General features: G+C 42.8%; 3 protein-coding genes and 1 long non-coding RNA gene across 10 annotated transcripts; 3 read left to right on the top strand and 1 right to left on the bottom strand.

Annotated features, from left to right (window-relative positions):
• The first annotated feature begins 57,326 nt into the window (after window positions 1–57,326).
• AADAT (aminoadipate aminotransferase) lies at window positions 57,327–76,887 on the top strand. Its single transcript, XM_060278705.1, is given in 14 exon segments — window positions 57,327–57,485; window positions 57,826–57,931; window positions 58,599–58,767; window positions 59,238–59,370; window positions 59,838–59,916; window positions 66,587–66,822; window positions 70,137–70,202; window positions 71,082–71,164; window positions 71,500–71,596; window positions 72,665–72,726; window positions 73,846–73,910; window positions 74,848–74,954; window positions 75,089–75,190; window positions 75,794–76,887. Coding segments are annotated over 13 exon segments (1,308 nt in total). The 5' UTR covers window positions 57,327–57,485; window positions 57,826–57,864; the 3' UTR covers window positions 75,836–76,887.
• A 12,141-nt stretch (window positions 76,888–89,028) lies between these two features.
• On the top strand, window positions 89,029–111,987 carry LOC118084175 (kynurenine/alpha-aminoadipate aminotransferase, mitochondrial-like). Of its 3 annotated transcripts, none has more exons than XM_060278704.1 (14): window positions 89,029–89,279; window positions 90,323–90,396; window positions 94,656–94,827; window positions 95,418–95,550; window positions 98,155–98,229; window positions 99,858–100,067; window positions 100,776–100,841; window positions 102,358–102,440; window positions 102,747–102,843; window positions 103,098–103,159; window positions 104,594–104,658; window positions 106,347–106,453; window positions 108,143–108,244; window positions 110,107–111,987. In XM_060278704.1, exons 3-14 carry the CDS (start codon window positions 94,673–94,675, stop codon window positions 110,149–110,151), a joined length of 1,200 nt encoding a protein of 399 aa, XP_060134687.1. In that variant the 5' UTR covers window positions 89,029–89,279; window positions 90,323–90,396; window positions 94,656–94,672; the 3' UTR covers window positions 110,152–111,987. The 3 variants fall into 3 exon arrangements, with proteins under 3 accessions (XP_060134687.1, XP_060134686.1, XP_060134685.1); XM_060278703.1 differs by having other exon boundaries at window positions 90,323–90,436; window positions 108,186–108,244; XM_060278702.1 differs by having other exon boundaries at window positions 90,323–90,436.
• On the bottom strand, window positions 101,052–101,552 carry LOC132592640 (uncharacterized). Its single transcript, XR_009558144.1, has 2 exons — window positions 101,469–101,552; window positions 101,052–101,370 (listed from the first exon to the last, which is right to left on the bottom strand). It is a non-coding gene; the product is annotated as an uncharacterized LOC132592640 (long non-coding RNA).
• A 5,951-nt stretch (window positions 111,988–117,938) lies between the features above and the next one.
• MFAP3L (microfibril associated protein 3 like) lies at window positions 117,939–143,451 on the top strand. Of its 5 annotated transcripts, none has more exons than XM_035113231.2 (3): window positions 117,939–118,353; window positions 136,409–136,819; window positions 140,129–143,451. In XM_035113231.2, exons 2-3 carry the CDS (start codon window positions 136,537–136,539, stop codon window positions 140,998–141,000), a joined length of 1,155 nt encoding a protein of 384 aa, XP_034969122.1. In that variant the 5' UTR covers window positions 117,939–118,353; window positions 136,409–136,536; the 3' UTR covers window positions 141,001–143,451. The 5 variants fall into 5 exon arrangements, with proteins under 5 accessions (XP_034969122.1, XP_034969117.1, XP_060134682.1 ...); XM_035113226.2 differs by having other exon boundaries at window positions 140,126–143,451; XM_060278699.1 differs by having other exon boundaries at window positions 136,196–136,819; window positions 140,126–143,451.
• Window positions 143,452–144,179: the final 728 nt, after the last annotated feature.

Raw genomic sequence — 144,179 nt, 5'->3', positions numbered from 1 at the left:
CTCCGTGATGCCAGCCACCTTTCGTCCCCGTGATAGAATCGGCCGAATCTCATAGCCAGGCAGCATCACACGATCCTGTAAAAAGGATAAAAATAGAACACAGGGGAAACTGCCCCTGTTCAAGGCCATAAACAATCTATGAATGTAGGCCCATCTCCATTTCCAATAGTTCAAATAATAATCAATAGGCCAATGAATCTAACAGTCCCGGTACTTGGCCAAGAGAGATGAAATAAATCTTCACCCAGTTCAATAAAATCTCAATGAAAAAAAATTGCACAAAAGTTATGCATCGGCTATTTCAGCCTCTTATAACAGTCTGATGATATAAAATCAAGCTGCACTTTATACTGTAAGTCTTGCTGAGGCTTCTTGTACCAAAACGCTGGGCAGATAATAAGGTCAACCCCCTTTTTCACAGTCACTGATGTGCCAATCCTGCCAAGCCAATTCCTTTCATTAAATAGAGCTCATCTTATACTTTAAATTCAGTTGGTCAGTCTCATTAAATATAGTTGGTCCTGGTGTGGCTTTCAACTTGTGGGCATTTGCATATTGGTACAGGAATTGGTTGTTTGCAGAAATTAATTCCACAGGCTAATATCATTTGTCATACTAAAGAAAGTCACTTGTGCCTGTGCTGTAAACTTTTCTGATTAAAAGTCCCATTGATTAAATTCAGAAATTTAAATTCACTGGGATAAGCTTTTCCTTTTAAAATAAAACCTTTTTCCTGACAAAAGCAGCTGGAAAATATTCCACATCTGTATTAACAGGAATCAGTTCAGATTGAGAGTCAATTCTCCCTTTCCCAAACTTTCCATAGCTTCCTGACAGTGTCATTAAGGGATTATCATACACCACTTGCAATGGGAACCTGCCTGCAGGGCCCATTCCTCCCTTTCCCTCCTGCTCCTGCTTTCTTCTCCTCTCCTCTTCCTTCTGCTGCACTTCCTTTTCCTCTCTCTGTCCATAAATCTTCTGGGCTAAAGCTAGCATCCAATCCAGAGTTTCCCCCATGAAATTATCCTTCTTTTGAATCCCTCTCTCTGTGTCTCTCTCTGTCTCTCTGTCTCTGTCTCTCTCTCTCTGTCTCTCTCTGTCTCTCTCTCTCTATATATATATGGGGCAGATTGTCCCACGAAGGCTGCCTTTACTACTGCATGCTGGCCCACGGATTAATCGGGGTGTATCTTCTATGGGCATCTCATCTAACTACTATATGATTTCTGATACTTTGGACATATTAATTGGCCTGCATACCACCCTCCTCATTCCATGAAGGAGTGTCTCCCTATAAATTCCCAAGGAGGCAATCCCATATGGAGTGTTATAATCCCAATTGGAGTTGTGGCATGGGTACCTATCTTCCCACTAATCTTCTGGCACTTGGGTGTCATGCATGTGCTATCTTGCCCCTTCATATTCCTGATTTCTTCACTACTAAGCAAGGCATCCAATAAATAGATGCAATCATCATAAGTTGGGTCATATTTTGTTGTTGTTGTTGTTGGTTTGTTTTTTTTAATATTCCCAAACAATTTAATTGTCTTCTCTGGGTCCTGCTCAGAACTTCTGGTCTGATTCCTCCAATTATATACTAATTATGGGGAGGGGAAGTTGTCCTGCCACTGTCAGGACCCTTGGGGTGTCATACACACTCCACAAGGGGGTCGTCATGACTGCTGCTACCTCTTCCTTGCTTTCTTTGCTTTCTTCCAATTGTCTATAAAATACTGCAAGGGGTTGCAGCCTTGTTTGCTGACCCTACCTCCCATTGTTCCACCTCTTTACTCCTAAGAACAATAAATCATTCACTCACAGAACCACACATCGCTTCGTCAGTGGTCCTGGACCCCAACGCCTCATACACTTCAGTCACAGAGGTGGAACCACTCTTCACACACATATTCCCAATACCCCCTCCCAACCTAGCTATTTTCCTTCCCGGAGCTCTTCCAATGCCTTGCTCCATTTCCCTATGGGAGGATCGTTGACACGTCTTACATCCAGTGCGTGCTTACTAGACCACTCCCGGGAGACTGGCTAAGTCTCCCTGCCCTAATTCTGCTGTGGGCTTTTTCCTTCCCAAGCCTTTGGGCTTACCTTACCCCCAGGACGTCCGTTCCCCTGCGGCCGCGCCCGTTTCTCTCGCCACCACTCTGTCTCCACTCACTTAAGCGTGTCCTTTTCCCTCATGCCAAAAATTAGCATGTGCGCGCTGGGTTAGGCGATGCCCCAGAGCTGTTCACAGTGGTGACATCACCCTTTCCTTTCACTCCCCCATCGGGGGGCCATCCCGGACGAGCCCCCAGAAATGTAGGCTGCCAGCCAGAGCCTTTTTTTAAAAAAATACATTTTATTCCAATTTTCCAAATTCAACAAATTAACAAAACCAATCTTTTATACAAAATCTTATATTCACATCTTTTACCTTGCTCCGCCGAGGTATGACTTCCCCCCCCTCCCTTCATGCGGGTTTCTTGTTAATTCCCTTTTTTGCAGTTCCTTTTTTGACATATTGGTCAATTCGTAAGGTTTATTTTAATCCTGCGAGAGTTTTTAACGATCTACAGTTTTTCTCCATATAGTCCACATATTTACTCCAGTCTTTTTGAAACCTTGTCTCCCCCTGGTCACGAATCTTGCATGTCAATCTAGCAAGTTCAGCATAGTCCATCATTTTTGTCTGCCACTCCACAATTGTAGGTAGTTCCTGTAATTTCCATTTTTGGGCTAACAAAGTCCTAGCCGCGGTTGTTGCATACATAAACAGTGTTTGATCTTCTTTTCTAATCTCTCCTCCCATTATTCCTAACAAAAATGCTTCTGGTTTTTTTTGGAAAAGTATATCTAAACATCTTTTTCAATTCGTTATATAAACTTTCCCAAAATCTTTTAACTTTTTCGCATGTCCACCACATATGATAAAATTCACCATCTTTCTCTTTACATTTCCAGCAACTTTTGTCACTCATTCTATACATTTTAGCTAATTTAACTGGAGTTAAATACCATCTGTACATCATCTTATATACATTTTCTTTCAAGGCAGTACATGCTGTAAATCTTAAAGTTTGATTCCATAATTTCAACCACGCATCATATTCAATATTATGCCCCAAATCTTTTGCCCATTTAATCATCACTTCTTTTGTCAACTCATCTTTTCTATACCACTCCAACAACAAATCATACATCTTTGCCAAAAGCTTTGTTTTGCCTTCTAGCACTTCTATTTGAAATTTGGATCTTTTATCCTCAAAACCTATTTTTCTATCTTCTTTAAGCACATCATTTATTTGATGGTATTCTATCCATCCTGTTAACACTCCTTTAGTGTCCTCAAAAGGTTTTAAACTCCATCCTTTTTCAGTTTTCGTCAAGATTTCCTCATACGTGGCCCGCCTCTTCTCCATATTTACTTTCTTAACTGTTAATACCTCTGCTGGTGAGACCCACCAGGGTGTTTTAGTCTCTAACAGCCTTTTATTTCTTTCCCACACCTCGTATAGAGATCTTCTTATCACATGATTCGTAAACCCGGTATGTGATTTCTTTTTGTCATAACATAAATATGCATGCCATCCAAATCTATTGTTAAAACCTTCCAAATCTAACAAGTCCGTATTCTCTAGAGTTATCCATTCTTTTATCCAACAGATACAAGACGCTTCATAATAAAGTCTCAAGTCTGGCAGGGAGAATCCACCTCTTTCTTTCTTATCTACCAAAATTTTATGTTTTATTCTAGGTTTTTTCCCCTGCCAGACAAATCTTGATAAAATCTTTTGCCACTCTTGGAATTGCCTCGTACCTTTAACCACAGGTATAGTTTGAAATAGGAATAACATTATAGCTTGACAGGACAAAAGCCAGATGTATATGATTTACCCATATCAAAGAAATAACTAAGGCACTCCCTTCTCCTATTCCCGGATGCCTCCCCATGCAGCTGGCAAAGGTTAGACGCCCTTTCACAGTTAAGCCTTATCCTGCAACCAACCCATAATTGACAGTTACCCCCTCTTTCTTGTTATCTCACACAGAAGGCAATTACCACTTCACACAAGGCTCTTAAAGAAGACCAGAACACATTCCAGAAAAAGGTCGGCATAGCCCATTTCCCAAAATGCCGCGCTTTCTCAGTTCCAGAATGCATTCTACCATGAACCCCAGTTTTTGGTTATTCCCAGAGTCCTCTATTTCACTACACCAGAGAACTTATAAAAATGTTTTCTCAGTTGGTTAACTAAGGAGCATTTAGGCAGGAGAGCTGTATACTTTCACCATTTTTGCCTTCTGCTGTCTTCCTTTTAAAGCAATGTCTTGGTGTCAACTTCTTGGCCTAGCCCAGCATGAGTGATGGACATCGCCAGTGGTCAAAGATGGTGTTCCCTGTCTCTGTTTTAGAGCCATCTGCGTGGCCATTCTTAGAAACAAAATATTGAGCCAGATTAATCTTGATCTGATTGAACAGGCCCATTATATCCTTAATAGTTAGACAAATCAGTGCATCCTATTCTGTACTCTCTGCAGATCCACAAGAATGAAGGCAAATTGAAAGCTAAATATTATGTTATTTTCACTAATATATGCATTTTATCCATACTTTATCCTAAGATGACAACCACAATGCAGAATTTGGAGACTTACATATTTCAGAGTACGGTTCTATTTCTGCTCATGTATTGTTTCAGGAAGAGAAAATTAGGTACATGAATTCATCTTTAAATGCAAAATGTATCAGATTTCACACCTATCCCTTACTGACACATAGATCTTCTTCCATTTTGTGTAGAGTGGGCCAGAGTTTTCTCTTGCTGGATTATTTCTTGTGAAGGCAGGAGAAACAATTTAAATGAATTGTGTGATTGCTTATCCTTTCTGTTCAGGAATACCAAATTTAAATTATATGGGCCAGTAGAAACCAGTTACTTACAGAAGAGTCAAATAAACTGCAGGATCTTGCCAATACAAAACAAAACAAAACACTGAAAGAGAAATCAATGTGCAATCATGCGGAAATAAATTAGGATCAACTTGAATCTAGCTTTATAGTAAAGCCTGTGAAATTCTACTCCTGCCAACCAGACAGTTACATTTCATAGTAATTATATATATGCATGTATGTATTTCTATTTTCACATGGAATCAGCTTCAGAGTCAGTTCTTGACTCAATTCACATGCTAATTGTTTTGCCACTGGACACAGTGAGGGAGAGTGAAAAGATTGCATGTTGTTTCTAACAAGTCTTACCCACAAAGCACCAAAAATCAATTTTTAATTAGTGAAAGAACTTCAGAGGCCATGCTGAGTTCTGATCTCAATTCTGCTGGATCTAATTGCAATGGTATAGCTGGTATCTGTGGGAATACACTGAAGCTATGTGCCCCTGTTTCTAGCACAGAGCTGTAACGGTACATTTGCTTAAGTGTGAAACTTGTGCTCAATATCACATTCAGATTCCAGATTTCATTTAGATTTCAAAAGATATTTGGTGAAAGGAAGAAATAAAATTTCTAATAATAATAATAATAATAATAATAATAATTCCCATGAGCTTTTCATATGATTATGAAATTATTTGGGTAAAACCATTCTTTTAGATCATGGGTAGAAAAACTAAGGCCCGGGGGCCGGATCTGGCCCAATCGCCTTCTAAATCTGGCCCGCAAACGGTCCAGGAATCAGCGTGTTTTTACATGAGTAGAATGTGTCCTTTTATTTAAAATGCATCTCTGGGTTATTTGTGGGCCCTGCCTGGTGTTTTTACATGAGTAGAATGTGTGCTTTTATTTAAAATGTGGGGCATAGGAATTCGTTCATTTACCGGTACAGTATTTATTTTTTCAAAATATAGTCCGGCCCCCCACAAGGTCTGAGGGACAGTGGACCGGCCCCCTGCTGAAAAAGTTTGCTGACCCCTGTTTTAAATAATTGATCTTCATACTGGAAATGATAACATTTCCATAACCCTTCTGCAAAGGTTATGCATGGACCTATAGCACAAACCTCTTAGTTTAATAGGATCAGTCATGTTTATCTGCTGCTAGACCATTGTGTCTTATGTTCTCTTCTTGCTTATTCCCCTCCCCACTCTAAATTTCTTAGGAAGCTGCACTGGCTTTCCAAAGTCAAATGGCATCATTTGCTCAGGCACCACAACCAGCAGCTATAACTTGAAAGTCATTCTAGATATCTTTCCTCTTTTGTGTGTGCATGCCCACATAGAGATTTGCTACATTTAACAGCCTTTGGAATAAGAAGGGAGAGGACTGAGGTGATGAATGGAAGGATAAATTGATAGCTAGATGTTGTTGTTGTTGTTGTTGTTGTTGTTGTTGTTGTTGTTGTTGCTGCTGCTGCTGCTCTTTATTAAATTTATACAGTGATACCTAGGGTTACAAACACCTCGGGTTACAAACCCTTCGGGTTACAGACTTTGCTAACCCAGAAGTTTACCTTGGGTTAAGAACTTTACCTCTGGATGAGAACAGAAATCACGCACCAGCGGTGGAGAGGCAGCGGGAGGCCCCATTAGCTAAAGTGGTACATCAGTTTAAGAACGGTTTCAGGTTAAGAACAGACCTCTGGAACGAATTAAGTTCGTAACCCGAGGTACCACTGTATGCTGCCCTTCATCACAAGATCTCAGGGTGGTTCACAGAATAAAATACAAGATAAAAACACAAGTCAAAAATTAGAAAACGACAAAACAATAACATCCCTTCCCACAGAAACATTTAAAAAGCTGTAGAATATTAATCAGCCAAAGCCTGTGTATTATTCAAAACTGCATGCAAAAATGTATTTATTAGGAGAATTGTGCATAAAAATGCTGAAGAATTTTCATGCCTGTGGATTTTAAAGAAATGTGGAGAGCCGAATCTAAGTTTGGAAATATTAGAAATGGAAAGAACCCAAAATGACAATTCTTCCTCCCCTAACCACTGCTCATTTGATTAGAGAGGATAGTTAAAGAGGCAGTAACTGTAAGGAAGAGGAGCTGCGCATGAGGTTCCCAGGATTGGCCGTGGACCCCATGCCACGTATGGGCCTTGGCAGATGCCCATCAGTGCTGACTTCTGAGGCTGGTCTTGGTATTTACCCATTGCTTTTGCCCATAAATATTATTATCTAATTGCAATGCTATGCACACTTAACCTGGAAGTTAGCACGTTGCATTTACTCTGAGTGAACATGTATAGCATTGTGCTAGAAAGGATGTTGACTTAAGCAATTTTCAGAAAGTAACAAAAGATTTTTTTTAAAGAATTATTTCTCATGTGTGTGTTTTAAATGCATACTTTCATTACAGCCCATTGGCCTTGACTGATGTTTCTGTCAAAATAAAACAGTTTGAGCACGTTAACCTCACAAAACACCACATTTAGAAAAGTTACTTACTGGAGTGCTGCAAATAAAAAGCTTTGGAATTTCAGGCTATAAATAATCTGGGGGGAAAGGAAGATATGAACTAATGGTAAGGTCCAAGAACTGTTCCAGGAAGAAACAACATGCAGATATACCCAGTGGATCAGTTTCCTCAACACTGAGACCATTCTGAAGAAATTGATAGGTATAGTTGCCATTTACATCAATATTATGCATTATATACAGAGCACATTCCTGCTCTCATAATACAGGTTATGGTTGCAAAGTACAAGCAGTGTTATGAAAACATATGCCTTCAACAGGATAGCAAATATATTATCCTAGCTCTCTGTGTGATTTTGTTCGCCATAACAGTTTTTAAACAGCTACTAACAACATTTTATAGTTCAGCCTATCTTTCAATATATCTGTTTCACAAAAGCAGATTGCATTTTAAGGCAATAAACTACACTATGCTAGTTCATTAAATCTGCTTTTATTATCTCCGCATAAAGGTGTGTGTTTGATGGTAGAAATTCCCTCTTGGCAATACATTTGTGTTTTAAGGTAGTGAACATGCTTTCCGCCATAAATTGGTGAAGTTAAATATCCTTCAGCCCAGCTAGGAAGATTGTGCTTCTGCTCTGGAGTGCATACATTTTGCAGTTTGTCAGCATGAAACATCCACAACTTGCTCAGCCACTGATTTTGCTATTGCTGGTTATAAAAATTACAACTACAGGTTTGTGTAAATAGAGAGGTACCATACTACTCTGAGCAAAGAAAAACCTTAAGAGGTAATCACTACAAAATTAACTAAAGACACACGAAGTAAACAACAATTTTTTAAAAACTCTATAAATAGACAGCTGGCTAATAGTTATTACATTCAATAATTTAGCACGATATGCATGACGGCTTCGACCTCCAAAATAATTTAGCGCCTTGAGCCGAGATTAAATGCAGAACATTAATTTTTCCCTCTGGTTGTCAAGCCAACCAAGAGGCCCGTCAAATCCATTTAAATAAAGCCTGCATCATGTAATAATATTATAGGGGATAAAATATTAATATGGGCTTGGAATGGAACACTGGCCAAAAAAGCTGCAATAAGGCAACTTCAATTTATTAAACTGACAATCTGACTGTCTGCTGAAAATGGAATTTAAAGATCCATCTAAGACATCCATGTTTGAAAGCCATAGATAGGCCACATTAGTGACAACTTACAAGATTATTAACTGATATGCATCATTTGTATCACTATATACAGATACTACTTGTCTCAACTTTGGAACAAACAAACAAAAATTCCTTCCAGTAGCACCTTAGAGACCAACTAAGTTCGTCATTGGTATGAGCTTTCGTGTGCATGCACACTTCTTCAGATACACTGAAACAGAAGTCACCAGACACCCAAGCGATCCAGCGTATGCTGGGGAACCGCTGGGGGAGGCACTGAACGTAGTGACTGAGACGGGCCTCTAATCACCCTTTTGGAAGGGAGAGCAGGACTGGGATTCCACTTAATAGGCATCCCGTAACCTTCTTATTAAACAGGGGACATTACAGAAAATACAGATGGTATTAAAAAGGCACCCCGCAATCAACATGGCACTCCCACCAAAAGAAGATGGCGCTCCCCCCAAAACAAGATGGCGCTCCTGCGAAAATTCACTGGGCTAACACGTCCCCTACTCGAAAAGAAGGTACAAAGTGGCGATCACATTAAGACGGGGGGGGGGGAGTTCCCGGCCCTAGGAAATTCCCCACCAGCCGCGAAGCAGAACAGTGGCGAAACTCAGCAGTTCGCTCAGAGAGGGACTTTCCACGATGCCCAAAAGTGATCAACTAGACAGAATGCCAAATATCGCAACAGACAAAATACCAATAAAATTCCCAAGCCCCGAAGCTGCAGCAACAGCCAGAACCGAGAAGGAAAAGCCGCTGCGCAAAAGCCCACTGGCAAATTAAGCAGGCAGCGGCAAGCTCCGCAAAAGCCCCTCTGGGGGGAAGGGAAAAGTAAGGAAAGGAAGGGAATTAACCAAGGAGGGAAGAATAACTACTGGGAGAATCAAGGGGGAAAGGGGGAATAAAGGGAAAAGATCACCAGGATGATCCGTCAAAGGTAAATTGCTCTTTCTCTCGGCTGCACAGAGGACATGCTGTTCCGAATGCATGCACCGAAAGAGGAGGCTCTGGGTCACGGGCATGGGCATATATAGATCCCTCAATCCATTTGGACTCCGCCCCATTGGCCAGATTGAACCCAACATCAAGGGAACTACCAGTCGGGTGTTGTGGCTGACCAATCTTACCCACCCACAACACAGGGGGTCAGTCTCCAGGTCTCACTCTTTGAGGGAGGACCCCATTTTTCCTTTACAATTAAAGTCCCCACCAGAAATTTCCATAAGGGCATCAAGTGGTTTGAAACAACTGCTGTCTCTCTCATCAACAAAGCTTGGTATGCATGTTCTGCTGTTGCTTCAGCAGGCTAATTACTCTGCTATCAGAGAATTCTTGAGTTGCAGAAGACTGACGTGGTTTCATGTTAATTTATTCAAGGCTGAAAAGCTACATTGATCAGGCAGTTGTGAAACACGTTGACTTTTGATTTATCTTTTCCAGTTGCTGTGCTTTAATTTCCGTGTAAGGAAATGCGGGGAATAGTAGAATATGCTTTCACATTTCACTTCTCTTCAACACCTAATTACACCAATACTAACAATAATTCTTATTTCGAAGTAAACCCAAGGTTACTGAAAATATTATAAATTTTCTGTTCTTTTATGAATTTCACATTATATGAATGTAGTTACAATGCACACTTTGAAAAGTGTCTCTGAGCATTCATTCTGATCTCTTTGTAGGGAGGTTAGACAATGTTGTGTCAAGGAAGTGTTAATCCCACATTTTCCAGTGCATACTGTCATCCCTTTCCTTACCACAAAAAGGCCAGTTTTGTCACCTTTGTTGTGCAAGACCTACACATCAACTTAGTTTATTTTAGATCTGGTACTGAAAACAGATTTATCTGCTAGACTTCTGTCAGATATCTGGGAAGATTTGTCTTCCTGCTTTCTCTAGAGCAGGCTTCCTCAAACTCGGCCCTCCAGATGTTTTGAGACTACAATTCCCATCATCCTTGACCACTGGCCCTGCTAGCTAGGGATCATGGGAGTTGTAGGCCAAATCTGGAGGGTCGAGTTTCAGGAAGCCTGCTCTAGAGAGAGAGATAGGACTATGAGGAGGCTGTGATAAACAGCTAGGGAGTATGAAACAAGTTTGTGAATGGGATGCTTGGGATAATAACTCCTGTTTCATGTTATATTTTATTAGCTGTTGACGGGATTTTTTTGACATTTTGATGGGTTACTGGCTATTTGCTTTATTGTAATGTGTGCTACGTTGTTTCTTAGCCTATTGGAAGATGCTGAATTTCCTTTTTTTGTTTTAGGCTTCAGAGTTGTTTTGAAATGCTTGATCTAGTAGCTACGGTATAGCGTGTTTCATAATTGGCTTTATTGATTTTTTGCTTATTTTTTTAAGCATATTCCTTGTCTACCTTTCTTTAATCCATCATGGAACTCAATGAGGCACAAACGGGTTTGCCAAGTGCTTCCTTTCGCAACAGACCCAGGCCTACGTATGATGAAAGACCCTCAAAAAGATGGATTCATAAAGTGCCCTCAAACCATGCCCAGGGATGAGATTTCTGTTTTGATGCTTTTGGATTATTATAATCCACTATTTTATTTTTATGTCCCATGCATCTCTTTAAAAAACAAAACAAAACACCTTTTCTTAAACCCAGCCAAGCTGTCAAAAACATAGGTGTGTATGACTTCCCATCCATACCAAAATGATACTATACTGATGGTTTATTCACAAGCATCCACTGTCAAAAGCAACTAAGGTGTCATGTCAAAGCCTAGATGAGAGACTGGTTTCTCTACTGGACATAAGATGACAGCATGGTGATTGCCACATTTTCGCCTCTGTGCAAATAATATCCACCTCCTGGAATCGGTAGTGGATTGAGGACAGTCTGGCAACAAGATAATGAAGGATGTGTTACTCGAAAGAGTTATTACTGTATTCCAGTCTGCTGCCAGCTGGACCTGAATTCTTAGCACTATTCACAGCAACAGATATGCAGATTGTTCTGTAGAGTGTTTTACTGAAGGAAAAAAGCTGAAAGGAGATTTGCCTTCTACACTGTTTTCCCATGTGGCCAAAGCAGATGTTTCTGATGTGTAGATTCATTTATAGTGTTCTTTTCGTCAGGCTGGCTTAAAGCATCACAAGCAGAATTTTAAAAGAAAGAGGTAGGAAAGAGAAGGGTAGCACTTCATATTTCGTTGAAGCAGCTACCAAACAGAGATAGCTACGCTGAGATTTAGTCTACACTCTAGTTTGTTTTTCCAGAAGAAAAACGTGGTTGATCAAAAGTGCTTACAAGCTTAGAACTAGAAACAATCTATTGCTCCTTGGAATAGTTTTTATAGAATCTAGAGAACACTGCTTTTTTTGTCTAAGATAACCTATTATATTCCAGTTTGAGAAAGATGCTTAAGAATTCCTTTTGTCAGAGACCATGTTTACACATAAATTCCACAAGATTGATATAGGCTTTCCTTTTCAAAAATTAACAAAAAGAGAGAGAACTTAGTGGAAAGCTCAGTCTCCCCTCAGCCAGTTCCCACCTACTTACAACCAGTCCAGGTGGTGGCACAGCCTGTCAGCTTCCCCCACCTTCGTCACAGTGTTTTCTTTGCATAACTCAGTAGGGAAGAGGATAGGGAGAAAACTAGAATTAGATGGCTCTGCCTGTCATCAGCTCAGGTTCCATTTATTGTTTGGGCACCCTGCCGTCCTCCCTACCAGTTCCAATGGACACCATCCACCACTGGATCACAGCAGAATTTTTTAAGAGTTGAATCTTGGAAGTTACCTTGTCCAACTGGCTGAATTCAGGAACTACCAAGCAAGATGCATCCACAGCTTTCCTGTCACACGGTCATCTCAACTTCTCCTTTAATACCTCTAGCAAAGGAATCCAAGGCAGTCTGTTCCGCTGTCAAAGAGCTCCTACTGTTAGGAAGTTTCGTCTAATGTTTAGCTGAAATCTACTTCCTTGCAATTTGCACCCAACAGTTCTACTCATTTGTTGGGTACAATACAGAACAAGGATTCTCTGCTATCTGTGTGACAGTCCTTCAGAATTTTAAGAAAACTATCATGTGTCCTTTCCGCTTTCTCCACTCCACAGTAATCATATCTAGCTATTTCCTCATAGGACATGGCTTCTAGACCCCTCCCCACCCTGGTTACCTTCCTTTGGACATTGTCCAGTTTCTCAGTGCCCTTAACATGTGATGCCATAAACTACACACTACCCTAGATACTAGCTTAGTATGCTCATCATGACTGTTCAGCTATGTTAAGGCAGGCTCAGAGCACCATGTACATACCATGAATCCACCGTATACTGTTACACACCACTCCAGTCACCAAGCAGTGAGAAATCCCAGGGGTTCCAGGTGCTTACCCAGGGTTTGGGGTCCTTGGAAGGAGACACAGTGGAGACTGTGGTGTCTTTCAAATATATGGTTGATTTGCACATATATATGATTTGGGGGGGGGTGTTTCTCAGCATTAGCACCCCAAAAGGTATTGCTGCTCCCATAGTCATAGTCTATTAAGCAGCAATCAAACATAGCTCTGTCTCTCCTATTGCTGCCTGCCTTTAGCTCACCTCTCTCACACACTGCTTTTGTCTTCTAATTACCAGTCAGGTGAAGGAGGGAACCCACCCATTTGCCTTAATGGCACAGAGCAACTTCTTTTGTTATACAATGGTACCTCGGGTTACAGACGCTTCGGGTTACAGACTCCGCTAACCCAGAAATAGTACCTCGGGTTAAGAACTTTGCTTCAGGATGAGAACAGAAATCATGCGGCGGTGGGGCGGCGGCAGCAGGAGGCCCCATTAGCTAAAGTACTATCTCAGGTTAAGAACAGTTTCAGGTTAAGAATGGACCTCTGGAACGATTTAAGTTCTTAACCTGAGGTACCACTGGACGGTGGTACCTCGCAAGACAAAATTAATTCGTTCCGCGAGTCACTTTGTATAGCGAAAATTTCGTCTTGCGAAGCGCGGTTTACCATTTACGTGCTCTACCCATTTAATTAATGCGTTCCTATTCGTCTTGCGAGACGCCTCGCGCAATGCGAAACGCTTTTGTCTTGTGAGTTTTTCATTGCATGAGACATTCATCTTGCAGGGTACCACTGGTACCTCGACTTATGAACGACTCGACAACAGAATTTTTCGACTTATGAGTGGGGCAAATGGTCGCACGCTTCCGAATTTCTCGAAATCCGAATGGAAACAGCGGCGTTTTTAGATAGGGTTTTTTCGACTTACGAATTTTTAGATGGGGTTGCTTCGACTTACAATTTTTTCCGTTTCCAATGCATTCCTATGGGAAATCACGTTTCCAATGGTGCTTTTCAACTTACGGATTTTTTGACCTACGAAGATGCTTTCGGAACAGATTAAATTCATAAGTCGAGGCACCACTGTACTTAGATGGTAACTGCAGCCATCATCTCACAAAGAAACTAGCCTGACTAGTATAAGATTGTAGGCCTCCATTCGATTTTAACCCTTGCTAGACCTCAGATCCCAGGAATTAGAAGCAACACAGGCACCATTCAGACTGACCCCCTCAAACTCACAACAATGTTATCTTGGGCTTCCTTTTTAGATCATATGAATGTTCTGTCTGGCTTCTATCGAATCAGACCCAAGTATGTTATCATGATGCTGCAGTCATTGAGTGTTCAACATGCGGGTGTGAACCAGCCCCAACCATCAAACCATTGTAGCATGCCCTTAATAAGTAACACAATTGTGTTCAAGGTAGCTGACCATTTACCAGCATAATCTCCCCATCCCCTTTTCCATTTTTAATCATGGTCATACGAATTTGCCAGCAAATCAAGTTCTCTTCCGTTTCATCGAACCCAATCTCTTCCTTGCTTAGCAGGTAGCTGGATCCCTGGGCCCATAACCGTTGTTAGGATCGTCCTACTCTCGTGTAGGACCCTGGCAGAGACACATGCCCAACTGGCATGTTCTCTCCCTCCTGGCCGATCATTCGGGAGCTTCAAAAGCTTTCTTCTGTCCAAACATCACAGCGACTGATGGCAACAGACATCAGCACACTCAGGGATCCGCAGAGTGTTCACAGTTCCCGTAACAGACCTCAGCAACTCAGCATTTGGCTAATCTACTTTATTTACATATAAACCCACACGGAGCACTGCAACATGGCTCCCCCTCTCTCTAGCATCAGGCAGCAAAGAGAGAAAACAAAGGACAATAATCCCATTTCATGGAACACAGTAAGACAAACATCCTGTCTCCGTCACTTCCCACTCTGTGGAATGAAAACATACATACACCGTCATGTGATAGACAACAATCCCATGACTGCATACTAAGGTACTGTTGGAGCCTGTGTACTCCATCAAAAACTCAAGGAGTAACTGAAGGTGTGATCAAGATTTCTCTGCTATTTCATAATCCACAATAAAAGCAAAAGAAGGCAGGACACCTTCTTTTGCAGCATAGAGCTGAAGGATTGTGTGTCAGAGAAAATCTGATGTGAATAATGCCTTAACCAATCAACTTGATTTCCTTTCTCTCTACATTACCAGACTTGTATCAGAGTACCTTTTTCAATTATATAAGCTAAAACAGAACAGGCTACAATTTAATCATGACAAATACAGTCCAGCAATTGTCACAAATCACCAATTCCCTTTGCAATTAATAGACCCAGCTTGAATAAGTGCAAAGTGTTAAGGAGAAGAAAATGCTGTAAAGTCAAGATAAAATACCTATAAATCTGACATGGACTCTTCAGTCCAACAGAAAATCAAGGTTAAATACAAAAGTGATCAGCATCAAAACACAAGTCTGGCAAGCTGAGAATGCACTTTTAAAAATGAATCATTCTTTACTTTTTGCTAGAATGTTATTTAACCCAGAATTACCGTGCATGAGATTTATATCAGCCTCCAAGACATGATCGAGTTTCAGCAAGCAGCTTCACAAGGTCATGGGGAATAACTACAATCCTGCATTTAGTCTGAAAGAAAGGGAGAAACAAGTGGAATTTCAAATGTCTAAGACATGGTTATTTAAAATGACTTTGCAATTATCTAAGAGGCAAAACTACTCCAAATCACTTGGCCAAATCATTTATACATGTACACAAATATCTGGGGGGAAATTATAGCCTTGCAAATGGATACATTTTTCAGTCCCATCAGTGGGGGGAAACAATAAGGTATATTTTTCCTGCCAAAAAATGAGAGATGCAACATAAATTGTGTGCATGTGTGCCAGAGATAATAGGGAGCTCAAGAAAGTTTTGAATTGTCCTCGTCATATGATGAATAAACAATATCACAGAAGGCAAAGCTCTTGGCTACAGTCCAGCAGCAAATGCCAGCCCTTCCACAGGCACGGCCACCAGAGCAGGTGCTTCTCCAGCTTGGTGCAATCTGCTGCCAGGATTGTGCAGCCTGAAAACACGGATCCAGTGCAGCACAGATCACCATGTGGACTTCTTTCCCCACTCCTAAAAAAGAATGCTTCACAATGCACTGATCCAAATCAAAAGGGTAATCTCTTAACACAAGTCTGCTTCCATGTACAGATTGCTTTATTAACAGATGCATGAACTGCCAAGCATAAATGCCCCAAAGCAGGTGGGCAGGTGGCCATACCAACAGACATCTGGCAAAACACACTGAAAACCTAATGAACCCCCACAACAAGGTGCCAAGACCAAGAAAGTGCAAGAGACTTGGGAATTTTATAGCAGGCAGCGGTTCAAGTACAGGACATCTGGTATCAGCTGATTCCACAGGTGAGGAGAATTCTCCAAGTACCCCATCATCACCTGCCTACAGTTCCATCTTTTAACTGGTGGTACCGAGAGCAGGAAACCAGGGCTGGGTCCTGATCAAGATCAATACGTTCTCCAATTCCATATCTATATTTTGGGCATCATGAAGGTCTCATGGCTTCTTGGGATACCTTACTGAACACCCCGAGACAAAGTATTTGTGTTCTTAAGGAAGAAAGAGGCCGTCAATGGAAGTAAAGCAGGAAAGAATCCGTGAAAGCTGTGGCTGAGTTGCAACCCAACAGAAAGCAGCCTATACTATATGAAATATGTCTAAATATAAAAAATATTTTCCCCCTGTTTGGCTGACCTATGTGGCTTGCTACTGATGAGTTTAGTGGAGGTGTGTGTTTTTATCATTCTGTGTTTCTGAGTCTCTTCCCCCCCCCCCCCACCTCCAAGAACAATGTTATTGGGCATTCACATATAAATATGATTGGTAAACAAGTAAATAAAATGTGTGGGAATATCTGGCATTCTTGGTTTCCATCATCACTGTGCAATCAGGTGCCTGGGAATTACAGTTCTAGCGGAAAATTTGCTGCTTTTGCTTCTTCTTCTTCTTCTTGGTGTAAAAAGAGATTTATTTCTTTTCATCAAGGTCACCAATGCTCCTATTCAGTCTATAAGCAGTGATGCTCAATTTGCCTTCACAGATTGAATGTAAGAGGACATGGCGAGCAACGGCGCACTGTGACCTGAGAAGAGCCAGTGCTTATCTCAGACATAATATGATATTGAAAAACTTGAGTGATTTTCTTTCCCCTTAATCCTTCTCAGAAGGAGGTGAGTCTGGGCAGGGAGGACTGTAAACTGAACAGTGTGAAGTGTAATAAAGGAGAGGAAACTCTGGAGTCTTACACACACACACACACACACACACACACACACACACACACTGCCCTTGTCCCATTAACTGAGAAGAATAGATTTATTGTACCTTCTGATACTTATTTTAGTATCTCAGAGTTGCTTTGACTCCCATATATTCACTCTTGACCATCAGTAATGCATAGCTGCCAAGTTATCCCTTTTTAAAAGGGATTTTCCCTTATGCCGAATAGGCTTCCTCACGAGAAAAGGGAAAACTTGGCAGCTATGCAGTAATGTAAAGCACAACAAGCGTGACCATAAACATTGCATTGACCTATGCAAAACTCTTAAAAGAAAACCAGTGGAAGGGAGGATGAGATCAACTCTTCTGAACATTACAGACCTACATTATCTCAATCACTAGGACATGATAGCTACAGGTTTTCTGCCAGCTACACATACTCTGGTGGACACATACTAAGCATTGAGTTGGACCTGTGTATACTGTAACTCAGAACATTCCTTGTTGGATCACAAAGGGAAGCATCTAGGGCGGGAGGTTTGCATCCAATGGGCATAAAGAGAAAAACCTGACTGCATGTAAAAATTGCACAAGCTGCACTCCAAGCCTACACACGTCAACTTGACATGAGTGATGCAGCAGCTAAAAAAGCCAATGCAATTCTGGGCTGCATCAATAGGAGTATAGCATCTAGATCAGGCATCCCCAAACTTCGGCCCTCCAGATGTTTTGGACTACAATCCGCATCATCCCTGACCACTGGTCCTATAAGCTAGGGATCATGGGAGTTGTAGACCAAAACATCTGAAGGGCCACACTTTGGGGATGCCTGATCTAGATCAAGGGAAGTAATAGTACCACTGTATTCTGCTCTGGTGAGACCTCACCTGGAGTACTGTGTCCAGTTCTGGGCACCACAGTTCAAGAAGGATGCTGAAAAGCTGGAACGTGTCCAGAGGAGGGCAAGCAAAACAGTCAAAGGCCTGGAAACAATGCCTTATGAGGAACGGATTAGGGAGCTGGGTATGTTTAGCCTGGAGAAGAGAAGGTTAAGGGGTGATATGATAGCCATGTTCAAATATATAAAAGGATGTCATATAGAGGAGGGAGAAAGGTTGTTTTCTGCTGCTCCAGAGAAGCGGACATGGAGCAATGGTTTCAAACTACAAGAAAGAAGATTCCACCTAAACATTTTCCACCTAAACATTAGGAATAACTTCCTGACAGTAAGAGCTGTTTCCTGCTTGGCAGGGGGTTGGACTGGATGGCCTTTGTGGTCTCTTCCAACTCTATGATTCTATGATTCTATGATATTCCGTAGTAAACCCCACTGAGCCCAATGCTACTTCCTCCCAAGTAGGTAATTATAGGCTCACAGCCCTACTCTTGCACTCTCTCCAACTTATTTTTCCCATCAACTTAATTCTATGCGCTCTCTCGCTCTCTCTCGCTCTCTCTCTCCTTAATTGTCCCAAATCTGTTCCATTTTAATCATTTCACATTTTGTTCAGACTTCCTTATCCAAAGGCAGATGGAGAAAACACTTTGCCTCTCCTCCTCATGAAAATTCATTAATTGCAGACTTCTCCTAATATATATGTTCGTATGCAATTTTAACTAATATACTAATTTTTGCAAAGCATCACTTCCTTATAAAATGCATTTCTGTATGTTTTTTCCACTAGTATATGCATTTTATGCACATTTCCCCTCAGTATATGCAGTTTTGTACACACATTACCTGGATTGCATTGCAAAATTCAGATCAGTGCAAATTTCAAAGTGTTTTTTGGTTCATGTCTTGCTTTGAAAAGGGTGAATTGGGTTTATTTAATTGATATGTGAATTCAATTTAAATTCTCCCCCATCCCTTCTGAAGAGTACATGGTTTTAAATGGTCCAACTGCAGCTCCTGTGTGATGAGGTCTGTTTCCAGGTCTTGTTTAAGCAAATTTGATGCCAAGAAAGGCACCTTCTGTGTGTTTATATTCATATTCAAAATGAATATGAAGTTTTTCTCCCCAACCCCCATCCCTCAACACTTGCCTCTAGGGTGAAATCCAGACTTCATTGAAGTTGAAGGGAGCCATTGATTTCTGTGAAGTTAAGATTTTACCACCGGCATCTAAGACGATGTGAATAGAAAGTGAACAAATCAAAAGCTGCTCTTATTCTACATTTTCATTCCAACAGCATTCAGAGGCTTCAAGTCTGTTATTCCAACTTAAGCATTCTGAGGTAAAACTAAACACAGAGAGAGCATATTTGAGTGCCTACTGGAGAATTCAAAAAGATGTGAAAGGAATCCACCCAGTTTGTTTTGCATACGTTTAAGATTTAATTGATTTGACACAGTTTCTGTTTGCCTTACATTGTTATATGATCTTATTGCTTACAAGTGTTCACATATACACATACACAACTTATGACAACACTGCAAGCAACTAATAAACGTGACTCTAGTCCACGAAAGCTTATGCCAATGTAACGTGTTAGCTTTTAAGGTGCTACAAGACAGGACCCATTTTTCACTGCCAACAGGCTAAAGGGTTAATCTTCTAACTAGCTTGTTTTCAATTGGACAAGGCGGCAATTAGGACCTTCAGGGATGAAACTTTCATCGAGAGGTTCCAGCAAAACCCTATGAACATTTACCCTTTAGTTAGTGTGTTTAGGATTACAACCTAAGACTCCGATCCTATATCCACTTTCCTGGGAGTAAGTCCTGCTGAGTTCAGTGGGACTTGTTTCTGAATAAACATGTGGAGGATTGTACTGTATAGGCCATTTAATGAATTATTTCATGGAAAAATTCTGTAAGACACATACATTTTGTCGCATGATGGTCGCATATGCCTCTCCTTTCTTGCAAATGCATGCTGTGTACTTACAGTATGTTGGAAGCAACAGGGCAAACACAGCTGTCAACATCCTACCATGAAAAATAAGTATGTGATTATCACATATGCTTGTGTCCATCTAACTGGAATGGTCTACAAAGAAGAGTGAAGGAACAGCACTCCATTGTGCAGCTCCTGTATTGTAAATTTTACTATTATTTGTAAACAGCAGAGGCTGATACAATAGGGTAGGAGTGGGGAACCTCCAGTCCCTTGGGCCAAATTTTGGCCCATGAGGCTGTTTTGTGGGAGCCATGCCCACTTACCCTATAACTGTTGACAGGTGAGGGGTTGTTAAGGACAAGGCTTCAAATGGACAATTGGGAGCTTAAAACGGGATCCTGATTCTTCCTTTGGCAGTAATGTGCCTTGCTCGAGGAATGGGAAGTGGTTTCTATTCAATGGAAAACACCCCTGCTTCCTGGTGCTGCTTTTGGAAGCAGACCCACGCCACTCCTTTCAGTATCTGAACCTGGAAACTGGAAGGAACTGAGTGGGAAGGTTTGCAAAGCAAAAGACTGACAATGGCCTTTGCGCTTGGGAGCCCTGCGCAAGGGATTTTAACATGATGCCTGTCAATCATGTGGCATCATAATCAGTTGACTCATCTCCTTTTACCAGCAATAACTCACCCTCCAATTCCTGTCTCCCTACCATCAGATTTCATAGGGCAGGTCTCTAAATTTTATCACTGCAACAATCAGTAGCACACATGTCATTAGGGTAAAGTTATTGGTAAATTACGTGTGATCAATGTTTTATTGACTTGTCCCTGGCTTTACTTTACATTCATTATCCATGGAAGCTGTTTTCCTGATAGCTTATAAATTATTTTCCCCTATTTACTAATGAGGACCTGGGGATAGAGAAAAAACGTGCAAAGAAATCAGGGGGATAATGAACCCGTTCATAATGCATTCAATTTTTGCAAAAGTAGCACCTGCTGACTTTCCTGTCTAATGCTTGGTCTGGGGAATAGAAATAAACAAATTCCTTTGTGTAGTGTTAAGATATTATCACTTCTATAAGAAGTGGCACAGCAGCTGCTACCTTCATTAAAGACAGTAGCAAATTTTAATGGGTCCTAATTTGTTCAATGATGAGTTCTGAATAAATTGCTAATTGTCCCACTCCGCCTTGCTTGTCTATTTTTAGCAATATTCTTCATCCTCTCCTTAATCATTCAGCAGACATGCTACACCAAAGGGGTCCAGGTAATTGGTACCCAAGGAAATTGCCATACAGGAGTGACTAAATTCAGATGGTTTTATTTTTATCTTTTATGAAAAGCTCTTCTCCAAAAGGGGCAATTTTGTTCCCCAGTGCCTTGAATGTTTTCAAGTTTATATAGCATTTTCTGCTCATAAGATTATTATTTATCTCCAGATTATCTCCAGATTACAGGAGAGTGCTGTTTGAGTTCCTGGTGCCATTCTATGCATAAACATGCACTTCCACATCTAACAGATAAGGTAGAGATAACCAGTGTTGTGCCCTCCAGATATTGTTGGACTACAACTACCATCAGCCCCAGCAAGCATGGTCAATAGGGGTGATGATGGGAGTTGTAGTCCAAGTAACAATTGAAGAGCACCATATTGGCTATCCCTGAAATAAGGCATCTAAAGAACTACTGATTCTTTTTTAAATGGTTTAGTGGAAATCTTGAAAGATGAAATATGCAAAAAGGATTCGTAGCATCACCTGTCACTTTTAGGGACCAAATTTTCACTGCTGGAATTTTAATGTGCATCATATTATGATTTCAAATTATTGTATGACACCTGACTAGTGCATAGGCACTAGAAGGTGAGGATTAATAGAGGGAAAATTATACAGATAAATAAATGAATCTGACTTGCTGCACAAGTGCTATTGATTTGGTTCAATGTTGTTGGTTTCTTTCCCCCTTGGGTTAACTGTACTTCTTCTTCTTTTTTACATGTTTCTTTTAAAAAAAGAAAATCAATAAATATGTTTATTTGTTTTAAAAGAGGGGGGAATTTAAAAGAGAAATATTAAATGCCCAGGATGGAGGGTATTGGTGCCAAGTGCAAGTTTCGCAAGCCACAATGATGCTCTTCATTGATATGGCAGAGCTGTTACTTCAGTATCGCAGACAGGGCACAAATGTTTAGGATCAAGGCGCCAGCCGCAGGCAAAATACATTACAGTCCTCTTCTCATTCCTTGCCACAGCAGCCCTTTGAAGTTGGCCACCTGCCCCCCCCTGCCCCCCCCCCCGGCACATTAACAGATGGAAAACTAGAGGTAGTGACTTGCCAGAAACTATTGAGCTGAGCTGATTGGGATATGAGCCTAAACCTTTGAAATCCATCCCTCTTTCTGATGGATTGCCATTCCACTCCAGTTCTGGGCTCAGCATGAAGCAGACTGAGCCAGTGGGGAAAGGACCTAGAAAACCTTGACTTCTACACTAAAAGCTCACTGGCTGGCCTCTGGCTAGTCATTAGAGCTCTGATCCAGGGATCTGCATGGTGCTTGTGGAGATTCCACCAAATAGAAGGAAGGGGAATGGAAGGCGCCTCTTTTAAGCCATATCCACCCCCGTGTGAATAAGGGGCGGAATTTACTATATTAAGTTAAATTTCAAGGCCCCACTCATGAAGTTCATTGGAGGGACGTATCTCCTGGTCTAAGCACCCTCACAGGGTTACTGTGAGGATCAATGAGGGAGGGGAAAGGACCATGTATGTCACTTTGATCTCCTCGGAGGAAAGGTGGCATCTGATTTTAATAAAATTAAAGTATCACCAGGCTTTCGGATGGGACAAGACTTGTCCTCAATTCTGCAGTGACTTCTTGTGAATATTGGGGAATATGTTGCAACACCTGGGCCACTCATATGTGGACTGGTCCCACTGTCCCAGCCTCAATTTTCCATCCTTAATATAGGAATACTGATCGCATGATTACTCAGGAAGAAATAGGCATTTTACATGCCCGCACTGATGTTACTGCAGCATTGCCGTGCAGCAGTATGTTTGTCATGGATATTTACTGAGAAGTAAGCCTTGCTGTGCTTAATATCAGTTAGTCCCAGGAACAGCTCATGCAGGATTGCAGCTGAAATGAGCAGGCAACGAATGGAAGTGGGGGAGAAGAACTGGCCAGGAATGCAATGCAGCTTTCAGGACAATCTTCTCTTGGCCCAATAAAGCTAAGTTGGGTTGTGGGAGGCAGTGAGGCATTTATCTGTTGGCTGCACTCTCCTTTCTAGACTTGCGTAAATAGTGTAGCATACTGTTAGGATCCATAACAATAAATGACCCATAATATACTTCAGTAAATTATGTGGCACCTGCTAAGAACTTAGGATTTCACTGTTTGTGGCATTTGATGAATGAAGAACAAACCTGAAGGAGCGTCTCCACCCCCATCGTTCTGCCCGGACACTGAGGTCCAGTACTGAGGGCCTTCTGGCGGTTCCCTCATTGTGAGAAGCCAAGTAGCAGGGAACCAGGCAGAGGGCCTTCTTGGTGGTGGCACCCACCCTGTGGAACGCCCTCCCATCAGATGTCAAAGAGGAAAACAGCTACCAGATTTTTAGAAGACATCTGAAGGCAGCCCTGTTTAGCGAGGCTTTTAATGTTTAATAGAATATTTTATTTCATTTTTCTGTTGGAAGCCGCCCAGAGTGGCTGGGGAAACCCAGCCAGATGGGCGGGGTATAAATAATAAATTGTTGTTGTTGTTGTTGTTGTTACCTCACCCTTAGGAGAATGGGTTGAGTCTTCAGGGTGGAGGGGAGAGCAAATATGACCACCTGGATCAAAATGTGACATGTAAATAATTATTAAACCTGGTAAACTAAGCATCTGCTTGAAATGGAGGGAAATTTGGTGTGATGTTGCCAACAAGACATAAATGAAACAGTATCAGCAAAGTACTTTGCAAATCTATCAGGTGGGGATGTTAGGAGAGGAGGAGAATGTGAAGGTGGGGACACACACACACACAAAAAAAAAACCCTCCAAGAACAGATGTGGGGACATCACAGGGCTATGTGGGGTAGCCCCACCCCATTGTCAATGTATATAGCAGCCACGCCATGTCATCCAAGCCTTTGTCTGGAATGTGAAGGGACTCACAATGCATATCAGGAGTGCCAACTTGAATAAAATATTTGTGGGAAAAGAGGGCAAGCCCTGCTTTGCAACGTGCTTCAAACCGCACTATGGGATGAATAGAAAAATAACAATGAATTGGGGTATGAATGGTACAACAAAGTTTATTCTTAAAATAATAATAATAATGTTGAGCCTGCTTCGGGTGGTGGGGGAACCATCTGGGTACCAATTCAGGCTGCAGGATGCTTTGGGCTAGCAGTGGGTCTCTGATAAGTACACATTAAAGGGTGAAAGACAGGGCGTGGCAAGCTGTGGACTGCTTTAAAAGAAAGAAGACGGTGTTTTCCGCACTAGATATGGAGGCAGAAGAGAAGCTGGGGAAGGGATCTAAGGAAAGGGGGCTCTACCTCAAACAAGGGAAGATATTGACAAGACACTCAAAGGAGAAATTGGCAAGAATTCTTGCTTGGTCTACAAGGGAATTGCTTTGCATTTAGGAGCAGAGTGGTAAGCGAACAGGAAAGGCAGGGTTACGCATCATATTGTTATCAGTTTCCTATTTCTGAGAAGTGGGAAGTTCCAAGGACAGTGAGACTGAGATTGGTTTCCTTTGGATGACACACGCAGGAGACTTATGGTGTCTGTCAGAGCTCACTGGGAATAATCAGCTACTCCATCTGAGGGGGTCTCATCCCCTGAGAGCAATTTGTGCAACCCTTTCTTCAAGACTGCACTCCGCCTCCCCAGTTCCAGCTAAAAACTCTCCGCTTTCTCTCCCCCCTCTGCCTTACTACGCCGGTTCAAACTGCAAATAGCTTTTACGTTTTCTCTTCTCCCTGTTTTGTAGTCTGGAAGAGAATTTCTTTATCTAAGGTCTCTAATGGCCATCTTGTTCTAAACACCCGAAGGAGATTCCCAGCTATCAGGAGACTTTTCGCTGCCATTAGTTTCCCCTGAAGAAATATTGACGGATCGTCCTTGACTGCTAGACACCAGTCAGTCTAACGAAAGATTGGTGAACCAACAGACATTGTTTCACTAGTATGAGGCTGCATCCAAGGCAGAGTTTTTTGGGTGGTGAGAGGAATGGATTTAATTTTCATTCAAAGGTGACCCTACCTAATTTGCATTTTCCCAAAAAATACTTGAACCGAAACGCAACTATCCCTCAAATTGTGCTCCGAATTTTGTAATGCAGTTCTCCGGTCAAGTAATGTGTACAAAAATGCATGCATTGGGGTAAAATGTGTCCAAAATGCATATATTCATGAAAATAATAATGTACAAAGTTGCATTCTTTTAGGGGATTTTGCAAAATGTGTGTATTAGGCAACATGTATAATGGGAGGGGGGAATCCCACTTAAAATGCTGGTGAATTTTCATGAGGACTCTTCATTTTTTAAAAAAAACAGATGTGGAAATGTGGAGGGTTGGATTTAAGATTGGGAAAAATGATAAAATGGGAGAAACTGCAATGGTCAGATTCATCCATTCCTAGGTCAAAGTATCAGATCATAAATCTGATATACACACCTAGAAGTAAATACCACTCAACTCAATGGATTGTGCATTTAAGGGCTTTAAAATACATGTGTGATTGCTGCCTAAGACAGACTAGAACAGGGGTCAGCAAACTTTTTAAGCAGGGGGCTGGTCCACTGTCCCTCAGACCTTGTGGGAGGCCAGACTATATTTTGAAATATATATATATATATGCACGAATTCCTATGCCCCACAAATAACCCAGAGATGCATTTTAAATAAAAGGACACATTCTACTCGTGTAAAAACACCAGGCAGGCCCCACAAATAACCCAGAGATGCATTTTAAATAAAAGGACACATTCTACTCATGTAAAAACATGCTGATTCTCGGACTGTCCGTGGGCCGGATTTAGAAGGTGATTGGGCCATATCCGGCCCCCAGGCCTTAGTTTGGGGACCCTGGATTAGAACTATGTGTTCAGTTCTTTTAAAAATACTGTGTTATTTATCCCATGTTGCAAGTTCTAGCTATAATTAGACCTTAATGAGCTATTATTTCATATTCTGAGTACATGCCACAGTTTAAAATTATGAAATTACTCTACAAGATTTTTAATGGTAGATACCCACATATGCTGGATTTCCTTTCACTTGGTGAAAGTAAATAATTGTGAAATCTTCACAAACATTTGGAAAACAAAGGATATTTAAATTGTGCATGACATAAATGAACTATTTGAAACAGCTGTGTCTTGAGAGATGGATATAAGGCTTCTCCAAAAATGATGTTTTCATTTCCTTCGTCTCTAAATAATTTCCTCCACCAGGACGTTCTGTTGTTAAAAATCCATCTATGCACAGCTGGGGGAAATTGAGAGACAGAGTAGAAAGGCAGCTATTTGTGGCATGGATCCATGCCCCCTCCCCACCCTACAAATCACATCTTTTTAAGATAGAGACTAAGTTACTCACAGTTAGGCCACGTTCAACTCAATAGAAAGAGTTAATTTCTTTTCAATGAATGAATGAATCTATTTTGGTCAATGGTCAATGGAACCTAAACGCAACTGCCATGATCTGGATACAACTCAAAATGAATTAAGGTGTGACTATACAGTGGTACCTCTACTTACGAATAACTCTACTTACGAATGTTTCTACTTACGAACGGAGCTCCGTCCGCCATCTTGGATGCGGTTTAGATAGGGTTGCTTCGACTTACGAATTTTTTCTCCCAATGCATTTTTCCGTCTTAAGAATGTGCATTCGGAACGCATTAAATTCGTAAGTAGAGGTACCACTGTATTGGTCTTCTCTGCCAGAGTCAGAATGGTGGCTTGATGAGCATTTTGGTAATGCTGAAAGCTTGGGTTTTTTCATCATTTTAATGGTTAATTAGTCTACTGAAAATACAGCACTAAGAGGTCATTGCTGCTGCTGCTGCTTTCCATGGTGGATAAGAAATAACAAAGTTCTACCAGAGAGGAGTGGCTGATGAAGATGGTGGACTACGCCGAAATGGCAAAATTGGCTGGGAAAATCAGAGACCAGGAAGAGAAGGAATTTAAGAAGGAATGGGAAAAAATTATAATGTATTTAAGAGAACAGTGTAAACAACTAAAAACTTTGGCAGGATTAGAGCAGCATTTCTCAACCGCTGTTCCGCGGTACACTAGTGTGCCGCGAGAGGCTGGCTGGTGTGCCGCGACATGCCGCGGCGAGAAGGGCGACTTGCTGCCTTGTCACGTGCCGCCGGCCTTGGGCAGCCCCCCCCCAAAAAAGAGAGAGAAGAGGCCAGGCGCTGCAGGGCGCTCCGAGCGCTCGGCACTTCGGAGCGCTCCGCTCTGCAGCCGCCGGCCTTGGGCAGCAAAAAAGAAAAGAAAAGAGGCCAGGCGCTGCAGGGCGCTCCGAGCGCTCGCCGTTTCGGAGCGCTCCGCTCTGCAGCCGCCGGTTCCAGGCACCGAGGCGGCAGGCCTCGGGGAGCCCCCCCCCCCAAAAAAGAAGAGGCCAGGCGCTGCAGGGCGCTCCGCGCGCTCCCTGCTGCTACAGCAGCAGCAACAGCAGCCGGTTCCAGGCTCCTCTGGCTGGCTGGGGCGCTCGGTGGTCTCGCTCTACAGGGCATGGAGGTATGTCTTATGGAGGTGGTGTGCCTCGTGATTTTTTTCACGGAACAAGTGTGCCGTGGCCCAAAAAAGGTTGAGAAACACTGGATTAGAGTAATACTTGTAGCATACAAAATACAATGGAAAATGGTTAATAATATTTCAAACAAATTAGAGAAAAGAGGATAAACTGAAGGAAAAAAGGATTGACAATGGAAACCAGGGAAGGGAGGTGGAAAGTCAAGGGATTCTGAGAATCCTAAATGTGAAGGTTAATGATATGTTTAAATTGAAATTTGTTGTGTAAAATTTAATTAAAAATGAAAGAAAGAAAGAAAGAAAGAAAGAAAATAAGAAAGAAAGAAAGAATTGCCCCAAAGCTGCTGTATGAGAGTGCACAGGTGGCTGTGAAGTTAAGGATTCACATTTCATAATCTGAAGGTGAAGTAATGCCAGCTGCTCAAATCAAGACACAACGGAGCCTAAAGGGACATCAAATCACGTTGGAAAGTGTGTCCATCTTTAATTAGAACTTTTGCACATTGCTTCAGCTTTTTGTGCAAGAAGGTGTTTTAAGAAACACCTAACACACTGGGGCTAAAATATATTTAACTAATGCTAAACTGTGTTTAATTAGAACTAAGTCTCATTGATTTTAGTGGAATTTATTTCCAGTTAAATAGCAGGGAGACCACAGCCCTAAAGAAGAAAGAAGTGCAAGAACCTAACTAATTGGTCACGAATATACAAATTTGAGAGATGGTACAAAATCTAGCGAACAGTCATACAGATGTGTATTGTGAGATCCTCTCTCATGTAAGCTTTTTGCAGCATGCACACAACATCATTGGCATTAAAATACCAGCTTGTATCTTTTCACTATATAATTTGTCGGCCACAACAATTTTGCAATATCCCAATGAACTGTTTGAAGATTAAGGCTCTCCTGGCCAAATCTGGAAACGCCCATTGTAACTCAATAGTTCACCCATAGATGCATTAAGAAAACAGTATTTCCTCTGCTGTGCAAAAACCTATGTGGGACTTTGTAACACCATGATTTCAGCAACTTCTCGAGAATTTACCCCATCTGAGACCCATTCAAGGAGCCCAGTTGTATATGAATCCTACTGTGCAAAGGAACACAGAAAGTTGCCTATGACATTCCCAGTACTACCAGGAAATGTTGGGTATTGCAGCTGGACCTTTTACATGCTTCACCACTGATGGAAAAACCATATTGTGAAAAAGAAGGGACAAAATGTTGTCCTGTGTGTTATCCGAGAGAGGGACATCACTGTGATGGGTAACCAAGGACAATTCTTTCTTTATTGGAAGCTATGGAACAGGATGGCCCAACACTGTTCACAGCAGGCACAATGGCAGCACTTCATAATGATAGGTAAGAATTATGAAAAGAAATATACCAACACCTTGTTGCCTCTTTGGTATTCTTGTATAGCAGTACTTAAATGTTTGATTGCATTCCCTTAATGGTCCCTGGAGGACAAAAATCTGAAACATACAAGAACTGCACTTCAATGTGCACTTATGCCATGGAAATCAATGGAATTTTATTTTGAACAAACATAGCTAAATTCAGACTGCACATGTCCTTAGTTTTCATGACAGTCACATCCACCAAGACAACTTCCTGCTATCTCAGAGTCAAACTCCAGGCAGGTAGAGGCACAGACATTTGCTTCAAAACAAGAAGTTCACTCTTTTGGCCTGCCTACGTGTCAGAATCTCTCCAGACAGGCCCCTCTTGATCTTTTTCTTTTTGTGTGTTATAAGGAAAACTAATGAGGCCTTTTTGGTAGTGACTGCTGTCTTCTGATGCAGGGAGCTTCCTTGAGGGATTGGTTATTAGAATGCTAAAAGGAATGATTCTACCATGACAGTCTACTCAAATCCCCTGGAGGTGGGAGAGAAAATCCTATTAGCTCTTGGCTCATACCTTTGGAGACTTCAAAAAGCCATCCTTTGATGTTCAAGCAAGGTCTTTGAAGTGACCAAGTGCACAAAATGAAGATAAAAGACTAGGAAGCATAGGATGCTGAATCCCATTATGTATTCCCCAAGTTACAAAAACATTGTGGTGATTTAGTATCTCAAAATGGCATACTGTTTTGCAAATAACGGCTTCTCTCTTGTCACAGGGGCCACATAATTACTGCAGAGTGGTTCAGGGTGTACAAGGTTGGCGTGATAAACTGGGCTTTCTAGAAAGTAAAAGAAAACAAGTTGCAAAGTACTCCCACTAGTCTTTAAACAACACAATTGGAGCAAATCATACCCATACAACTGTACATTTACACATTCCAGTGTTTCAATCCTGTACGCACACTATCTGGAAGGAAATTCAACTGAACTTAATAGGACTTGCTCCCAAGTAGATATATGTACATAGCTTGGTTCTGATCATATAGAAGGCTGGTCTGGTTTGCACATCACATTAAACCATTGTTTAAAACAAACTATGCATAAGCAGCATGCTAATGCACGCTGCTTAAAAGTTCTCACACTGCTCCACTTCTGCAGACAGATACACCACAGAAAAAACAAACTGCTTGTTGTCTCATCCAAACCCAAACTTGTGGTTTGTTTTCTCCAAACAAAGTACAAACAGTAACAAAGGTTTGCATTTGGCTTACCACTCATGAATTGCTTGGGAGCAACAAATCATGGCCCACGTTTGGGCGACATGACAAGCCAGGCTTGCTTATTTTGCCTGCAGCACAACAGCAACAGGACTTTTGTGCAAGCAAACTGGGCCATTATGGCACAATTCATGCATTTTGAAACCAATGGAATAGCAATGGGTGAAATGCAATGGCTACAATTTGCATGAGTGCAAACACTTAAACCGTCGTTTTATCAGCAGTGTCCCAGAATGATGGTGTTTGTATTATACTACTTGGAAAACAACACATTACTGGCACTCAGATTTTGGATTGTGTTATGAGACTCTGTTAGATCACAGCAATCAGCATCCATATGTTTATTCCTGGTGCAACTTGCTCCATTTGAATCCCTTGCACATGTTGCTTTGTTTTTGTTTTCCCCATATGGCTCACTGTTAGCTTTACCACCCATTTCATACACAGAGTAGTCTTTGGCCATCACGAAACAAATGGCACTTGAAAACCACTCAGCGACCCTTTAATAGGTTCTGGCTAGTCCTACTAGGGAAAAGCTAACAGCTGATTAAATGTTTAACTCAACCATCTATTACTTACGTAATATGTGTCATCAAAAGCAATAACTGCATGGCAGGGAGTTGGACTAGATGGCCCTTATAGTCCCTTCCAACTCTACAATTCAATGATTTGATACAGAGCAAATATAAACAACCAGAATCTATAGGGGAATACACTCCAGGTTTCAAGCATGGGTGAGAAAACCAAGGGAAGAGGAAGATACATCAATCTTTCAAATAAAATACAAGGGAGAGATAGGGTAGGATGTGAAATGAGGTGGTACCATTCTTCATGTTTTTTGCCATCATAATTCATAAAAGAAGTCCTGGTTCTCCCGGTGACTCAAGACCCAGCAGCTGCTCCGTTCCGCGAATCCTCTGCTGCCCGAGAGCTCAGTAGAGCGATCGAGAGCCAGCGGAGTGGAGTCGCGGGAGCCATTTTGGGATCCATTTTACCTCCGAGAGGCGAAGCTCCGAGTCTTCACCCAGCAAGCGGCGGATTCTTCCAAAAACAAAATAAGAGACCTATACAAAGTAAGTGAATCTACATTTGGACTTTTTTTAAAAAAAATAATCTCGAAAATAGGAGAGATTTTTTTTTAAAAAAAAGGAAGTCGATCTCTTCCTATTGGCTAAATTGGGAGGCGTATTAAATATCCTCAAGCCGAAAAAGGAAAAAAGTTTTTGGATTGTGAACCCGAGAGAAAGAAAGACTTTTTCAACCCTTCTCAGCTCCCGAGTCCGGCACCCCTTGAGGTTTAGCATCAATAAGGGGAAAGTATTTTGACAGCTGTCAAAAGCTGTCAAAAGCTGCCAAGTTGCTAAAAGACTAAGGAATTTTATTGCGTTGCTGTGGAAGTAAAAATTTGGAATTGGGACTGGATTTTTGATGGAGTTAAAGACAAAAGAGAAGATCAGCCAAGATGGAGCCGACCGTGTAAAAGCAAGGAATTTTCCAGCACCCTTTGCCCTCTATCTTCTGCCTGTCTGCGGTTAGGAGAACTATGAAAACAAAGTATTCTCAAGCCTTCCAGGTGGCTGTGCTGAACTATCTACAAATATGGGAGGACATTTACAAGGAACGACAACATCCTAATGGATCACTATTAGAAAATGAGGTTCAAGATCAGGATTTGGACAATTTTGATTCTGATAATTTTGACTCTGAGACTGAGTATGAGGAGCAACAATTTGATGTTAAAGGAGAAGGTGATCTGGACCATAAAAAACATTTTGTGGATGAGGTAAAACAAGGATTCGAAAAAGAAGAACAGAGTGACAAGGAGAAGCAAATTGAAATGAAGATTAATGGAAAGAAGGAACCTGGAGGGACTGAAATGGGGAGTTATGTCATTGAGGGAGAGGAAAGGCAGGGGGAGGGGGGAATAGGGGTCTGGAGTTGCATGGGGGAAAGAACTGGGGTGGGGTGAGAATTTTAGTTTAAAGGCTTTTTGGTTTTTGAATGACGGTTTCTGACATCTTGGCGTGTTTAAGGAATGCTGATCCAATTGGGGGAAAAGATATTGGGAGGGGGGAAGGAGAGTGTTGTAAAAATTGACCTTTCTGGAGGGAGTTAGAAGAAGGGCCGAGGAAAGAATTTCTGGATTAATATGAATAAGTTTGTGTTTAGATAGGTGTTTGAGTAGAGAGCTGCCTGTCTCTCTCTCTTTACTTGGTGGCACCCTGTGGCAGGGGGTGCCCTGGGGGAGGGGAGGGGGTAGAGGGAAACCCAGACACAAAAAATGGAACCTTTGAAGTGCTGGGCCCCGCGAGCCCCTCTTGTGGCAGAAGAGGGCTCGTGGGAGGCCGGCACGAAGGAGGAGGAGGATTAAGTTAATAGTGTAAGAATAAGATTTTGAATTAGAGTAGAAAACCCGCCATAATTAATTAGAGAAGTTAGGAAAACCAGGAGGAAGAGATTTGAGGAAGTCACAATTACAATGTTAAGAAATTAAGATTTGGGAATTTATAATTCTTTTTTCTTTTTCTTTTTTCTTTTTTTCTTTTTCCTTTTTCTTTTTTATTGTCCTTTTGTTGTTGTTTTTTGTTAAATTGGATTGTTATGCTGAAGAATCAGCTGGGGGAAAACCAAGCCTCAGAGAACCTCCATCCCTGTCCTCTCAGTGGCAGGGAGGGGATGAGGGGGAGAAAGGAGGGGGGAGGTCAAACCCAGCCAAAAATGGACCCCTTTGGTTCCCAACGCTCACGGGTACTACTGGTGGCAGAAGTGGTCTTGTGGGTGGAGGGAAACTGAAGGGACAGAGTTTACATTGTATGTTAGGTTTGTCTTTTTTCGTATAAAAACCAATAAAATTATTATTTTTTAAAAAAAGAAGTCCTGGTTCTGTGATACTCAAAGTGATCCAATGTTAAAGAATTAATGAATACACAATATATGTAAAATCAGCAAGGCAGTGGTTTTCAACCAGTGTGCCGTGGCACCCTGGGGTGCCTTGAATGATGGTCAGGGGTGACGTGGGCAACACTGGCCTCAGTCCCTCTTTCCTTCCCTCCCTTCTCTGATGCCTTCTTACGTCTCTGCCTCCCAAAGACTTGTACAGCTGTTTGTTGCAGCAGTCCTGCCTACAAGCTCCCCAGGCGAATAGTGCCTCTGGGTCTGGCTAGGGGGTGCTGGTTGTCAGGAGCTGAGGCAGCCTCAGAGTAAGCAAGCAAGCGGGTGAGGTAGCCCAGACAGACAGCCTGCCAGACCTTGCTGTTGGGAACAGACAGACAAGTCCCAGGTCCCTGTGGGGCAGTGTGAGGAGGCACCTCTCTTTGGGGCAGCGGGGCAGCTCAGAGACCAGGGGTGACAGCAGAGGCTGCTCGGAGGACTCCCAAGGAGAACATATCTGCCAAGTCTCCCGTATTCCCCGGGAAACCCCCATTTTTCCAGCCGTTTCCCACTGGCAACCCGGATTTAAAAAAACCCGTAAATCCCCCGGATTCTTACCGGCCCGGGGAGGCTCCTTCTGCGCATGTCTGGAGTCTCTGGACATGCACAGAAGCGATTTCTGGCGCTGCAACCATTTTGGAAATGGGCAGAGCATGCGTAGAAGCGATTTCCGGTGCCGCACTGCCCAGTTCCAAAATGGCCGCAGCGCGACTTCCGGTGCCGCGCCGCTGCCGACCCCGGATTTTTCAATCTGGGAGTTGGCACCTATGAAGGAGAGGGGAAAAGGAGAGGAGGCTGAGGGAACACTCCACAAGGGAGGATGATCGAAAAAGGTTGAAAACCTCTGCAGCAAGATATTGATCCAAAGGCAACTCACATACTGAGAGGAAAACGACCTTCTTTCATAACAATCTTTCTTCCACTTCTGATTTTCAGCATCCATCCCTGGCAGTCGCCACTGCTGTTCTGATGACAGTTAGTTTACTTCTCCATGCATGCATGCACCGTAACATATGACTTTGATAGGAAACTCACCACAGCACAGTGTTAGAAACTGAGATATGAAAGCTAGGAGCTAAATGCCACCTTAATCCTAGGTTATGGGTGCAACAACAGAATGTCTAGGTGCGCTTTTTTATAACAAGAATACAAAGCTGAAAATGAATGAACTACAGCTAAAATATTACGTTCATTTTTCACATGGTGTAGTCCTTCCCCTGCCTGCCTCCCTAATATTCTTAAGAGGGTCTCTTTTTCAGTCTTCAGAGAGTAGCTGGAAGTGGGGAAGCAAAAGGTCCTTTTACAGTTTTAATCTGAAATCTTAGGTGCAGTACTGCACCCAGAGCTCAGAAACCGTTCACACTAATGAAATTCCCTGTCGCAAAATGTGCCTAGAACAATGGGAGTTTTGAATGCTGCCACAAAAATAATGGCCACTTCTGCTACTCCTTGGTTAAGAGCAGCTGGTGCAGCCATCATTGCAACAGCAGTAGCAGTAGATGGCAAACTGGGGGTCAATTCTCCCTCATCCACATTTTCAAATTTGGCATCCATGCAAAAGCAAATTCCTTAGCAACACACACAGAGCAGGTCAGGGTACTTGTTTATCTAGCTCATGATTGTTTTCTCTGACTGGCAGAGTCTCAGACAGAGGGCTTTCATAGTACCTGCTACCTGAACCTTTTCAACTGGAGCTGTCAGAAAGCATGCACACCATATATTTAAAGTATAATCCCCCTGCTCAAAAAAAGAATCCTGGGAATTGCCCTTTATCCCTCACACCCCTACAGTTCCCAGCACCCTTAAGCTACAGTTCCCTTTTAATATATGGTGTGTACACAGTCTCACCCTGTGACTTTTTCTATGCAAAGCATGTCTTCTATCTCTGAGCTATGGGCACTTTCCCTTCTTTGCCAATTTCTTAGTGGCACAGAAACTGGAACCCTGAACATCCTGTACACCTGGAAAGAGACAGGCTTGATTCTGTCTTCTTTTGACTAGCTCCTAAAAATGCCCAATTAGCTTCCAATTAGTAACAGCTCAGATTCTAAGGATCGTAGGTGCATTCTGCATGAGATTTTTTTGTAATTTTGCCAGCCTCCTAACCAGTACATGCATCACATAACTGAAACAGAATTAGCATTGAAAACAAAACCTGTAAGATCATCCAAATGCAAGATTGATATCACTGACAAGTTAAGCAGCCCTTGACGACAACTGTCAATTGTGTGTATAAACCACACAGCCTGCCCTTAATGATCATGGAAAGAGAAGCAGCCAATTTCTCTTTGAAGACCCAACACAACACAGAATGCCAAAATCACTTAACAAAAGAACGCCATTGTCCAAACAATCTGCAGAGTTGAGGGGAGGGAAATAAAAATGAGGAATTGTTCTAGGGTTTTGGCAGTATAGACCTTTTTAGACAAAGCATTCTGATATTTGTGATAATCTGCTCATAGCTGCCAAGTTATCCCTTTTTTTAAGGGATTTTCCCTTATGCTGAATAGGCTTCCTCGCGAGAAAAGGGAAAACTTGGCAGCTATGAATCTGCTAAAATGAAAATTCTCCGGGATCAAGTTGCTAGTTACATATTTGCCTGGCAAGCCAGCAGGTGGTATTATCTCCTTTATATGCCCTTCTGGGCTTGGGATGAGGGTAATAAGATGAAATCCCATCAATAACTCTCAGATTTAATGTTGGCAGCAGAAATAGTTATAGCAACAGAATGGCAACACACAGATTCACCGTTGCTGAACGGATTGATTACAAAAGGTTAGATGCTCTTGTGATGGAAAAAGCTAAAGAATTCTAGAAGCGTCTCATATGGCAACCATTTAATAATAATAATAATAAATTTTTATTTGTACCCCGCCATCCCCGGCTGGAGCCGTGCTCAGGGCAGCTAACATCATAAAACTAACACAGTATACAAAGAACATAAAAACAGGCAATCAATTAATTAAAATACACCTGGTTGCTTTTCATTGGTTTCTTAGACTAGCAACCCAAATCTCCTTAAAAGAAAAAGAAAGAAAGAATGGAATAACAGTGAACACTCTTCCCAAACTGTTGATCTTGCAGAACAAAGCTTTTTACAAAGATGTGATAATGGAGTTCCATCCCAAACGCAATACAATTTATATCCAAAGAAGTAATGAGTTTTTTCCCCTCCATCAAAGCATATTTCCTCATACCTGTTTGAAGGCCAAAATCTTGTCTCTGTTTGTAACATATCTTGTAGACATTTACTTTGGGAATTAAAAGCCTCTTTGTTCACCAGCCTCTGCATCAATTCACATTTTCTGTCAGTGTTTCCCCCCCAGATTTTTGACTTGCATGGAACATTTTCCAGACTGAATGACCGGACAAAGTACCCCTGAGTTCCTGCATATTACAGAAGATCCCAGAGCCTGATGGACCTCGCCGTCACCTGAAATTAATCAATTTCTATTTCTCAATTCTCCAATTTTAAGTTAAGTTCTCAATATTTCCATATTGCTTTATGGAGGGAAAGGCCTTGTGAAAATTCATAAGCATTTAAGTGTGACCATCTCTTAATATACATATTTGTGTTTGCAACTTTGCCTAATATACACATGGAAAATTCAAAGACGTGTGCATTTCAAAGGATGGCTGTGCTCCGGTTCATATATTGCTTTGGCAAGTGTGGAATCAGGCAGCTTTCACCTTTAAATGTGAATCAAATTTCGTCCCCATCCCTACCACCACCTTGCTGGAATGGATGGTGCATGCCAAAACACACCCTGAACTCTCATGCCTCTTTATGAAGGAAAGACTGTAGTTCAGGAGAATAACATATGTTCCACATGCAGGAGATGTCGGGTTCAGCTCCAGCATCTCCAGCTAAAATGCTCAGGAAGATGAGAGCCCTCTAGCTGCCCGTCAGACAGACAGAGTAGAAAACAGTGAGCTGGACAGTCAGACATGCTATGGGGCCATTTCTTATGTTCATGCTACATTGGGAGGAATAAACAGTGGGGGAAAAGCTGTGTTTCTGGGAAGGAGCATTCTGCTGCTCATTCCACCTCAGTATCAGCTGGGGGGGGGGGCGCAAATTTGCAGCCAGACAGCAGAGAGAGAGGGGAACTCACATGACACTCTAGAGCAGGCATCCCCAAACTCAGTCCTCCAGTTGTTTTGGAACTATAACTCCCATCATCCCTAGCTAACAGGACCAGTGGTCAGGGATGATGGGAATTGTAGTCCCAAAACATCTGGAGGGCTGGCCCAAGACATATTGGCACCTGAAGCAGCCCCCCAAATGGCACCCCCTCTCCCTGCCAGGGAAGAAGGGGTGAAGGAAGATCAACATCAGGAACATGGAACAAGGGAGAAAAATCAAGATCAGCAGGATCTGCTGCCCTGGTGCCTCACCTTGCCTCATGGGTAGGCCGGACCTGCTCTGGAGTCAGACACATGTTTGGTGCATAGTGTGGGGTGGGGTAGGGCAGGCTGCCCTACTGAAGGACTGAGCAGCCACCTTCCACCCTCTTCTTCTCCTTCCAGCAGCACCCACCTTTCCTTCACCTTTCCTCTCAGTCTGATTTGATGGATGTTTGGGGGCTAAGTAGGAATTGTTTGCTGATCCACCTTGTTTGTGGGTTGGCTTTTTTCACCTACTCCAGGTAGCTGGTTTACTGTGTTGTTAACTAGGTTGAGCGATCTTAACTTTCAGCGGCGAGGTGTGGGATGATGAACAGCTGTGTTTTCAGCCTGGTGACTCCCTTCAGGCTCCTCTCAAGGAGACAGGCTGCCATCTCTGGGCTCTGGGGTGCAATAAGGACCACCCTGGGGACCAAACTGCTTCATCAGCTCTGGGACCCCAGGGAGAGGGGTGTGGAGCGACATAGGCCTTCCTGCTTAACTTCATGGTATGGCCTGGGAAGAGGATGCGGGGGGGGGGGGGGGGGGACACAGTCATGCCTCAGGTTCCTGCAGGCAGGGGTTTTGGTTGCCCTAGTGGTTGCAGGTTGCATGGACAGGCAGAGACACCCCCCAACCCCAGGTGACTCCCTAGTGGAATAATGACTCATGGCATGCTATGGGATTAAAATTGGCCACAACTTTACAGTATTAAAGATTCAGATGTAGGGAGACCATGGCTTAGGCATTGGGCGTTTATCTCTCCCAGTCCCCAGCCGGGGATCTGGGGAACATCAGGGTTATCCAAAATGTGTGGGGATTGGGCTGACTCTGGAAAGCGTTTAAGCAGAGAGGGCCCCCCCCCATTTTGCCGCAATGCAGGGGAGACCACTGACAACCTATTGGTGTATGGCCAATGACTCCCCTCAAAACAACCCCTTTAACGGGGAACCCTGGGATTGCCGCCGCAGGGGTGGCATGGGTCACTGCTTCACGCACACACACACCCATTTAGGGAAGATAGACTAAAGGCTTCTGCCCAAGGCCTGAAAGTTGTGATGTTTTGCTACAGGGAAGGCAAAACCTGCCAATGCAGGGGAATTCCTTCCCGGTCCTTTAATAGCAACCAATGACGTAGCAGTGCACACATACCTGAGGAGAAGAGGTTAACCTGCAAAAGAAGGCATGACTGAGGGAGGGCAGGGTGAGAGAAGCTCACCCTGGAGCCGACTGAGGACTCCCAGGTAAGTTCCACCCTCTATTCTGTGGGCAGGGCGGTCCTACCCTACCTGGCCAACTCCCCTGGCAACACTCCCCGCCCCCCCTGCCGGGATTGGTTAACTGTCTGAGGTTAGATGGGAACCTCCAGGTATCCAGCGTGGGAGGGGGCAAAGCAGGTTGTATTTTAGGGAGCCGTGTAGGATCAGGGGGGCTGCGCACAACCGCGCAAAAAACACACATGCCCATTTGATGTAGGGAGTGGTCATTACTTGAGGTCAAGGTTCACTCCAATACCAGTGACATTGTTTTTTTCTTCTGTAGGGATTTTATGGGTTTTTAATCTTCATTAAGTGTCCCTAGTTCAACCCAACCTCTGTGTCTGTCTCTTTATTCGGCCATCAGGTCACAAACTCATCTGCCATTGCTGATTTTCTCATTGTACAACCTCTGGTAAGCTTCCAAGGATTCCTATGGTTCCCCAGACACAATTTGAAAACTATTGTTCTGCTGCTAAGTTGCCATGGAGAGGGCCAGTGAATGGGGCAGGCTTGCAGCAAGCTCATCTATTTTGTGTAATTATTGCTTTCTGGTGCATCTTTAAAGACACGTTTAGCATCTTTTCTCAGCTGGTGGCTTACTATTGGGCTTGTTATTTGCTGAATGGAGACTCTGTGTCTGCTTCAGAGTTTTGCTTAAAGTGGAGTTTTGTTGGCGGTGCATGTTTTATGATGCTTATGTGTTTTTTAAAAAATGTATGTGTGCTATTCTATGTTTTTGCTTTAACCGTAAGTTGCTCAGAGGCATTTTGCATTAAGTGATGCCTATATCTATCTGCCTATATCTATCTATCTATCTATCTATCTATCTATCTATCTATCTATACACACATACACACACACACACATATATATTGTTGTTATTATGATTAATCTTCAAGTCTGTATAATCTTCTATTCAAGTCTGTATAATCTTCTATTTCTTTCAGATGGAAATACCACTTTAAAAGGAGTCCACAAAGGTTTTCTGCTTCCTAATGCATCCTGAATATGTGGACCTTGAAAACATTAGTGCAGAGACTTTCCAGGTCTTCAATGTGATGCTATGGGGCCACTGGAAGCATCTGTGGATCACCACCATTCAACATCTACCATGTCATTATTGCCTGGTAATTATGTGCAGTAAAGGGTGTCATAAATATGAATTGCTGTAATTATGCTGTTAGCCCTCGAATCAATAGCATTCATTGGCCAGTCATAAAATCACAATTGTGGCTTTAATGTACAATGACCAGCAACTCAGCAATACCTGCGGATTCAACTTGCACCTCCCAGTCCTAATGATAGCCCCAGGTTTACTGTTCAACATATAAATGCACCTTTTCCATAGTTCTCCTTTTTCTCTCTCTTGAGCTGGAGAAATAAATGTGCTCTCTTTACAAGACGTACCCTCAAAACGGCCACTTGTGTTGACATCTACAGCTAGTACCTTCTTTATATGGCCAGCCCTTCCCCGACCCTTAAGATTGGATCCTGTTTTGAGTTTCTGAATCCTCTGAATCTCTGTTTTGGTCTCTTTTATGTGTTCCTATATTGCTGTTTTGTCAGTTTTAGGTGTGTTTTTTATTTTAATATTTTAATGGTATATTGTCTGTTTTTAGGCTGTACAAAGCTTAGAGGGTTTTTTTAATGCTGGGTGGTATTCAACTAAGATTAATGCTACCACATTATTACTGACCAGAGGGTCTAGATTGCAACAAAAGCAAGGAAAGGAAATGGAGGAGCCTCTGTAGGCAAAGAGCTCCATGTGCATTTTAAAGCCAATCTTCATGTACCAGAGACAAGTGAAAGGATGGCACTAGGTAGATAATAGCAGATGAAAGGCTCGACTTCCTAAAGCAGCTTCCTATGTTTCCTATTACAGTGGTGCCTCGCTAGACGAATGCCCTGCAAGATGAATTTTTTGTTTAACGAAGAGATTTTTCGAGCGGAGGTTGCCTCGCTAGACAAATTCGTTTTGTGAAAAATTCGTCTAGCAAATCGCGGTTTCCCATAGGAATGCATTGAAATTCAATTAATGTGTTCCTATGGGCAAAAAAAATATCAATGCATTCCTATAGGATTCGCTAGACGAATTGACCTGTGGAACGAATTAAATTCGTTTAGCGAGGCACCACTGTATTCCCTCTTGTCTTAAGTTGCTCTACATACATATGTCGGCACACATGTTGGGCCACTTCAGATGCTCATCAAATTTGCAGCCAGCATGACCAGTGAGCATAGTGGCAGCAGGGGTCAAGGCTGGCTTAACCCATGCAGCTCTGCAACCTCCACCTGTGCCTTTAGCACCCCTCAGGCTGCTCCTTTAACACTGTCTCCTCTGCTTCCTACCATGTGATAGGACAGCTTCAATCCCCTTTCAACCATAGCTGTCAAGTTTCCCCTTTTCTTAAGGGAAATTCCCTTATGCTGAATAGGCTTCCTCGTGAGAAAAGGGAAAACTTGACAGCTATACTTTCAACTGACTGTTTGGTTTTGCCCATCATTTTATATTTAGTATCTTACCCGTCAGGGTGCTCATCTGTTTCTACTGCTGCTTTGTCTGGATGCAGTTCAAAATCCTCAGTCAGGTTCCCAGCCTTGGCCATGTTCATCTATAGTGTGTTGTTTCGTGAAGTGTCCTGGCATTCTGGAATTCTAAATATGCATCACTAAATTTCAAACCTAATAAATAGTCTTCAGGCTGCAACAATCGATGGTCCTGCACCACTCTGTCGACATATTTGAAGAAAGCAATTGCTTCAGCCTTAAGAATGATGAAACTGACTGAGTCCCACAGGCCATGAGGCACATCCTAATGGAAGACTTAGCATACATCAAAACCTCTCCTTGCCACACTTGGTTTGTCCTTTGCTTGTTTGCTTGGAAGCTACATTGCAAAGCAAGAAATTTCAAATGAGAAGGAAAGAAGCAATTTCAAAAGTCAACGTGATTACCGGTAGTCTATAAGCCCACTGCACTCTTAATGCAGTCTGTAACTAAAGCTTGCACAAAACTGAGGTAGAAAGGGCAAAAGCTTCTGCAGATTGTTGATCATTTACTAGAAAAGTGCCCATTTGTATCACATGGTGTATGCATGTAAAGCTGGGGAGGGGCTTTCTGCTTTCTGTTTACAGTTTTGCAAGACAAAGGGAAAATAATTCAAAATACTTTTATGACAATCAGCTTGCTAAAGTGTCTTGTTTTCGTTCATTCACTCAGAGGGGTTTTTTCCAGCAGGAACGCACCAGAAGCGAGTTCCAGCACCTCTTTTTCTAGAAAAATAGCACTGCATTTGTACTCACTCACTCACTCATTCATTCAAGGGCACTGTCCTACAAGGCTGTATACACAATGATTGCACCAGAGACTTAACATGTAAAACCATCCATTTAAAATCCACATCACACCCACTTCAACATGAGCAGTGGTACTTCATCAAGACACAACAATTAATAAAATGCAGGTTGAAATGGAAATGTCAGCAGCCTTCGGACCCTTCGCCAATTGCAGGCACTAGTGAATGCCTCCCTTGAGTTCTGTAGTGCCGGAGCAAATGGCAAGGGAACCAAGTGTTCTTTTAGCCAAGGAGGGGGAAATCAAGCACCCTGCAAGCTGCCCCTTCTCTGGCTGGTGGATGGGACCCAGTGGGTCTTCCTGAGAGGTAGCAGGTGCAACCTCTTGGTGGTCCACTGGCCTGCTGCTGAGGCCAGAATGTGCTTCCCTTCAGCTTTGCAGACTCAGGGCAAGAGAGACTCAGAGAGAGAGAGAGAGAGAGAGAGAGAGAGAGAGAGAGAGAGAGAGTAAAAAGAAGATTGCCCCCAATTTAAACCCTGTGTCCTACATATCAAAAGTTTTGAGAAAGCACAGCTCTAAGTTCAGCTGTAGTAGAAACAACATTAACTTATTTAAAAACCTAAAGAAAGCGCTGATGATCAAGCTGCCTGCTTTTAATTTGTCATTGAAAACCACAGAGCATACAACGTTTTGTTCATTAAAGAACAAATTCAACCCAGAATGGGTTATTTGTTAGACAAATGAAGAGCATCTCTTCCACTGCAGACCACTGCAGACTGTCATTTTTCCAGGGTAACAGCAACACATAAGATCAAAATCACTTTGCAACGCATTTGCTATGCTACAGAGAATATAGTATTGCAAATCAGCTACCATAGCCAAAGTGATTAGTAATTCTAACTCCCTTGGGTTTATACACCTTCCCAGTTTTCATTTTCGCTCTTTTGGGCCTGGCCCATTTAAGTTAATGGAAATCATTAATGGGCTTTGTTTCTGGCTTGGTCAAGTTCACATGATGGTTCCAGAAGAAATTTATTTGGATTGTGGGACGATGTCTCCGCTTGCAGGCAACTTTTTGTTGCCTCTTAATAGCAACAGCTGTGTTGATGGTTTTGCTTTTTGCAATACCCCTTGGCTTTCAAAGCAGGTGCCTTAGCATTACTACAAGTGCTCATGCACCTTGTGCTATTCATTCCCTGAAATGTTTTGCACACAATAATTGTTGGATGCAAAGAACAGTTTCACACAGTTGTTGTTTTAATGTACACATTAATGATATGTCGAAACACTGAAAATGACAATGTCCAATGACTTCACATGTAAATGAAATATGCAAGGCTTGCTGCTGCTGCTGCTGCTTTTATGGCCAACCAAAGTCACTCAGAATAAAAATTCATCCAGACTTCCAGGTTACCGCAGAACGGCAGTAGACGGCAAGCTCTGTTCTCAGTGAACAGCTCGCTCGTCACAAGAGCTTTGGAGGAAGCATGAATCTTTGATTCTGAGGAGTCCAGCAATGCAAACAACTCTGACCAAGGAAGAGTGGCAGATAAAATTGATGAACTATGCCAAGATGGCAAAACTTACAGGAAGAATTAGAAACCAGGAAAGAGGAAGTCCTTAATAAAGAATGGGGGAAGTTTATAATCTATTTGAAAAACTATTGTAAACACACTGACAAAAAACTTGCAGCAAAATTTCGAACTATGGAATGATAAAGGATTTATAGGAATAGAGTTATGAAAGAGATGCGGAGGGGGAAATCCTTATATTACGATCCACAATGCGGGGGGGGGATTATATGTTTGTGTTTTTATTTCACTTGTATGTATAAAATAGAAAGTGGGGGGGGGGGGGTCAGACAACAGAATTTCCAAAACTGGTAAATAACCACCAAGAATCAGCAGCTAGGACTCCAGGGTACTGGAAGGGTTCAGTTCTGATGCGTGCCCTAGCCTAGCATTGCAGGCAGGGCCAGGTAGCTGGATCTAGCCCATCTTCTAATTTCCTACAATACTCCTGACATCACTGTAGGTCATTGTGGGACATTAAAAGGGTGGCTGGATCCAGTTGCCCAGTGCTGCTTAGAGGACTGCCTCTGCAGCCAGGCGAGGGCCCATTAGAAGGCACTTCACCTCTGCCCCTCTCACACCTGGAGCCAGCCTTGCCAACAGCGCCACATGTTCATAGCATTAGTACTGATGCATGAATGAGACAACACTATCAAAGGGATACTCTCAGCTACCCAGACAGGCTCCCGTAAAGCTCTCTGGGATTCTGTTCACTTGATATTTCAGCATTTCCATTTGTTGTCTTCACAAGCCATTTTTCTCTTTCTTACTTTATATGCATCTATCACCCAGTGAGACATTTCCCTTAAAACTGGGCCTTATCTAGCCATCTCCCTTCTCTTGCTTTCGGCTGACAGTTCGGACAAGTAAATCTAAAATGCAGAGTTACCAGTAACCTCAGGATTTGCCTTCTCATTTTTCAGACTAGCTGGATTCTTATTCTCATTTTAGCTTCACAGCATTTTAGATTTCTTTAAGTTACCATTGCCTTGACTTCAATGGTAATGATCTAGCCTCTCTAAAGTGTGATCTATTCTCTCTAAAGTCTGACACTTAGACGATTAAAAACCCACAAAGCTGGCATAGAAAATGCATCTCTTTATCCATAGTGAGCTGGCCCCAGAGCTCTGAAAATTTCTGAGGTGTTTGGCTTCCTGCAGATGTTTTAAGGTTCTACATATAACAGCTTCAGGTTCCCGAGGAGACAATGAATTCGTTACTAATTATCTGTATTAGAGCTCTGGTAGTATTCCTAAACAGAAAATAAAGACAAAAGGTTGGTTCTTGCCTAATGTTCTTCCTTCCTTTCTTTCACACTAGATTACAAATTTATTTGAATTTGCAGAAGTCATCTCCTAGTGCTTCTTTCTCTCCAGTAAGGACGGCCGGCATTGCAATGGAGCAATGTGAAGCATTCCCTCCAAGAAACAAAATTCCAGAGGAAATGCCATTTCCCCTGCTTCCAATCTCTATTTCCATTTATCATTATTTCAAAGTGAGCCAGGGCTCCATCACATGACCTATGTATTGAGCATTAATTCTGGTCTGCTTGCACAATGCTTAGGTGGAGCCTAGGCAATCTTGATCTACTTTCCAGGGTGTCACCCCATTAACTATTTGTTCATCTCGTACTTTGCTGTACCTTTGCCTGTTCACTTCCCTCGTGATAAAAAGTCAGTTGTTGTTATTTTTAAGTGGCTTTGTTGCACTGGGGCGACAGATGGCTTTAATCCGCTTTCATCGTGTAAGCTACATTTCTTGTATGTCTTTAAATCCCTCCCACAAACTAGTAGCAGTCTGGAGACACCCCCAGAGATTCGTGTGTGGAGGGGTTGTTGTTTTAACATAGGGTGGAGCTCCATCTGTTCTATGAAAGCCTCATATCAGAGAGAAGCAGGTTATTGGTACCAATTGTCTATCTCCCCTTCCCAGCTTGCTCATGCAGTCTCTGGAACTCCCTGTCTCTCTACAGCAGAGCTTTCCAAACTTTTCATGTTGGCGACACACTTTTTAGACAGGCATCATTTCGCAACACAGTAATTCAGGTTTCACTAGCAAACCGGAGGTTAAACTAACTCCTTTCCAGCGTTTGTGCGACACACCTACACACTGCAGCTGACACACTAACATGTCACGACACACGGTTTGGAAAGCTCTGCTCTACAGACTTCCTTCCTTTCAAATCCCTACTCCCATGGTGCCTGTTTCCACCCAACTTCTCAAATTCTCACAAAAGCCCCATGTGGCTTAGGGGGTTATCTTTTCTGGCGAAGTGGCAATGTATAGCTTTAAAGGGGGGGCACAGATCTACATAAAATTAACCTATGCTAATTTATCCATATACAGTGGTACCTCGGATTACAAACACTTCGGGTTACAGGCTCCGCTAACCCGGACATAGTACCCCAAGTTAAGAACTTTACCTCCGGATGAGAACAGAAATCATGTGCCAGCAGCACAGTGGCAGCGGGAGGCACCAATAGCTAAAGTGGTACCTCAGGTTAAGAACGGTTTCAGGTTAAGAACAGACCTCCAGAACGAATTAAGTTCGTAGCCAGAGGTACCACTGTAGATTAACATGTTAAAAGAATTTAAATACAGTGGTACCTTGGTTTACAAACACAATTGGTTCCGGAAGTCTGTACTTAACCTGAAGTGAACTTTCCCATTGAAAGTAATGGAAAGTGGGTTCCAGACGGTCCGTGGAGTACTTAAACTGAAGTGTACGTAACCTGAAGTGAACTTTCCTATTGAAAGCAATGGAAAGTGGATTAATCTGTTCCAGACGGGTCCGCGGAGTACTTAACCTGAAGCATACTTAACCCGAGGTATGAGTGTAATTGGTTCCGGAAGTCCGTACTTAACCTGAAACGAACTTTCCCATTGAAAGTAATGGAAAGTGGATTAATCCATTCCAGACGGGTCCGCGGAGTACTTAAACTGAAAATACTCAAACTGAGGCGTACTTAAACTGAGGTATGACTGTAGAAGTGCATCTCAACATAGTGCAGGTATTGGAATCTTTGACCCTCCAGATGTTACCCAACTACAACTCCCATCATCCTTGGCCGTTGGGTATGCTCCATTAGCCATGGGAGATGCAGTTTAGCAACATCTGGAGAGCCAAAGGTTTCTCACCCTTCCCATTGTGGCTGAAAAAAACTGTGACAGGTGACTTGGGCATCTGCTATCCAGGTGCTAAATGTGAACTGGGAACTGCAGGCATCTTCCTATGGTTTTTAGCCTTTAAAACTGATGTGGACTGGATAGTCCTTCAGATAGAAGACTCCCATAATACAAGTATTGAACACTGGGAGATTCAACACACACAAAAGGAAGCAATTCTTCACACAGTGCATAAACTATGGAATTTGCTACTGCAAGTTGTTGTGATGGCCACTAACTTGGACAACTTTAGGAAGATTATACAACCACACGGAGGATAAGTATATAATGGCTAGCGTTGTTAGAAAAATCTTTGTTGTTTTTAAAATATATGTTTCTGTTGTGAGACATGGGATCAGGCAGAGCCAATGGAAGAAATTTACCGAACTGTATTTCATTATGAAATTCTATTTATATTTACTTACTGATTATCAACAACCTAAGCCACAATCTGTTTTGCTTCAAACTATTCCAGTACTGAAAGATGATGGCTTCACATACTGTATTACAGTTTGCATAGTATTCCTGGATCGCTAATAAAATAAATCCAAATTGACAGGCCGGTAGGTTTGTAGGACAGTATTTATCTCTAGGTTGTCAGGAAAAGTAATTTCATTTCTTATTATTCATTTCATTTATATTTTAGTGTATTAGCTGGATACATTATTGATCTTTGCTCCATCCAATTTTGGCTTCACCATAAAGACAAAAATTTGATCTGGGGAGGGGAATGTCTTTTCTGGCTCATTGTCTAATAGAAATGCTGCTGATACCGTAACTAGAGTTTACAGAGCCTGGAGTAAAAGATAGCAATTATAGTGAACCTAAAATGGATCTCTCGAATAGGGGTTGGGGGAAGCAGTGCTTATATATTTGGTAGAAAATGGTGAAACTGAATATTATGACTTAAAGGTCCTGGCCCTTACATTCGGCACAAGGCTTTGCAACTGGATGTTTTCTTTTCCTGATACAGTCAAAGTTGCCTACATTTGATATAAAATGTCAAATATGACTGAATCAGTCACGCAAGGAAATGCTCATCACCTCTGTAGTAATGCTGTGAAGGTTTCAGCTGTACCACGGAGACTGGAGGTGAAATGAAGAGGACAAGCAGCAGCAATTCCATTTGCAATCTCAAAACTAAGAGAGACAATTGATTACCCTGGCATTTCCTGAAAGTCCGCAGCTCATGGCAATAATCCAAGGAAACGTGTCCTTCGCTTCTCTAAACAGAATCCCGCATGCAAAAACAAGGAGAATTTCAGAAACCAGTTTGTGGTATTTATTTTCTTTATAATAATAAAAAAATGTAATTTATGTTTATGTTTCTATTCCATCTTCCCCCCAGGGAGATCAAAGTGACATACATAGTTCTCTCTCCCCCCCCCCATTTGATCCTCACAACAATCCTGGGAGGTAGGTTAGGTTGCAAGATGATGGCACAAAGTCTCCAAGCCAGCTTCAGGACCAAATGGGGATTTGAATCCCAGGGACCAAAGTCCTAGTCCAGCACTATAACCACTATGCCACACTGCCTGTCACATTGCATAATGGGGGAAGTTAGAAGTCCCACTGGGTGCACAGAATCCCTTGAGCATGCCAAAAGTTGGTGTCCGGATTGTGACCCATGTGCTCTACAAGCTAGAACAGAGTTTTGCTTTTCACTCCAAAAAATATACAGTGGTACCTCGGTTTGCGACCGCAATCCGTTCCGCGGAGGCGGTCGCTCACCGAAGCGGTTGCTCCCCCCGAAGGCACGCTTCTGCACATGCACGAAGCACCGATAGAGCGCTTCTGCGCATGCGCGAGCTGCACATCCGACGCCGCGGAACCCGGATGTAAACACTTCCGGGTCCGCGGCGGTCGCTCGCCGAAGCGGTCGTTCGCCGAGGTAGGCGTAAACCGAGGTTTGACTGTAACTCTGTTCTATTCCCTAACCATTCTCTAGGAATCACTTCCCACAGCCTTTGTCATAACAAAATGATCAGTTAAAACACAAATTAGAGAGAAGCAAACTGAAGAATTGAGGGCAGGTAGACACAGTGCAATCATTAGCAAATGCTGCTGCCTTTTCAGCTTCCTGTAAGTTTTTGAGTGGTTTGTTATATTTATTATTATTTAATATATTTGTATACCACTTAAAACAAAACAACAAATGCAACGTATATATATAAAACAAACAACTGAGAAACTACAGTATGAGCAATGACAATGTTAAGTGCTCAAAGGAGACTATGAAAAAGGACATACTTTAGTGTAAATGCTCTCTAGACAAATAGCTCAATATGTGGTGAAATGTTCCTGACTGTAGATCTTTAGATTGCATATGAGGTATAGTACAATTGATGGCTCCTCCTGGGTAGGTGGAATCATTTATATAGAAAACTAGTGGTCACGTTACCCGAAAATTACTAAATTTATTTCTCTGACAAATTCAATGGGTGATAAGTTCAGTTGGCCTTCAAAAATCACTTGAAAACCCTTCCAATTTGTGCTAAATTTTAGTTACCATGGTTGCAAAAGTGATCCCATGCACATTTAATTGGAACTTAAGAACAACTCGCAGGATCAGGCCAACCAGATGCTCATTTGAAACTCACAAGCTGAACCTGAACGCAAGAGCACTCTGCCCACCTGGGATGCCCAGAAATTGGTATTTCAGGTGCCTATCACCTCTAATAGTGGTGGTAAAACATAGCCATCATGGCTAGTAGAATATAATATAATCATAGAGTTGAAAAGGACCACAAGGGTCATCTAGTCAAACCCCCTGCAATGCAGGAATCTTTTGCCCAATGTAGGACTCGAACCCATGACCCTTAAGTATCTCATGCTCAACCGACTAAGCAACTTTCCTAGTATGTTTAGGTAACAGTATCCAGTGGACTTAATCATCTATAAAGTTGATACAAAGTTATTTTAAGTGTTATACTTAACCATAGACCAAGTTGCATTTTAGCAGAGGCTTTTTCCAAGAGCGCAGAGTTGCAACCCCTGTTGAAATTAGGCTTGGAAGATGCCATCTTTAGTCAAGAGGCGGCTTGTTTTCAAGTCTAATCATAGGGTGGGACCGTCTCTCCTCATATGCATAGCTGCCAAGTTTTCCCTTTTCTCGCGAGGAAGCCTATTCAGCATAAGGGAAAATCCCTTTGAAAAAGGGATAACTTGGCAGCTATGCTCATATGAACCGACCCAGACCCCACAATAATCATCTGAGGCTCTGCTTCATATACCTCCTCCATGAGAGGTCCAGAGGATGGCAACACCCTCGGTCCAGTATATCTGGAGGAGCATCTCCACCCCCATCATTCTACCCGTCCAGCGCTGAGGGCCTTCTGGTGGTTCCCTCACTGCAAGAAGCCAAGTTACAGGGAACCAGGCAAAGGGCCTTCTTGGTGGTGGCGCCCGCCCTGTGGAACGCCCTCCCACCAGATGTCAAAAGAGAACAACTACTATTTTAGAAGACATCTGAAGGTAGCTCTGTTTAGGGAAGTTTTTAATGTTGGATGGATTACTGTATTTTAATATTTTGTTGGAAGCCCAGCCAGATGGGCGGGGTATAAATAATATAATAATAATAATAATAATAATAATAATAATAATAATAATAATACCATTATTATTACAGGCTTTTTCTACAGTGGCTCCCCATTTGTAGAATGGTCTCCCAGGGAGGTTCGTCTGGTGATTTCATTATACATCTTTAACTGCCAGGCAAAAACATTCCTCTCTAACCAGCCTTTGGCTGATTGATATTCTACTGCATTTTAAATTTGTGGGGGGTTTTTTTTGGGGGGGGGTTGTTTTGTAACTCTTTTTCTTCTTTTATCCTGTATTTTTATCATGTGAACTGCCCTGAGATCTTCAGATAAATTTAATGAATGAATGAATGAATTCATGATTTATTGCCGTTTCCTCCAAGGAACTCAGGGCAGTGCACATGGTTCTCCTTCTCACTGAAACTCCACTGCAACCACATGAGTTTAGGCTGAGAGGCAGTGATTGGCCCAAGGTCATCCAGTGAGTTTTGAACCCTGGTCTCCCAGGTCCTAGTCGTATTTCAGGGAGAGTGGAAATTTGCAGCCTCATGTGGTGCCCAGCAACAATTCTGCTGGTTTGCAAATGAGCCCATGGACCCCAAAAGAGTGGCAACCCTGCTTTATTTTGGTTTTGTATTGAGTGAGTGTTGGTCTGTACTTCCAAGTGAGCTGACTTAAACTTTTAAAATCGAGCACTTTATATGATAATACCCTGTTTCTCATGTTTTAAGGCATACCCATAAAATAAGCCATAGCAGGATTTTTAAGCATTCAAGGAATATAAGCCATACCCCGAAAATAAGACATAGTGATAGGCGCAGGAGGAGGAGGAGGAAAAAATAAGACACCCCCTGAAAATAAGCCATAGTGTGCGTTTTTTTGAGGAAAAATAAATATAAGACGGTGTCTTATTTTTGGAGAAACACTGTAATCACTCAGATGGTACCACAGTTCCTGGGATTTCTATTTTTATTTTTATTTAAAATCTAGCTCAGAAATTGAACAGGCAGTTCTATGAGGCATGTATGAAGGCTAAGCATTTATGCATTTTGAAAACAAGTAGCAGACATCTATCAAGAAAATAACTGGAGGTAGTTAATGGAAATGCCAGAGATATTTTTTTCTCTTCCTGGGAAGTATCAAGAAAATCATTGCTTTTTTAAAAAAAAAAGATTATAAATTAACATACTATCTTTCAGCGCTGCAAAAAATATTATGTGCCAGGTGTATGAAAATGTACTGGGATTATTTATTTAATTAACCCTCCTCGTCATGGATAAAATGGTTAAAGGAAGTTTAGTACGCACTCAGACCTGAGATAAAATAGCAGCCCTTTATTGTTTCCTTGAAGAAATAGGACACAGATTACTGAATTTCAGCATGGAAAAGTATTTTCATTATTACAAATGGGCCATGATGTACAAAATCTATGGAAATTTAACACAACGCATATAATTTTTTTTTTAAAAAATAGCCTCATTAGACCTTCAAGTCACAGGACCACTTGCTGTGCTCTCTTGCACAAACCTTGAAAGGCGAAAACAGCTTTTCGCAGGTGGCTCTCATATGCTGTGCTGCCCAGCAGAACCTCTAAAAGAGAGCCCAATGAACAGCTAAAGATGACCATACACATGTTTCTCCTATTAAAGAACACCAGCTGGGTGCTGAGCGTTGCCTAGCACGGCTCCGATACTGAATAAATGCTTAGTAGCACCCGCAGTCACATGACTCCAGGACTCTCTTGACTTTATAATGCTATAACGCTTGTTCTCTTACCTCCTTGCTGATGCCAAAGCAAGCCTTACATATGCACACATTTGTGAAGGCAATCTAACAATATCACATTCTATATACTCTGTATTTAGTTATTTCGCTAACTGCTAATGGCTCCTGAATGGAGTTAACCCTTCCAATGAAATTCAGCCTGGTAATAGCTCAGGCGGGACTCATTCCTTCCCATTTCACAAACTGCCTGCAGTGAAGCAATTACTATCAAATGGAATAAGCTGACACAATTCTGCTTGGAACTTGTCTTTTTACACACACACACACAAAAACCCCACAGAGTTCTGAACTAAGGTGCATAGGCGACATCTAGTGGTCAAAGGGAACAAATAATTAGACCACAAATGGACCATCAGACACGATGCAACATTGCATTACAGTACTTATATTAAGGTTAAGCAAGAGTGCAAAAACAGAACATAGGAAGACAACCTGAAATCTCCTGCAGAATTAGGTCACATACTATATGCCTTTTAAAAGTACAGAAATGAAAACTGTTTTCGTATCACAGGACTTGATTGAGAGCCTGCTGGCACAGCACTGAAATTAAATCCTAAAAACTGCCTTCGGTAAAATCTTGGCACATAATCTCTTTGAAAACTGGCAATTTTCTTTTCTCCCCCCACCCCACCCCCCATCACATTGGAACAAAAACTGAGGTGATGAAAATGTTTAATTCAAGTGAACACACATAAATACATATAGTAGGAACGTCCAGATTTTTAACCTTTCATGGTCCACTCATTCTAAAAGTTGAAACATTTAATAGCTTTCCCTTTAGGTTTTAGAGTGATCAACTAACTGGATATCTGTTTTAAAGAGTAAATGTATTTTTTAATGTATAAGGGAATTTAATTAAATAAAACACATTGCAAGCATCTTTTGAAGTGTATACTGTGAGAAAAAAATAACACCATCTGTTCCCATGTTCAACAGCATATGAATAGCATACACCTTTTATTTTGAGCCCTGGTCTGCTTCAGCAACAGTGAAAGGTAGCACTCTGCACATGTTCAACAGCATGCCAGCGCACAATGACTCTTGCTAGTGAGCTTTAAGCAGCCGAAAATAAAACTTTCTTTTTCCTGGTTCGCATCCAACTCAGCTGTTAATGTGCGGTGTGTTTAATAGCGTGGTGTTAAATTTTAATTGGAAAGTATACAGTGTGTGTGTGTTTTAATGAAGTCAAAGGGAGGAGCGGCTTCCTTCCCACCCACCCGCATTATTTGAGTTGGGCATGATATGTTGACGCTTCTTCGCGCCCGTATCAAGGTCGGCTCGTATCAAGGGCGTTGCAGGCCGCAGTTGGCGACGGAGAGGCGGGCCCCGGCGGCGGCGGCGGCGGCGGCGCGGCGGCTCCTTCGTCAGGCGCGCCAGGGGCCGGTTAGCAGCGGCGAGCATTGGCGGGGAGCAGCAGCTGCAGCAGCACATTGGAGAGCGAGGTTGGCGAGCGGACGCCCCTGCCGCGTCACGCAAATCCCAGACTTGCTGGATCCCCGGCCGTTTTGCAGCAGCGGCTGTTGGCGTTGTTGCTGCTGAACTAGCGCGGGGAAGCAAGCCAGTGCTAGCGTTTCAACCTCAAGCTTCTGTGTACCCCGTGTGGGAATGCGACAGCGTGTGCTCTGCGCATATTCAGAGACGCTCTTTTTAATCACGTGGACCATCCTTTCCGGGAGGGGACCCTGCCGCTGAGTCGGCACAGAGGAGGGGAAATGGTTAGAATGGGAAAGTGGGGCAAGTCAAGGGTCGTGGGGTGTCTGGAGAAGGTCCCTTCTTAAGAGCAGAGCATGCTTCTTCAGCTAAAAAGGATCAGATAGCAGCTAATACCAAAAGGCCCTCTTCGAGAGACTCTAGAACAGTGGTTTCCAACCTTTTTTTGGCCATGCCCCCCACCTAAGCATCTCTAAAATCCTGCTGCCCTGCCCCCGTGACATATAATGCTTATTTATTCAGAAAGCGAACTCCTGTTCACGTGGAGGAAGCCTAGAAGGCCATTAACTTGGTCAAAAAGTTCTCGAATTCCCCCCCTTAAAAATCAAATTCCCCCCCCCCCCCCGGGCAATCATGGCTCTAGAAAGTGCAAGGTGGAACAGAGTCCTGTTGGGATGTTTTCTGCCCTCAAAATCCAAACTTTTAGCCAAGCAGTCCTGTGTGCCCCACAATCCTATTTATAAATTCAGTAGCCTTCAGAGGCTTCCTGAAGTCTTTCTATCAGCTCTGCTTGCCCATCACAGGTGTGGATGCTGCAGCCAGTAACAAACATCAGTATGACGAACAGGTACCATTCTTCACACTGCCGGGCTACATAGGAATATTGGAGTCCCATACGCCTGGCAATAACCTGTATTTATCCTGCTCTAAGAGCCTTCCAGACAGGTGTTTATTGTGGGGTGGTGCCCCTCATTCTGGCGCATCTTTTTCAGACACCACATAATGTTGACACAAAAATGGCAGCCTGTATTTTTCCTTTACTTAATCCAGATTTACCTTTTCTGGAAAAGACTTTAAAAAAGAAGATGAAGCAGCTATTGCTAACACCCCATTTCCAATAGTAAGCCTCTGCCTAGAAGCATTCCTGGTCTCTCCACACATATCCACTACTACAGGGATCAAGGAATCGCAGTCTAAAACAGGGGTGTACCTAGGGGTTGGTTAGGTTGGCCCCCACCAAGGATGTTAAAATTGCGCCTCTCTACTCTGGCTCCGTCACAGAAGCCCTGTGGGACCCCCCCCCCTCCCCAGTCAGATGGCGCTGCTAGCTCCTTGCCAAGGTTGCAAAGGAGCTTAGGTACACCTCTGGTCTAAACTACCAAAGTTTCTGTTCCACAGCTGCACTGTAGGAATACTTTGGAGGGACTTCCTCACTATACATGCACCGAGTTTAAACCTCTAGATCAGGCATCCCCAAACTTTGGCCCTCCAGATGTTTTGGACTACAATTCCCATCTTCCCCGACCACTGGTCCTGTTAGCTAGGGATCATGGGAGTTGTAAGCCAAAACATCTGGAGGGCAGCAGTTTGGGAATGCCTGCTCTAGATGAAACAAGAAGCTCCATTCCTTCAAACTGATCAGTAGATTGTCAGTACTCAGCTACTTGGAACAGTGTTTTTGTCAAGTGTCAGTATCAGTCTTGTGAATACCGTACATTCCCTTTCTCTCTTGCTTGTTCTGTGTGAACACAGTTTTTTTTTTCATGCCAGCTTCCCACACAAACCTATTTGTCAACACTAAATAGAAAGTGTGCAAAAGTAGATACTGTAATACAGTCCTTCTGTATGGTAACAAATCTTGGATTATTGTGGGTGGAGGTGGGGATACTCTCTTTGCAGCAGAAAAATCGTTGCTATGTGGAAGATCATTTGCTGCTGCAGTGAATAATGAAATGAGGATTTTAATTCCCGCCTCCCCCCAACATAAATACGTAGAATAATTTTTATGTACAAAGGAAAAATGTTCAGCAAGGAGATGGAGCATAAAGAACTACTTCCATAAAATTGTTTGCAATTCGTAAAGCAGATAGTAGAACATAACTGTGTTTTCTCATACAGACGTATTTTCTATGAATTGAATAAAAGAGACTGCTCAGCATCCAAGCACTTTTGAATCTTTTGATTCTCTCGGCGCATGCAGACCGATTCATTGTTACATTTTAACTAACTGGATCCTGGTTTATTTTTACAATAGGGAAGCTTCAAACATTAGGTTAAGTATTTCTTTTGCTAGAATATGTGGTTGTGTTGAAGGTTGTGTTGAAGAGCCAGGAAATTGGGGGGTGGGGATCAGTTTGGCTGCAGTGCTGTGCACACCTGGGACTTCCTCCCATTGAACTTTGTAGGACAGACTTCTGAGTAGACAGGCATAACACTGTTTGAAAACATTTTGAAAGACTGTTTTCTGCTGTTCTTTCTCTAGACAGGATCTTTTCTTCCAGTCTGATGTGCTGTGGCATCCCATGACTGCTTGCAGTGTGGATATATACAGCTAAAGAAACAAAGGCGGGTTCTTGTAAAGATTGCACAGTTGTCATGCCTCTAAGTCTGTTTTATCTTTGTTTCTGCCTAGAAGTAACGGGGGAAATGAAGGTTACAGTTATTCCTCAACTGCTTTCAGATGGATAAAATAGAAAGAAGCAGAACATGCAGCTTCTATCACCTGTCCTCTACCTTCTCAATTCACTGATTATAATAAAACTCTGATTTACTTACTTTAAAGCAGGGCTGAATTGTGACTTAACTGAGATCTGGTTCATGTAAGAGATCTGAGCATGCAGCAAATTCAAAGCCAATTACATCTGACTTTGTGGGAAAGCTTCCATTTAATTACACCCGGATCAATTCTCAGTGTTTGATGAAGCGAGCAGACAAAAATATCAGTCGCGTGTTGAAAAAATGATCTAACCACAAGACAAAAGCAATTGGACAAAGACTCTGTTGCACAGCCAATTAAAGTGTAGTTTGACTTTTCTGTGTGCTGATAACCAATTTGGGGGTTGTGTGGCTCATCTTTAAGACACTGACCGAGAGGTGGTGTTTGTAGAACCGATTAGACTTTTGAGGAATTAACCATAGAAAGAGGAGAAAATATCATACTAATCAGTGCAATACTACCAAGTAATATGCCACCTTATTTATCCCTCGTGCGGGAGGAAACTTTGATATTGAAAACAGGCCCATCTGTTTACCAGCAATTCAGGGGATTTGAGAAGCCGTAGCTTCAGATGTTTGGGGGCAGGAAATGGGAGAGTCATAGATGCATCATGTAGGTTCAACTTTGGACATTGTAAACAAGCATGAGAAAGGAAAGCAAAACCCCTTGCTTTTTAAGAATGTACAAATTAGCCACTCTTAAACCATCCTTTCCCTTGTGTAGTATTGTTAACTGATTTTTGCTAATTTTATCTAACACTGCTTTACTCTTATGTGTTTCCAATGCAGCTGAGCACAAAGGGTTTGGTGAGAGTGTGCGGAGAGAGCATTGGGAGCGGACGTACGAGTGTTTTTCTTTCATTCAGAAGGACATCGTGATCTGGAAGAACTTAAGTGGGAAGAACTTAAGATCCAGCTCACGTCAAGCACCTTTAAGACACATCTACTTCAGTTGGAGTGTTTTGGTATGTTTATGCTATGACAGCTACCCTTTCTCTTATCAGTATGAGCCACATAGTGGCATGAGAATATTTAGGAATTCTGAATAAACAGAACTAAGCTAAAGATCTATTACTTGTATGGCTTCCCCCTTTTTCTTTCGTTATCAGCCAAACCTCAATAAGCAAAGCTAATCAGATCATCTTATACAGGAAATAATGCATTACTTATCAATGTCCCGCTGGCAAAACTAGTGCCATAGATTTTGTGAGTGCTCTTTTAGAGTGTTTATAGCGATGTTTTTAAATAGCATAATTTTAAAAAAACTCTTTCTTTTTACTGCTTTTTATTTTAACCATTGTCCAGTTTATCTGGAGGCCAAGTCCGGTGCTTGACGATTTAGGCATGAATTACTCACGATTCATTACTGCAGTCAGTGCTGCAAGAACACCATCTCCGATAAGGCTTCTCAGTAAGTACATACTTTGTCACTTGAACCAGAACCTCTGATCTTCCTCAGGTTGTTAGTATGCTTTTGTAGTAGGTAGCCCTATAGGTGTAGAAAGCAAGAGCCCAGCCCAGCTGAGTTGGAGGACCTCCTTGCCACTTTATGTGGACAGCATATAAATGAGCTCACTAAACTATCAGCCTATGTCAGGCATCCCCAAACTTCGGCCCTCCAGATGTTTTGGACTACAATTCCCATCTTCCCTGACCACTGGTCCTGTTAGCTAGGGATCATGGGAGTTGTAGGCCAAAACATCTGGAGGGCCGCAGTTTGGGGATGCCTGGCCTATGTGGTTTGACACCACAGGTATGCAGAGCAATAACAGAAGGGCCAACACAGGCACCCATATGCCTAAACAATGCTCTAAGCCAGCTTTTCCCAGCCTGGGGGCCCTGCAGCTGTTTGTAGAGGTTTCTTTTAGATTTTAATGAGCTTCTTGGTTATACAGTTTTTCCATTTTTTCTGCACTTTATTTTTGTTACCTGCCCAGACAGCTTGGGATGGAGTATGTAGGAAATCTAAATAAATAAAATGAGAAGGGGGTTAAATGGAGGAGTGGGTTAAAAGGAAGTATCTGCTGGAATGGGATCTTAAGTTTCATTCTTCTCTTTTTGCTTTCCTTTTACTTTAGCTGAATTGATGCAGAGGTCTCCTCCGTCGCTGATTTCTCTGGCTGGAGGGGCACCAAACCCCAATACTTTCCCCTTCAAAACTGCTAGCATTACCATTGGAGATGGAACAACGGTTGAAATTGGGGGAGACTTGATGAAGAGAGCTCTCCAGTATTCAGCCTCTGCGGGGTATTTTACAGATTTCGTGGACCCAAGTAGCGTTTTTGAAATAGCAAGAGGAGGGTTGCAAATAAATGCTGGCCAGAGAAGCACAGCGCCCCATGCTCCTTTGTGCAAGTGCACAGATTACCACCACAGGAACCCCCTTCCCTTTTGCTGGTGGAAATTTATACTAGTAGCAGGGGAACAGGGAAGCTTTTATGAAAGTGGCAACTCTATGGGTAGGCCTCGGATAGGGTGCCCCTTGCATCTGAAGGAGCACCATAAGATCAGGCTGTAAGACGGTGGTGGCTAACATTTCTGGCCAGGCACCTGCATCCATTCATGTTCTCCCTCTCCCAATTGCTCAAGGCAAAAATATTTTCAACCAAGATCTAAACTTAGATCAATAAAGGATGAGAATCTTGAAAGGGGACACGTAATACATTATTATGAGGAGCTTATTGATGCAACGATTTGAAAGAGAAATGTTTGCTTAGCATTCCAGAGCTATTGTCCTGGCTGAAGGATTTGCAGAAGAGTCTTCACAACCCTCCAACTGTTGAGTATCAGCCTGAAAAGGGGCAAATGGAGTTGTGTGTCACCACCGGCAGTCAAGAAGGGTTGAGTAAAGTAAGACAAAAGCAATATATGTTGAAGGTTATGATAATTATTCCCTGTTTTCCTCAATGCAGTGCATTGTTATCTTGCATTGGAAAGATTCATCTACTGGCTGGTAGATAAAACACACTATAATTGACATAATATCTTAGGATCCATACATTTGTAATGTGTTACGCAAGGTGGTTGTTTTTTTCCTGCTCTTTTCTCTCTACTACTCTCTACTTTTTTTCTCTACTACAGGACATTATTGAAAGGGTGAATGTATATTTTGAGGGGGGGCACAAGTTTAGCCATAATTCACCCAATTAGCAGTTCTCTACTTCACATAATTTTTTTTTCAATCTTAGAATCAACTTTGGTCTACAAAATAGCTAACTCTTTACTACCATAAGGCACTTTCTGTAGAAGTAGAGAGAAGTATTAATGGTACACAGAAAGTCTTGCAATAATATATGTTATATATTTTAAACATGTAGATATTTGAAATGCTGATTAATCCTGGAGACACGGTTCTTTTAGATGCGCCCACCTATCCCGGGACCCTGGCAGCTGTGAGTATTCCATCATTCTGGAAACCTATGACAGTGGCAAGTGCTGGTATAGTTCAGATCTTCACTTAAAAACAAGTGGGGTGGAATCTACACATATATTTTAAAAAACACTGTGAAAATGCTTTTTGAAAAAACGTTTTTAAAAATATATTGAATTTGGCATTAACTCACTAGCACCATGTAGTGTCACATTTGCATAATGCACTTAAAACACACTAAGACATTATATTGTTGTTGTTGTTGTTTAGTCGTTTAGTCGTGTCCGACTCTTCGTGACCCCATGGACCATAGCACGCCAGGCACTCCTGTCTTGCACTGCCTCCCGCAGTTTGGTCAAACTCATGTTGGTAGCTTCAAGAACACTGTCCAACCATCTCATCCTCTGTCATCCCCTTCTCCTCAGGGTCTTTTCCAGGGAATCTTCTCTTCTCATGAGGTGGCCCAAAGTGTTGGAGCCTCAGCTTCATGATCTGTCCTTCCAGTGAGCACTCACTGAAAGAACACATGATCTGTCCTTCCAGTGAGCACTCAGGGCTCCATTAGGATTCCATTAGGACTGCAGTGTGTGGCAAGGGGAGGTTTAACCCACCGAGAAGGTACGAAATTCTGCCACCGCCACCCCGTGGCCGCAATTATGCCTGAAAGAAAATCTCCCATTGGCATGAATGGGTGACTCCCTCCAAAGGCCAATAACAGCTGCTGGAAGGATTTTCAAAAGAAGTGCAGCAGCAACTCTTTGGCTGCTATTACTATTTTTAAAAACCCTGGCATGGTTACTGGAGACACATTTGGTCTGGAATCCTGTATACACTTGTCTATAGGAATATAAGAAGCTGTGTTATGCTGAATCATGCCATTGGTCCATCCAGTCTACACTGACTGTCAGCAGTTTTCTGGGAATTCAGGCAGAGCACATTCCCAGCCCTAGCCATAGATGCTAGGGGTTTCACCACAGACCTCCTGCTTGTGTCCACTGGGACACAGACCTTTCCCATTGAACTCACTGGGACTTATTTCTGAGTAGATGTGCACAGGCCTGTGCTGTTAGCATCACATCTGGTTCCTCCACACATTCCTGTTCATGGGAGGGACTGTGTGGCGATAACTAGACAGCGAGCTTGCACGTGCAAAACCTGGCTTTGCGGCTCTGTAGTTTTAAGTACGTGCCTCGTGCATTTAGATGAAATACAGTAATGTGTAATAGCCATAGATGCAGAGAAACGCTGGGATAAATCTTGTTCCTGTCAATATTACATATAACAGTTCAGCCTTCCCAGATTCTGCAAATCATTGTGGTGTCTGGATGATTTATGGTTTGACTTAGTGTGTTGTTGGCAATATTTTTTCATTATCCATTCCGGGGGGCCCCAGTATAAAACTTAAATGCAGCTGCATTTCATTTATGGCCTAATAAATGAAGGGCTAGTTAGTGCAGAAAGAGAAATTGCAGGCTCTTTATTTTAAACCTCAGCTATAACTGCCCACACCTTTGTATTTTCCTCTCGTTGCTCCATTACCATTATGGAAATTTCAGGTCTGTTTCTGAATACCTTGCATTTTGGAGCAATTATTCTTTCTTTCTCTCGTTGAGGCAAGTTATTTATGGTTCCAGCAGTTTCACCCAATCGGGAATGAGAGATAAGACTATGAGCTGCTCCTCACATTATGTGAGAGAAAACCCGGCTTTGCTCCCAAACGTACACTTAAGAGGAAACTGCCTCCAGCTCTGCGTCTCAGCTGCCTCTTACGTTTGTGTATCGCATTCTTAAGTTGTACATTTACAAAGTGTTAAGTATACATCTATAATGGGTGCCAGAGGTGAGCAGGGCCAGAGGCAAAAGTGAATGAAGTAACGTGCAAATTTCACCTTTGTAATGTGGACACAGGTTTGTACACAAGCAAGAAGCATTAAAATTCAAGGTCATGTTCCAGACAGGCCCGAACTGTGGCCTAGGGAATGTTCTGAAGGCCAGATAGAGATGCCTAGAGGTCCTGAGGTTCCCTGGGCCAATCTATAACATTTAATGTGTGGCGCAGCCATGCAAGCCAGGTTACATGTGACAGTTGCCTCTCCTCTCCATGTCATTGCCATTGTTAGAAGGGATGTGATAAAACTCACAAACCCTGAAAGGTGAACCTCTCCACATGGACAGCTCGGTGTGCTTTGTTTGTTTATATAGAGATTTTTATATGGTTGCTCTGGCATGTAAATCAACCCCTATGTTGTTTCCATGTCTCACCCCTGTCTCATTTGTTTCATGATGTTGTTATTTTTAGTTATAAAAGCTTGCATTCTTGGGCATAGAAAAAAATCGGTGGTACAAGGCTCATTCCAAAATCGAGTACGACCAGACCACAACTCAGTTGTATAGCGGGATATGATAAACTGCTCGGAAAGGCCAGTAAGCTTGCAGATTAGCTTTCCCGTGATACATGAACACATTTGGCTGCGGTTCTGTGCACATCTATTAGGAGTAACTGTAAGCCTCACTGAACAGTGAGACATGCTTTTCACCACTGCATAGCACTCTCAACTGTTCTGAGCAGATCTCCTGTTTCTTGGTGATCTCTGTCTATTCTCGCTCACAACACCTTATTCCTGGGATGCCCTCTTAGAATACACTATGTCTCTCCAATTGCTTCCTCAAAACACAATTTCTGTGATTCCCTTACTTCATCGTTTACACCCCGTATGCAACAAAATCTCAGCAAGCTACATTTGCTCACATTGGTCTCTTGTTGCCCCTGCATTTTCTGTTCCCACCATTCCACAGTAATATTTTAGACGGGAAGCAGATGTGGGGGGTGCAAAATGCTCTGTGTCTTTTTTGCTTAAGAAGTTGTTTGTTGTTTGTTGTTTAGTCGTTTAGTCGTGTCCGACTCTTCGTGACCCCATGGACCATAGCACGCCAGGCACTCCTGTCTTGCACTGCCTCCCGCAGTTTGGTCAAACTCATGTTCGTAGCTTCGAGAACACTGTCCAACCATCTTGTCCTCTGTCGTCCCCTTCTCCTAGTGCCCTCACTCTTTCCCAACATCAGGGTCTTTTCCAAGGATTCTTCTCTTCTCATGAGGTGGCCAAAGTATTGGAGCCTCAGCTTCACGATCTGTCCTTCCAGGGAGCACTCAGGGCTGATTTCCTTAAGAATGGATAGGTTTGATCTTCTAGCAGTCCATGGGACTCTCAAGAGTCTCCTCCAGCACCATAATTCAAAAGCATCAATTCTTCGGCGATCAGCCTTCTTCATGGTCCAGCTCTCACTTCCATACATCACTACTGGGAAAACCATAGCTTTAACTATACGGACCTTTGTTGGCAAGGTGATGTCTCTGCTTTTTAAGATGCTGTCTAGGTTTGTCATTGCTTTTCTCCCAAGAAGCAGGCGTCTTTTAATTTCGTGACTGCTGTCACCATCTGCAGTGATCAAGGAGCCCAAGAAAGTAAAATCTCTCACTGCCTCCATTTCTTCCCCTTCTATTTGCCAGGAGGTGATGGGACCAGTGGCCATGATCTTGGTTTTTTTGATGTTGAGCTTCAGACCATATTTTGTGCTCTCCTCTTTCACCCTCATTAAAAGGTTCTTTAATTCCTCCTCGCTTTCTGCCATCAAGGTTGTGTCATCTGCATATCTGAGGTTGTTGATATTTCTTCCGGCAATCTTAATTCCGGTTTGGGATTCATCTAGTCCAGCCTTTCGCATGATGAATTCTGCATATAAGTTAAATAAGCAGGGAGACAATATACAACCTTGTCGTACTCCTTTCCCAATTTTGAACCAATCAGTTGTTCCATATCCAGTTCTAACTGTAGCTTCTTGTCCCACGTAGAGATTTCTCAGGAGACAGATGAGGTGATCAGGCACTCCCATTTCTTTAAGAACTTGCCATAGTTTGCTGTGGTCGACACAGTCAAAGGCTTTTGCATAGTCAATGAAGCAGAAGTAGACGTTTTTCTGGAACTCTCTAGCTTTCTCCATAATCCAGCGCATGTTTGCTATTTGGTCTCTGGTTCCTCTGCCCCTTCGAAATCCAGCTTGCACTTCTGGGAGTTCTCGGTCCACATACTGCCTAAGCCTGCCTTGTAGAATTTTAAGCATAACCTTGCTAGCGTGTGAAATGAGTGCAATTGTGCGGTAGTTGGAGCATTCTTTGGCACTGCCCTTCTTTGGAATTGGGATGTAGACTGATCTTCTCCAATCCTCTGGCCATTGCTGAGTTTTCCAAACTTGCTGGCATATTGGGTGTAGCACCTTAACAGCATCATCTTTTAAAATTTTAAATAGTTCAGCTGGAATACCATCACTTCCACTGGCCTTGTTATTAGCAGTGCTTTCTAAGGCCCATTTGACTTCACTCTCCAAGATGTCTGGCTCAAGGTCAGCAACCACACTACCTGGGGTGTACGAGACCTCCATATCTTTCTGGTATAATTCCTCTGTGTATTCTTGCCACCTCTTCTTGATGTCTTCTGCTTCTGTTAGGTCCTTACCACTTTTGTCCTTGATTATGGTAATCTTTGTACGAAATGTTCCTTTCATATCTCCAATTTTCTTGAACAAATCTCTGGTTTTCCCCATTCTATTGTTTTCCTCTATTTCTTTGCATTGCTCATTTAAGAAGACCCTCTTGTCTCTCCTTGCTGTTTTTTGGAACTCTGCATTCAGTTTCCTGTATCTTTCCCTATCTCCCTTGCATTTTGCTTGCCTCCTCTCCTCCGCTATTTGTAAGGCCTCGTTGGACAGCCATTTTGCTTTCTTGCATTTCCTTTTTCTTGGGATGGTTTTCGTTGCTGCCTCCTGTATAATGTTACGAGCCTCCATCCATAGTTCTTCAGGCACTCTGTCCACCAAATCTAAATCCTTAAACCTGTTCCTCACTTCCACTGTGTATTCATAAGGGATTTGATTTAGATTGTATCTTACTGGCCCAGTGGTTTTTCCCACTTTCTTCAGTTTAAGCTGGAATTTTGCTATAAGAAGCTGATGATCTGAGTTACAGTCAGCTCCAGGTCTTGTTTTTGCTGACTGTATAGAGCTTCTCCATCTTTGGCTGCAGAGAATATAATCAATCTGATTTCGATGCTGCCCATTTGGTGATATCCATGTGTAGAGTCGTCTCTTGTGTTGTTGGAAGAGAGTGTTTGTGATGACCAGCTTGTTCTCTTGACAGAACTCTATTAGCCTTTGCCCTGCTTCATTTTGAACTCCAAGGCCAAACTTGCCAGTTGTTCCTTTTATCTCTTGATTCCCTACTTTAGCATTCCAATCCCCTGTAATGAGAAGAACATCCTTCTTTGGTGTCATTTCTAGAAGGTGTTGTAGGTCTTCATAGAATTGGTCAATTTCACTTTCTTCAGCACCGGTAGTTGGTGCATAAACTTGGATTACTGTGATGTTAAAAGGTCTGCCTTGGATTCGTATCGAGATCATTCTGTCATTTTTGAGATTGCATCCCATTACAGCTTTTGCCACTCTTTTGTTGACTATGAGGGCCACTCCATTTCTTCTACGGGATTCTTGCCCACAGTAGTAGATATGATAGTCATCCGAACTGAATTCGCCCATTCCCTTCCATTTTAGTTCACTGATGCCCAGGATGTCGATATTTATTCTTGTCATCTCATTTTTGACCACATCCAGCTTACCTCCATCCATGGTTCTTACATTCCAGGTTCCTATGCAATATTTTTCTTTACATCATCGGACTTTCCTTTCGCTTCCAGGCATATCCGCAACTGAGCGTCCTTTCGGCTTTGGCCCAGCCGCTTCATCAGCTCTGAATCTACTTGTACTTGTCCTCCGCTCTTGCTCAGTAGCATGTTGGACGCCTTCCGACCTGAGGGGCTCATCTTCCAGCATCATAACTTTTATATGCCTGTTGTCTTTGTCCATGGAGTTTTCTTGGCAGGGATACTGGGGTGGCTTGCCAGTTCCTTCTCCAGGTGGATCACGTTTAGTCAAAACTCTCCACTATGACCTGTCCATCTTGGGTGGCCCTGCATGGCATAGCTCATAGCTTCTCTGAGTTATTCAAGCCCTTTCGCCACGACAAGGCATTGATCCATGAAGGGGCTTAAGAAGTATATTGCCATATACACTGATTATTATTTTAATGGATGAATGATTATAAAAGGTAAGCTAAAGATTAAGGTTTGGACCAACGTCTGCTCATGAACAGGTCAACAAGTTTTCAAGCTCCACAAAACCACAAAGTGCTACAAAGGATTTCTGCTTTTGCAAGAGAACTTCCCTTTTTCCTCCCCTCCGTGCTCACTCTCTGTGCCCTCCACAAATCTGCGCCAGAAGTTTGAAGGAACCCCCAGAGCAGATTTAGAGGCTGCACAGGGAAGAAGAGTGGCAGCGGAATTCCCATTGTGCAGCCAAAACTCCTTGCTCTAGTGAAACTACTTCACAAGATACCATTCTATATTTTATGGTCTGTTCCATGTGATTTCTTAAAGATAGGCTTCCCTTACATGACAGCCAGTGGGATATGGGAATTAGGCAATGTAAAGATCATTTGTTGATTGGCAGCAGGGATGGGAAACCTGTGGCCCTTGAGAAATTGCTGGTCATTGACCATGATGGCTGTGGCTGATGGGTGTCGGAGTCCTACAGCATATGGATGGTCACATGTTCCCAATGCCCAATTTATAGGTAAATAAAAAGGTAAAGGACCCCTCTCAGTTAAGTTCTTGTGAACGACTGGGGTTGCAGCGCTCATTGTCAATGTTCCTAGTGACCAACATGGCATTATTCCAAAAGCCCTGAAAGAAGTTCTTTCCAGGTGGAGTCCAGAAGATGCCAAGAAACCTAACAGGAGCCTCCCCAAATTTCTCTACACAATTCCTAACGGTGGCAATCCTACTGGAGCCTCACTGACGACAGACCGCAAAAAAGATATCTATCAGGTATATTCATTAAATGCACATTTAATGTCACTGCTCTGGCAAAAATAAAAGTGGGGGGAGGTGGTTTCACATCACGCGAACCTGCCGGATATTATGTCTCGGGTATTAGCAAAACATTGACTGTAATAAAGAACATAGTGGAGAACAGACCTCTATATTACAGGGACTTTTGGGAGAAGTCAGTGCATCTTGGTACATTCTTTGCACAGAGATACAAAACGCTGCTCATCTGTAGTGATTGGTGGGATGGGGACACTTAATTGATCTCCCATCACTGGCATTGGGGGGGCAGCAGAGAGGTCAGTACAGTGAATATGCAGTGGTAGGAATGTCATATCATTGGTTCCACCAGGGCATTTGCACCAAGCCAATCTTCTTACTGTCTTACCCCCTTCCTCTCAGTAAGCCACAGCAGCAGCCGTGATGTGATGTCAGGTAAGCACTGCCGACCACCACCACTGCTGCTGCTGCTGCTGCTGCCAAGATCCATCTACCGTGTTTCTCCCATTTTAAGACGTGCCTATAAAATAAGCCAGGGCACGATTTTCTAGAGGCAAAAAAAATTAAGACATACCCCAAAAATAAGCCATACCCATGAGCTGCGCGGGGCGAGACCGCCAAGCGCCCCAGCCAGCCAGCGGGACCAAGCACGACGGCCGCGGCAGGAGGAGGAGGCGGCCTGCCGGGTTGGTGCCCAGCAGCGCTGTGTGGAGCGCCCCAAGCCTCCTGCCCTGTTGCTGCTGCTCGCTCCAGGAGGCTTGGGGAGCTCTGCGTGGCGCTGCTGCGCGCCGACCCGGCAGGCTGCCTCCAGGAGCCAGCAGCAGCGAGTCCGAGGTTCTCGCTGGCTTCCTCCGTCCCCTTGATTTCTGGGTTGAAGAGTTGGTTTGGAGAGGCAGACGGCAGAGTGAGTGAGTGAGTGAGTGAGTGAGTGAGTGAATGTGTGTGTGTGTGTGTGTGTGTGAGAGAGAGAGAGAGAGAGAGAGAGAGAGAGAGAGAGAGAGAGAGAGAGAGAGAGAGAGAGAGAGAGAGAGAAGGAGAAAACAAGCCCTCCCTTGCTGGTCAGGGGGTGGGAGAAAGGTCCCAGATTCTCAAGGTTCCCCCTCCTCCCTCTCCAATTTTAATGGGTGTTTGGCTGCGGCGGCATCCCCAGTCTGCCGATGTGAACAAGAGGGGAAGAGCAAGAGCTGTGGAATGCCATCCTGCAATGTTGAAATTGCCATTGTAATTTCCGCTCCCTGCTCTGTTGCCTCGCTCGCTTTCTCACCTCCGCGAACCTCCCCCACCCCTTTTCAGCGATCCTCTTTTCCTCCCTGCCCCCCCGCCTGCACTCCGATGTCTGATTAAACAAGAAGGAAGTTTGGGAGTGGAGGCTGCGAAGCTCTCCCTTTAAGAGGCAGCCTGCAATGACGATTTGTTGAAATTGCCTTTGCAGGCTGCCTCTTAAAGGGAGAGCTTCACTCCCACACTTCCTTCTCATTTAATCAGACACCGGAGCCCGGGTGAGCGAGGCAACAGAGCAGGGAGGGGACGTTTGTTCAAGCAGGGCAGGGAGGAAACCCACCCGATCACTTCTTGGAGTGGTTTAAAGCCCCTGGTAAAAGGCTGAGATTTCTTCACCAGCCCTGTTTACCTGCTACAGCCTTTCACCTTCTTCCCCCAGTCTTCCCCCAGTGTATTTTAAGACACCCCTTGAAAATAAGCCATATGCGGTATTTTCTTGAGTAAAATAAATATAAGACGTGTCTTAAAATAGGAGAAACACGGTATGTGGAAATCAGACCCGGAATGAACTCTCCAAGACTTGTTTAATGTGATTTCTGAGAGAACGTTGATTTCTGAGAAACACTGTTCTCTGGCCTGCCATGTTAACCACGTTGGCAGGTGCAAGGGGCAGGGCCCTTTCAGCAGTGGCTCCACACTTGTGGAGTTCCCTCTCCCAATAGCTGTGCTTGGTTCCCTCTCTTGTTGCCTTTAAACAGTCCCTAAAAACTTTTATCTTCCCAATAGTTGTATTGATCTTATTGCTGCCCCCCCATATATGCTTTTAATCTGTTTGTATATATATACAGTTGTTCAGTTGTTTTTGGTTTTAACATGTTTATTGTAAATTGCCTTGTGATGGATCATCCTCAAATACGGGACAGAAATATATGAAATGCATGTTCTGTGGAGCCAATGTGGTTGGAATGTAAAGAGTTTTCTTTCCCTCTTTTAAGTTCCATGTTTATCTACTCAAGCAAATATAATTTTTAGAAGACATCTGTTGCATGTGGCTAATGACTTGCCCAATTAACAGATATACTTTTAAAATCTGTGATTAAAGCATTTGTTGTTGTTTAGTCGTTTAGTCGTGTCCGACTCTTCGTGACCCCATGGACCATAGCACGCCAGGCACTCCTGTCTTGCACTGCCTCCCGCAGTTTGGTCAAACTCATGTTCGTAGCTTCGAGAACACTGTCCAACCATCTTGTCCTCTGTCGTCCCCTCTCCTAGTGCCCTCAATCTTTCCCAACATCAGGGTCTTTTCCAAGGATTCTTCTCTTCTCATGAGGTGGCCAAAGTATTGGAGCCTCAGCTTCACGATCTGTCCTTCCAGGGAGCACTCAGGGCTGATTTCCTTAAGAATGGATAGGTTTGATCTTCTAGCAGTCCATGGGACTCTCAAGAGTCTCCTCCAGCACCATAATTCAAAAGCATCAATTCTTCGACGATCAGCCTTCTTTATGGTCCAGCTCTCACTTCCATACATCACTACTGGAAAAACCATAGCTTTAACTATACGGACCTTTGTCGGCAAAGTGATGTCTCTGCTTTTTAAGATGCTGTCTAGGTTTGTCATTGCTTTAAATTCATTAAAGCAATTTAAATTCATTAAAGCATTAAACACACTCAATTAGAGTATGGCATACTGCACTCTGATCCTCCTGGCTTCCAACCACTCAAGTCTGAAAGTGTATATGGATTGCTGCTACCCAGACCGATTTTCTTAATTAGCTTCCATGGAGAGTGCTAACCTGCATCCACATGCTTTTGCATGCCCTGTCTTCATTGGAATGAATTAGAATCCCAGCATTTTCAAGAGATGCGGGTGCATGTGAGAATTCACACAGATCTTAGGATCAGGGCAAAAATCTCCACTGCTTATTCACAATTCCATTTGAAACTAAGTTTGGATTCACCTGGCACACCTGAAGACTACTTTGTGTGATGGTGTAATGGCTCAAAGGGGAACCATTTGGGCAACAGAATGTTTCTGATTTGATTAAATATTTTAATGCATCTATGTGTCAGTGGGTTGCTTTCCCCCCTTTCAGCTTGCAAGACAATATGATTTCCTCATAATAGAAGATGATCCATATTACTTCCTTCAGTTTGATAAGGTGAGTTTTCAATTCTGTTGTGCGCTAGCATAGACTTTGCTATCTCTTCTAACTAGCATCCCGCTGATACCACATTACTGATTGTATTTTGAAATGATTTTTACCTATTCTTTTCCCACTAAGCGGAAAGTTATGTTCTCATCATGGCATTTGCAAACAAGCTGCTTTCTGGCACTGAAGGCATGAGAAAGAATGTGGGGCTTTGACTCCAGGGGCATGTCCATGTTGCTGCATAAATAGGTTAAAAAACTGTTTATATCCTTTTAAGAGTTGGAGCCAACTAAGTTCTTCTTGGAGTAGAATCATTGAAATGAATAAACTTAAGCTAGTAATGATCTATTCCAGGCATTCCCAAATTGTGGCCCTCCAGATGTTTTGGCTTACAACTCCCATGATCCCTAGCTAACAGGACCAGTGGTCAGGAATGATGGGAATTGTAGTCCAAAACATCTAGAGGGCCGAAGTTTGGGGATGCCTGATCTATTCATTTCAATGGGCCTACTTTTAGTAGAACTAACCTTCCACAATGTTGAAACAAAATAAAAAAAATTCTTTCCAGCAGCACCTTAAAGACCAACTAAGTTTTTTATTTTGGTATGAGCTTTTGAGTGCATGCACACTTCTTCAGATACCTGCACACATGATACATCTTCAGATCTTCAGATACATGCACACGAAAGCTCATACCAAAATAAAAAACTTAGTTGGTCTTTAAGGTGCTGCTGGAATGAATTTTTTTATTTTGTTTTTTGACTACGTCAGACCAACACGGCTACCTACCTGTAACTTCCACAATGTATTATACACCTCTGCTTATAAAGCACTGCAATTCTTGTGCTAACTTTTACTAACTAACCTTTGTGTTCTTTCCACAACAAGCCTTGGGCTCCAACATTTCTTTCCATGGATATTGATGGTCGAGTTATCAGGACGGACTCTTTCTCTAAGATCCTCTCATCTGGGTAATATCGGTTTTTGCTTTCTGCACCATATGCCCCAAAATGGAAATGCAATGATGTGGGTTCTGAGCTTGGGTTTTCCAGCCACACACTGTAGAAAGAACGTTAAACTATTAGTATAGCCATAAAAGGTGCTTTAACTCCTAGATTCTTAACCAGTTTCTGTAGTATTGTCTTATTTTCCTTCTACTTCCTCTCTCATAATTCTCTTCTATGTATTGAAAGTCACAATAAATGTCAGGAGCAAAAGAAGGTATTCCAACACAACTGCATTGAATTGTAATTATATATTTAAATGATGAAATGTTACAATTCGAATTAATTGTTTTTTTTAATAGACTAAGGATAGGGTTTCTAACTGGTCCCAAGCCTCTCATCGACAGAGTTATTCTGCATATTCAGGTTTCCACAATGCACACCAGTACTTTCACACAGGTAAGAACCAACAAGGTTCCTAAAAGTATATTCAACTAGGTTTGCTATGGAAAGCTTCATTGTAACAACATGAGGGTTGGGGCAGCTCCTGGGGTGCAGATTTGTGGGGTGCACCGGGGGGAGAGGGGGGTCTATTCCATTGTGCAATTGTGCAAGCAGAAATCCTTACGCTGACAGAACATTTGCATTGCACAAATTGGATACCACCCAATGTGAAAACCATTATGTAAAATTTTCCACCTTTTTTGTCATTTCAGCATAATTTTCACAAAGTTTGCACATGCGTGTGTGTACATAAATAAGTGTAATTGTCCTATATTAGCACTGATTTAAATTGATTATTAAAAGTAATTATGAATTAAGAGTGTTGAATTTAATTTAAAAAGACCTTTTTAAGCGTTTGGAATCTGTGGTGTTAATTAACAGCACAGAATGTTATGGGAACTAGAGCTTTTTGCAACTAGCCCCTTGCCGATTCAATTTCTATTCCTTTGAGTTAGCAACATAATTGAGAACGGTGGAAAGGGAAATGGCAACACACGAGGGAGCGGTACATGCAGTCTCTGCTTCTGGGCAATGAACATCGCTTAAAACTTATAGTATACAGCAACACTGGGCCTAATCACTTTGACAGGGTTATTCTTTAGTTGTGGAACACCTTAAGAACTGGGCATACGGATTTATAGAGATCAAAAACCTTGGAGAGAGATAACAATAGCTGTATCAGGCTTACAGGCTCACCAGGCTGGCTTTAATCTCTGTAATATAATGTTGTTGGGAGTTATGTAGTTTTATTGGTGTGAGCCTCCCTGAGCTCCACTTGGGAAAGAAGGGCGAGCTATAAATGTGAAGCAATAAATAACTAAATAATAAATTAAAGGGGTTAAAGGGAATTTTGGGTGTAATCTTATGTAACTTCCCTGACAGTAAGGCCCACTGGACTTACTTCTGAGTAAACAGGCAAAGGATTTCACTGCACGGCATGCAGGTTTTCTAATACCTAGGCATTCTAGCTTGTTTATTAGTCTCTGTCTGATAAGATATTGACTCTAAGCTTTACTTCCATAGCTTATGATAGCCCAGCTTCTTCAACAATGGGGGCAAAAAGGTTTCCTGGACCACGTAGATGGGTAATGTGTGTATATTTTACATTACTATGTTGTTGTCATTTTGTTTTCACATTGGGCTATTTTCCAGTAGCCCAAGGCTCCATGCTTAAGACTTTCAAGGAAACAGGATTAGAATCAGGCTTCTGCTTCTAACATTATCAGACATAACTGCTGCATTTTTTATATATATACCAAGCAGGGCTGTACATTGTCCATCATGACCTTTGGAATGAGGGCAAGAAATAAGCCACTCCGTGACTGGCTAATTATAAACTTAAGGAAGAGTGGAACTGCCAAGAAGGCTAGGGATGTTAAGACAGCTTGTGTCAACCAATTTGCCTCACAGAGAAATTTGTGTGCAGTGTCTAGCGCATGCAAATAATTACTTCATTGGTCCTACTTTTTTATTTTGTGCATTGAAGAGCATAGACTCCAGTAGCTGTGTTGCAAGACCAGCTTCATTTGGCTTTTCCTTTCTATCTATCCATGAATTACCATTAGAGCTGGCCAGGTCAAGAGCTTTGTAACTCCAGGAACTGACAGTGTCCTCCAACTTCTGCGTTCTATTTTTCCCCTTCCTTTTAAGTCATGTCTTTCTAAATTGCAAGTTTATTTGTAGGCAAGGTTGCCTTTTTTGTTACTGTCTTTATTGATCTTACTTAGGTTGCCATGGGAGCCTTTTTAGCTGAAGAGGGAGATAAAAATACTTAAATAACATAGAACTGCCATGGAAACATAAAACATGTATTATTTTACAACTGGCCAATTAATAGTACCATTGGAAGAGTCTCACCTTGCCCCAGTACAGACACACACACTTGTTAATAGCATACTATAGTGAGAAGCAAGTATGTAGAGACCTACCGGGGGAGGCGGAGTGTGAGCACAGTATTACATGGCGCCAATATTTGCATACTTAATGCTATGAACATTAAACATTCATAACAGTGATGCGTACCTATACGCTATTTACCAGCTTCCACATTGCAGTCGCCATTTTGTGTACACTCCAGCCCTTGGTTTGTAACAGATTTCTGTTTCATTCATAAATTCGTACTCTTCGTTTTTGCCATCAGAGTTTTCATGATGCAAAAGTTCTCTTGTTGAAATGGCTTTTCCCCAATGATGTTTGTATTCCAGTGTAGTGGACTTTTACAAGAAGCAGCGGGATGTGATGCTTGTGGCAGCAGATAAGTGGCTAAAAGGTTTGAAGACAAGAGTAATATTTGAACTATAAATCAGTTGTATTGTTCCTGTATGTGCACCATTCAGGGCCGGATTTAGGTTTGAGGAGCCCCTAAGCTACTGAAGGTAATGGGGCCCTTTATATGTCCAGCTGTCCTTTGTCAACAACAAATTGTCGCTGTTTTTTGTGTTGAATATATGTTATATGGTAATTTATGGACCTAATAGGTATCTAAAGCCATTTGCACATAACAAAATACGTATTTTATTAAAGTAATTGATAGAGAAATGAGCAAACCAGTGATATTTTAGGGAGCAGGCTAGCAGGTGGGGCCCATTACTTACATCAGGCATCCCCAAACTTGAAACATCGCTATTACATTTCATTAATTACATTCCATTTATAATTGACCCGCCTAACGACAAATAATTACAATTACAAAAAATAAAGGCTTGACATATCTTGCTTTGCATGTCATGCATCTATCTCATATATTGGGTTCACCTTTTAAGTTGCATTACTGAAATAAACACACTATTTGACGATATTCTAATTTTCCGAGTTTCACCTGTATATCCATTGCCCTGTCCACTTTTTGCCTCATATCCCATCCTTAGTATCATGTGGCCCTTACCAGATTGCCCAGAAGGGAATGTGGCCCTCAGGCAGGAAAAAAAAACTCCCTCACCCTTCCTATATGTGATAGAGGTGTATTGCCAGAAGGAAGGTAATATAGGGAAGAAGTCTATAATTTCCCTCATTTCTTCAGAGAAGTATATGAGAATATGTGCTCAGCAGATGGCTTGAGAGCAGCTCATAAGTCTTAAGGTTAAATCATCACAGAACATAAAAGAAACCCAAACTTGTTAAAGAAGAAAAGTTACGTTATTGCATGAAAGTTATGTTCTTACACGTTTCCTTTCCCTGAGTGTTTCTCTCTCTCTCTCTCTCTTAAGGCCTAGCAGACTGGCATTCACCTGCAGCGGGAATGTTTCTATGGATGAAAATCAAGGGAGTTTCTGATACACAAGAGCTGATCATGAAGAAAGCTTTGGAGAAACAAGTATGAAAAAATCTACACTATCCTAGGCCTAAAATAATGTTGGGAGAGAGGGAGGCAATCATCGTTTTAACAGTGTCTGATATTGGAAGAGGCAGAATGAGCTTATGAACTGAACGCGAAGGATTTGTCTTTAGGTGCTGCTGGTTCCTGGAAGAGCGTTTAACATTAACAGCTCCGATCCCAGCTCTTACGTCAGAGCTTCCTTCTCGCTGTCTTCTCCGAGCCAGATTGATCAGGTGAGTGCAGTCTTGCTGTGCCTGCCAGCTTGTCAATGCTTTGGTCATATTTGCTATCATTCAGCTGCCTATCATCATTGTCACTAGGGCCAGACTCACAGGTGCACGCCTGGGGCCCTGCATCACCCAGAGAGCCCTCTGAAGTCCACACACTCCCCTGAGTTCTGTGGAGACTTGGCCCTTCAGAGAGAGGAAGGGTTGGGAGCTGACATTTGGGAACAGTGCCCAAGGGTTTGACCTTCAAAGGAAGGAGCTCAAAGCATTCCTGTTTGGTGTAGGAATGTTGCCAAATCAGCTAATTTAGAAATAAAGCAGTAAGGTCCCTATCCAATCAAACTCATGCCACAGAAGGTCTGTATACACCTCCTGTGTCTAGCTCTGGACCATGAGAGATAGACATGGGGTCTGGAGGGAGGAAGTATGGAAAGTGCACATCTTCCCATTCCTTGGAATGCCCATGTGGAATGCACGTGTGCTTATGAGCCAAAATAGGCAGAGGAGAAAGGATCAATAGGGCTTTGTTGAGACTTGTGTGGCAGACCCTGAACCCACACTTGAATGGCTCCAGTCCTAACCAGTTATCATTCTTATTTATTATTGCAGGGTTTTCAGAGGTTGGCTGAGCTCATCAAAGAAGCCTTATGATTTTACCAAACGGAAAGTCCTAGATAAGCTAAAGAATCTACGGTAGAAACTCCGGCCTTTTCAAACACATTGGGGTTTCCCAACTGTCCACAGCAGGGAGAGCCTTTGTGGGGGACCTTCAGATGTTGTTCGACTATAACTCCCATCAGCTCCAGTCACCAATAGCCCATTGGTTGATGGGAGTTGTAGGGCAACATCTGGCGGGCATCCCATTGGCTACCTGTGGTCTGCAGAGTATGCTATGACATAAAATGCACACCTTTCCCCTCATGGGGGTGCTGCTGTTTTCAGGCTGTCCACAGCAGATAATAAGGTGCTCACCTGATCTCCATCCAATGGAGTCGCTGCAGCATGAGAGCGGGAGGTGTGCAATGGCAAGGTTGGTGCAGTGTAAATTTTCCAGTGGAGCCAATTCACCATGCCAACCTGGCCACTGTCACGCAAACCTCCCTCTCTTAATCCCATTGTGCTGCAGTGACTCAGACAGACAGGACAGGGGAGCAGCGCACCTACAGCACCCCGTCTGCTGCTAGGGGCTCTTTATTGACATCTTGGAATGCTGGTTATTCAGGAAGATCTAAATTAAGCGTTGCAGAAGTGTTGCCCTCAATGAGTCTTGTCCATTTTGCTAGATTGAAATAGTTTATAAAATAATGCCCCATTTTGTGTATCAACATGTTTTCTCCAAATTTTAATGAGAAATTACCTTTAAACCACAATAGCCCAAAACTTCAGTAGAGGTGCCCTGTTTCTTCTCCATCTCTCAATCCACTGACAAACAAAAGAGTCTGAGAGTAATAAGGAGAGAAGTAGCAGGAGCTGCTAAGAAGCGTGACTGCAGCCACCATTTCATGGCATCAGCCCAGAATTTACATTCAACTGATCAAATACTGTACCCATTTCCAAATAAATAGCTGCACTCTCCATACAGAATGGCAAACCCGATATCTATCTTGAGGAAAGCAAGCAGATTGAACTCTTGGCATTGAATCCCTGGAATCCAAATGGGAATGGCAAAAGTAAGTTGGGCCAAGGACTTACTTATGAGTAAACATGTAAAGGATTACACTATAAATTATAAAAAAAATTCCTTCAATAGCACCTTAAAGACCAACTAAGTTTTTATTTTGGTATGAGCTTTCGTGTGCATGCACACTTCTTCAGATACACTAGAAACAGAAGTGTCAGACTTATATACAGAGGGTGGTGGGGGTGGGTGGGAATGGGTGATGGGCTGATGGGAGTGGTAAACCTGAGATGGCTGTTAACGACTGCTGATTACTGCAATTAGTCCTGGGGGGGGGGAGCAAGGGCTGAGGCGCTAAAGAAAGCTTGATCATGTGTCCAACAGTGCCCTTCAGCTCTCTATATTGGACAAACAGGCCAAACCCTACGCCAAAGGATAAATGGACATAAATCTGACATCAGGAACCATAAGACAGAGAAACCAGTAGGAGAACACTTCAATCTCCCAGGACATTCTATACAAGATCTCAAAGCAGCTGTTTTATTACAGAGAAATTTCAGGAACAGACTGGAAAGAGAAGTTTCTGAATTGGAACTCATTACCAAGCTTAAAACCATGGAGCCACCTGGGATGAATAGAGATATCGGATTCTTATCTCATTATGCATGATCAAGCTTTCTTTAGCGTCTCAGCCCTTGCTTTTTCCCCCCAGGACTAATTGCAGTAATCAGCAGTCGTTAACAGCTATCTCAGGTTTACCACTCCCATCAGTCCATCACCCATTCCCTCCCACCCACCCCCACCACCCTCTGTGTATATATAAGGGTCTGACACTTCTGTTTCTAGTGTATCTGAAGAAGTGTGCATGCACACGAAACATAGCTGCCAAGTTTGCTTTCCTGAAATCTGCAATTGGAAAGTAAACTTTACGCTTGTTAGACTGAAGGTGGAACAGGCAACCAGTAAGGTCCTAAAATTATTTCCTAATATCGAAGTCCTTAAACAATCTCTGACTGTTTTAACTGATTTTAATACTGTATTTTTCATTGCTATAACCTGCCCTGGGACCTTATGGTGGAGGGTGAGTAAGAAATATAAGAACAATAATTAACTGATCATGGTTTAAATTGCAACCTTGGGGCCCCTCTGATCTCAACTGATCTGCAAAGTTCTCAGGAAAGAATCCTTAGAGCAATTACGAGCCCTTAGAATCCTTAGAGCCCTTAAAAATATTCATTTGATTCCTCGGTCCAGTATACCTGAAGGAGCGTCTCCACCCCCATCATTCTGCCTGGACACTGAGGCCCAGTACCTCAGTACTTGTCATTGCAAGAAGCCAAGTAGCAGGGAACCAGGCAGAGGGCCTTCTCAGTGGTGGCACCCGCCCTGTGGAACGCCCTCCCATCGGATGTCAAAGAGAAAAACAGCTACCAGATTTTTAGAAGACATCTGAAGGCAGCCCTGTTTAGGGAGGCTTTTAATGTTTAATAGATTATTTTATTTCATTTTTCTGTTGGAAGCCTCCCAGAGTGGCTGGGGAAACCCAGCCAGATGGGCGGGGTATAAATAAATTATTATTATTATTATTATTATTATTATTATTATTATTATTATTATTATTATCCTATAGACTTGGGAATCCATTTATTCTTGCATTTTCAATTAAAGGATTAGAATTCTTTCAAAGGAAGCAAACAGACTCAGTTTTGTTGCTAAGAGCAGAATCTTCTCAGTCTGCTGAAAGAATTCTCTTGGCTTAATACATCTGGGCAGCTTGTGCTGATTCATAAATGTTATTTTTTCTAGGCAGGGGCAGACAGAGGACGTAGTCAACTAACGGTGGTTTAAAAATATCTATTTTAAAAGTGAATAAAATGTGTCTTGGCGCAGACTGAACTGTCTGTGTTATCAAATGTCAAATCAACCTCACTGGTATTACTGACCGTAAAAAGTATTATACTGACATTATAAATTTCCCTTTACGGAAGGCTCTGATCCTTCTCAGGTTCCAAAAGAAGCTTTCTGCAATTTGAAATAGTCATTATATGGGGACATTCCTTTTAAGTAATGAGAAGGATGGAGCAGATAATTTAGCTAAAATTGCACACGCTGATAACCTGCAACATTTACTTGCTGACACTGTTTTGGGGTGGAATCGGCAAATATTTCTACTAGAAACACTATATGTATTGAACTGAAAATGTGCCTTTGCAGCAAAGTTTGTTCATAATTATTTTTCCTGAGCTTGTAGTGGATAGTTTTCTTGACCGATGATAGCATAGATTGCATGCTATGTTTTTATCAAATTATTGGGTTTTGGTTATTATTATTTGTAGTCCTTAGTTAATAACAATATTTTGGGGGTATTATGCTATGTAATTTTGTGGTTTTTATACTGTAAGCTGCCCTGTGATCTTTGAATGAAGGGCAGTCTAGAAATTTTAATAAATAGATGGATAGATAGATAGATAAATGATTTATTATGTTATCAGAATGCATCCTGCATATAGCAACATTGTACTTAAGACTGAAGAACTGAATCTGTTTTAAACTGATCTCATTTTATAATCTCCCGTTCATGGGCTGAATCGTTAGAACAGTTTTATCCCATAAAGAGCTTCAGAGTGATAAACATTGGAATGTCTGTGTGTATTTGTATGACATTTTTGGTTTGCAAAATGCCAACTTGATAGGAAGATAACATGGTCAGAAATTCACCCAGCACAAGTGATTCTGCTGGTGGGTGCTGGCTTAAGAGCTTCCCATTTCAAATGGTGGCCGGTGAAAGCTCTCTCAAAAGGCCAGGGGGGAGAATAGCAACTCATAAAGCATGAGGGGATACTCTGAGACATTATTTCCTCTCCTGTCCTGCATGCAATCTCCACTTGTGCAGGAGGGTTGGGTCTTGCCCAGTGTTCTTTGGCATGATCTGCAAACTTTACTATTAATGGTAAGAGTGAAAGCACACATTTTATTTTATTTTAATGCTTTATTATACTTACATCTATACAACATAAAGTTATATTCATTGTGAGTCACTAAAAATCACAAAAAATACAAACATTTTAACAATATTATTTTCTTCCCAAGCGTCAGACCTTCCATCCTTTCCATATTTCATTCATTTCAAACTTATTGTCTAAATCAATCTGCTTGTTTAGAAATAAAAGAAAGAGAAAACTATCTCTGTTTTTTCCTTTTTACATAAATTATTTACAAAGGTTGTTCAAAGGCTGCTACCGAGTTTAAATCACAGCAGCTATTCCTAAGGTAATTCTTAAAGACTTCCCAATTTGAAATGAACTCCTGCTTAGGTTTATCTTTGATCTTTTCAGAAAGGTTATCTAGCTCGGCATATTTTACAAGCTTCAATATTCATTCTGATTTAGAAGGGATTTTATCGCTTTTTCAATACATAGCAATAAGAACCCTCGCAGCTACTGTAGCGTATAGAAAAACTTTTCTTACATTCTGGAGAATGTCAGGTCCTGTAATGCTAAGTAAAAATGATTCAGGTTTTTTAAGAAGAGGTACTTATAATTTTTTTTTTAAAGTTCTAAATAAATCTCATTCCAGAAGGCTGTTCTAAATGTGATCTGCACTGAAGAAAATGCCTTTGGATGCACAAAATCAAACATTTTCACCACGATTTATAACATACGTCTGATGGTCAAAGCACAGTTTTGTAAAGCCTATTCAGATGTTTGAACATAAGAACGCTGAAAGTGTAGATGAGGGCTGGGCCTGTGTGCCTGCAGGCTCCACCCCAACCTCCTTGTGTGCATTGTGGGTGTCCCCTCCATCTCTGGAGCCAGTGTGGTGTAGTGGTTAAGAGCTGTAGACTCATAATCTGGGGAACCGGATTCGTGTCTCCGCTCCTCCACATGCAGCTGCTGGGTGACCTTGGGCTAGTCACACTTCTTTGAAGTCTCTCAGCCCCACTCACCTCACAGAGTGTTTGTTGTGGGGGAGGAAGGGAAAGGAGAATGTTAGCCGCTTTGAGACTCCTTTGGGTAGTGATAAAGCGGGATATCAAATCCAAACTACTACTACTCCTCCTCCTCCTCCTCCTCTTCTTCTTCTTCTACTTCTTCTACTTCTTCTTCTTCTTCTTCTTCTTCTTCTTCTTCTTCTTCTTCTTCTTCTTCTTCTTCTTCTTCTTCTTCTTCTTCTTCTTCTTCTTCTTCTTCTTCTTGTCATCCCCGTGTTGCTTGGGAAAGGCCTGAATAGGTTTTCTATGAAGTAATTGTCACAATTGCTGTAGAAACTGCTGCAGAAGGCGGGGGATTGAAGGAACACGCTCATGAGCACATGGGGGGGCAGTGCAGGGCATGCAAAGCTCTGCCAAAGCACACACTTTGGTGTTTGCATATTCAGACAGATGCCTAAACACCTATATGTTTAAATGGAAATGAGAGTTGTACACAGTGCCATTGTGGCAGAACCTGATCTGGATTAAGACCCTAGTTAAGCAGCCGAGGCTATAATGCTCTATGCCACAACATTCCCACTCTGGTCCCGCTGTGGATCAGCCTGTTCCCAATGTTCCCAAAATGCATTGGAGAGGGAAAATGTACATATTCACCATCTAGATTTCCTAGGAGTTTGACCAGTTTCCATGGTTCTCTGCAGTCGTGCCTTTTGAATCAGTGTTTTTAAGTTGCTCCTGTTCTTTTCACCTCTGGACTTGCATACGAGGCTTAAAGGGCTCTTGTATCATTCAGGTTTGTAATGCCAATATAAAACACCACATTGACCAGAATACTGATTCGCACTACAAATGCTTCTTCTCGGCTTTGTTTCCTGCATGAGCAGCGCTCAAATGTTAACATAAATAATGCAACAGAAGCTCAAAGGCAACTCTGTGAAAATGCTCTGAGCTATGTCCTTTGAGGGCAATCTGTTTCCCTTTTCCTTAAGAAATACCACGTAGAAACGAAGATTTTGACTGAAAGTGTTGACAGAAAAGTTGTGTTTAGTGTTCATGCAGGCATTATTTGTTTATTTATTTGCAGATTGACTCTTTGGACGTTTGACACAACCAAGCACAGCTGTGACATGTCGGCTGTGACATGATATGACAGCATTGTGCAAGGCTCCAGCACGCTGCAGGAGAGTAATTTCTACAAGTGCTGTCCCCCCAAAAAAATTCTCCTGCATTTTTTAACCGTTCTCCATCAATGAGAAAAGAAATTGTGTTAGAAATAGCAAAGGAAAATATAAAAGTTTGGGTGAGATTCTCATGGGTGTTGGGATTACTTTGAGGTGGCCGAGAGTGTGGCCTTTCATTCATTGTACAAATCACCTCATCAGCAGTCTACACCCTGCAGCCTTTCCAAGTAGGCCATGCTTCAGTCAAAGCCCAAGGGAATAATAATAATAATAATAATAATAATAATAATAATAATAATAATAATAATAATTTATTATATATACCCCGCCCATCTGGCTGGGTTTCCCCAGCCACTCTGGGTGGCTTCCAACAGAAAAATAAAACACAATAATCTATTAAACATTAAAAAACCTCCCTGAACAGGGCTGCCTTCAGATGTCTTCTAAAAGTCTGGTAGTTGTTTTCCTCTTTGACATCTGTTGGGAGGGCGTTCCACAGGGCGGGCGCCACCACCGAGAAGGCCCTCTGCCTAGTTCCCTGCAACTTGGCTTCTCGCAACAAGGGAACCGCCAGAAGGCCCTCAGTGCTGGACCTCAGTGTCCGGGCAGAATGATGGAGGTGGAGACGCTCCTTCAGGTATACTGGACCGAGGCCGTTTAGGGCTTTAAAGGTCAGCACCAACACTTTGAATTGTGCTCAGAAACGTACTGGGAGCCAATGTCACTGGGAAGATATCACGAGGCAACTCCTCTCATGGGGCTTTTTCAGATCAGAAAATGCAGGTAACAAGACAAGCTGCAGAGTGGTAGACTAATGTTTAATGGAAATTAAACCACACACCACCTTCAGCTACCTCACAGTGAAAAGGTAAGCTCAAAACCCCACACCCATCAAAATCCCCTGAGAATGGGGCAGCAAAAGGGAAGCCCTTTTTTCAAGGGAGAACAACCTTTGTGAAAATGGAGGACAGGTTTTAGCGCAGCACCATTTCCCATTGCTTGTAAGGTTTTATTTTGAGTTCAAATAATAGGCACTATATTACACTCTTGTTGCATTGTTTTCAGTATTGGTGCTGAGAAATGGCAGAGAGCATGTGTTTTGTACTCCTATTATTGGAAAATTAAATAATCCCATAGTCAGAAGTGAACTGCTCTGCTGTAATTTATCGCAAAAGATTGATCCATGCTGCTATAATTAGCAATTAAAAGTTTTTGGCTTCTACGGGAAGCGTCTCCAAAAACAGGCAGTGGTTGTCATCATTTTCAGTTGCCTACCTCATTGACTTGTGCTAAATAAAGTCTGGATTTTGATTGCACCTTACCGGATAGATGTTTGGCTGCTTTGAGTACGGTTGTTTCTGGAAGGACTTTTATGCTGTTGTTAAGAAGGTATTTCAGCAAACTGAATTCTCCAGTACTTAGAAACACAAAACAATGTAAAGGAAGAGCTCTGATCCAATCTTGTGCCATGGTTACTATAGGAACACTGGGGAAAGTGGGTCAGAACTCAAAACATCATCATTATTATGCCATCGATGTCCATGGTACTTTACAGAGGAGGAGGAGGAGCAACAGCAGCAACCCAACTCCATATGCTGAGAAGCTTGCAATCTACGTTTCAACAGACTGCAAGAAAGGGTGCAAGGATGGTGGAGAAGCTGAATGGGAAGGACAACATGGGATGATGAGTTGTCATTGTCCTGGTGCAAATCTCTTGAGCCTTTAACTATTCATAGGGGACAGGTAAGATTTCTCAACAATAGGGCCATATTCCCATCTGAGCAACCTTCTGAGATTCCCATCTCAGTGGTAGGTGGGGGGCCAGATGTAAATTTATTTACTTATTTACTTATTTATTTACCCACCCATCTGGCTGGGTTTCACCAGCTAATCTGGGTGGCTCCCAACAGAATTAATGATGATAATAATAGTAATAATAATAAATATTAAAGCGATAAAACACCAGACATTAAAAGCTTCCCTAAACAGAAAATATTACATCTGAACTTTGGGACAGAGACACCCACAGAGTCACAGAATGATATCGAAAGATGTGGTTTGGAGAACCTTCTGCTCATAAAAGCTCTGTTATCCAGTCTTATGCAGAACACCTGAACTACTCCAGAATTGTATGCAGATGTTCTTTGTGAAAGTGAGCAACATGTGTCTGAATTTCTATCACCTCATTAGCTGTTACAGTATATGTATATATATTTTAAAGGTACTGCTTTGGACAGAGAATATCAGAGTTCAAAAGTAGCAAAATCTGCTTTGTCTGCTCTCCTTGGTTTCGTGTTCATTGTTTCTGCAGCAGTTTCCTCATAAACTCCACAGGATTCCTTGCACACTTTTTCTGCTCCACCTGCCTTAACCATATCCATTAGTCGTTGGCTGTGTAACTTGTCTATCGTTTCTGTTCTGTACCATTTGATCTACCCTTTTGAACTTCCACAAACCTTCCTATTGCCGCAGGTGGTTATTTTGGAGATAAAGCAAGTGGCAGACTGATGAGGTGGAAAGTAGCTTGGCGGCCAAGTAAGCTGGTAAGCTAATGAATGAAGAGCAGAGTCACAAGGAGGGGAGAATGCAGAGAGGTCAGCTAGAATAGTCCAATTACAGCTTGCTCTGGACCTGAAATAAATTGCTTAGACTAAAGGAGCAAGCCAGAAATGGAAGTATTATGGTGCCAAATAGAATCTCATTGGCCATTTGTGTCAGCTGATCCTTAATGAGCTAATAGGGATGCAGGTGGCGCTGTGGTCTAAAGCACTGAGCCTCTTGGGCTTGCCAGTTAGAAGGTTGGCGGTTCAAATCCCTGCGACAGGGTGAGCTTCCGTTGCTCTGTCCCAGCTCTTGCCAACTTGGCAGTTTGAAAGCATGCCAGTGCAAATAGATAAATAGGTACTGCTGCGGTTGGAAGGGAAACGACATTTCCATGCGCTCTGACTTCTGTCACGGTGTTCCGTTGCGTCAGAAGCAGTTTAGTCATGCTGGCCACATGACCCGGAAAGCTGTCTGTGGACAAATGCCGGCTCCCTCAGCTTGAAAGCAAGATGAGCTTCGCAACCCCATAGTCGCCTTTCACTGGACTTAACCGTCCAGGAGTCCTTTACCTATTTTTACCTTTAATGAGCTAGTAGCTACTGTACTGTGCCTCCTTTGGACCATCAGCAGTGGTGGCCTCTAACCACATTAAGAGACAAACAGCACCCTATTCTGGCAACCAGCACCGAGTGTTGCAGCTGGGTCTAGGCTGCTAGCGCCCTGACAGCTTACACCCCAGAACATGCAGTACCAAAAGCTTACCCTTCCATAGTTTGGAATGAAATCCTAAGTTGATTTCAAAATAGGTTCCATTGAGTTCCATGGTGTTTAATCGCACATCACCGAGTGTAGAATTGTAGCCTTAATACAGTACAGCACGGGTGTCAAACACAAGGCCCGGGGGCCTAATCCGGCCCGCCAGACCTCGTCATGTGGCCCACGTAGCCGCCACCGACATTAGCCGCTGACAGTAGTTCTGGAGCCTGCGATTGGCCGAGGGTCAAAACCAGGGGCGGGGCTGCAGGCGGAGGCCGGGGCGCTGGAGCCGCGCTGACGGCCTTGGCCAGGGAATTTCAATTTCGAATGAGGCTGAGGGAGGCGGTGGCACAGCGGCCAGACGGGGAAGTGAGATGCAGGAGGAGGAGGAGGAAGCCCGCCGAGGAGGTAGGAAAGCCCTACAGGCGCCGCCGGCAAAGTTGGTGCCGGGACGGAGCAGCGCTGGATTTTTTTTTTGGCGGGCTTTGCTGTTGTCTCCGAGAGCGAGTGAGGCGGCACTGGGGAGCCGCCGCCCGCCGCTTCCCTTCCTCTCCTCGGCTGCATCCGGGAGGTGGGCGAGCGAGCGGGCGAAAGGGACGCGGAGTGAGCCTGAGGGGGAAGTAGGCGAAGCGCAACAGTCGCTCTCTTGATGGAGCCGGGTTTCTCTTCCCTCTTCCCCCGTTTTCTCCTCACAGACACTCGGGAGGGTGCCTGGCTTTTGCTCTGCCCCCCACCCCCGAGCCGCCCTTTGGCTTCTCAGTTCCGGCGGAGCTGCTCCCCGGGGGGCGGCCGGGAGGGAGGCGGCGACGACGGTACAGGTTCCTGCTCTTCCCGCTCTGCCGCCACCTCCTCTCAGCCCCTCGTGATGTAGGGCTCCAGATGGAGTCGCCTCGCGGTTTGAGTAGGTGGGAGGGGAATTTTTTTGGGGGGGAGGTTTTCAAGCCTCCTCTGCCTGCAGTCCCGGTAGGGAGAGGCGGCGGGGAAGACGACAACAGTGCGGGTGGGGGGAAGAGCAGCTCTGAGGCGAAGATGCACGGCCGCTGGGGCTGCCGCCGCCTTCCTCCTCGGGAAATCCGCTGCCCTCCCTCAGCGCGAGGGGAAGGGACTCTGGCGCTGAGGAGGGAGGATGTAAAAGCAAAGCAGGGAGTTGGCGCTGCACCGCATGTTCCTGCCCCTCTCCAAAGCATGGGGTGGGTTGCAGCGTGTGGCATCCTGCCTAGCGGGGTTTGGGTGTGCGCAGGGTGGGAGAGGGAAGCCCTCTTTCCATCTGCAGGTTTTTAATCCCAGCAGTGGCTTTCTCCTTCCTGCCGAAGGTTTAGTTGAGCCCCCCCCCCCGGAAGCCGTCGATCCCCACCTTTTGTTCAAATTTCCCTCGTTTACATCCCCTCCCACACACGCGCCACGACGCAGGAATGTGATCCACGTGGGGGCGGGAATGAGCTTACACTATTAAAAAACAGTAATAATTTAATGCAGTGACAATAATTTATGATAATAAAGAGTGGACACATAGTCCTACAGACACAACTGGCCCTTTGAGGGTGACCAAACTGCTGATGTGGCCCCCGATGAATTTGAGTTTGACACCCCTGCAGTACAGTATATGAAATCCAAATGGGATGCGTGTTTTAACAAATTAAAAATAAGCATTGACAATCAGATAGCCTCCCCATTATCCAAACACCTTCAAATTTTAATAGGCACATTCACTCACTTGATTCAGCATTATCCATCACTGTTTTATGTATTGACGTTTATGCTATATTATCTGTTTAGACCTTCCACAAATTTGTTAACCATGTCAAAACTCTGATAGATAAATATTACATGGGTATTTCTTTTGTATCCAGGATCCAATTAAAAATGATTTATATTAGCTGTCCACAGGAAAACAACTGTCCCAAGGAAGATATATTTCCGTGACATGTTTACTATAGCTTTAATTTTTTTTACTAGGATTTGTTGCAACATAAAACATTGTTTTCGCACTATGTGAAAGGAAATCAGTAATGTTTTGTTGCTGGGGAAAAACTAGGACTTTAATGGATTGCATTTAACTTTTAACACTTCATATAACCGCAATTCTCTCAATGTTGCAGGTCCTATAATCAGAATTGATGATAGACCATATCTTTGTCCCAGATAAGGTCAGCTAAAGTTTTGAAACATTTTATAATACAGCATTTAGTACTACACAAGATAGGGTGGGGGAGGGGCGATGAGCAAGGTCTTCACTGCACAACTTCCAACACTCCCCATCTTCAAACTGTTCTGTAGCAATTCATGTGCTTTTATCCCCATTTATCAAAATAGGAGACTCCAAAAAAAACCCACCATTCACTTCTCCGATTTTTGCAGTTTGATTCCCCAGCCGTGTAATATGTAGAGAAATGAACATGGTAGCGTAAAGTGTATATAAAAATACATATATTTGTGAAAATAACATACAAAATATGCATGTTATTAGGGAAAATTAATTTGCCGAAAATGTGTATATTGGGGAAAACAAAAAAGGGCATTATTAGGGAAAAAATGCACTAAAATGCTGGTGAATTTTTATGGGGACTTATTGCATTTAGAACATTTGCAAACTGATATGGAAATGCTGGGACTGAATTTAAATGGGAAATGGGGAGAAACCAAAATTGACTGTTTTGCCCACCGCTACCCAGAATTTTGCCCTGCTGATATAAGAGTTCCTACCTAAGTTGGAGAGGGAGGTTCTGATAATGGATCTCTGGCATTGGAGGAAGGTCCTAACCAATCCAGTGGCCCCTGGGACACCTTAAGAAAGCAAATAAATGATTCCTAAGTAGCATTGAATCAAAGGTTGGTCGTGACTAGGCATACAGCCATGTTTCTTGCTTGATAGACAGAGTAATCGTTTAAGAACTCAGCAAATTAATTAGTTATAGAATATGCAGTTCAGTACAGCGTAGGCTATGGTTTCTCTTGCCAGAGAGGCAAAGAACTAAGTGTTGTTGTTTTAAGAAGGGGAGGGGGATATTTGATTCTTTCTCAGAAAAGCTACTAATTCATCAAGAACTATCATTAAAAGCTTACTGATTTCTTGGTTGTCCGTATTTAAAATGCAGAGCAATACATTGAAGGCTTAAAAAAGGAGAGAAATCTGCATTCTTACTGCCACCCAGCTTATTTCATTACCTTTAAGGAAAGTACCTCACCAAGGATCATAAACAGTAATGTTTAAGCTAACACTCCATAGCTTTTGCCATGCAAGATGCTACGTTTCTCTCTTCTTCTTTTTTAAGTCAAATGCAGTGGGAAATACTTTTCAAGGGTTGAATGAGGAGAGCACCTTTGTATGCAGGAATACACATGGTCATTTACCTGTCTTTCAGACGGGTATTATGAAGACCTAATTTATAAAGCCCCGAACAACTACCGTAGGGGCCCACATATCTAAAGAAGCAGCTCCTTCCACGCAGTTATGTCTTTCTATTAAGATCTGAAGTTGAGGTCTGCCTGGCTGTTTTGCATCAAAAGGACTATCTCTTATGCAGCAGTCAGAGAGAGGGCTCTCTCTCTCTGCAATGGCACCCTAATTGGTGCCATTATTACTCAATATAGGCATTGGGTCAGTTTTATCTGTGGAGATTGTGTGAACTATTGGGTAGACGAGCTTGGCCTGAAAGGGCTGCTGTTTCACACTGGAAGCCAACTAGCTTTTGAAAGGCGATAAGGAGAAAGGCTGAGCTATTCCTGATTTGAGACCTTGCCAATGCCAACCACATGTTCAATCTCCGTTGCCACCTAAAGGGGAAGGTCCTTGTAAGGTCATGTAAGTCCAGAGTCTAAATGTGCATAACTGCCTTTCCTTGGTAAATTATTAAGTATTTGGGCAAAGTTTGCTAGAGATTTATGGTTTTGAGGGAAGCTATGAGAAATACGCAATTGTATCATATTCACCTTAGGAGAAAAACAGCTTTCGGCATTGCTACTATTCTTTGTGCCTGGCAGTTGAAGAAAAAAGTTGTGGGTTTTTTGTTATTATTTGAGCATTTGGTGCTTCCTGTCCTTTCTTCCTACATCAAGTTGCAGACTGTAAGTTTCATACTTTTATTAATTTTTGTTTTGTGTTAAAGATTTATTCAGAAGCTAACAATATTGATTTCATTTACATCAGGGCTAAGCCAAATGGATGTCCCTTTATTCCCCATGAAAATAGGTTGGGGACACACCAAACAGGAGTGGGGGGGGGGGTGGAGAGACATAACCCTCCTAGTCAGTTCACATTTTGTCAATTATTGCCCATCTCTTTTTTGGTGAACAAACCTTTTGCCACTTCAGTGGTTGCAAACTGCCACTTGAAAAACAGCAATCCACATTCCGAATGATTCTCATCCGCAGATGATTTGCCTGCTTAGAGAGGCAATGAATTCCTGGCTGGTTATGATGATCCACATCACTAATCTAGAAAATATCACACTCACCTTAGCTCAACTATGTTTCCACTCAGTAGAATTATCATGCTCATTTTGTGGTCCCTGGTTGAGTAGGACCACTTCTGGAACTATACATCAAAGGGGCAGAGTGGAGCTGAAGCAGTTGCTACTTGGGGAAACAGTGGCCAAGAACAGATATGAATAACACACACACAAACACACACACACACGAGAGGGGGAAAGAGGGAGAGGGAGAGGGAGATGTAGTGTTGAGAAACCCCTTTTTTGCTTCTCAAAAGCACAATATTTTTCCTTGATATGTTAATGCATAAAGAATTAGCACAGTCCTACTTTATAGAAGTTTGTTATCCCTGATAAATACATTTGGGGGGGGGGGGTAGATGGTGATTTTAACTTTGTTTGGAACTTGTTCTGCTGTTGTTAATGTGATTTTTTTTTACTGTATTTAATGACATTGCATTTTTAAATTGTTTTAGGCTTCTCTGGGTTCCTAAGTTTCAGAGAACGCCCCTTAGTTAATATTGGATTTGAAAAGATAATTTGGTTGCTCTTATTTGTGCCAAGTTATAAAGTACAGCACGTGACCAGTTGAACATAAAGTACTGAAGCATTTGCTGTGCTAAGAGAAGGCGATCAGAACATACAAGTGTAATAATTATCTGTGTCTAATTTCTACTGCAGTTTTCTAAGAAAATCTAAGGAACCTGTTCACTGCTTGTCACATCAAAATGGATTACTCCAAATTCCTGTCCGAAGTAAGTGCAGCAAGGAAACCAAATGTTGCAAGACTTTCAAGTGAGTAGTTGCATTTTCCAGTCATCACCTGATTTGCTTCACAATTTTAATTTTCTCCTGGCTTTATATCTATAGGATATGCATATGCTCAGAAAATTATTGTTGAGAGAGAGTGCAAGTTCCCATTTGGAATAATAATGCCATTGGGTATTGTTGTTTTACCTTTTGTAAACTGCTTTGAGGGGTTTTTTTACAATCAAGCGGCGTATAAATTTTATGAAATAAATCTACTATGTGTGTGTGTGTGTGTGTGTGTGTGTGTGTGTGTGTGTGTGTAGGCATTGCGTGCACAGAGGTCACAGCCTTTCTCCGTAACCGCCAAACAAAATTGCATCAATTTAGGACAAAGCATACCTTGCCCATCAGTGAGGGATCTGGCATAATTTTTTTCCCAAAAAAAGCACAGCTTTCATACCTTAAATAGTGATTAAACGCAAAAAGTGGCGCACAAATTAGACATCACCAGCAAAAGCTCTGAAGACTCCAGCAGCATCCATTAGAAAGGCAGATTGCAGGCTGTCACCAGCAAAAGCTCTGAAGGGCAGCGCCAAATAATGACATCATCAACCAAGCAACTAAAACCACCAAGGCGGCCATTACCAGACCCCTAGGCCCCTGCCAGGCTGCTAGGCCCCCACTAGGCCTGGGGGGAGAGGGCGAGCGCCCGGATCGCAGGCCGCAGCATGGCCTTTGTTTTATGTAGGCCCCTGCCGGGCTGCCAGGCCCCCACTAGGCCTGGGGGGGATAACCCACAGCAATGCACTTGGGGGCATGGCAAGGGGTTTTTACTTTAAAATTTAGCAGGCGTTGTGTCACATGCGAGGCTCCAGTGGCCATTTTAAGTAAGGGCAGTTGTACCCTTTTTAACCTAGGCTTTATACTATGACTGATTGCAACCCTCTGCATCTTCAAAAAACAACAACAACCATGCACTTTCTCTCCCCAGTTTATGTCCTCGGATATTTGCAGTAGCCAATTCCCCCCTCCCCCTGATTTACAATCTCCTACCTTCACCTTGCCACTTCCTGGGTTTTTTATGGAACCGAACAGCTTGGGCGCTTCGGAACTCACTTTCTGTTGCTACGGGGCTGTGGGTCTTTGCTATTTGACACCCCCCTTCCCCGGGCCGGATTATTAAGGTAGTTCTCTGGGTCACCTACTCCAAAATTAGAAAATCCAAATAACAAAACACACACACAACCCCCCCAAAAAACACAACAACACCCAAATCATACAATACCCACCTAAATAAATGATAGCCCCAAATATAAAATTAAACAATAATAACTTCTGCTTCTCATGATCTTATTTCAAAAAATTTTAATCTAAATATATAAAAATGTTCACGGTGTGCGTGCAGGGGCCAATGTATGGAGATACAGGGGGAAGGGGACAACACTCCACGGGGAAAACAGAGGGAAGGGTATCCTACCAAAACACAGGGATGAGCCAGGGCGTTGGAGGGAGGAGGGGCAGGATACGTCATGGATTGGGACAGGGTGGGGGGAATCACAGGGATGACCCACAGCAACGCGTGGCCGGGCCAGCTAGTGAATAATAAATTGGGTGGAACCGCACCTCAGTGGTATAGCAGATGGTTTGCACACAGAGTCTCATGTTCAATCCCTGATAGTATCTCCAGATTTTTTTAAAGACCAGGTAACAGGTGACGTGAAAGACCTTTGCCTGAGACCCTGGCAAGTTGCTCCCAATCAGAGTAGATAATGTAGCCAGGTATATAAGGCAACTTTATAATGCTGTAATTTACTGCTCAGTAACATCATAAATATACACATCACTGCATAACAGTAAAAACTAATAGAGTTAGGTTGTAGGCCTACACACACTCAACAGGGAAGAAGCTCCACTGAATGCAGTGAAACTTACTTTTGAGTAGATATGTATAGAATTGCACTCAACTCCTATTTCATTTTCTGTTAGCTTTTGGTTTTTTAAGTGTTTTCTCTGTAATGGAATTGGAACTATCTGACTCTAAGGCTGCTTACACAGCACACATTCAAAGCCTCCGCCTACCCACCCCCAAAGAATCATGGGAATTGCAGTTTGCCCCCTCACAGAGCTACAATCTCCAGTACCCTTAACAAGCTACAGTTCCCAGGATTCTTGAGGATGGAGGATAAGGTGGCTGTAAATAAGGATTTATTGAACCATATAATTAGAAAGCCCTTATACAAAGTATGGGCAAATTATCAATGGCTACTGGAACCAAAGATACCCTGGTGGGTGTTTCCACTAAAGGTATTAGCGGTAAAAAGAAATATGGAAAAGAAATGGCCAACATACCAACAATTATTAATAAAAGAGCATGGTGTTGTAAAACTAAAACCATATGAAGAGATTAAGGATTACTTCAATAGTTGGCTACAATTAAAAAAACAGGTTTTAAACAGAAAACTTCTAAATTGCAAAGCGAACTATTGCAGTCAAATAAAACAAAATTATATCGAAAATGTATGATCTACTCCTTGAGTGGGAATTGAAAGATGAAGTAATAAAATAAACAACAATAAAGTGGTCACAAGATCTGGGCAAGACAATACATTTAGATAGGTGGGGAAAACTATGGAGCGTCAACATAAATTTCACAGCTTGTTATTTGATAAGAGAAAAAATAATGAAAATGTGTTATCATTGGTACCTCACCCCAGTAAAATTGGCAAAGATCTATAAAAAATATTCAAACCTTTGTTGGAGATGTAAAGCAGAAGTGGGAACAATGCGCCATATGTGGTGGTGGTGTAAGGTGATTGAACAATGTTGGACAAAGATACATGAAGAGTTGAAAAGAATATTTAAGAGCACAATTCTCAAAAAGCCAGAAGCGTATCTTAGGCTTGATAACCAACAATATCCCCAAAGATAAAAAGAATATACAGTGGTACCTCTACTTACGAATTTAATGTGTTCCGAACGCACATTCGTAAATTGAAAAAAATTGTAAGTCAAATCCCATAGGAATGCATTGGGAGAAAAAATTTGTAAGTCGAAGCAACCCTATCTAAAAATTCGTAAGTAGAAAAAATCCTATCTAAACCGCATCCAAGATGGCGGACGGAGCTCCGTTCCTAAGTAGAAACATTCGTAAGTAGAGTTATTCGTAAGTAGAGGTACCATTGTATTCCTCTATGTGACAGCAGCGGCTAGATTACTAGTGGCAAAAAATTGGAAAACAGGAAAAATACCAGAATTACCAGAATGGAGAATTAAGATCTGTGAAATTATGGAGATGGCAAAACTTAACGGCATCAGTTAGGGGCTGCCCCAAGCAAAAAATTGAGAATGGGAGTGTGTAGAGATCTATATGAAAAAATATGGATATGGAAATTAAGTTTAACATAAACGTAAAAGGTAAGACTCACAAGGATACAAAATGATATTATAAAGGATATGACTATTAAGTATAAATAACTGCTAATACAACAAGAAACAATAATACAAATGCCAATAAGATCTCACATGGGTGAGGGGAAGTTGGGTGGGGGGAAGGGAAGTAGAGGGTGGTATTTGGAAAATTATTGAGAATGTGATATAAAAGTAAAATGATTGTGTTTGTAATTTGAATTATTTTGAATTATTGTGATTGTAAGTTTTTTCTAGTTTTTACTTCTTTTTCTGTCACAAAAACTTTAAATAATAAAAAAAGAATCCTGAATTGCAGTTTGCCCCCTCACAGAGCTACAATCTCCAGTACCCTTAACAAATTACAGTTCCCAGGATTCTTGAGGATGGAGGACGTGTTTTACCTGTATGGCAGGTACATAGCACCAACAGGCTATTCACAATGAAATTAAGCATGAATGAGAAAACCTCTAGGTTCATTTCTAGTTTCGGCTAAGAACCTCACTCCTACAGAAGCCCTTATTTCATGATATACCTAATCATGTAGACAATGCATCCTTCAACCACCATATTGTGTCCTCCAACTACTAGAAAGCCACAACATATGGGCTTCTCCAAGATAGCTGCTTATACAGATCAAAACTGGATTACATTCACCATAGAACACAATTGTGATGTTTAATATTCCCTTGTATTTCAAAAACACTGATGTCTTTAAAAGTGTTCTGTGACACAGTAGATAAGAACAGCATTTACTTTCACATTTGGCTTCCTCTGAAATTCTAGCCTTGTTCATTTTTTCTGTTAATTACATCTTTTAACTTATTAACTAATATTCTTTTGCTCATGTTAATGACAGATGAACTGGAAAAGAAGATGTCAGCGTCTACCGTAATCATGTTTACTGCGGGTATGCCAAACCCTAACTATTTCCCAATGAAAACAGCAAGCATAACCCTCAATGATGGAACCACCATTGAAATTGGAGAACAATTGATGAAGAGAGCTCTTCAGTACAGTGCTACAGATGGGTATTATGAAAAATTATGCAGAGGGACCCTCCAGACTGGTGTTTTATTGCAGGTGTATTCTGCAACATAATCCTGGGAACCGTAGTCTGTTTGGGGTACTGAGCTACACAGAGCTACAATTCCCAGAGCAGTTTATGCAACAATCCCTCTTCCCAGGGAACCCTGTCCATAGATGGATGCACAACAGATACAAAATAAATGACAATTTAATATAAAACTTTGAGTGATTCTTTATCAGTTGCTGGGAATCACAAGGGGGGAGAGTGCTCAGAGTTTCCCCACAGGCCACTGTGAGCCCAGGGTGCTTAAATAGATGAGCATTTTGCCTTATCTTATCCAGCAGGGATTTTCTTATGTTCTTAATTAGCTCAAGCAACTCCCATGTCATTTATTCAAAAGACTTGTTATTTAAAATAATACTAATGGTCCACTTAAATAAGTTTGTCATATCCGTTTCTAAGTAAGTGTTAAGATGTTTAAGTATTTCTGTTTTGGTTCTTCATCACACCAACTTCAAGCTAACCTGAAGTGGTATATTATGCATGAAGAACTGAGGATATTTAAAAAGAGGAATAAATTCTGTCTTCCAGAATTCACGACTTATTGTCTTGGTTCAGAGACTTGCAGATGAAGCTCCACAACCCACCAACAGCGACGTATGCGCCTGAGAAAGGACAAATGAAGATATGCGTCACTTCAGGCAGCCAGGATGGCCTTACCAAAGTACGAGCGATTCAAAGGTTAACAGAACCATGTCAGTTCAGACAACTGAGCCAAATGGCCAATGAGTTCCTCTATAGCAATTACATCAGAAGGATATTTTTCTGCTGGTGATTCTTCCCCATCATATCAAACCAGTTGAGCAAAGTTAATACAGTACTTGAAGATAAAGACTTGACATGACTGCTTCATGAGCACTATTGGAAAATCAAAGTGCATTATTTCATCAGGTTTTTGTTGCTGTTGTTCCCTTCCATGGAAGGGTCTGCGATCCAGTGGAGACCCCCATTGGTGGAAGGGAGGGGATTTTTATTCAGGGCCGGCTCTAGGGGTAGGCTGGGTGGCGCGGGGCGCCAGGTCGGTGCTGCATGGGGAAGCCGCGCGGAAACCGCGCTGCGCCTGCCCACCAGCTGCAGGAAGAAATGGGGCGGGGCGGGGGGCGCCGGAGCGATCCGCGCACCAGGGCGCCCGACCCGCTTAAGACAGCCCTGTTTTTATCAACTCCCCATTCCTCCTTCAGTCCTTCACATTGCTTCCTATACTGTTCAAGAGGGTCCTCTAACTCTCTTGAGCAGCTTTGCAGGAGGAGAAGGAGAAGGAGGAATCAATTAAAATTACTTCTCCCCTTCATCCAGCAGAACTATCCTATTTTCAGAGTTAAGCTCATGGAAATTGTTGACTCCTGTCCCTAGTCATAGGAGTCTGAGGGGCCAAGGTTCCTTCACACACCCACCCATAAAATATTTGAGGGTGCTGGGGGAGGGTCCAAAGTTGATGGCCATTGGCGTTCAAATGGTGTGTGTTTGTGCCACATCTTACCTGCTCCCCCCCAATCTTTTATTCAAGTTGGCACCCCTATTCTCAGTGGAGACAGAACCAGATGAAATTGCTTCCAGTTATGTAGCTTTCCAATTATGTAGTTCTAAACTCTGGTTCTTAAATATAGATAAATAGTTGCACGACCATTGTTCTTTATAGAGATGATTGACTTCAGGGACATATCCTAAGAATATTTTATTCACCAGAGATCTGCTCCTTGTCATCTTTGTTTTTAATCTTCTGCATGCATTATTAACTATTTTTATTTTCTAGTTCCGTAATGCTTGCCTGTGCTTAGCATCTGTATATGTAAACTATATGCTCAAGGTAAAAAAAAAAACTTGTGTAAAATCTAAGTTAGGGGTAGTGCAATTTTATCATTTTTATTTATTTATAAAATGAGATTAATTCTGGTTGTCCACTTCTGAGAAGGACCCAAGGCCAAATACTACATGGTTAAAAGTTGATCAAAACCAGTTTTAAAACATAAACACATGAATAATGGAAGAAAAGATTAAAATCAGGAAGCGTATAGATCATAGCTGCCAAGTCTCCCGTTTTCCCTGGGAAACCCCCGTTTTTACTTACCTTTTCCCGGTGGTCCCCTGTATCACTTCGTCTCCCGTTTTTCTCCGTTATTTTCTCCTGCCGGCGGCCATTTTTTTCTGATTTGCCCTTCTATGGGCACAAAAAATGGCCACCTCCGGCTTCAAAAGTCGCATCTACGCATGACCAGAAGTGCGTAGACGCGACTTCCGGTGTTGGCGGCGGCCATTTTGGTGCCCATAGATGGGCGGGGCGACACTGGAAGTTGCATTGACGCACTTCCGGTCCTGCGTAGAAGCTACTTTTGAAGCCGGCGGTGGCCATTTTTGGTGCCCATAGAAGGGCAAAGCGACACTGGAAGTTACGGCGACACAACTTCCAGTGTCACACGGCTGCCGGTCCCGGATTCTGCAGTCCGGGACTTGGAAGGTAAGGTATAGATATCAACTGTCAGCCAGATAAATTGAACTTCTGATCATAGCTGCCAAGTCTCCTGTTTTTCGCGGGAAACCCCCGGATTCTAATCTGTTTCCTGCTGTTATCCCAAATAGGAAAAAAATCCTGGAAATCCCCCGGATTTCCTACCTGCCAGCGGCATCCATTTTGGGTGCCTCTCTGCCCATTCCTGGGCACCAGAAATCAGGCAGAGCATGTCCAGACATGCGTAGAAGCGACTTCCTGTGCCGCGCCGCTGCTGATCCCGCATTTTTCAGTGGGGGACTTGGCAGCTATGCTTCTGATGGGATATCTTAAGAAGGCAGCCCAAAAACATTAAGCCAGAATCAGGGGGCAAGGATTTCCACAGTCCAGGTATAACCAGAGAAAGATCTCCTAACAAGTCTCTGCTATCTAAGCATCTCAAATACAGACAAGGCATTCAGGACAGCCTTCAAAAGAAGAGCAAAATAATGTCACCATTTAGATTGGGGGGGCGGGCCAACCTGTGGGCCAGATATGGCCTGATGAATTGAATCTGCCCTGCCACCTCCCTTCTTGGGCCCCAACCTGCCTTCATGGCAATTACGTTGAGAGAGAAAAACAGGACCTTTTTTTTTTTTTGCTAAGCCTAATTGCTATGCGGGTTGAGGTGGTGGTGATATGCCTTACATCAACATTGGTAAAGTATTAGGTTTTAATATCAAAACTTGGATAGGACTCCACCCACCCACCCCACCCACTAAAATCCAGTTCAAACACAGTGGGATGCTCACTGTTTCAAACCTTTTTGATCTTTTCTTGCAGGCTTTTGATATGCTCATCAACCCAGGTGACAGCGTCCTTGTAGAGGAGCCAAACTTCCCTGGGACAATGTTAGCAGTGAGTTATCTTGGGGGTCCCATCACAGCATGTTGTTATGCCAACTCTAGTTCTTTGGTGCATAAACAGGCCATTGCAAAAGTTCATATTGGGACTCCATGAGTGGTTTGCCATGTATGACAAGAATTGTATCAAAAAGTAACAAGTGTTTTATTTAATTTATTTATATACCTCTTAATTATCTCAGTCTCTAAGTGATTACAAAATATGGATAAAATCAATTAAAATTAATCATAAAAAACAGAAAACTTCCTGAATATGCCTGCATGATGGTAGGGGGAGGTCTTTGTCAACCACCTTAAACAGGGAGAGGGTCTGTCTGATCTGTGCTGGGAGGCGGTTCCATAAAACCAGGCCCACAATGCTGGATGTAAAGTTTCCGGTGGCTACAAGCTATGCATCTAAGCTAGGCTTCCCATATTTCAAACAGTGGTAAAAATCCGGACAAAAAAGTTGTTGAGCTATGTCTGGAACCACACTAACAGAGCCTCCATTTTGAATTCCTAAAGTTTACAAAACAGGGCCAGGAGCTGCCTTCTTTTGCCTACCGTTGCCTCCCTTGTGTTTGCCTGTTCTTGATGGTTTTTTCATTGTTAGTGTGGATGTTGTGAAGAATCAACAGGAACATTTGCATAGCAAGCAGCTCAGTTTCATTTCTCATGACTAGACCTGACCAAGCAAGGCCCTTAACTTGAAGCTTGCCATGATCAGGCTTGCATCAAGGCCTGCTCAGCTGAATCTCTTCTTAGAATTTTGAAGTGTCAGGCATAGCTCTAGTGGCTTTAGCCCAAACATAGCAGAGTTTTCCTGCACAGCGCAGAAGCTAGTTGAGGTGGAAATGACTAGTCGGCTAGACGCAGAATAACTATTTACAGGATTTATTAAAAGAAAATAAAAGCAGCAGAGTTTCTGCATACAAAGCAAAGCAAAATAAATCCTCTCTGTCTCTCTCTCCAACCATACGCAGCACTCCTACTCCTAACACCCAACAAGAATCAACTGTGCTAGCATTCCTAGATAACAGAGTTCAGTGCTGGTCATTAACCAATCAGAGAGTAGTTTCCAGGCCAGGCAGACCTTGGCTTTCTGCCAAGAGTAAATTAACACTGCCTTGAGTTAATTGTGTGAAGCAAGAATCTGTAAGTTTCCCATGAGAACCAATTATCAGAAACTGAACATGTCTGAGCACCCACTGCCACCACCCCTTCCCTGCCTCTATCCTAGGGCCACAAACCTCACCTGGCAAATGGACAGCAGCAAAGGTGGCAATGTCAGCACGGGTACTTAGAGCATCCATTTCCTACACAGGAAAAAGGCTGGAACGACACGTCTCAACATCCCTCATGGGAAAATGATGCTGTTAGCATCCATTTCTGGCAGGGAGGGTTTGGAGAGCCTACAAAGTCTCAATCCCCTCTTAGGATGAATCTTTGTGCATCCCTAATTGTCACTAGCATTTATACTACTATCAGCACATGACATTTCAGAACCAGTTTTAAGGGGCACAGTATATGACTTCTGTATACGAGTGGTTTTGAGCTTAGCTGCTTAATAATGTTCTGTTTTTAATGGTCTCTGTGGATTGGATAATAAATTATGTGTAATACCATGTTTCTTTTCATAAACAGCTAAAAGCCTTGAGATGTAACATCATCAAAGTCCCAAATGATGCACATGGAATCATTCCCAAAGGCTTGAAAGAGATTCTTTCCAGGTGGAAATCAGACAATGCGCATAAGCTCACGGACAAGCCCCCTAAGTTCCTGTACACTGTTCCTAATGGTGCCAATCCTTCTGGGAGCTCCCTGACAGCTGAACGCAAAAAAGAGATTTACCAGGTAATCCTTGGTACCCGGGCATTATCTTAAGTAGAAACAAAGACAGCATTTCCACTAAGCAACCCTAGGCAGGTATACAGAGCAGCAATTTAGTATAGGCGGCTGTGCTTGCTTTTTTCTTTTTCTTTGCTTTTTTCCTTTTTTCCTTCTTTTTTTTTTAGAAACTACCTACCAATATGGAGTGTGGTCACCTCTTCTTCCTCTTTGCAGCCTATGTACTGACACCTTTTTTTTAAATCAAAAAAGAGAGAGCACTAGTTGGCAGTACTACAAATGCAGTAGCAGATGGGAGAAATGTCTCTTTCCCAAAACAATTAAGCAAATTCCCCATGCTCCCATCCTCATTGCACTGGAACAGGAAGAATGGAAGGTTGGTATAGCAAAGAGGCAAGAAAAGGCAAATGTAGCAAAGGAGAAATCACAGAAAGCAGAGCCAGCCCAGAGCATTTCCCAACTTGAGGCAAAACAACATGGTGCCCCCTGCTTCCTCGTCCCCTCCGCTACCACCTGAGGCGACTGTTCATAGACTCAGCACAAAATGAGAAACATGAACATATTACATAAACTTGGGACGCATCAATTCTCCAAGGTTTTCTCATGTTTGATAGGACCACTATTGCTCTGGCATGTTGGCAAACCATAGTTGTGTATGCACTGATCATTCCACAAAATTATTTTCTCTTCTTTTCTTGTTGGTTTACCTTTTAGCTTGCCCAAGAATACAACTTTCTTATAATAGAAGATGATCCGTACTATTTCATCCAGTTTCAGAAGGTAAAATCAAACTAATAGCAATTACCAAACTAAATGTACTAATGGATTTGCTCTGCGTATGTTTTCTTCTTGACACAAAAGAAAAGCGCGTTCAGCCTCTAGATTTTAAGGCTCCTTAGGCACTTAGGCCCAAGAACATAGGAATATAGGAAGGCTTACAACCAAGTCATCCCATTCATCTATCAAGAGCAGTATTGTCTACACCGAATATTGGCAGCTCTCCAGGAATTCAGTCAGGAGTCTCTTCCAGTCCTACCTGGAGATGCCAAGGATTGAAGCTGGGAGTTTCTACATGCAAAACAGGTGCTCTACTATCGAGTCACAATTCTTCCCCCAAAAGCAGGTGACAACCCAAGAGCAGATGATTGACACTCTTGAGTCACATGTCACATAGTTCTGCTTTGCCCTAGCTTGTCTCTTTTAAATATCCAGTTTTTCTTGTTCTCCATCATGTCTAAGCACAATGGTCACATTTTTCTTTCTAGCAACAATGCTGCTTTGATAGCTCCAGTAGCTTTGCCTCTAACACCTTGACATAGCTGCCAAGTTATCCCTTTTTTACAGGGATTTTCCCTTATGCTGAATAGGCTTCCTCGCGAGAAAAGGGAAAACTTGGCAGCTATGCACCTTGATTACTTCATCCTCTAGCTTCCCCAAAGCTAACTCCACTTTCCTGGCTATGTGCAAGTGGGGTTGCCAGACTCAATAGAGGACAGGACTTCTGTGCCTTAATTGCCCTGCTCTCTTTTGAGTTTGGAAACCTTAAAGAGAAACCAGCAGACCCTTTGTTTAATTGCCAAGCAAAGAGTCTGCTGGTTTCTCTTTAAGGTTTCCAGACTCAAAAGAGAGCCGGGCAATTAAAGGCACAGAAGTCCTGTCCTCTATTGAGTCTGGCAACCCTATGTGCAAGCCCCATGATTGGTGCAAGGTTCTTTCAATGCATTGTAGAGAGCACACTCACAGTGGCAACATATGGCCCTCTATCTTTTGTGGGGGAAGGTCCTCCAGATCCCAGAGAAATTGCAGGATCAGCTCAGAAACCCCTACACACACCTGGGCTCTCCTAGGCCCAGACTTGGGATGATGATGATAGTCAATATCTCCATTGATCTGTGCTGGTGTCTAGAGGTTGGTTCGTTTTTTAAAAAAGTTCTATGCACCATTTGTACAACTTCTAGGTAGGAAAGAAATACAATTTTTTCCTTCCCATTTCTTACAGTACTTTTCAGGGGAACTGTTTGCTATCATATTAATGGTTACTAATCTCGATTTCTATGTTCTGCCTCCACTGTTGGAAGCAGTACACCAGTTGCTGAAAATTGCTATGTGGCTCAGAACCTGCTGGACTAGGTGGACCACTTCAGCAGTAAATAACACTGACAGCCTCCACCCCTTTGCCTCTGACATCTTTGCCCTTCTCATGTTCTTCTCCCACCTCCACGTAGCTCATGTGCCAAGCTAAACCTTAATATTGGTTTGTCTTGTTTTAATAATATTATGTCTTTTGCATTTTAAGACTAAAGCGCCATCATTTCTTTCAATGGATGTTGACGGTCGAGTCATCAGAGGTGATTCTTTCTCTAAAATTATCTCTTCCGGGTGAGTAGAACATGGAAGTGCAGAAGATGTTCGCTGTAGCAATGCCCCTAAGCACCTTAAATTAGAGTGGCGATGGAGATTTTGAAACGATAACGACATTTGAATCTGTCAAATACTGCAAAATGAAATGCTCGTTGCACAGCTATGGGTGTTTTCAGTGATTTGACAGCCCTCACAAAATCCAGACGGCATTGTGCAAAACAATGTGCAAAACAAAAAAAAAAGCACAAAATTTAAAACTGGGGACTTGCCAAATTAAGTAGGGTGCATGCCTTCCAACTCTTTGTTGTGTTTTCTTTTCTATAGCTTGAGAATAGGCTTTATAACAGCACCTGCACCTCTTATAGACAGGATTGTTCTACATACTCAGGCCTCAACAATGCAACCCAACACTTTTGCACAGGTAAGCATCAGTCATATATTGGATTGCTTTTCAAAACTAAGGCTGTAATCCTGATAACACTTAATTGAAAGTGGGGGCCCAATTGAATGCTCAAATCCTAAATAAACATGTATAGAATTCAGCTAAAAGTTGAAGCACCCCCAGTCATGGTCCCCCTGCAAGGAATCCTGGGAACTAACAGTGAATACACAAATCTTGCATATTTTATTTAGATTGTGACATCACATTGGATGCTTTCTGGCTTTCTCTTGCAGGTCGTCGTATTGCAACTTCTTAAGAAGTGGGGGCAAAAGGGTTTTTTGGATAATGTAGACCGGTAAGGGGATTGTGAAAATGCTGGCATTTGGGGAAGGGCTTATAGTTCAGTGGTAGAGCATCAGCTTTGCATGCAGAAGGTCTCAAGTTCCTTCCCCAGCATATCTAGGTAGGGTTGGGAGAGACTCCCTGCTTGAAACCCTGGAGAGCTGCTGCCAGTCAGTGCAAGCAATCCTGAGCTAGTTGAACCAGTGGTCTGACTCAGTATAAGGCTGCTCCTTATGTTTCTAACATGTTCACGGTCCATAAGCTGTAAGTGTCACTTGCATCAATTCCATAGATATAGTTAATGGATACGATTAACAGTTGACCACGGTATCTCAGAGCACCAGATCAGAAAAAAGCATCATTGCCTTTGAAAGCTCTCACCGTGGTCCTATCGTCTCTTCATTCTATTGTGAAATAATTGATCTTCAGGTGGCTTACAATGAAGAACAATAAAGCTATCAAATTACAATAAAACAACTCCAGAGAACAACTGCATGAAAGCAGGAAACAGTGAGCATTAAATCCAGATAAATACCTGAGCAGGTGTACAGGTCTTTGTAAGACACCAAAAGAGTGAAGGACCTGGCACTGGGCATGTCTTTTTAGGCATAGGGTTCTTCTACAACCTATTTTCACCATTGGACCTCTCACACTTACCATCTTCCCCTTGACATGTGTCCTACTTATCTTCCCTATTTCTCTTGATGTCATTCATTCATTCTGTTATGGTGCTTGGCTGGTAGAGGTTTCTCATTAACTTTACTGCTGCTACATCGTGGAAGAGGTGGACAGCCTAGGTGTTATGTAGGAGACTTTCTGGAGCAGAAAGTGTGCGGGGCTGAGTGAGAAGAAGGGAAAAGGTAAATTCAATCAGCAGAGCTTCACTTGCACAACATTGGGCATCACCCACCATTGTCCTCTTCATCCTCTCCTGCAAACTGGAGGAGAATTGCACACCCCTTGGAGAATATACAAAGAAACCCACCCTGTCCATTTCCCCACATAAATAGGGTGGAGAATTTGGGGAGCTTATTTTTCACTCAAACTTATATTCAAAATGCATCCTGAAAAAAAATCACATTAACTAGGAAGGATGCAATCATTAAATTCTCACCCAAATATATGCTGTCTTCTTGGTCACACCTGAGCTCATGGGCAACAATGCATTTTTGTTATTTTTATTTTTTGCTTAATCCATGAAAGGGGTAGTAGAAGAAACAGTGCTAGTCATTTCTTCCGCAGTAAATTGGTGCCAGCTATTGTGTGACCTAAGCAACTGCCCATAGTCTCCATCCATAGTACAGAGATTGAGTGCCTTGTAACACTGTTCGAGTTATATTAGTTCTGAATGTGACTTGTCTAGAACAATTTAATGGAAGTGCTACGGCTGACACATGACCCCCACTTTTCTTCGCTAAGAATGCAAGCATTGATTGTTTGTTTTCAGAGTGGCAGAGTTCTACAAAAAACAGCGCGACGCAATGCTTGCTGCAGCAGACAAATGGCTGACAGGTCAGTGAACTCACTCCCATGGGCAATTAGACGTAACAATGCGCCCATATTTTTTTTAAAAAAAACAACCCACAAAAGATTCTGTACAGATTTAAAGAAGAAACACAAAGGCTAAGATGATTTTAACATGGTAGGAGTGAGAAAACGGATGGGTTAGGGTTGCCATTACTACTTGTCAAACAGTTGCCCCTTGAAACAAGCACCTGCCATTCAAAAGAACTCGAAACAGAATGGAGTGTGTTTCCTCCCTGCGCCACTGGTGTGCACAGCATGGTCCACATCATGTAGAGTGTTCGTGTTGGCAGCACCAGCCACGCTCAAGAATGAATGCACTGTGCCTGCTGAGAAAAGTCCATTAGGTGCTGCACTCTGAGTTACCATGGAAAATGCAACACAGAGAGATTATTTTAAGCAGTATCTGCTTTAGAAATGAAACATTTAGACTGGCTTGTAGAGCACATTCCTTGGCCTTCACTTCATGAGACTAAGAGCTCTAGATCATGTTAGGTACCTTAGGTTGTTCTTGGTGCAACCATACTGCTGACCAGAACTGGTGGCAGTTCTAACATAGTCTTTGCAGCCAGTATCACTTGTTTTCCAGAGTAAAAGCAGGTATGTCTGGAAGGCAGGAAGGTAAAAAGAACTCGCTAGAGGAGATCCTTATAGCTAAATTAGCCAACCAGAACTATGGAATGGTACTTCCTGGATGTGTGATTAGCAAATGACATGGGCTTCATTTTGTGCCTTCTATTTGCTGTCATCAGATTATAACACCACCATAGTAGTATCTGGATGTGTCTCACATCATCAGAAAAAGAGACATCGCTTTGCTATTGGGTCAAGCAGAAAAACAGTATGATGGTAAATGGCAACTTTAAACCCCAGTTCTAGTGCTTGTTTACTTGACCCACATGTAAGCATGAAGCTCAGGTTGTGCGAACTCACCCTTGGAATGTCCAAGGACAATGTATGCTCAAAACCAATACATATACAAGACTATTAGTTGGCTGAGTGTGGTAGAAAATCTGGCCTCTGACATGAGAAACTGTTTGGCTGAGGCCCTGGTGAAGAAGGCTGAAGTGTTCTTCTATGCCAGGCATCGGCAACCTCCGGCCCATGGGCCGGATATGGCCCATGGTGGCCATTTATCCAGCCCATGGGCCGCCCGTGAATTGAGCCACCCGTTCAGCAAGTTTCCCCTCGCGCTGCGGTAAACCGACGCAGCTTGGCGTGTGGACTCGCCAAACGGCACCGGAAATCGCATCTACGCAGTTGCAGAAGTGATTTCTGGCACTGCTGACATTTTGGAAATGGATAGCCAGCACTGGAAATCGCTTCTGCGCAGCCGTGGACATGTGCAGAAGTGATTTCTGGTGCTGCGCTGCCCATTTCCAAAATGTCCGCAGCGCCAGAAATCGCTTCTGCGCAGCCGCGGACATGCGCAGAAGCCATTTTCGGTGTTTGGGACATGGGCAGCGCGGCACCGGAAATCGCTTCTGTGCCTGTGCGGCCCATGTCCAGCCCACAGGTGATAGTCCGTGGGAATCCTCCGGCCCACGGGCAGAAAACATTGCCGACGCCTGTTCTATACCACTGTGTTTGTCGTAAGCACTGAATATTTTAAAAACACAAATGCTTGATAAGCTCATTAGAATGCTTTCACTTCATTGTTGTAATTTCTCCTCTAGGTTTAGCAGAGTGGCATGCTCCTAATTCTGGACTATTTTTGTGGATTAAAATTAAGGGGGTTTCAGATACATTCCAGGTGGTCATGGAAAAAGCACTGGAGAAAGGGGTAGGAAAAAAATCTATACCTTTACTTCTGTGGTAATGGGAAAGGCTGAAATATTTCATGATGTGGAGTGGGTGGATGAAGTGCAACAAGTCAATGGGCTGTCATGTCTGAATAAGGATGTGTAAGAAATTCTGCTTTAGTTAGCATTTTACTGCAAACTTGCTTAATTGGCACTTCCCGAAGATACCTTAATCCTACTCAGAGTAGACACATTAAGATTAATGGACACGATTAATTTATTTACATCACTTTCAGTAGACCTACTCTGGGTCAAACATCGTTAGATAAGGCTCATGGGTATCCTCTGAAATTTTCATTTCTCTGAATTTTGCAATACAACTGTGACGTGTAGAAAACTGGGCATATTTTGCATAAGAATGCATATGTTAGTTAAAATAGCATCCAATTATGTGTATTATTTGGCAAGTTGCAGACAAAAATGTATATACTGGGAGAATTGCACAGCAAAATGTTGATGAATTCTCAAGCGACTTGTATAATGGTGTATACACTATAAAGGTAAAGGTAAAGGGACCCCTGACCATTAGGTCCAGTCGTGACCGACTCTGGGGTTGCGCGCTCATCTCGCATTATTGGCCGAGCTGGCGTATACATAGCTGCCAAGTTTTCCCTTTTCTCACGAGGAAGCCTATTCAGCATAAGGGAATTTCCCTTAAAAAAAAGGGATAACTTGGCAGCTATGCGTATAGCTTCCAGGTCATGTGGCCAGCATGACAAAGCCGCTTCTGGCAAACCAGAGCAGCACATGGAAACGCCGATTACCTTCTCGCTGTAGCGGTTCCTATTTATATACTTGCATTTTGACGTGCTTTTGAACTGCTAGGTTGGCAGGAGTATAAATGTGTAAAATTGATTTTAAGGCTGGAAAAGTAAGGGAAAAAACTGAAATTCATGCATCCCTGCTTCCGACCCAAATCATGCAGGCCATAAATTTCTGTGGAGCTCAGCTTCTACCAGTTCTATTGTTATAGCCTCATTGTTGTGAACAAAAAGCCATTTCAGAGGAAAATGCAAAAGAAAGAACTTCTTGTAGAAATTCTGCAACTGAAAATGAAATACTCCTGGAAAATATAAATGTGTGCCAAGTAATCCAGTAAGGTGGAGCTCCATAGAACTACCATTGATTTATCCTTTTGAATTTAATTTCTTATGTTTTTTACAATACAAAACATATTACATAAGTAATATGATTGCTTTCTATGAGCAAAAAAAAATTCCTTCCAGTAGCACCTTAGAGACCAACTAAGTTTCTATGAGCCCAGGTCATCCACAAGAAATGAACTTGTTTCAGCAGTTTTTCTCTAGTTTAATATGTGTGGAAAGGTCTATTTCTTACTCCTACCTGAGATAACTAGAATTTAGGGGATGGGTTAACTACACTGTTCTGCTAGTGGAAGCCAGTACAAGCTAGTGCAATAGGACACAGGGAAAGATTGTTCGTTGGGCTAAAATATATGCTTTCGTTGATGGAAATATGTTGAATTTCCACTCTATAACTCCTCCCCTCCATTTACTTCACTACGCAAACATGCGGAGATAACATGTGGACAATAACAGATCTACAAACAGTACAGTATATTCATGCATGATAAATTAGTAGCATCTACATAGACACAAGCAATAAAAGTAATGAACAAGTAGTAAAAAACAAACAAACAACATTTTTAGGTGTCTTTACTTCCTGGGAAACCTTATATGATTGATCCCTCAGAACCATCCCCTCATGTCAGAGTGTCCTACTCTTTCGCTACTCCAGATGAAATGGACCGGGTAAGTGCAATCTACTCTCTTGTTGTCCAAAAAATGAATTACATGAGAAGCAAAATTCTATTATTCTAAATCCCATTGAACTCAATAGAACTTCCTCCTGAGTATGGGACTGCAACCTTCCTAGCTGAAGCAGTAGGCATGGAGCTGTAGATTAATTGCAGGATCCACAACCTTGCCAGGGGAAAGGGTATATGTGGGTGGGAGAAACAGTTGAATTGTCCATTTTTGCTGTGCCAACTCTCAGGCTGGTGCAGCAAAGGGGCCTGAGCTGGGCCCTTCTGAGGCAAATGGACCTGCTGTGGACCCAGTGGATCCATCTATGGCCCTGCTCTGCCCTTGCCTACAAAACTCCCATTTAGGGATTTAGGTTGTTAGCTACTGACAGCAGGATTCAGCGAGCACAGCAGGGGCTCCTGTGGTGGTTTGCTCTGCAGCAGAGAGAAATCCCTGGCAACAGTGCAGATTGGGGATTTGAGTTGCTGCGTAACTGTGATGGCCAGGGCCAGGAAATGTCTACAGAGACAAAACTCCCCTTGAGTTCAGTGTGTGTATGTTAATTATGTATAGGACTACAGCCAAATTGTTGCATCTTGGTTCCGGGGAAGGGAATGGGGTTTTTGTTTTGTTTTTTTTGCATTCGATTTGACATTCTCTTTCTGTCAGAAGAAACAACTGAAACAGTTTTTTATTGAAAATCATTAGTGCAAGTAAATAAGCCCCATTGGAATCATTAGAAAATTTACCAAACCCATTGGCTTGAATATTCCAGTTTAAGTGCAAATTGTTTTCTTTTTTTATGTTTGTGAATAAAAGGGAACAAGGTGCATTTGACAAAAACGAAGTATAAATCAGTCGGTTTCTGGATCGTTGCAAAAACATTGACTTTCTCTTTCTGTATTAAAATAATTGTGGGTTTTCCAATACTCTCAGTCAGTCTTGTCTTAAGAATTTTAAATTACAATAAAAGTCTGATAAAGAAGTGGCATATATTTTGCCCTCTCTTTGAACTCCCAGTAGACTTTTCCACCTAGTGATCATTTTTACACTTTACAGCTATGCTGAAAGTGTCCTTCTGGTTCCATTTACCTCATACTGCTGTATGAAGTATAAACGTAAAAGGGAAACACCATGAAGTATTATAAGAATGGTATCTAAATTCATACAGAATGATAATAATCATTTGCAGTTTTGGTATCCATGTATTTGAAAAACACTGTGGGTTCAAATACTAAATGGCTGTCATGGGTAGCAAAAAAGAAAAAGAAAAAAAGAAGTGCCTGTACTTTGTAACCAGTGAGTACTGTCACAAAAAGCCCCTGATAATAATGGCTTTATGCGAGTCCTGCTCGATCAAGCCATGTAATTCAGCATCCTTTTCCCACCATGGGAAGCCTACAAGCAAGATCAGAGTAGAAAGAAATTTGCACTGCAATCCTATGCATGTTTACTCACAATTAAGTTTCAATTTAGTGGGGCTTACTCTCATGTAAGCGTATGTAGGATCAGTGCACTGCACTGCACATAGCTTTCAAGTATCATCTGCACGGGATGAATTCCTAATGATCAAAGGCGACAACAGTATTTGCATTGATAGTTAATCAAGTCAAGAGAGTTAGTCCACTAAAACAAATATTTAATTAATGGACAGCACTCCCACAAGAGTAGATTTATTATTATTATTATTATTATTATTATTATTATTATATAAATTAGTTGCTCACACCATTCAATAAAACCCGTCTTTGGATTCCTTCAGATGAATGGGATTTGTTTAACTACAGGAATATTAGTTAAATAATACTGAGTTATGTCAAGATGAACTATGAGCATTTTGGAAAGCATTTTCTTGGTCTTTTTTTTAGGGTTTCCAGATACTGGCTGAACTTATAAAGGAAGAAACTGCGTGATACTTATGGCGAACTAGCTTTTACCAAAATCTTCACTGGCTAATATTCAAAAAACTGTGCCTCTAATTTCACAGAGCGAGCTGTTAAATAAATCACTGATTATACAGCAGTGTTTCACTACTTTAAATATGTATTTTTTGCTTTTGTCAAAAGCAAGCACACAAGCATTACTGTGGCCTATAATTTCTTACAGTCAATATTATTTGGTGGTTACTTAAGGTGAAATTTCAAGCTCCTTTTTAGAGCATTATTCCAACACTGCTTAATGTATTCTCAATAATCTAACAAAACCCACATCTTGAAATAGCAGCATTATCTATTTCCAGACTCAGCGCCAGGGCTTGTCACCGTGGGGCAGATGCCAATGAACCAAGCCCTCAGAAGGACTCCTTGCTGAAACTATACAAAATGTTAGCTACAGCTCCCACAAGCCTGGTGGTTCTCTCAGCACAGAGCAAAGGAAAACCAGCAGCAGCCCCGAGCTGGAGCAGGCCCAAGTGTCTCCTCTTGGTCCCTGACATAGATTTGCTCCAGGGGCACTGTAAAGGAATTTAAAAGGCAATTGCCAATGGCAGTGATTGCCAGCCCCACCTTTTTGCTGCTGTACCTGACTAACCTGGAGCCAGCTTTGCCTTCTTTCATCCAGGGAAAGGGAGAGCTAAAATGTGGATTATCCAAAGCAACATGCACAAGCTTACATAGTCATTGGAGAAGTTTATTTTTACCTCAAACCTGGGCAGTCTAGCATCCCTAGAAAAATTATAAACCTTTGTGTTGACTCCCTCTAGTGGTCTCTCTCCTAAACGTAATAGCCACTAGATTCTATGCATGACACCACAATTCCCAAGGTCATTTTCCCTCTTCATGGGGAACTCTGCAAATTGTAGCTCTGTGGGGGAAATAAGGGTTGTCTAGCAACTCTAAGAACCAGTAACAAGCTACAGGTCCTAGTCCCCTGTTTTTGTCTCTTCCTCTCCTTTTTGTCCAATACTAGTGTCCGCTGACGTGGGTGGTGCTGTGGTCTAAACCACAGAGCCTAGGGCTTGCCGATCAGAAAGTTGGCGGTTCGAATCCCCGTGGCGGGGTGAGCTCCTGTTGTTCGGTCCCTGCTCCTGCCAACCTAGCAGTTCAAAAGCATGTCAAGTCCAAGCAGATAAATAGGTACCACTCCGGCAGGAAGGTAAACGGTGTTTCCATGCGCTGCTCTGGTTCGCCAGAAGCGGCTTGGTCACGCTAGCCACATGACCCGGAAGCTGTATGCCGGCTGCCTCGGCCAGTAAACCAAGATGAGCGCCGCAACCACAGAGGTCCGCAACTGGACCTAACAGTCAGGGGTCCCTTTACCTTTACCTAGTGTCCGCTGATATCTCTCATGATTTTTCTCCTATGGTCAGCATAGAAGGTGGATGCCTTTGCAGATGTGTACAACTACTAAAGAGACTGAGATAGCTTCCTCAAGATTAGACTTCCACCCAGGGTGTGCGAGGACGATGGAGAACTTGGCTGGGAACTTGATAGGACTTTGTGAGCACCATGGAACCTATGGACACCATGTTGATGGATCAGGGCCCTGGCTGGGTATGAGATAGCATCCTACATACTGGATGCAGGATTCCAGGCTGAATCCTTGGCATTGCCAGTTGAAAGGATCATATACAGAGGATCATGTTGTAAACTAATGTAGGGGACACTTTCCAGAGCAAGGAAAATGCATTTCCTCGTAGAAAACGTTCCAGGGCTTGTGTGCCAGTGTGGAGCAGGGCCAAAGGCGTAGGGAGAAGTGGAGCAATGGCTGTCACTCTTTATATCATGGGTTCCATTTCAGCTGTGCAAAAGCCAGAGATTTCAAGTCCCCCCCTCCCACCCATGTCTCAATCCAGTTAAACGAGCAGCTTCAACACAGTTCAAGGAAACTTTCCAACCAGGAAAAACCGCCTGAGTGCAGAGTGAGGTTGGTGAGAAACATGGCACAGGGAGCCTCCTGAGGACCTGACAGAGTGGCCTGGAGGGATTCATTGGCTCATAGGGGAAAGGTTCCCTTTAACCCTGTCAAAATTATTGTTATGAGTTTTTGGAGTGCAACCCCTCTAAATTCCTGGGCCCAATAGAAGTTGGAATTAATCAAGGTTTGAGGAGCTAAATTGTGCCAAACCACTTATGTTGAAAATACAAGCCAAGGCAGCCTTGCTGAGTGTGGGTTGTTAGGAGAACAGAGCCTAGTGATGGCTGAGCTGAACCAAACAAAAGGTAGGCAGTTGGGCCATTGAAAGATTCAGCGCTAGACAGTCAAGTTGGAGAAGCCCCTCCCTGAGCCCTGGTTTTAGTTAATAAGGCAAAAGGCCAGTGTTAGTTTTTAGGATTGCAGTTTTGCCTAATGTGGGCAAGAGGGAAATCATTTGAGTCTGTTAGTGGTAACAGGGGGGAGCAGAGGTGGATTTACGGCGGTGTAAACGGTTCCACCACACCGGGCGCTGAGCTTTGCAACTATAACATAGTTTCAGTATAGGGCAGGCATCCCCAAACTGAGGCCCTCCAGATGTTTTGGCCTACAACTCCCATGATCCCTAGCTAACAGGACCAGTGGTCAGGGAAGATGGGAACTGTAGTCCAAAACATCTGGAGGGCCGAAGTTTGGGGATGCCTGTTATAGGGCTTTGCAACTATAACATAGTGAATTGAGCAGAATAGAAGGTGAGAGGTGGGAGCTCTGAACTTTGGCCTTTGTACAGAGCACTGCTGAGAAACCAGGACCCACAAGGGGGGGCAGGTAAGAGCACAAAGGAGGCTGCCTGCTTATGCAACACTGTAGAAAAGAGGCAGAGAGCATGGCAGCTTTCTGCTTTGGATTCAAGGCTGCTGCGCCTATAGGAAAAGCAAGAGGCCAGCTTGAAGTATAATGCTGAGATAAATTCCCTGCCATTTCCTTTTAGCTCCATGGATATTATTATTTTTACCAAAACAAAAACGGGGAGCACACCCAGTCCCTTCAGAAGTTTAGAGAGGAAATCCCTGCTAAAGGTTTTATATACAGTATATATTTTTTAATTTAAAAAACCCCACTATTCCTAGTTACATCAAACTCCCACCAGGTGGCACCCGAACTTCATGAAAAATTATCTATGATTGAAAAGTACAGGGTCAAATAACTCCGTAAAGCTAATAGCTACCAGTATGATATACTCTTAAAAATATATTGAACTTATTAAGAATTATTTATGAGGTGGTGCATATAAGAATTTATAACTATCATGATTCCTCTACAATGTAAAACTGAAAACTTCTTAACCTTAAATATTAAGAACACTGCTCCCCCAGCCAAAACAAAAACAAAAACCAATACAATACAAGCTTCATTCTAACCTTTAGAACGAAATATTCGACTGTGGATGCTTTGGGGAGGAAGGGAGGAGATGGATTAGTTAGGTAGGAAAGACCTTTCCTCAAAACACATTGGGAATGTCGGCAATAAAACTCATTTTTATATATATGTTTATTTCATTTGTCGATACATACAGAGCCGATTCACATGTGCAGATAGCGCATGAATCGTTCGGTGCCTAACAAGACATTACACGGAAGGTCTGCAATTGGATCTGCCAGTGTGATTCTCTTTTTCTAAAAGCAGCCACAGGGCCCTTAATTTCAATTGGAGTTACTAGCCATGATGGCTATGCTTTGCCTCCACAGCTGGAGGCAGTGTGGTGTAGTGGTTAAGAACGGTAGACTCATAATCTGGGGAACTGGGTTCACGTCTCCGCTCCTCCACATGCAGCTGCTGGGTGACCCAACCCCTTTCCTCACTCTCTGGTCTACTGCCTATATAATGTGTGCAACTTACATCTCTCTCCCAGCCACTGAATTGAGTAGCACTGGGAACAGAGCAGTCACTTAGTGCCATGTGCACCCTGAAGAGCCTATTGATGTGCAACTAACTGCAATTTTTATTCTTTCATTTAAACCACAGCTGTCTTAGAAGTAAGGTAGTATTATTACTGAAGAGGGAGGAACAGCACGTTCTCTGAAAGTTACCTATGGCGTCAATTTTTAATAATTCCATTTCTGTTAAGACATCCACATATAGGAGAGATTTTTGCATGGAGCCATGGCAGATGCAGCAGCCTAGCTTCTCCCACTCCCCCTGATAATCTCCCGAATGTCTATATATGGAGGCTTGTATGTTTATTTATTTACTAAAATTTATGCACTGCTTGATTGAAAAATAATAATAATGCACCTCAAAGCAGTTTACAAAAAAAGATAAAACAATAATGCCAAGAAAATAATTACAACTGTACTTAAAACCAGTGCTTTTTTCTTTAAAAAAATGTTTACTCTCATTTTCTTACTCATATTAAAATATTGCCCCTCAATGAGGTCAAACTTAGATTCACAAAATGTTATGGGATATGCATACCCCTGCATCCCCCCAGAAAAAAGCACTGCTTAAAACCATCCCAAAAATACTGAAAACACAGGTTAAATACAGGTTAAAATTATCTCAAGTTTCTAAGCATCTGGGTAGCCTTTAGCAGGTACCAAAAAGAGTACAGTGATAGCTCCTGCTTGGTCAGGGAGGGAGGGCCAAAGTGCAGGTGCCGCCACAGTAAACAATCGAGTTTTTACAAATGTGCAACAGGTATAATTTGGCACCTGTAGTAGTGCCTGTTCTTCCAATCCAAGCAGCCAAGTGGGCACTCTGTTACCTTCATCAGTGCATGGTGGGAGATGTGATGGAAGGTTTTGAGCAATGTTCTTCAACCTTGAGTCCCCACAGATCTTGCTGTGACTACCTATCAAATAATCCCTGATCATTGGCTAAGATGACTGGAGATGAAGGGGACCCAGGGTTGAAGAACACTGGTTCAGAGAACACTTCAGCCTCAAAGCTTAACAAGAAAATGGCTGGCTGACTCCAAAAAGTACGGAATGTACACAGGAAACTCTTGACTCCATCCACATGTGACTAAGTTCAGTGCCATCAAGTGACTTAACCATCTACTTGCCCTGTGTCCTTGTCCTTGGGGGGTCACTGCTGCCAGAAGTCACATGAGGCTTACAGGCTCTAGTGGCAAATTGCTGTGGTGTTGCACACATAGATCTACTAACAGTAAGTCCGCCACAGGGTTAAGTCTACGGTACTAGATGACAGCCGGGGGGGTCCACACCTGGACCCAGCTTTGGCCTTGCTACATGTCATACCCATGAGCTGTGTTCTGAGACTTGTGTACTCCCAGGGTTGTGCCAAGATTAGCTCCAGTTAGTCAGAATCACAATCCCTATTGCAGTTGAAAGGGCAGCCATTGAGAAGTGGTGGGGAGTCCTTTAAGCTTTCCATTGCATTCTAACAGGGATGTTTTCATTGGCCACCTGTTTTAGAATCGTACCATTAAGGCATTGTGGACATAGAGTGAAAACAGGATTCACTTGCATCCTGCCATATTTCTATTCTACCCTTGTTCCTTCTTTTTTGCAGTGAATACCCACCAGCACAAGGGTATCTCACTAGATCAGCATTGTACTGTACTCCACCAGCAAAATTTGGTTTATGAATTATCCTATCCAGCCCAGCAGGAAAAACTCAAGGAGCGGAACAATCTGCTAGTTTTATATTGCTGTTGGTATAAAAGAGAATGTTAGAAAGTAGCCCCTTGGAAAATTTTAGTCGAAAGGTAAGGGATGAATATTTTAAATAAATAAATGATAGGCAGATTTCTCTTTCCAGGATTCTTTTGGTTTTGTTTTGTTAAACAGTATCATAATGCTGATATCAAAGGCTGGAAGAAATATTTTCTTCCAGTATTCTTCTGACATGTGTAAGTCTACACATTTCATCTCTTTGTCACACTCATGAATAATTTGGCTGTTTCCCTCATGACCCAAATCCTGAATCTTTTGAAGGTTAAATATCATGCCCTGCACCTCACTCTCTAGCTCTTGTGTAGCTCATTGCCACATTTTGCATCCTGTTCTTCTACATGCATTACAGACAAGAAGAAGTTGTTTTCATTGAGGTGCTATAATTCATATTATGCTGGTCCTGTAATGAATGGAATTCCATCCGATTGAAAAGCAATTTATCTGTGAATATTTTTTAATGAAGTTTTACTTGGCTGGTGAACAGCAGACCACAAGAGGCAACAAAAACAAACTGAAGAAATGGGGGGGGGGTGTTAAAGTTAATTATACTGTTAAAATGACAACAATTTCTCCTGCTACTTATTTATTTAATTTATTTCCATAGACTATTTTTTGCTTTTGTTTTGTTTTTGTTTTTGATATAACTCATTCCTCACCCAAATGGTAAAAGAATGCACTTGTGCCTTCTGAATGGTTACTGCAATTGTAAGCAAGATGGTGCCCACCAGATTTGTGATCATACTCTAATTCCCATGAACCCCAGGCCATCTAGCCAATGGTCAGCAATGATGGGAGTTGTAGTCCAACAATGCTTGGAGAGGATGTATCTATCATTCCCTCTATTTCCAAAGTTTAGAGATAAGTGTATGTAACCACCCACACACAAGAGGTGTACACTTTAAAGATGGGGATGAGCTGTTTCAAAAGAAAAGCACTGTAATAATATTTGAGATACTTCACGCCCATTTGATCTAGGGTGATACATGGTTTCAACTGCTACATTGCACTCTGGTAGCAAAATATTTCAACGGACATTACCATTTCCTAATATTCACTACGGGGATTGACACCAGAACCTGAAAGAGGTATAGAAACTTCAGAAGGATTGGCATTCTGACAGCAGCGATTTCCCTGAACCATCTTAAATTAAGGTGGCTCCAGCTTTGAAACTCTTTTAAAACTCTATGCCACACTTGGCAGAAGTTGCACACCCACCCACCTCCTTATCACAACCCCCAAGTATCTAAAGCTGGTGAAGCATGGAGCAAAACCCATGCTTTTTCATTGGGTGGCACATTTACAGGTAATATAACAGACTTGGCACAATTGATTTCAAGTCCAACTACCTGGCAGAACTGTTCTAAGATTGCTTGCAGGTATGGAGGAGGATGGGTCTTGCAACATCAGTAACGTATCACCTGCAAAGATCCTCGATCACCACAGCAAAGACGAAGGGTGACAGTGGCCACTCCTGTTTTGCATCTACGCAATTTCAGAAGACAGAGATGGGTTTTGAGGAGGAGGGCCTTGGAAGAAGGCCTCCACACAGGCATTTAGAATATATTAAATAGCAGTTAAATTACCAGCACAGCACAAAGGTAATTGACTACTATACAGCAGGTGCCTTTTAAAAGTCTTTTTTCCTTCTTTGAGTAATTGAGGGAATTCACAATTTGTTGCAAATATAGATATATAGGTATATATTTGGACAGAATCCCAGGAAATCCAAATAAATCCCAGTAGCTGTTCAGAAAGACTTAATTGATTCCTATTGGGTACCAGTCATTTAAAACAGACACAGACATCTGTGTGCTGTGAAGGCAGCAGTCTTTACCCTAGGGGGGGGGGGGCAGCAACAAATAGGCAGTTGTATTTAAAGGCAGTCTGCTGAATAGTAACGAAACAACAACCATCCCTTTTCAAAGCTTCTGCAGTGGATCCCTACGGTCCAGCTACTAATCGTGCAGCGTTATCCCTTGTTATCCCTAGCACGTTGCTAGGCGGAGATCTGCCATCTTCCTCCACCCCCAGTCCCAAGGTTACCTACAGGAGAAGGGAAGTGTTCCCTAGTGGCTAAGCCTCTTCTCTTCCCCCCCCAAAAAACCGGTGCCTAATCTAGGTTCTGCGAGCGACCTTCGGCGGCTACCGGGAGGAGGGAGGAGGAGGGTAGTCGCATTTTCACAGCAGCTTGGCTCGACCTCGAGCATGCTCAGTGGCGCTCTGACCTACTTATGCACGCCGAAGCCGGGGAGTTCTGGGGCTGCCGCTTCACTGCGCGAGGGAGCCGGCGACGGCGCTGCGGCTTTCGGGGGAGGCGCGCGCGCGCGGAATGCTGCAGCGTCCCGACGTTCCACAGTGGAACCTTCGTTGACACGCCGGCGTTCCAAAATCGAACGCGTCGCCCGGCAAGCTGCTCGAGGCGCAGCGGAGCTGGTAAGGAGGATTGCGGTCCAGAAGCCGGGCGGCAGGAAGGAAGGCGCAGCTGCGAGCACTCCTGTGTCCGATTCCCTTTGCCGTATCGCCGGGCGCAGTGGCGGCGAGTAACGTCGGAACGGTGATTTGCAGGTAAAAAGGGAGAGAGAGAGAGAAAGTGGGATGGGGACAGATCGCCTTTCCAGCTGACGCTTACTAGCGAAGCGAGGTGGGGGTGGTTGGAGAGAGAGAGGGGGGGTGATGTTTTCAGGAGGATGGCGGCTCTGTTTGTTGCAACTTGTAGGAGTGTGGCGCCCGAAACAGGTTTTGATGATGATGAAACCGTGGAAAGTCGACGTGAGACTCGGGCAGGGCTTCTGCGGTGCCAGAGCAGGGAGCTATTTAATGTGTCCCATTGATCTTACCGCCTTTCTTAGGACGAAAGCGCTCCAGGCGATCTGCATGCTAATGCAACCGCCTACCCGGGAGGAAACGAATCTGAGCTCAGTGGGACTTACTTCTGAGTAGACGTGTGTAGGGTGGTTCTGTAAGAGGCAACGGAATAGGAAGAGAAAAGGAGATGAGGATGTGTGCCTCTGTTTGGTACCAAGATTCATTTGGTCAAAGTCATACGGGAGTAAAAGAAAAAGAAAATGAAACTTTTTAAGAGAGTGCATCTGAGCATATGCAGAATTTTGCATGAAGAAGAAGGACTTCCAGGCCAAAAAAGGCCCAGCAGGCTTAAGTCACAATCCCTTTTAAGGAATTAAGGATTTTTAGAGTTGGAGCTCCCAGCCAGCATCCAAAGTAAACAGCCTTAGCAGTCTAGAGATTGCCTTGGATTTGATACCATTGTGAGTGAGAGAACCTCAAATCCCATTCACCTACCTCTGACTTATTCCTAGGAACTGGGTCCTTGAACAAACTAGACATAAGGATGATATTGTGTTGCCTTTGGAGCACTTGTTTCTGGGAAGGGGGTCTATCAGAGTTGACACCAACGAATTTGGAATTTTTCTTTAGTCTCAGGCTGTGTAAAGGAATGCCCCAAAGGCACATTTAAAGCACACTCAGAGCCCTCTCCAGATTCCTTGCACTGTAGTTTGCTAAGGGTTGCTGGGAATTGTAACTCTCTGTGGGGTGAACTACAGTGCCCAGAATTCTTTAAGGGGGAAAATGTGTTTTCGGTGTGATTTAAATGTATAGTGCATGCACAAACAAACAGGAAAAGAGAAATGTTCAGGGAGCCGGTACAGCTCAAAGACCTGGAGTGAGGGCTTTCGATGACAATCTGTGTGTATGCAATTTAGGGGTTGGGGAGCAAGTTTATTTCATGCCTGCCTGGGAGTGTTCGGTGGGATAACAATGCAATGAAAGTGTTGCAAAAGAGAGAGATGGAAACAAACCCATCAGGTAACTCTTGGAGTTTGGTCTAGCCATGACATCATACCCATGTTGCACTTCGTGTTTTGAAGTTCCTTTTGTTCATTTTGCTTCGTTGCCCAATAGAGTACATGCCTAGTTTGATCCCTGCTTGCTAGAGACTAGGGAGGTTTCTGTGGGCTGTGGGTGGTCCAATATCCAAAAGAGGGTTTCTACTAATGTCACCATAAACTTAACTAAGAAACATGCTAAGGGCCCCCTACCTAACCTTCACCCAGCCCAACCTTGATATGGTAATTTGAACTTGGTGTTTAATTTCTCATACATTTCTCTGAAGCAGTAAATGCAAGCAAATAACCTTTTCAAATTGGGATTTTGCAAAAGTCCTTGGATTTAATTTAAACTGTCTGCTATCTTTCAGCACTTTTAATTAAGGGTGTTTCTTATTAGAATAGTTCCACAAGATGCTTAACTGGATACTGTAAATGGCCTAAAGGAGCAGCCATGCAGTTTCATGTTTTTCATAGCAACCTGATATTATCCACTTCAACAGTACAAACCCTGCAATGAAGGGGAATCATGTGAAACAAAGCAGGCAAGAGCATCCAAGTCATTCCTATTTCATTTGTAATATATAAACCTCACATGAGATACTATACATTTCTAAAGCTCCAATAATATGGTTGGATCTTTCAGAGAATGAAATGCAACCTTTTCAGAACCTCCTCCCCACACACAAAAGATAACTTGTCCAATGATGTTTTGTTGCCCCCCACCCCCACCCCTGCTGCAATTCCAGAACCGCAAGTCTTTCCCTTTTTCAAGGTCATGTCCTCTCTTTGTTTCAGAGGTACAATATCTACTTGGTCAATATGAGTTCTCGTTTTTGATGTACATCAGTGCAACATAATATATTTTTTTTATCAATGAGATTGAAACAGCTGCCTTTGTTAGATTAGACAAAGTTTATCAAGGCCTGTACTCTGATTCCAGTAGTGGCCAGCCAGAGCTCCCCATTAATGTAAGAAAACAGACATTTCTTGTTATCTCTCCCTCAGGGGAGCTGAGAATGAAGCTTTAGCTCAATGGTGGGTGGGTGGGTGGGTGTTTGTTTGTTTTTCCAGCAGAAGGTCTCAGGATCCATTCTTGGCATCTCCAGGTAGGGCTGGATAAAATTCCTGCCTGAAACACTGGAGAATGCCTTTCAGACAGTGTAGACAATTCTAAGCTAGATGGACCACTGGTCTAACTTGGTATATGTTCTTTCCTATTATTTGAACACAGAGGCTGCCAGTGTTTTTAGCTCCCGTAAACATGGGAGCTGGACTAGTGTGATTGCTGCCTTCTTTAAGGTTGTTCCTGCATCACCCCATCTTCACCAGGGATGGTGTACCTGTGGCTTTCTGGAAGTGGTTGGACTCAGAGCCCCACCATCCCCAGTCAACATTTTTATACAGTATTTAAGCAAAGGTGGGCCACTTGGTAATCTACCATGCCAGCAATATCCACCCCATTTTTTTCTAGGTAGCAGTAATGTGTATGTTGGACTTATAACTTATAAGTTTCCTTAACAGGCTGCAGCAGTCCCTGGATCACCATGGAAGCAGCTTTCTCACGCAACTGATCTACTGTCTCATATACGAGCCATTCTCTCACTTTACTTTGTTGGTGTTACATGTATCTATTTTCATCTGATAAACACTGGAGGAAATTTAATATATATCTTGCTGCTGAGCCCGAATAGTAGTCCACAAGCACAACGTGAGCAGGAACAGAGAACCATATAATCCCAATGCACAATGTAGCCCTTAAATCCACACTATAGGCCATAGATGCTCATTAGATTGAAAAAGCAAGTAGCTCCCAATCTATCTGTCCCACAGAGCTTGGAAAAGCACTAAAGAGTTATTGTGAGCAGCTATCATGAGAAGAAAATCATACAGAGACCTGTGAAAGAAGAAATTGCATCTGAGAAGCTGGAGCTGGTGGCAGTTATGAAGCAGCATAGAGTCGCCATGGTTTATGAGAGCAGCAGGGAAAATTACAGGTTGCACACAGGAAAAGAGGGGAGAAGGGTTTGCTGTGGTTCATTCCTTGGGCGTGGGACATTTTGCTGCCTGAGGCGAAAAGGCTCATGTGTCCAGTCCACATGCAAAAGTTAGCCTGACTGGCAATGGACTCTGACTTCAGCACAGCACAGCATCCTCCACCTACTTGAAAGCAGCAAGCTAGTTTAGGGGGTGCAAGGCAGGCCGTGTGACACACACAGCTCTGACACACACAACACCTTGCCACTGCTCCCCATTCCTCAGCATTTGCCACCTGAAGCAGCTGCCTCACTCTGCCAAGTAGTAAGAAATGAGTTCTAGGGCTTGCATTCATAGCTGCTTCCGGAACATTAGTACACACCTACCATCCTCACTGGGACGCTGGTGGCACTGTGGTCTAAACCACAGAGCCTAGGGCTTGCCGATCAGAAGGTCAGTGGTTCGAATTCCTGCGATGGGTTGAGCTCCCATTGCTCGGTCCCAGCTCCTGCCCACCTAGCAGTTCGAAAGCATGTCAAAGTCCAAGTAGATAAATAGGTACCACTCCGGCGGGAAGGTAAATGGCGTTTCTGTGCACTGCTCTGGTTTGCCAGAAGCACTTAGTTGGCCACATGACCCGGAAGCTGTCTACGGACAAACGCTGGCTTCCTCGGCCAGTAAAGCGAGATGAGCGCCGCAACCCCAGAGTCGTCCGCGACTGGACCTAACGGTCAGGGGTCCCTTTACCTTTACCTTTACCATCCTCACTGGGAAGCCATAGCTATTAATCTTTCCTGCTCTCCACATAATCATCACCTAGGAAGTGGACCTGACAAGGTAAAGTAACCGACACAGGCCATTACTCTTCTTCAGCAGCTGTAGACTGGATTTATGACCCACACCAACATCTTTCCAAAGTCAGAGAGTTGGTTAAAGCCTGTGGATATTTCAAGGCCCATCCTGCTGAGCCTGAGATCCGGTGTATTTCTTAAACAATGGCAACGATACCACCGGGGGTAGCAGATCAAGGATTATAGAAAATAAAAGGATTATATATGATCTTGGCAGCACAAACCATTATTGCAACTCAGTGGAAAACAGCCCCAAATCTTTCACTGGGTACTTGGTATTGCTCACTCTGGAGTATAGCTATAATGGAGAAAATCACACATAATTTTATATTTTGACACGGACTAGAACCTCCAAACCCGTTTTATATGATTTGACATTCCTTGATGGCATATACAATGGAGCCTTAATTTTCAAGACAAGCCTTGTCACAAACCAGACAAATCTGGAATTATTTGATACCTGATAAATTTGATAGTCTTTACTTGGACTTTGTTATTTTAACTCATTGTACGTGCCTATTTTAAAGTTTTGTTTTTCATCTTTAAATTGTTGTCTGTTATAATTGTTATCTCTGTTTTATACACATTATGAAATAACAATTAAATAAAACTTTTTTAAAAAGGATTATAGAAGTGAAGCACGTTTCTTGCCAAGGATGTGGGAGACCACATTTCTTATTATAAGGATCCACATAAAACTCGGTCTGTCCCTGCAGTCCCTTGGTTTTCTTAAAATATTAGCAAAGGCTGCGATTTTGTTCAGATTTAGCCCCGATTCAACTGTGCTCATAAAAAGCCATTGTAGCCACTTCACTATAAATGCCTTGTTGGGAAAGAGCTGAGAAGTGCTGAGAAGTGTTTTGTTTACAATGTAATAACCAATGTTTGGGGACTGCATAAAGTATGTCCGTATACAACAGTTTTATTGTCCAAAAGTTCTGGGTTTCTCCCAGATGCCTTGGCACATCAGTAAAAGAGACTGTACTGTATTTGCCCATGTTAAATAATAAAATCATTTTAGATGAGCATTCATAGGCCTAGTTTGCAAGGAAAAGCTTGAGAGCTTTATATTGGATGGATAAAACTAGAAAACAGAATGAAATGCAGAGGAGAATGTGAAAACTTTTCATCTTATAACTCAAAAGAAAGCATCATGCATAGGCCTGTGCGCAAATATGGGGGAGTGTTAAAATCTTGCAGTTTAATTAATTTGGGGTTCTTTCACCTCATGAAATGTGAATGACCCACTTTGCATCCTTACACTAAAGTGTTAGGGGTGTTCTTTATGTACATATTCTGAATGTGTTTGCTCCAACAAATAGAAAAGTATTGTTGCCGTTTCCTTTGGCAAAGAGCAAGCACATGAGAAATGCTTTTGGTTGAAAATGTCTCTGCTTTGTGTTTTAAAAGATACAGAACAGGTCTATCAACAGCTATTGGCCAATCTTGCTTTAGCTAGCTAGAGCTTACAGATTCATGGTTAGCAAGCCGATGAATTCTTGTTGCTTTTGGGTGGGGGACAAATAATATGACAGCATTGCTGCCTTCAATCCTGTTAGATGCCTTCCTGGAAGCTTCAGGCTCTGGGCCATCTCAAGCTTTAAGGTCAATTCAAACAGCATTACTATTACAGGTGTAAATACACCCTAAGACTTCATTCCTCCCAAACTATATGAGGATTCCCGAGTCCTTTTGGAAAGTCCATTGCTTTCATAGAGTTCCAAATCTGCCTTCATTCCTACTGCAGCCTCAAACCTCGTAAATATATTTGTTTTGTCATGCTAATTATTGACCTAAAACAATTATTCTAAAATTGCAAGTATTAACTTGCTCAGATTATATTTAATAACTGCTTATGAACTGCTTCTGATGTTTCAAAAACTGGTCCTAATCACAAAACTAGTAATCAGCCTCTTTATATCTTATGATATTTGATGAGGAAAGACTATTAACACCTGGTAGTTACATGTGCCCCTGGGGTCCTGTGGGAGGAAGGACAGGATATATATATAATAAATAATAATGATGATAATTAAAAAAAAAATACATCCAACACACAGAAATAGGTCTACGCCCTTAAGGCCTAGATATTAGAGCTGAGTTGAAGATTCCATCTCAGAACCTTTCTTTTGAAGATTTGTGTATGGAGAAGTATGTGTAGGTAGGGAATGGAAATAAATTTAGGGAAATTTTGAAGACTGTAGATCAGCAAATGCTGCAGTTCTGCGAGCATAGAGTGGGCTTGCCGTGTTCCTCCATTAAGCCTCACTTGGAGCGACACTGACTAAGGATTGGGAAGAAATTCAACTGAGTGTGCATTGAAATTAGGCTCAGCTACCTAATTTGCACTTTCAAAACCGCACGTGAAGCAAAACACAGCCACCTTCAAAATTTGCACTTTTCTGAATTTTGCAGTGCAAGTAATGTGTACAAAAATGCACATACTAGGATAACGTGTGCATATGTTAGTGAAAACAATACACAAAATATATCTCTGTTAGGAAATTGATTTCCAAAAGCGTGTATATGGTAAGAATAAATTGCATACAAACATGGATATGTTCAGATAAATTCACACTTGTTGATGAATTTTCATGTTTTTAAAAAAATGCAAACTGATGTGGTGAACGGAACTTAAAACAAGAAAATGAGAAACTGTTTGGTACTGAAATTAACAGATTAGCCAATCCTTCTGACATAGTGTCATTCCACTGAGCATTATGGGTATACATGGTAATTGGCCGGAGACCTGCTGCTGCTACAACACTGAATTATTACTGTTATTTATTAAATTTGTTTGTTGCTTTAGATTGCCCAAGGCAACCAAAAGCAACTTGCAAACAAACAAGCCAAAAACAAAACCCACACAGGTACAGTGAAACCAGGAGAGCAGATTTTTTTAAAATTAAAAAAGCATTAAAAACATCCCACCCACTTCTAATAGCCCACAGATAGTTAAAGGTCAAAAGCCTGATTATAAAGGAATGGTTTTGCATGGCACCTAAAGATATATAAGAAGTGGGGTATAGAGCTTCTGCTCCCACTGCTTGCCCTAGGAAACTAAAAATTCATAGAATTTCTTCGCATCCCCAAACAAATCCCTGAACACACCCCTCCACTTTCACCGCCTACGAATGGGTCTTTGGAAGTGGGGCGGTATTCTGCAGATTTGTTTTCTCTCCTTTGTGACTATCAGAGCCTTTTCTTGAAACATGATTACCTTTTATGAGAACTACAAACCGTTCATTGAATTAAAAAAAACAGCTTGAGAAATGTAACACTATTGTCAATAAAATAAAAAAATTCTTTCAGTAGCACCTTAAAGACCAACTAAGTTTTTATTTTGGTATGAGCTTTCGTGTGCATGCACACTTCTTCAGATACAGTGAAATGGGAGTCCCCAGGCACTTATGTAGAGAAGGGGTGGGGAGGGGTGGGGATGGGGAGGGGGGATTACTCAGAAGGGTGGTGGAAATGGGTGATTGACTGACTGATAGCTGTTGATGACCGAAAACGACTGCAAATGGTTTTGCATGAAAAAGCAAGGGTTGAGATGGCTGAAGATCGCTTATCATGTATAATGAGATAAGAATCCGATATCTCTGTTCAAACCAGGTCCCTCCATGGTTTTGAGCTTGGTGATAAGTTGTAATTCAGCAACTTCTCTTTCCAGTCTATTTCTGAAATTCTTTTGTAGTAAGACAGCTACTTTGAGATCTTGTATAGAATGTCCTGGGAGATTGAAGTGTTCTCCTACTGGTTTTTCTGTCTTCTGGTTCCTGATGTCAGATTTATGTCCATTTATCCTTTGGCGTAGGGTTTGGCCTGTTTGTCCAATATAGAGAGCTGAAGGGCACTGTTGGCATTTGATGGCATACACAATGTTAGAGGATGAGCAATTAAATAGTCCTGAGATGGTATGTTGGATGTTGTTGGGGCCAGTAATGGTGTTGTCTGGGTGTATGTGGCAGCAAAGTTGGCATCTGGGTTTATTGCAGGCTCTGGTACCAGTGTCCATGTTAAGTCTGGTGGTTGTATTATTGTGGGTGAGGAGTTGTTTAAGATTGGGTGGCTCCCAAGTTAAAACAGTACAACGCATCATCAGAGATCTACACCCAAGATTGGGTGGCTGTCTGTAGGCAATGAAAGGTCTTCCTCCCAGAGCTTGAGAAAGGGAGCTGTCATTGTCCAGGAGAGGCTGTAGATCTCTGATGATGCGCAATTGGATCTTCTGTTTGCGCAATTGGACTTCTTCCAGTCTCCCCCCACCAGCACCCCCTAGCTTTGTTCTGGCAGATCCCCCAACACTCTGGATCAGATTTGGGATTGTCATGGGGGTGAGGTCCTGTTGTGGAAGTCGTTCCGCTCACACAATTATTCAGTTGAATAATTTGGGGATACCTCTGCAGCTGCACCAACATCTTAACAGGAGCCCTACCACAAAGTTGTTCCACTGTTGTGGCTTCCTGGTAAGCTTTCGAGAAAGGGAAGTAGTGGTAGAGGACTTGGACAGATGGCCTCAAGGGAAAACCCCTTGCAAATTATCACTAAGCTGGGACTGTCAATGGTACTTCTGGGCCCAAACACCTCGTTGCACAAGCAGGTCTCCAATCCCATGGCTGTTTTGAAAAATTGGATGGATTAGTGTCCTTTAGTTCTTTGTTTGTTCCTTTGCTTAAACTCCTTAAGTTTAGGCATCTATAGCCAGACATGAGTTAATACCAAGTATGTATAGTTTCCATGCGCTGCTCTGGTTTGCCAGAAGTGGCTTAGTCATGCTGGCCACATGACCCGGAAGCTGTCTGCGGACAAACGCCAGCTCCCTCAGCCTATAGAGCAAGATGAGCGCTGCAACCCCAGAGTCATCTGCGACTGGACCTAATGGTCAGGGGTACCTTTACCTATGTATAGTAATAATGCAGACAAACGCTCTCTAGACACTGTTTGCCATCCCTGGGATCTTGTGTCGGTTCCTCCATACACTTTGGAGACCAGAGGGCCAACAGGGCCTATAAATCTTATCTCAGGGAGCCGTGAAACCTCAATATCCCTGTTTTGTTTTGTTTTTTACAGTTCTTCCCCCTCTTGCTGCCTTTTTTGTTGTCATGCCCTGTTGATTCTTCTTGCCTATGCAGGAGGTAAGGAACTTTGGGATTCGTTCTCAAGAGAGAGAGTCTTTCTCTTTCTGTATTTCAAATCGCAAACTGTAGGGTTTCCCCTAGACTACACTCTGTATATGGGGACTTTGTAAGGCCACACCCATCACCAGACCTGCTTTGCACCTTCTTCTTACCTGTTTTTGCCTGGCTGTAGTGTGTCCTTGCACTCTGACCATGCTTCTTGTTCGACTGGATGGAGGGAAGTGTCAGTGTGAAGAAACTAGCTCACTGTACAAAGGTAAAATTCATATGTCTTGCTCCTCCCACTTTCGCATCTGGCCCTGTGCACCACTTTCATTTGGCCCCTGGAAGGTTGTCTTGAAAGGGATGTGGGCACTGGGCTGAAAATGTTGCCCTGCTCCTGTTCTAGAGGAGGGTCTGGTCCAGCAGCTCACCAGAATACAGTGGTACCTCTACTTACGAATTTAATGCTTTCTGAATGCACATTTGTAAGTCGGAAAAATTTGTAAGTCGAATCCCATAGGAATGCATTGGGAGAAAAAAATTCGTAAGTCGAAGCAACCCTATCTAAAAATTTGTAAGTAGAAAAAATCCTATCTAAACTGCATCCAAGATGGCGGACGGAGCTCCATTCGTAAGTAGAAACATTCGTAAGTAGAGTTATTCGTAAGTAGAGGTACCACTGTATACTGCTTGCCTTATTCCAACACTGATTTTGATATGGCTCTAGCAAATCTTATGAGATCTACCAAAGTCTCTAGACACCCTCAATAGATAAAGGGATATAAGTTTGCATACACATCCTCAAGTGTGACCTACAATTTAGCCTTGTCTTTCCCTTCCTAGTCGGAATGCACTATTACCCCATAACAAGTCAACGCCCTTTGGATACCTGGAACTCAATAAAATGTACCATTTTCCACGTTTGGATCTTCCTTCTTCCTTCTTGCTTCTGCTTCTGTTTTAGGAAAGGAAGCAAGAAGTACAAGCACACAAAATTAGATTTGCTCCCTATTCCTGTCTCTGACTAATGGCTGATTCATTACGCGCACTGGAAAACAGAAGGGTGTTGTTGTTTTCCTGCCTGTGCATAGCTGAACCATAGGAAGCACATGAAATAGGAATAGGTGAAAGAGTTCCCTATCAGGTGCAGATTGTATTTCTCTAACCACTGAGTGACTGCAAACAGTCTCCCTCCATGTCAGGGATTAGGGGCAATGGCTTCCAGATCAGAGGGTGGCTTTGGTAAACAGAGCCCTGAGCCCTAGCAGAATTTTTTTTAATTTTATTTTTTTGACATTAAACACTGGAAACAGTTAAATGGGGGGGGGGGGCAAGTGGCAGGGAAGCTGCAGGCAGAAGATGGGGGGAATTAGCCTAAGAGTCCTGATTTTACATTTCTCTCCTTCGTTCTTAACAATAAGAGGGATTTAACTGCCTGATACATATGTGGCGTTACGTGCATCTATTGCACATGCACTGCAGCTTTGAAGAAGCAGCTGTACTCAAAGTCATTGCCTGGGGTGTCCTTGTAATGAGTTAAACAAATATCTAATAAAGAGATACAGCTTTGTGTACCAAACTACAGAGAGTGACTTGCCCGCCCTCATAAATAAACAGGGCTTCTAAATAAATCCAGATGATTTATGCAGCTGTCGTATTCACAAGCCCCTCAGAACTCCTCTAAAGAATAGATGAAATCAACCAAGCAACCAACTAAGTGAACTTTTTTTAAGACCTTCATCAAAAAATATTTTTTTAAAAAAAATTCACCTCAGCTGCACAGTGTTGTTTCTGTTTACCAAATTTTACAGTAGAGCAATATTGTTTAAAAGGCATGCAGATAAATTTCAACACAAAAAAATCCACTAAACCATTTTCATGCAGCAAAAGTACGTTTCTTTATGGAAGAACTTTACTCTTTTCTTCTCTTACTTTTTTATTTCAGCCTTAGCATTGATTCAGATGTTACATAAAACTCTGGGGACTGCAGATGTGGGAATCTCTCACGCTTCTGAATCCCCCGCCCAGTAATGTTTCCAGACAGCAGCTCTCATCATGTCTGCCCATTGGCCATGTTGTCTGGGGCTGATGGAACTTGGAGGTCAACAATATCTGAAGAGACACTTGAGACCTAAGGGCTTCAAGGATTGCTGCTCCCATATGAACCCACCTGGAATGCATGGATTGGCTGGGAGTGTGTGTGTCCCCCCCCTTAACTGTACCTTGACTGTTATAATTTCATTGGACATTCAAACACGAGAATGATTTTTCACATCCATAATCCAATTCATAATCATCCTATAGGTGATATCCAGCGTTAGTCATGCTCAGAGTAGATCTATCGAAATCAGTAGACATGTTACTTTAGTTCATTGATTTCAGTGGGTCTCCTTTTGAGGATGACTAATGTTGGAATGTAATGTGTGATGACATTTAGGGCACAATCCTGTGGTCACTAAGAAGGCATCCTGGGAGCCATGGAATTTTGCAGTGTCCCTTTCCCTGTTTCCCCAAGATGCCCCCAGGTGGGGCTGGGGAGAGATGAAAGCCCTACAGCTGGAATACCTCTTTCCCCTCAGGCTACCTCCTTTACTACCACAAATTCTCCCTCCCCTACTCCTACTAGATTGCTCTGTCCATTGATAATGGCAAAAGGATATTCCAAGTTGTGCTCTTTAAAAGAAAATGAAGCTGACACCTTCTGGTTTCAAGACCTGTTGTTACGATCCATATTCTGAAGGCATTTACAAGTCAAAGAAAGATTTTGCTGGGGCCATGCACAAAGAACAAAACTAAGATAGCTTGGTTAACTTCACTGGTACTTGCTACTCCGCAAGTGAGCAGATAGCTGGAGAGGTGGAGGATGTCGGCTTTTTGCACATTTTATATTCTCAAGGAGAATCCATATTCAAGGTTCAATGCTGTACTTTATAAATTGGGAAATTATTATTACTCATAGTAGTAGCATTGTTGTTGTTGTTTAGTCGTTTAGTCGTGTCCGGCTCTTCATGACCCCCATGGACCCCCAAGCACGCCAGGCACTCCTGTCTTCCACTGCCTCCCGCAGTTTGGTCAAACTCATGTTTGTAGCTTCAAGAACACTGTCCAGCCATCTCGTCCTCTGTCGTCCCCTTCTCCTTGTGCCCTCACTCTTTCCCAACATCAGGGTCTTTTTCCAGGGAGTCTTCTCTTCTCATGAGGTGGCCTCAGCTTCAGGATCTGTCCTTCCAGTGAGCACTCAGGGCTGATTTCCTTCAGAATGGATAAGTTTGATCTTCTTGCAGTCCATGGGACTCTCAAGAGTCTCCTCCAGGACCATAATTCAAAAGCATCAATTCTTCGGCGATCATCGTTAATTAATGAATTGCCTTTTACAGATCTGTCTCAAGGCGATTTGCAAACATATAAAAACAGCAAACATATTTTTTATTTTTTATTTTATTTTTTTTAACTCATCTTTATTCATTTTATAGATAGAATACAAAATACAAAAAGCAAAAAGAAAAACACCAGGCACAAAAAAAACACAAAAAGCAAAAAGCAAACAAGCAACAACAAAAAACAAAACAAAAAACAAATAATAATAATAATCTATGTCTTATATCCTCATCAATTCATTTGGACTCCCCCGATTCTTCCCTCATTGGTTTCTTATTTCAATTCTTTAAAAAACAGTTTTCACAACATATCAATTATTTTATAATCTATTAGAATTTCCTTTCTAATTATCCTCTTTAGATTTTAATAACTAATAACTCAATTTTAATATACATACAATTCTAATTAATAATTCCCCAACTTAAATTTTTGTCAGAAATGAAATTCCCCTTTAAAAAAAATATTCATTCTCCCCCCCTTCCCCTGGACCCAGATTACCCAGAAATTTCAGCAAATTCCAAAATTCATGCCAGTGTCGGACTTTCCCATGCAATCCAGCCTATAAACACAATATTATGACTTTTATCCCACACCTACCCTTTCCGCAAGCTTCCAGTCATATTTTTTGAAACCCACTTGTTCCCCCCCCCTCTTATTACTTCCCCACACCCTTCTTCCATTCTTTTTTCCCAGTGATTTCCCTGCCCACCCTCTCTCACTGGGTGTGCAGAAAAGCCCTCTGGTTCACCATTGAGGAGTTCTTTTTTCAAGTCCTGGGTTTGCCCCACATCTCTCACTTGTGGAGCATTTTGCCCTCCCTCTTTCTCCTCTTCTTTGCATTTTTGAGATTTTTCAAAATCATCCTTGTTGTCTTGCACTTGTGGTTCTTCCTCTAGATCCTTGGAGCTGGACTCTTTTCTTTCCTCCTCATTGTTTTTATTGCCGTTTAAGTCCTCTAGTCTTTTATTTATTTGTCTCAATTGCGTATTGTTCTTGTCCAACCTATCTTTAATATTCACGAGTACCGAATAAATCTGTTGGTAATAACAGTCTTGTGTTGGTGTTGAGACTGCCATTGTCCTTGCCTCTCAGACTCCGTGGGAAAGCCGAAGATAGGAAGACCGGATGTGGCAGGAGTCAAATTCCATAATGAAAGCCATTTTAAGTCCAGTTCTGGCTAAATTGTTGATTCATGTATATAACATAGTCCAATCATAATTTCTGCAAAAATTATATATCCATTCGCTGATCGCTCCAGGATCCGAGATCCAGTCTCCTGGAGGGTTTTAGAAGTCCAATTTCTGACAAATTAAATATTTCCTCTCAATTCTCCTGTTAGGGATCAGGTTACTGCGTCGTTGCAAACCAAAGCAGGAGACCGACTTCCGAATTTTAGAGTCTCCCACCACGTCCAATTAATCAATAATATCAATCAGAATTTTCACTCACGTGGAGATCTTGTCCAAATCGTGTAATTTTTCGGAAGGAGTCCACCGCTAACTGAGTGAAGGCTCAGGGCTTCGCTTGCAGGAGGTGATGACAGTGCCCAAAATGGCTCCCGCGTCTTCCACCCCGCTAAACTCTCGGGGACTCTGCCGAGCTCCCCGGGCAACGGAGGAGTCGCGTTATGGAGCGGCGCCGGGCGGAACAGCCCCTGGGAAGCTCAACCCAGGGTCTAACGGGGATCCGCGTGCCCCCGCGGAATTCCCCCCCTCCGCAGCAGCCAGAAGCCGCGGAGCTCGCAGCTTCTGCGCCCTCTTTCCAGCGCGGTGAACCGAAAGTCGTTTCTGTCAAAAACAGCAAACATATTTTTTAAAACAGTACAAAGAACAACTGCAAATAGGGTTTGAAATATTGCAATCATTCCTTGCTTTTCAATTGCTGCATGGAATGTGGCTGTGCGAGTATCATAAGCCCTTATGCACAGAGCCTGTGGCACTGCTTGTGAAAAGCAAACACAGCCCTCTTCCTGTTCCCATGCCACTTTTACTTAATTGCTAAAAATGTTCTTGCTGCTTGTGTGCTCCAGTGTGCTATTTCGTAATTATGCTGCTCTCTGATACTTGTGTTTTAAGGGTGCTTCCAGACTGGGTGTGTGTTGTAGGTTTGGTGTTCCTTGGTTTATTATTTACTTCTAGCGAAGGCTAAGAGCAGCTGGTTTTCCCCACAGTGAGGCTATACTGTACCCTCTCCTGCAGAGATTCAAATCCTTGCTGATAAGGAAATGCAGTGTCACATGAAGGCTGCAATCCTAACCCCACTTTCTTGAGAGTACGTCTCATTGACATTTTTATGATTCGGCAAAATTTCCTCCTGACGCCATTTTTACACCCGAAAACCAGGACATGTCAGGAATTTTCCTGATGTATGGCAAGTCTACATGTACATAATTACACTGTAAATGTTCTAGGGTGGAGCTCTATACAAATGTAGCACCAAGGACAAAAACTGTTCCAATAATCTTGGAAGGCAGAAACTCTTTTGACTTCACAAGCTCATAAGAAAGAAATAAGAGTATCACTCATTTTAAATCCAATTTTACTTTTGTTTAGTTTGTTGAGTTGTCATTCTCCAGCCCGTATCTATATGTGTAACTAACGTTACTTGAATCTGTGAGCAGATGAAAGAAATGATTATACAGTCCTTTCCCCAAAATTAATGATGTCCCTGAAACAGATTGCTATGAGAGAAGTTATTGCATCTACACTCCACCCAGAACTGGTATTGGAGTGATTAAATGCTTCATTTGCACATTACAACATGTGATTTGTAGATGTGGCAGAGTGATGTGGCTTTAAAGCAAGCAAATTTGACTGCAGGTCCAGTGTGTGGTAATAAGTATTACAAAACAGATTTGTTTGCAAAGAATGCACTCGTGCCAACTGCTAAGAGAAATACTATCTGCACATGAAATAATATGTACCTGGGTAAGTTTAGCCTTGATTTGAATATACCTGCCAATTTTCCTATGATAAACATACAGTACCTTTTCTATTGCATCATGGAGTTGGGTGGGGGAAACAAAAAAGACAAAACAAACAAACCCTGCTGTTCCTGATTGGTAAGACTGGGGATGGAAAGGACTCTGCCTAACATAATCCTATGCATGTCTATTCAGACGTAAGTTACATTCCTAAGTAGGAATGGACAGAGTTTCTCATTTTCCCCTAACCAGTTCCTAAGCACCCTTGCTAATGAGTGCTAATGAGTGATCCCATTGAACAGAATGGAAGGTATTTCCAAGTAAGCATGAAGAGGATTACACTGTCAGGCTGTGTCTAAGGCTCTACTCTCTCTCTCTAGGAAGCAAGTTCCCTTGAAGACAGATCTATCTTCTGAATAATGCATAGGATTTTACTACATCAGATCATATTGTTCATCTGCTATATTCCTTTTTCTGCTTGCTGCAGGGGAGTTGGGAGAGGGGAAGAAAGAGATTTTATTGTGAGAGAAGGTATGCACACATGCATTTTGGCATAGTAGCTTTCAGATGGGTGCGGTGCTATGAAACCAGTGCCAAAGTATAAGTTGAGTGTTTTTCAGTGTCTATGATTCAGCTAGCGCTAGTGAAAAGGATGGGGATGGAGAGATCCCGGAGGTGATGTTGTTCAACTAGAAATGGCTCATAGAGTTGGAGACAATTGCTTGCTCATATAAAAACTGTGAAAAGCCAGAGAGATCACAGCTACCAATGAGTGGGATTTATCGATCACCCTTTCTAGCCTGTCATTGCCTTGAGTTCACATCGTTGAGAATGCACATTTCCAGTGAACTTTTGAACCCAATGTGCTGCCAGAGGCGGAGCTAGCTGCTCCAGCACCCAGAGCAGCCACATGCTGTGCACCCAGGGGTGGGGCCATGGGGGCAGGGCGAGTGTCCCGGGGGTGAGACACCCATGGGGACGGAGTGACCCATCCATGGGGGATGGAGTGAGCTGCCCGTGGTGGGCTGCTTCCTGGGCGGGGGAGGAGGGAGCCAGGCCGCTTTGCCAACACCTTCCTCCCTTCCCTCTTCCTTTTGACAGCTCAGGGGAGGTTCCCCCCCTGGAAGCAACCCGGGAGCAGGGGTCAAAGGCCCACCCATGACTCCCAAGCCTCCCCTGAGCTGTCAAAATGAAGGGGGAAGGCCACAGGCAAGGCAACACAGCTCCGCCCCTTCCCCCAATGGCTTGGGGTAGACTTGGGAGTCGCGGGCAGGCGGCACACCGAATGTCACCCCCCTCAGTGATGACACCCATGGCGGACCGCCCCCACCGCACCCCTTCCTCTGCCCCTCTGTGCTGCTTCAGTAAATCCTGGTGTTTTGCATTTCCTTCCAAGCCAAAATCTGTAGGTTGCATATAATAATCTTGTTTGGAAATACATTGGTTTGGATACTCTTAAAACAAGGCTTCATGAAATTCAGAGTCTCCTATGTCATCATAAAGGGTTGCATTAATTAATTTGCAGGGCACAGTACCACATAAAGAGGTGGCCAAGCATTGCTTTGTTGTCTTGGGATTAATGGGGGGGTGACAACATTTTGCTTACATAATGCTTTCTACTCTTCATTACATGACACAATCAAGGAAAGGATTACAACTGAGGGCTGTGAAAATCTTCACCAGACATCGACTTGTTAACCATTTGAAGCTAATGGGCTAGCCTAATTTCTGCCTAAGCTTTTTGCAGACCATTCCCTTTGGCGTTTCTGCTTTTGGGCAATTCTCAGTCAGGGAGGAAAGAAGGCCTCCTGGTCCTTACAGCACTTGCTCTGGACACCAGCTGTTTGGTGTTTCTTGAAACACTAATACAGGGAGGCAGCAACAGCAGAGAGATGGTTATTTACTCCCTGGGTATATCTTCTCAAGTTCTGGTGTGCTACTGCTGCTTCCAAGGATTGCTGGACTTTTCTGCCCCCATGACTCAACTATTGATAGATTTGTTGCTCTATTAATAATATCAACCACATTGCACTGCTTTAATGGAACAGATCACAACTTACTTTCTGGTTCTAGTGAAACCTTAATTGCATCGCCAGTGGAGAGGTTTTTTGCTGGATAATTGACTGCTAAAAGGTTATAATAATTCAAATGTGTTTCAGGGCTCTGTCTGCATTATAAGCTATGACCTTAGCTACATTCTGTCACACAAAAATCACGTGTGCTTAAATATTTTTGCACACACACACCCCACAGCCCCACACACTTTAAATCCACAGCCTTTTACATATGTACTTATGTGATTACCTCTAGGTGTTGTAGGATTACACCTCCCATCATCCTTGACCATTGGCCATGTTGCTTGAGTTTAATGGGAATTGGAGTCCAGAAGCATCTGAATGATACCACATTGCCTACTCATGGTGTAAGCAGGTTGGCATAACTGGACTGGTTAAGGACATATTATTCCACCTTCAGTAACGTTCTTCACTCCCATTTGCTGATATAACTTGTCTTATTTTGCAGGGTATTATTTTCTTGGCTCTTAAAATTTCACGGATCGAGGTTAATATTACCCATGGCTTCTTCAGGACAGTGTACTACACGATTCCTGGCCCATCCTTAAGTCTGCTCTGCAGTGCACAAGAAGACAGATGAACATGTTCAGCCGCCACCTCCTTTTGTCCTTTTGGACTACCGTACACCTTTCCATCTTGCTAGCAGTCTTGACAGCTGCTGAAGATGTCACGAACAGCACTTTAAACCACACTCATATGCTCTTAGGATCTGTGCCTGTGGTCGTCTCCAGAATTGATCACATTATAGTCAAGGAAGGTTACAGTGCCTTGATTGACTGCAACGTTCAAGGTCATCCGGGGCCAGATTACAAGTGGTACAACTCCAACGGCCATTTGCTGAAGGAAGATGGGAATACAGGTAGGTAATTGTGGAGCTAACACATGGTCCGCCTGGTGCATAAACGAGATGCTACAGTTATTGCAAATGGGGCATGAGTTGAGTGGAGAAGTTTAAATCCTTTGACCTAAACCAACACCCTGATAGGGATTCAGCAGTCCTCCCTCCCCAGTCATCAGCTGGATCATTTGACAGATTGCGGCCTGTGTGTGCAAATAAGAATGTGGGGTGGTCTCTCCCGCTTTGGGCCATGCTCACCCATGGCATGCAACCCCTGGAGGACTGGTCAAGGGCGAAGGTGGCCAAAAATGGTTAACAACCCCTATCATACACCATAAACACATACCGTAATAACAAACCACAATTTAGAAACAATAAAATCAAATACCCCCTGAAAGTGATGGTAGCAGCAATGATGAGGTCAATGTGACAATGCAAATAAGTAAATAAAGTGCAGCTGAACATAGAGTGTCATTTCAGCACCAGTTTAGGTCGATAGGATTAGAGAATTGTTTTTAGGAATACAGTGGTACCTTGGTTCTCAAATGCCTTGGTTCTCAAACGCTTTGGTTCTCAAACTCCGAAAACCTGGAAGTAAGTGTTCCAGTTTTCAAACGATTTTTTGAAGCTGAACATCTGATGCGGTTGTTGGCTATTGTTTCCAAGGCGCCTGCACCAATTAGAAGCTGCACCTTGGTTTTCGAACATTTTGGAAGTCAAATGGACTTCCCAAATGGATTAGGTTTGGCACTTTTGTTTTTGCTATTTATTTTTTGTTTTTGAGGCTTTTTTAGTTAATTTGTTTTTGTGACTGTGTGGAACCCAGTTCAGCTACTGATTGATTGATTGATTGATTGATTGTGTGACTGCGGAAATGGATAAAAGCCCCCCATCCAAACAATGACTATCATCAGTGCAGGGAAGAAAAAAAAATGTTTTTTTCATTTTTATCATCTACAATACTGTCTTATTTATTTTATAGTATGGTATGTTGATTATTGCTTTCATTTTATGGGTCAGTGGTCTCTTTAGATAGTAAAATTCATGTTAAATTGCTGTTTTAGGCATGTTTTTTAAAAGTCTGGAATAGATTAATTCATTTTGCATTACTTTATATGGGAAAGCACGCCTTGGTTTTGGAATGCTTTGGTTTTGGAACAGACTTCTGGAACGGATTAAGTTTGAGAAGCAAGGTACCACTTTATGTACTCAGTGGCACTATATCAGGGCAGGACTTTGGGGCAGAAGTCCAGGCCCCCACCCAGCAGAATGAGCAGCAGGACAGGCTTACCACATTTTTAAGTAAGTGGAGTATGACATATTGCCATCTCGTTCATTTATTAAATTTAGATCCCGCATCTTCCTCTAAAAAAAAGGATCCCATGTCAATACTAAAACAATGCAATTAAAACTCTATTTAAAAACAAAACAGTTCAAACTTCCTGAAACCCTTGAATAGCAGTTGGTGCAGAGCAACCATTGGAGAGGAACCTTGCTGGTGGACTGCCCTGGGGCAGCTGGCTGGGCAAGAAGCAGGTTTTGTTTTCTGCAGTTGCTTCCTGTGCAGCTAACTATGCGCAGCAGAAACGTGTTGACACATTTTCTGCCCGAAGAAAGCAAAGGAAGGAACAAGCTGAACTGTGGAGGACGGAATTTCAGAAGCAGCGTAGGAGGCTTAACAGCACATGCTTTTGTGCTCTGAGCGATTCTGCTAGAGTTTGAATGACGCTGCTGGGGCTCAAAAGACCTGCAATTTGCAGCATTGTTATTTAAAGCACTTGCAAAGCACATCTCACTGTGACAGGCAGGAGGGCTGCCTGTGGCTTGCAAGGGCACAGAGGGTGGCCTTGCCTTTGCCACTGCAAGCTATCAGCATTCTCTGCCCACCTGCTCCTTGCTCATGCACTCTGCTCTCGGTTTCTTTCCCCATCTAGCTGCTCTAATCCAGAAATTTATGTTGGTGTTTCTGGAATTAGGTGAGTGTTGCAGCTCAGTGGGGGAGCACTGACTTTGCATGCAGAAGGTTCCAGGTTCAAATCCTGGTGTCTTCAGGTTCAGCTGGGAAAGGACTCCTGTCTGAAATCTTGCAGAGCTTCTGCCGATGTGGCCGGTACTGAGCCAGGTGGACGGTAGCTTTGTCTCAGTATAAGGCAGCTCCCTGTATTCCGAAAAGGTTGGGTAACCAGTGAGGAGAAGCTCCTTTGCCCTAGAGTTGCTGTCAGTCGGATGAAACAGTGCTTGGCTACAGGTAGGTAGACCCCTGGTGCGCCAGGGTGCTGGGCTGGTAGGCAGGGTGCCGCGTGGCAAAGCCGTGCGGAAACCATGCTGCGCCCTGCGAGGGCGGGGGCGCCGGAGCGATCTCCGCCCCTCAGCGCCAGGGCGCGCGACCTGCTCCGAGACTGCCCTGCTTGGCTAGATGAACCAAAAGTCTGACTTGGTATAAAGGAGCTTCCTAAGGTGGTAGAAGCTGCTTTAACCTCTCTCCCCCCCCCCCCCCGTTCTGTGTTTTAATGCCTTTTGTCATTGCCTAAAAATGAATATATATGAGAAAATTTCTGTTAGGTGCATTTACGTCTATTTATGTTACTGGGCTTAACCTTGTCTAACTGTGCTAAATTGTGTTCCTGGTTTAGAAGACTGGTTCATGTTTCAACTTGCTTACAAAACCACTTAAATTCAATTTACTCGCACAAGATACATTGGCTTTTTGGACTACAGGATTCCCTTCAGGTCAGATGAATTTAAAATTCACTGTTCCAAAGGTTGTTCTTACTTCCTTTATTTTGATCACAGTTTACTCTGCCGGAATGTGCACACAGCCAGTTTAGCCACTGAACAAGATAAACCATAGCAATCCTGACAGGAGATGTTTGGGTTATTGTCTTGGCCCGTATAGAAATGTAATAAAAACTAACAGTTATTATTATTGTGGAGACCAAACCTATGTGGGCGTTCTGCTTGCATGTAAACCCTATATGCGAGCAGGGACGAAATATGTGAGCTCCACCCCACTCCCACCACTCTCCAGCTTTGGAGAGAGGGGGAGGGTCATGTGATGCAGAGACAGGAGCTTACATTATGCATGGAACATCACACACACACCCTTCCAAGTTTGAGGACGGCAGGGATAGCCATTTGGGGACAGGCTTACCACACTGTTTTTGCATTCTCATAGTCCTGTTTGCATGCAGAAAACCCAAATAGGACTGTGTAGAACATTATTTCCAAGTTATTTGCAGATAGCATTGATGCATGGTTGTTTATTCTGCTGACACTTAGTTTGCTTAAACAAAGGCCTTTTACTGATCACTTCTGCATTCTTTCCAGCAGGGAAATGGATTTTTGACAACGGGCAATTGAACATTACTAGTGTGTCATTTGAGGATCGAGGAAAATACACGTGTGTCGCTTCTAACATCTATGGCCAAGCAAATAACACAGTGACTCTGAGGGTTGTCTTTACCTCTGGAGATATGGGGGTCTACTACATGATTGTATGTCTTGTAGCATTTACCATTGTCTTGATCTTAAACATCACTCGGCTGTGCATGATGAGCAGCCACCTAAAGAAGACCGAGAAAGCCATCAACGATTTCTTTCGGACGGAAGGGGCAGAAAAGCTGCAGAAAGCTTTTGAGATTGCGAAACGCATCCCAATCATCACATCGGCAAAGACCCTTGAGCTTGCCAAAGTCACACAGTTCAAGACCATGGAGTTTGCCCGCTACATTGAAGAGCTGGCTAGGAGTGTCCCACTGCCCCCTCTCATCATGAACTGCAAGACTATAATGGGAGAAATCATGGAGGTGGTGGGGCTAGAGGAGCAGGGCCATAACTCTGTAAGGCAGTCAGCTGAAGGACAAGAGACTGCTGAGACGGAAGAGATGTACATGATTCCCAACTCCATAAAGCGTAGCAACTCTCTCACCGCTGACTCAGATGCTTCCTCTCTGCACGAACCACCGCTGAAGATTGCGATAAAAGTGTCGGTCCACCCGTTGGCTAAAAAGGACTGGGTGGATGACCAGTCACATGGCAGTATACAATTGGAAATTAAAAAGGAGAAGGAAGAGGAAGAAATTGTCCAAGCGCCAGAAGAACCTCCTGAGCCGGCCTCAGAGCCTTCCAGTGAACCAAACACTCCTGAGACAACTCCGGGAAGCAACATGGACACAAGCACTGTTTATGAAAGCCATGTATGACACAATCTTCAAATCTATGCATAGCAAGAATATTAGGTGAAGCACTCTTTAAAAATAAAAAAAGGATAATGTTTTGTCAATAAGCCTTACCTAAAGACTATCATAGCAAAAGCCTGCATGTGTGGATTACTGGGCCCTTTCTTCCTGAGGGTCGAACCAGACATTACGGCGGAAAGCACACCGTACGTTTAAAGCGCATTTCCACCACAACCTCCAAAAAAGAATGCTGAGAAGTGAATTTTACCCCTTGTAGCTCCAATTCCCCACACTCTCTAAACAAACTACAGTTCCCTGGATTCTTGGAGGGGGTTACTTTAAATGTATGGTATGTACCCACTTAGCAGGACTAGCAATCACACCTGGTTGTGTGTTGTTGTTTTTTAATTTAAATACCACACATGGGATTCTCCACTTTTCGACTTGGTTTGGGAGCCTAGGGGGTTTGTGGAACCCAGGAGATTTAACCTTTTCTCTCCAGCCACAACCCCAACGAACCTCTTCCCTACACTCTGCATGTGCAGCAGTTGGCATTTAGCAGCAAAAGTTTCCATTGCTGAAAAATAGTGGTCCCACCACACATCTGATGAGGAAAGGGGAAGCCCTGATGTAGCTGCTGGTTGTGCTATGAAAGTCTGGCTTGGCCCTTAGTTTAGTCAGGAGGTTTGTGAAGGAATAATTGCTATTACACTAATATGAATTGCATTTTAATGTTCAGGAGATTTTTTTTTAAAAAAAATTCACAAAATATTTACCTCAGAAGAGTTTGGATCAGCGTTGCTTGCAATGGGTACTTGGAAACCATGTCTAGTGCTTGGAAACAGGACTTATAAGCCTGGGTCCCCGAAGACCCTTGACTTCGGAGCAGGGCTGCTGAAGTCAACGGAACTATTGTTTTGTTCTACTGTTGAAATGTTTCTCAGTTTATGTAACACGGCAAAGATGTTCTCTCGCCCCCAACCGCCTGCCTTGCCGCTTTCTGCTCTGTGAATTGGTCCCTTACGTGTCTCTTGTGACTTTGCTCCCACAATTTTGTAGTGCTGTTCAAGAGGGAGCATTTCCCTAGCCAAATGAAAATCTATGTGGGATGCCATTTACTAGCGCTTTGTAGCAAGCAAGAAGAAGGTCAGATGAATTTACTTCATTTGAAAGCAGGCCATTTGTATTTAGAGCATGTGGAGTGGGGGAGGGTGGAGCGGGGGAAATGCCCTCCTTCTTTTGCTCCTCTGGAAGAAAGAGCCCAACAAATGTTGCTCCAAGGGGAGGATACACTAAGCCACTTGTTACCGTTGGAAGAGGGCTATTTGTCTCCAGCTAGAAAGCTTTATACAAACAAGGAGTGCAGTCTGGAGCACAGTTGCCCACTCCCCCAGCTATGATGGCCACATGCAAAGGAGAACAGGGCCCCTTATGTAAGAGAGGAAGTACTACAGGTGATGTTGGTCATGAAGGAACTAGAGGATCTCCACACATCAACATCCCCTTCTTCTGCACCACTGCTAAAGGAATGTGCAGCCCTGTCCTCTTTTGCATCTCGTCACCCTAACACAGTTCAGCTTCTTCCAAGTGTTGTTGTTGGACTGCATGTCCCATCAGACCCAGCCAGCCTTACCAGTTGTCAAGGACGATGGGAGTTGTAGTCCAACAACATCAGGTTGAGGGAGGCTGCCCTAATCTATGCACAATACTGTTGAATTGTAATGAAATGTGAATGCAGGTCACTGTGTAGTTTGTTACCAGCATGGGGACAGCACTTGCAAATCTATGATTTGGAGGGGGATTTAGCTATTTGCTCAGATGTTTGGAAAGAAGCCATTAGACCTCTGTGAAGTCAATGAATGTAAATCTACACTGGCATTTATGGGCAGCCTGGTATTGGGCAAGTCTTGAACTGAAGGATAACTTGACTGCATAAATTATGTGAACGTATTGAAGGATGCAGGATGTAACAATCATAGTGATCTGGTTTATATCTTATTAGATATAATGTAGGTCAACAGGCGCCAATCACTGTGGTACAGATGGTCAACTTAGCATAGCTCCAGCAGATTCTACTTCCCAGACGTCACCAAGAAGCATATAGTTTTCCTAAAAGATCAACTCTTGGATAGCCAGAGAGTCATTATGTATGTACGTTAATAGACAGGCTGTGCTAAGGAAGACAGCCGTACATTAAATGTTCACATGAAATGTCTTCTGATCTCACTGAGGCTCCTTTTAGGAATCTCATAAGAGACCTACTGGATCCAACACTACTGGATCAGATGCAAAGGGGGGAATTCTGTGTGGATGAGTGATACTAGCTCCACCTCCTGTTGTTATGGTCACTCTCCGTGAGATGAGTGGAGACTGTCCTCCTGTACTTGTGAATTCTCCCTGCACATTTTAGAACACTGAGGGATTCTTAAATCTGCAAGGAGCCTCCACAAGTACAGGGCAGCAGTGTGGGTGTGCCGGCACCCCACCCCCACCCCCGCGCCTCATGTATTTATTTAGTATGCAATGCAAATGTCTAGATGGGGCTTTGTTAAAAAGGATTTATTAAGCTGCCACAAATTGCATGTACAGTCTAAGCACTTAGATGCCTATTTGATTGCTGTCACTACTCAGGAATTTATAGATCTAAGCAGAGCCTTTGCCCCGAGAAAAAGCTTGAATGAGTTAGAAAGAGAAGGAAATTAACTCAAACGTTATCCTTTCCCTCTCTGCTTTCAGCTTTTCTTCCTTCCATTCATTCACTTAGAACACCCTTCTTGTGTGCAGCTATTCACAAGACCTGTACATTAGACTATAGCTACCTAAGCTACTTAACCTGGAGTCACCATATTTAAATCCATGGCAAATGGTCCAAGAATTAAGCTTGTCCAAAGATTAATCCCTGTCTTTTATCTATTTAGATGTCTGTTAAGTTCGGATGTGGATATGCTGAGTGCTGGACTGCAGACTGCCTATTTTACTTTGTGGAATTTCATAGCTTCTATATTCCTTCACTCAGCGCAGGTGGCACTGTGGGTTAAACCACAGAGCCTAGGGCTTGCTGATCAGAAGGTTGGTGGTTCGAATCCCTGCAACGGGGTGAGCTCCCGTTGCTTGGTCCCAGCTCCTGCCAACCTAGCAGTTCGAAAGCACGTCAAAATGCAAGTAGATAAATAGGAACCGCTACAGCAGGAAGGTAAACGGTG

This window comes from Zootoca vivipara, chromosome 9 (assembly GCF_963506605.1).
Source record: "Zootoca vivipara chromosome 9, rZooViv1.1, whole genome shotgun sequence".
Classification (NCBI taxonomy): Eukaryota; Metazoa; Chordata; class Lepidosauria; order Squamata; family Lacertidae; genus Zootoca; species Zootoca vivipara.
Note: the sequence above shows the minus strand (reverse complement) of the source record. Positions and strands in the feature narration are given on the sequence as shown.

What these genes read in the sequence shown, in the direction of transcription:
- LOC118084175 (XM_060278702.1), top strand. Translation starts at nt 90,370, where the DNA reads ATGGATTACTCCAAATTCCTGTCCGAAGTAAGTGCAGCAAGGAAACCA. An exon ending in TCTAAAATTATCTCTTCCGG is followed by an intron (nt 102,441 to 102,746) that starts GTGAGTAGAACA and finishes TCTTTTCTATAG; the next exon opens with CTTGAGAATAGGCTTTATAA. An exon ending in AAAAAGCACTGGAGAAAGGG is followed by an intron (nt 106,454 to 108,142) that starts GTAGGAAAAAAA and finishes CAACATTTTTAG; the next exon opens with GTGTCTTTACTTCCTGGGAA.
- MFAP3L (XM_035113226.2), top strand. Translation starts at nt 136,537, where the DNA reads ATGAACATGTTCAGCCGCCACCTCCTTTTGTCCTTTTGGACTACCGTA. An exon ending in GAAGGAAGATGGGAATACAG is followed by an intron (nt 136,820 to 140,125) that starts GTAGGTAATTGT and finishes CATTCTTTCCAG; the next exon opens with CAGGGAAATGGATTTTTGAC.